The sequence below is a fragment of the Thamnophis elegans genome, chromosome Z, assembly GCF_009769535.1.
Source record: "Thamnophis elegans isolate rThaEle1 chromosome Z, rThaEle1.pri, whole genome shotgun sequence".
Taxonomy (NCBI): Eukaryota; Metazoa; Chordata; class Lepidosauria; order Squamata; family Colubridae; genus Thamnophis; species Thamnophis elegans.
Window position 1 is genome coordinate 58,030,019 of NC_045558.1, and position 144,179 is coordinate 58,174,197.

General features: G+C 41.8%; 1 protein-coding gene across 1 annotated transcript; it reads left to right on the plus strand.

The window, feature by feature from the left end:
* Window positions 1–9,383: 9,383 nt before the first annotated feature.
* On the plus strand, window positions 9,384–91,639 carry CDCP1 (CUB domain containing protein 1). Its single transcript, XM_032238260.1, is given in 7 exon segments — window positions 9,384–9,607; window positions 65,955–66,161; window positions 66,843–67,196; window positions 88,265–88,321; window positions 88,324–88,629; window positions 89,165–89,369; window positions 91,533–91,639. Coding segments are annotated over 7 exon segments (1,230 nt in total). The 5' UTR covers window positions 9,384–9,531; the 3' UTR covers window positions 91,558–91,639.
* The last annotated feature ends 52,540 nt before the right edge of the window (window positions 91,640–144,179 follow it).

A 144,179-nucleotide genomic window follows, 5' to 3' on the forward strand; every position in this document is an offset into this window, starting at 1 on the left:
TTATGGTGCGAGGGAAATAAAATCCACAACTATTTTAGTAGTCACCATTTAAGGGGGGTATTGATTAAGGACTGGCTCGAAATTAGAAGGAGATACTATACGCAACTACCTAAATGGATATCTCCGACGGAAGCCCTGATATACCCGAATTTGATAAACTTGGATAAAATTGTTACCTACCAACAGTTGCTAGACGACCAAAACAAACTAAACCCCAGGGAAAATTTGGCTGATAAGGGAATAAACATCGATTGGTGGCCATATCTTCAAATTCAAAACAAACATAAATTCGATCTAGCACAACCTGGCTTCCAGAACAAGAACCAGGAATTAGATAAAATTTTAATTGGACCAGATGAGAAATTAATTTCAAAAATATACAACTGCTTACTGATTCGAAAAACGGAAGCAGAAAGAGTAAAAGAAGTCATGGTAACCTGGGCCCAAAACATCGGCCACTCAATAGATCTAGACGACTGGGAAAGAGTCTGGGAATGGAATCTAAAATTGACAAAGTCGACGGCCTATAAAGAAAATATATATAAAATGTTCTACCGCTGGCATCTTCCACCGACAAGACTGGCGAAAATGTCTTCAAAAGTTTCAGCCATATGCTGGAAATGTAAAACGGTGCTGGGCACGTACTACCATATGTGGTGGACGTGTCCGGTAGCCAAAGCATATTGGAAGCAAATACTAGGATGGCTGAATGGAATCCTGTCAATTAAACTATGCTTTAAGCCGGAAACTTTCTTATTAGGAATAATAGATCAAAAAATTTGCAAATCTGACCAATACCTCCTAGTCCATATTCTGACAGCGTCAAGGATTGTTTACGCACAGTGCTGGAAGAGTGAAAATGCCCCTACCAACACTATGGTGATGAATAAAATTTTAGAACTAGCAGAAATGAACAGACTGACGATGCGAATTAATGACAAAGAAGACACAGACTTTTATACAGTCTAGGAGAAGCTATACAAATGGCTTGATGAGTCAGTGAAGACCTAGACATAAAAAGAGATAGCTAACTAACCTATCACGATTAAACCAATAACTCAAATGAACAATATACAACAACTGAGAGATAAACGAAAGGAGAAATGTATCAGGGGCGAGAACCCACCGTCGAGCAATTTTGTCACGCTACAATGCTGGGAAAACTTTAAAAAGCTGATAGGAAATTCGCTATAATTACCTGCATGAAATTAGTGATCAAACTTCATTTTAGATGAGGCGAGAAGACGTATAATCCTTGCCTCTTCAAGCAAGGAAAGGGAAAGAGAACCAGATTGTCCTCAGCAGAGGAAAATACGCAAATGTAACAAAGGTTAGAAGGGAGGGAAGGAGGATAGTAGGGAAGTCTGGATGGAGAGGAGAAAGGAGAGGAATAGGAAAGGCAGAAGAAGGGGGGAAGAAAGAGGAGGAAGAGAAAGAAGAGAAGGGAAAGAAGGTGGGAAGAAAGAAGGAGAGAAGAAAGAGAAGAAACTGGGGGAGGAAGGAGGGAGGGAAGAAGAGAGGGTAGTAAAGAGGGAAAGAGGGAGGGAAAGAAAGAGAGAAGGTGAGTTGAAAGGAAGGAGGGAAGGAGGGAGGAAAGGAGGGAGATTAAGAGAAAAGGAAGGAGGAGGGAAAGAGGCAGGGAAGGAGGGAAGGTATGTGTGAAGGAGGGGGGGAGCGAGGGAGGGAAAGGAGGGGGAAGGAAAGGAGAAAAGGAGAAAAGAAAGGAGGGAAGGCAGGGGAGAAGGAAGTAAGGGGGGAGGGAAGAAAAGAGGGAGGGAAAGATACCTAACCTTTGATGTTTATAATGATTTGATAGTATGGGAATATCTCGAAATGTAGTTGTATTGTTTTGTTACAAGTTATGGATGTTGTATTTTCTTTTTACCAATAAAATCTATAATTAAAAAAAAAAAAAAAAGAAATTAGTAGCATGAATACTTAATTAAACACTACTAAATAAATCCCATTTTCTGGATTCGCACAACATGCCAGAAAAAACATATTTGGTTCATCTTTGGTTTAGCATGCTCTGCACTGAATAATCAACTGAATTGTGGGCACTAGTAAGATACCAAAACAGGATATGCTAAGAAAGGCTTGTATACTGGAACTTTCTAATGCACTATAAATTATAGTGCATTAGTATAAATTATTAGAGCTTTGGTGTCTGGTGGCACAGGCTTCAGAAGCAAATAAAAAGTTCATCCAAATAATTACCACACCCAAAGTTTCCTCTTCCACTGCTGCTAGATTGCAATTCCCCACAGTTTCTGTAATGATAAAACATACTGTCTTTAGGAGGCCTATGCATCTTTGTTCTCACTGTAGTAACAGATAAACTTTCTGTTTATCTTTCCAAAAAACAATTTGCAAATAATTCCTATTTCCGCAAAACTTCCTTTCTAAGTAAGGGCAAGGGATCAATCACAGCCCACAGCAGTTTTTAAAATCAGTTAATTACCCGTATTTTTTGGAGTATAAGATGCACCAAGGTTTTGAAGAGGCAATTTCTTTTTAAAAGTAGATAGGTAGATAGAGGGATAGAAAGGGAAAGAAAGAGAGAGAATAATACAGTAGGGAGGGAGGGAGGGAGAGAAAGTAGTTAAATAGGTAGGTAGATAAAGGGATAGAGAGAGAGAGAAATAGAGAGAGAGAGAGAAATACAGTAGGTAGGTAGGGAGAGTGTGTGTGTGTACGTAGGTAGGTAGGTACAGGAAGAGAGAGAGAAAGAGATAGAGAGAAATATAGTAGATAGGTAGGGAGAGAGTAGTTAGGTAGGTAGGTGGATAAAGGGAGAGAGAGAGAGAGAAAAAAATACAGTAGGTAGGTAGGGAGAGAGAGGGTAGGTAGGTAGGTAGAGGGTTAGAGAGAGAAAGAGAGAGAAATACAGTAGATAGGTAGGGAGAGAGAGAGTAGTTAGGTAGTGTTAAATGGAAAAAGGTTTCCTCCGCAGGTTCGGATTTCCCGGCTGGGAGATCGTCACTGGCTGAGTGAATGAATTTAGGATCGAAGCAAGCTGCGTTTGAAAGCAAGTTGTCTTTATTATTTCAGGAAAGCAAGACCGACAGTGATGTAGATCAGCGTTCCTGGGTAAGCTGACCCCGACATACAGTAAGTGTACATTTTTTATACCATTTTCCTCTTTGAAGTTCTTTTGTTTTCTTTGTACTATTGTTTTATCACTTTTTGTTTGTACCTTTGCTAATGGTTCTAATCCTGTCTTGCGTTTTATTATTCCTCTGCCCTAAAGTACTTCCCATGGAGCTGGGATGAGCCCAAGTGTCTTCTACTGTATTTCCTATTTTTACATCTTTGCCCTGAGCTAATCCGTCTTTGTTGTCACTCTGACCTTTTCCTTTTCTTAAGGGTAACTTCTTCCTGCACTTCCTAGGTCTTTTGTATTATTTTTCTACTCTGCAGCTATTTCTAATTGTCCTGATATCCTGGTAATTATTGTCAGGAGGTTTCTTTTAGAATGTATGCTGGCTTTGTTATTCTAGTGATTTCCAGTTTGATTATGGGCTGTACTGGTCTTCCTAATACAACACTGTCTTGGTGAAGTTCCCTTCCCACAGTAGGTAAGTAGATATATAATATATGTATGTATGTATGTATGTATGTATGTATGTATGTATGCATGCATGCATGCATGCATGCATACATACATACATACATACATACATATATATTAGATTTATTAACATTTGTATGCCGCCCACTCCCATTGGGACTCTGGGCGGCTCACAGACAAAACAAAAAGAAATATATATTAAAAAATTTAAAAGAAGGATACAAGTATTAAAATTTCACATCATGCATACTGTTAGAGTGGGGCTGGATACTAATCAACAGCCCCAGGCCTGCCGGAACAGCCAGGTCTTGGTGGCTTTACGGAAGGCCGGAAGAGTAGTAAGGGTCCGACGGCACCCAGAGGAGGCCCAATCTGTGTGATCTTATTGGTCTTTGGGAGGTAAATGGCAGGAGGCGGTCTCTCAGTAGCCAGGTCCTAAACCATGTAGGGCTTTAAAAGTAATGACTAGCACCTTGAAGCGCATCCGGAGACCAATGGGGAGCCAGTGCAGCTCGCGGAGGATAGGTGTAACATGGGTGTATCTAGGTACACCCAGTATCGCTCGCGCGGCTGCATTCTGGACCAACTGCAGTCTTCAAACACTCTTCAGGGGCAGCCCCATGTAGAGTGTGTTACAGTAATCCAGTCTTGAGGTGACGAGGGCATGAGTGACCATCCGAAGGGCCTCCTGGTCCAGATAGGGCTGCAACTGGTACACCAGGCGAACTGGGCAAAGGCCCCCCTGGTCACAGCCGACAAGTGATGTTCTAACATCATCTGTGGATTCAGGAGGACACCCAAATTGCGGACCCTCTCTGAGGGGTGTATAATTTCATCCCCCAGGCTAAGAGGTGGAATGACTGGACCATCCTTGGGAGGGAGCATCAATAGCCACTCAGTCTTGTCGGGATTGAGTGCAAGCTTGTTCGCTCCCATCCAGACCCTGACAGCCTCCAGGCACTGGCACATCACTTCCACTGCTTCACTGAGTTGGTACGGGGCGGACAGATACAGTTGCGTATCGTCCAGGTATTGGTGATATTTAATCCGTGCCGGCGTATGATCTCACCCAGCGGCTTCATGTAGATATTAAATAGGAGGGGGGACAGGACTGAACCCTGCGGCACCCCATATTTGAGGGGCCTAGGGGTCGATCTCTGTCCTCCAACCAACACCGACTGCGATCTGTCCGAGAGGTAGGAGGAGAACCACCGTAGGACGGTGCCTCCCACTCCCACCTCCCGTAACCGTCGCAGAAGGATACCATGGTCGATGGTATCGAAGGCCGCTGAGAGGTCAAGAGGCACTAGGATAGAGGAATGTCCTCTATCCCTGGCCCGCCAGAGATCATCGATCAGTGCGACCAAAGCAGTTTCGGTGCCGTAACCGGGCCTGAAACCTGACTGAAAGGGATCCAGATAATCTGTTTCATCCAAGGTCCATCGGAGTTGAAAGGCCACCACTTTCTCAACAACCTTCCCTATGAAAGGGAGGTTGGAGACTGGATGATAGTTGTTTAAGATGGCTGGATCCAGGGAAGGTTTCTTAAGGAGGGGTCTCACCACTGCATCCTTTAGAGGGTGCGGGAAGGATCCCTCCTGAAGAGAGGTGTTAACAATCCTCTGGAGCCAGCCACGTGTCACCTCCCTGCTGGTCGAGACCAGCCAGGAGGGGCACGGGTCCAGTATACAGGTGGAGGCACTCACCGCTCCCATGGCCTTGTCCACTTCCTCAGGAGTGACAAGTTGAACTCGCTCCATAAAATCTGATCAAGACCTTCCCCCAATGCCTCGGCTGGTACCGTCCAAGTGGAGTCCAGGTCCGTCCGAATCCAAGCGATTTTATCCGACAGAAACTGAACAAATTCCTCAGCTCTACCCTGTAGAGGGTCGTCCACGTCCCTCCCTTTCAAGAGGAAGCAGGCTATCCTAAACAGGGCGACTGGGCGCAATTCTGTGGATGCAATAAGAGCGGAAAAATGTGCACATTTTGCCGCCCGTATCACCACTAAATAAGTCCTAATAAAGTCTCTTAATTGTATTCAGTTGGATTCAGAGTTACTAGCCCTCCAGCATCGCTCTAGGCATCTCTTTTGGCGCTTCATATCCCAGAGTTCCTGGGTGAATCAAGGAGCCCTCCTGGATCCACTGCCGCGGAGAGGCCATAAAGGTACAATCTGGTTTAGAGCCTCTGCCGCCGTTGTATTCCAGGCAGCGACCAAGGACTCCACTGGACTGTGGGCAAGAGAGTCAGGTATCTCACCAAGCGCCGTCTGAAATCCCATGGGGTCCATCAGGCCCCTGGGGCGGAACCACCTAATCGGTTCCCCCTCCCTACAGTGGGGGATTGGTTTCCGAAAGTCAAGCGTCAGTAGGAAGTGATCAGACCATGACAAGGGCAAGGTCTTAATGCCCTTCAAATCTAGATCACGTCTCCACTGCTCCAAGAGAAATACGAGGTCAAGCGTGTGACCAGCTGTATGAGTCGGACCCTGAATTACCTGGGTCAAGTCCATGGCTGTCATGGAAGCCATGAACTCCTGTGCCCCGTCAGAGCATTCACCGAGCGACGGCAGGTTGAAATCCCCCAGCACTATAATTCTGGGGAACTCAATCGCCAGTTCGGCTACTAACTCGAGGAGCACAGGGAGGGCTGTTGTAACTGTTGGGAGGTAGGTACCTTAGCAACAAACCCATTTGACCCCCAAGGTCCAACTTCACCAGCAGGGACTCTCACCCGACAAGCTCTGGAGCAGGGATCCTATGAGGAATTAATGATCTTCGGATGATGACTGCCACTCCCCCACCCCTTCTGTGGTGTTGTGGCTGGTGGAGCACCTGAAACCCTTCTGGGCACATTTCAGTGAGGGGGACTCCTCCCTCATGGCCCAGCCAGGTTTCAGTAATACATGCCAGGTCTGCCCCCTCATCTAATATTAGGTCCCGGACGAGGAGAGCTTTGTGAACCACAGACCTGGCATTTAGCAACAGCAGCCTGAGACCAGGGCCCTGACGACTCTCGCCATCTGGTCCTGGAGTGGAGCTAACAAGGCCAGAAGGAGGGATCGCTGTGACGTAGCGGACCCTCCTTCCCCGGTAATGGCTAGCCCTGAAGCTCCCGTCGTACCTGCCCCTCCCAGTCATGACCATAATGCTCTGGCCCACCCCGTGCCCGTAGACCCCCCTCTATCTCCCAAGGCCCCCATTCTCACTGGCAGGCCATTCAAACCAGACATTCCGGGTTGAGAGGTGAAACCGGGCCTCCATCCACTTCTGCTTCTGCACTCAGTGGAGGGGACTCCAGGCCATGCTCTCAATCACCTCATACGCAACAAGCAAGCATTCCCCGCATAAATACCCCACTATAGTTAAAAAGTACAGCAATACAATAAAAAAATAGAATTACACTAGTTTAAAAGAAAGTGGGATCATTCACTCACAGACATACACATACATACCACATACGAAAGGAGGGAGGGTTGCGCAAATATTAAAGTTGGTGTTGATATTGTGAGTCCGTAAGTTCAAGGGGCGGAAACACAAGAGTCAAATCAAAGCAAATGAAATGTAAAGGGAGTAATGTGTCTTCTTTCCCAGATCACGTAGTAGTAGGAAAGTAAAAATCTAGGTGGCTAAGATAAGGTTCCTGAGATAGCGGTGGGTGGCAGAGAAATGAGTTTGCAAAACTGGGAGTCCAAGGGTCCAGGTCCATAAGCATGAACAGGGAGAGATAGCTAGCCAGCTAGTAAGGAGGAAAGCCCCCCCCCCAGCCACAGAAAAGGGCAAGAAGGGGAGGCCACACCACAGAGAGAAGTCCGGTCCAATGGAGGGGGGCGCCTGAAGAGGCAGCAGCAATAGCAAGCAAAAACAGCTGCCCACCTCTGTCCGGTGCCACATAAATTAGCCACCCCACTCCTTGAAGACGGAGAACAAGCTGGTCTAATTTCGCAGGCTCCACGGGCTCTCCTGATCGCAGTAGGCTGGGATAGAGGGCACTGCAGATCGAAATAAGCTAAGGGGGGGAGGGTTTGGAAGGGCCGTGGCGGCAGCCGCAAACCAGCCGCCCGATCTTCTTCGGCGCCATCTGGGCCAACCACCCCCTCACCAGGCCAACACAGTCAATGCGATCCAGAGGCTCTCACACGCCTCCCCAGTCCGCAAGTTCTTCCGCGTCTCCGAAGTCCTCAAGATCTCCAAAGTAAAGGCAAAAGACGCCGCCGCAATGAGAGACTACCAGCAACGGTGGTGTCAGCGCGCCACCACCATCTTCACTGCCGAGTCGGAGGAGTCGGAGGAGATCTCCGAAGCGACCACGCAGGCTGGGAGCCGGCCAAAAGCAGTAACTCCCCAACTGATCAGCTGGCCGGGTCCCCTGGATCATTCTCTACGTGCTGCTGGGCTCACCGCCAGAAGAATCACCAAGAAGCCGTGATATTTCCTGTGTTTCGTTCTGCCTGCCAGCTGGAGCAAAAACGCCGGCGGCCATTCGGAACTCGCACATGCGCAGTTGTATATATGTATATGTATATGTATATGTATATGTATATGTATGTATGTATATATATATATATACACACATACATACATACATACACATATATACATACATATATATATATATATATATATATATATATATACATACAGTTTTATATATATATATATATATATATATATATATATATATATATATATATGCACACACATACATACGTATATATATATACATACAGTTTTATATATATATATATATATATATATATATATATATATATATATATATATATATATATATATATATATATAAATACAGTAGGGAGGGAGGGTGTGTGTAGGTAGGAAGGTCGAGGGATAGAAAGAGAGAGAAATAGAGATAGAGAGATAGAGAGAAATATAGTAGATAGGTAGGCGTTTCTGCTAGCACGGCAGTTGATTAATTCTCATCAATCAGTTAAAGAGCTTTCCAAAAGGAAAAAAAAGTTTTGCATTCTGCAAACCTCTCAAAAACGGCCCGTTTTTCACAAATATGGGCCTGTTTTTTGTAAAAAAAAATTGCATGCAATGCCTTATGGAAGTTTATAGAGTGCTGCTGGGGGCTGGGGGAGTGAAAATGACCATTTTTTGCTCATTTCTGCCCTCCCCAGCCCCCAGAAGCTCTCTGAAAGCCTCCATAACTGTATGCAGGGCCATTTTGGTGAACGGGTGGGGCTTTGGGAGGCAAAAATGCTGTATTCAATGTATAAGACGCACACAGATTTTCAGTCTCTTTTTTGAGGGAAAAGGGTGTGTCTTATACTCTGAAAAATACGGTAATTTATTTTAAAATCAACAAACAGTGGAATGTCAGTTGCAGCCATGGAACCATCCCATGGATTCAGGAAATATGATTTACTTAAGAAGTCCACCCTTTTAAATGTCCCGAATCATCAACGAAAGATCCATTAATATCCAAGGCAGCTGTGTACCAGTGCGGGCTGTTTTCTTAAATCTTCTACACAACTTTTAAAAAGGGCAGCCTCGCTCCTGTTAAAAGATGAAACACTGCGGAACAAGCGGCAGCACTCCTTTAACTTACTCATTTTCTCCCTCCTTTGTACTGGACAGGTTTCCTCAAAGTGAAATGATATCTAATCTTAAGGCGGGGATGGACAGGAAATCGAGGTTGAGGAAAGAGGTGCGATTTCCTCATCACTTGCCACAGTACGAGAGGCGTCGGCTAGCGCTTTGGACTTTCTCATTAAGTAAGAGGAGGAGTTTTACCTGGGGATCGGGATGAGGGAGGAGAGTGGGAGGGGTTGGCGGTGCCTCCTGTCTGACTACCCGGAGGAGGAAGAGGAGATCGTCGAAGTTGCTAGGAGTTCTTGCAGCTGCGTGATCCACAAGTAGGCAATTTAGCTTGCAAGGGCCGCAGCTACTGAATTTAGGGCAAGTCCGTTGCAACCGCGGAACAAACGCGTGGAGATGGGTGAGGCGTGGTGGGTCGCACTGCCGCTGGCCAGGCTTATGTTCGCTGCAGTGTTGGCCCTACTAAAGGCAGGTAAGCGGGGATCGGGTACTTCTTTTCCTTTCCTCCTCCGCGTGTTCTCTGGGAGGGGTGGAAGGCGAATCGTGCTGCTGTTTCGCTGAGCTGAAGGGAACGGGAGTATATTCTGGAAGCCTGGACGGTGGCATTGGACGGGTGGGTGGAGAACACATTATCTGGGTGCTCTTTATCTTTTGACGCTTTTTATTATCGACATTTTAAAAGAGTGCTGACGCTCGCGCTGGTTGATTAGAAGTTTTCGTTTTTGAAATATATCTAGGAAGTTTTTTCTATTAATCGCACGGTTCCCTTTTTTACTACTTTGAGAACATGATTCGCTGGTTGCGTTCTCATGTGGCTGCTTTCAATAGCCATTAGGGCTTAGAAGACCAAATTCTTAAGGTAATGACACAATTGAAGTAAAGAGGTATCATCTGAACCTAGATAGTGGTATAAAATCTATTTATACTTCCGTCCCTGAAATTTTATCTCTTGAATCTGAATTGATGGTGGTCCTTGACTTTCCTAAAAGACTGCTTTCAGTCTTTTAGAGTGCTTTTCTTACTTAGCTTAATTTCTTATTCTTTTAGATATTCTTTTGTAGGTTGGAGTCCGGGATCTGTTCATTTTCCAAATTATATCTTTAGGCAATTTCTGAATGCATTGCTGTGATGATACGTTGTTGCAACCTGGATTTATTGTACACACATGATAAATTCTACTATGGGGAAAGGGTTTAGAAGTCTGAAAACATTAGTCTGCAGCTCACTAAATCTTATGCTTTTTAATAAATTTTGTAAGTCGAAAAAAGTGCTACCAGCCTTCTTTTGATTTTTTTGTCACTTCAGCTATCTACCCACAATGTTTAGATTGGAAAAACTGGCTGTTAGTATATAGACTAAGAATCTTAACTCTGTTCTATATTTGGAGATATTCACCATTTGAAAGTTCAGACAGTTGCTGCTCACAAGTAACCACAAATGATTCTATAGATGGAATTCACAGAGCAGTGAGAGGCCTCTGTCGTAGATTACTCATTCTAACATAGTGCCCTTAAAAGGTATAGGTACCCCTCGACTTAGTGACTTCAAATTACAATAGCACTGAAAAAAGTGACATGACAATTTTTCACATTTATGACAGTTGCAACATCCCCATGATTACAATTCATATGCTTGGCAACTGGTTCACATTTATAGCAGTTTGCAATATCCCATGGTCATTGTGACCTGACAAGCAATGGGGGAGCTAGGTTCACTTAACAACTTTGTTACCTAATTTAACAACTGAGGTGAGTCACTTAACAACTGTGACAAGAAAGATTGCAAAATGGGGAACTTAACAATTGTCTCACTTAACAACAGAAATTTTGGGCTCAATTGTGGTAAGTCGAGGAATACTTGTATTGGATTACAAACTTTCATCATTCCCTTTTGAGTGTGGCCAATGGGAATTGTTTGTAGGACTGCACCCTGGGGAAGATAAGTAGTATTTATTGTTCCCAAATGTTAACAACATCTAATTCCTCCATTTCTGGGCCTTGCATAGTTTGTCCTTTATTTCTTAAGAGAACTTATAGCTAAACAAGAAAAAATGTTTTATAGACAATTAACAATTCCCAGATATTTTAGTTGCTTAATTCCTTTCTGTATTGTTCCTTTGGAACATGGAAAAGACTAGTTAACATGTTAGATTAAGCCATGATTTATTTAACTTTGGTTGTTTAATAAATCATAATGACCTAGTTCCGTGTTGGCGAACCTATGGCATGAGTGCCACAGGCACGCGGAGCCATTTGTTAGGGCATGTGAGGCATTGCCCTGTCAGCTCCAGCACGCATGCGCGCGCTGGCCAGCTGACTTTGGCTTTCATTTTCAACCGTTTTTCGCCCTCCAAACGCTTTTCTGAAGTCGCCTAAACTGTGGCTTTGTAATATATGATTATTACATTAGGATGGGATAGAGGCTATATTACAGCTTGTTTATTTTAATGGAAGGGTATAACTTAGCTGTTGCCCTAGAAAACAGATCTGATAGGCTTTCATTACAGAAATCTCATTTGTTGAATATAGGAAGTGTGGAACAATGGACCTAGTAAATTAGAATTTTTGAGCCCAAAATTTATGTTGCCAAATGAGACATTAAGTGAATCACTGCAGTTGTTAAATTAGTAATATGGTTGTTAAGTGAAACAGGCTTTCCCATTGACTTTGTCAGAAGGTCACAAAAGGCGATTACAGGACATTGCAGCTGTCATAAATATAAACTAGTTGCCAAGGGTCTGAATTTTGATCACATGATGCTGCAACAGTTGTAAGTTTAAAAAACAGTCATGAGTCACTTTTTGGTCCACTGAACTTTGTACAGTGACTACCATGTTTTCCCAAAAATAAGACATGGTCTTATGTTCTTTTGACACCCCCCGAAATAAGTGCGTTGGCCTTATTTTCGGGGAGGTCTTATTATTTTTGAGGTGCAGCAGGCGCCAAGTGTGGTCACCTCATGGCTGCTGCTGTGTTGTGCTTCTGCGGCAGTGCAACACAGCTGCTCATCAGCTGTTCGCCGTTGAGATCGTGCATGTCCTTCCAGCTGTCAGCCTCTATATCATTTGCTTGCTATCAGCAGCCATAGTAACGGGGAGGGAGGGGTTTTATGGTATTTGGGAGGGGAATTGTGCTGGAGAAGAGATCTTGAAGAGGGAGTTTTTAAATATTATTTCCCTCACACCATAAGTAATTGTGCCACCCCCATTGCAAGTCATGGCCCTCTATCGTTAGGATTCTTTTGTTGGTTAACATTACCCACTCCTTTATCCACATTGTTGTTGCTGCTTGATGATATGCTTTCCATTCCAGTAGGCCCATTCCACCTTGCGCTCTTTTATCTTGAAGATGCTTATATTTTATTCTAGGCTTTTTGCCATTCTACACAAAATTTCGTACCATTTTATCCAAATTGTTATAAAAATTTTCTCCTAATTTGACCGGTGCCGTTTGAAATAAATAGAGTATTTTTGGCAAGACATTCATCTTCATTACTGCGATTCTTCCCATCAACAATATTTGTAGCTTCGACCAATTTTTAAAATCTTTTTGAATGTTTCGTAATAGTTTATCATAGTTATCTTCTTTTATAGAAGAGCATTTCGCAGATAGCCAAATCCCTAAGTATTTTACCTTTTTAGTTACCTTTAATTCCATTGCTTTCTCTAGTTCTTCTATCTGTTTTTTGGGAAAGTTCTTTATAATCATTTTTGTTTTTTCCTTATTTATTTTTAATCCGGCCACACGCCCAAAGTCCTCAATGTCCTTCATTAATTTCGGTCCTGAGATTAGAGGGTCTTCCACAATAAAGACCATGTCGTCAGCGAAGGCCTGTATTTTATATTGTTCTTTTTTTATGGTCAAACCCCTAATTTCCTGATTTAATCTTATCTGATTTAGGAGTACCTCTAACGACATAATAAATAGTAATGGGGAGAGCGGACACCCTTGTCTAACACCCTTTCCGATTCGTACCCTCTCTGTTAATTCTCCATTAATTATAATGTTTGTTAATTGCTGTGAATATATAGTTTCTATAATCTTAATAAATTTGTTGCCGAATTTCATCATTTTTAGTTGTGTGATTAAAAAATTCCAATCTAAGTTATCGAATGCTTTCTGCGCATCGACAAAAATTAATGCTAATTGTTTCTCAGATCTTGTTTCGTAGAATTCCAAGGTGTTAATTATTATTCTTGTATTGTTCCAAATGTGTCTTTTAGAGAGAAAGCTGTTTTGGTCCGAATGGATGTTTTGATTTAATATTATTTTTAATCTTTCCGCCAAAATTGATATAAAAAATTTGTAATCCGCGTTTAACAAGGATATAGGTCTATAGTTTTGAATTTTACTACTATCCACCTCTTCCTTTGGTATTAGGGTAATGAAAGCTTCCCCCCATGATTTTGGAACCTTACCGTTTTGTAGTGCCTCATTAAATAATTCTAATAATTTGTCTTCTACGGTATTTTGGAGTTTTTTATAGATTTCCGACGGAAGCCCATCTGGACCAGGTGTTTTATTGTTTTTTTGTTTTTGAATGGCCTTTTTCAATTCCTCTTGTGTAATTTCCTTGTCAAGCATCTCTCTCATCTCCTCCGGCAAGACTGGAAGTTTCTGTTCTATTAGGTATTTTCTAATGTCTTGTTCACTAATTTCGTCCGGTTCATATAGTTTCTTATAGTAGTTCTGTAAATCTTTTTCTTCTCCCCTATTTCCTGTTTCAAGTTCCCCTCCTCATCCCTCAGTTGTTTAATAGTTCTTTTTGCATCATCTTTTCTTATTTTGTGAGCCAGCCATCTCCCAGTTTTATTTGCGTGTTCAAAATAGTTCTGCTTCATTCTTTTAATGTTTTGTGCTACTTCCTCTTGAGAGATCAGATTTATTTGGTGTTTAATTAACTCTCCTTTTTCCCTGTATTTAATATTGTCTGGCTCTTTCTGAATCAGCAGTTCTATCTCTCTTAATTCTTTGTTCAATGTATTAAGTTTTTCCCTATGCATTTTATTTCTTCTTGCTATATAGACTATTGATGTTCCCCTCACGACTGCCTTCATCTTATCCCAGACATTTTGTATTGATGTCTGCTCTTTACCGTTTTCTTTGAAAAAGTATCCCAATTCCTTTTCTATTGATGGTACAAATTGTTTCTCTTGTAATATGTTCTGGTTTAGTGTCCACCTAGGTTTTATCCTTGTCTTTCCTTTCCATTGCCATAAGACTGGATGATGGTCGGCCCACTTGTTTGTTGTTATTTCAATATTTACAGTATCCATAAGTAGTGCCGGGTTTGACCAGACCATATCAATACGGGACCAAGAATTATGTGGTTGAGAGTAGAATGTGTACTGTTGTATCTTGTCATTCATTGTTCGCCAGACATCATAGAGGTCTAGTTCCTTCACCATATTTGCATAGGCAGTCGGTGGTTTCCTTCTAGTACTTTTCTTGTGTATACCCTTGTAATCCATTTTACCGTCTACTACTGCGTTGAAGTCCCCTAGAATACATATATTTTGCCACTTTATTTCATTTATCCTCTTGCGTAAATTTACATAGAATCTTTCTTGTTTTTGGTTTGGGGCATAAATTCCAACTAGTAAAATTTTTTTCCCACCATTCGTTATCTCCACCATTAATATTCTACCCTCTTTATCTGCATATATTAATTTTGGGTTCAACCATTCTTTTATATACATCACAATTCCCCTTTTTCTAGTTTGTGCTGACGAACAAAATGCTTTACCTAATTTTGGGCATTTCAACAGATTATTATAGTTCTCTTTAATGTGGGTTTCCTGAAGACAGATTACATCTAACTTTTGTTTCAATAAATCCAACAGTACACGTTTTCTTTTTGATGTTATGTTAAGACCATTTATATTTGCTGATAGTATATTCGTTTCCCATTCCTCAACTCCTTTACATATTGTTTGCTTTGAGGGCACCTTTAGATCTTGTCTCAATTGGTGACCTTGCTCTTGATTCTTCTCTGCCATATCTCTCTCGCTCTCTGACCTCTCTCATCTCTCGCCCCTCCAGTTATAGTATCTTCCTGTCTTCTACTTGAGGTTCCTTCTTTATTAAACCTCTCTTCGTCTGCAAATAAAAGTTCCTGGAATTCTTGAGCTTTCTCCAAGGTGTCTATCCGGTACTTCTTTTCCCAACATGTTACTAGCATTCCTTCCGGAAGGAGCCATCGAAACAGGATTCTATGTCTATTTAATTGTGAGGAGAGGAAGTTATATTTCCTTCTCTTCTCTCTAACTCTCCGGGGGATCTGCTTTAAGATAAGAATTTCTTTACCTTTATATGTTAGTGAGTCCCCTCTTATTGTGCTTAAAATATCCTCTCTCAATTGTCTTCTTAGAACCCTCACATGGATCTCCCTTGGAAGTCGATGACGTCTTGCAAAGCTTGTGTTAATTCTGTAAACTTCATCCAATTCGTTAATGACCTCATTTTTGGGCCTGTCAAGAACTAGTCCCAGAATTTCTGCAATCAGCTCCCGAAGATTTTCATCTCTCGCTTCTTCTACATTTTGTAGTCTCAAATAAAATGCTGATCTCTCTAATTCTAGGTGGAGGATGGCCTCCTCCAGATCTGTGTTTATGGATTCCAGTCTATCCTCTGTCTTATCTATTCTTTTTTCTGCTATTTCCATTTTTTCCCTAACTTCTTTTATTTCCTGTTCATTCCTTGACAAAGCTGCCTGGACACTCTGCCTACACACTCTTCAATCCTCCCCATATTATTTTTGACTTCACTCATTTCGTTCTTTACTCCCTCCAGGCCTTTGGTGATGTTTTCATTCATCTTCAATATTGCTTCCTGTAGAGAGTCCATTGTTACCTCCTGGCCTTGTGAAGTTGAGGCTGTCTTATCTCCCGTCTGCCTGCCCTCAGGCGACTTTTCCCTCACCGGAGTGGATAGAGAAGTTTGTTTTTTGCTTCCTTTAGTTAAGGTTACTATTCTTGTTGCCATTTAACTTAATTCAGCTCTCCCCCTTTGATCTGTAGTTCCAGTACCTTCTAGCTGCTGTTAGAGTATTTATACAATTCTATTACATTAATCTATAAACTATAAACTATAAACTTTTTGAATAATTTATACTTAATTAATTAATTGATTAACCAATGAGTTAGGTATCTAGACAGTAATGTTAACAATATATCAGTTACCCAAGTCTCAGTGTGTTGTTCAACAACAATCAATCCACTATAATGAACACCCCAAAAAAAGAAAGATAGTTAAATTAGGGCAGTACTATACAGTATCCAGTAGAACAGTTCTATAGTATCTAAGTGGCGTCCACTAGATAGGGAGAAAACGTTTCAGTGTGGAGAGTCAAGAGACGGGAGAGGTAAGAGCTCACGATAGTCGTTTCAAAGCTCACCCATTAATCACTTCTTGTTGTCAATGAGGTAAAGAAAGAGGCAGGGGAGATGTGTTTTTTTTCCCCCCGGCGCTCAGTTTTTGCTTTCAAGGTGTCGCCCTTCTGTTGCCTCTATCAGTATGCCTCAGCACCGCCTCACCAGAGTTTTAAAGCTGATTCAAACCCTCGTGACTCGCAGATCTTTCCCCCCTTTTTCCCACGAGGAGGACAGATCCAACCGACTGTCTTTCTCTTCACCGTCTCGCCCACTGTTAATCCTCCAAATTTAAATATTCAAAAACTCAGTCCTTCTCTATCCGATCTGCCTCTCAGCTCTCTTAAATCTTTCCCTGTCCGTCTTTCTTCGCCGCTTCAGCTCAATGCACCCACTTGCTCAGAACAATTAGATTATTAATTTCTTCAAATTTAGGTTCTTAAATCAAGGTCTTTCGTTTACCGTCTTCCAATCCGATATGTTCCCTGCAGCTGTCTTTCCCTTCCTTGTTAAAGGATGGCAGTCACGTCTTCTGGTCAGCCATTAATCAGCCGACCTCCTTTGCACTCGATCTGAGGGAGCCTCTCGCTTCGTGGGGGAGATCGCCTTTCTCCCTCCACTGCTCCGATGCTTCCCCTCTCCACTGGTCCTCGCACCTCGAAAAGACCTTGCCTGCTACAGCCACGCTCGTGCAAAAGGTCGGGCGAACCTAGCAGAGGATCTGTTGGTAGCTTGCACCGGCGTGATGCCAAACCGGAAATGTGATAAACATTTTATGTCTGCCTCCGCCATCGCCTGGTCATGGAGCTAGTCTCTGGCTTTCGGGAAACCCGTTTCTTCCCTCTTGACCGTTCTAGACACTGCTCTTTTTTCACCTTCTCTCCAAGAAAGTTCTGGTCTAAATGACCCCCAGGCAGTGGTTTGTCAGTCCTGGAATTCACGGCCCCTCAGGAGGTGTTTTCCCAGCAATGTACCCCCATAGCAGATGTCTGGTTGTATCAGGACATCAACAAGCTAGTGGCAGCCATCCAGTTTTCATTGGATGCCACCTTAGCTGCAGCCAGGTTTGCTTCCAGAGCATCGCTTCATTGGTGGTATCATGCAGGCTGCTGTGGCTATGACATTGGCAGGCGGAGGTTCATCACAAGTGGCACCTGGCATCGGCCCCCTTCACAGGGGACTCCCTCTTTGGTTCGGCTCTAGAGCCCTTCCTGATCGACAACAAGGACAAGAGGAAGAGGTCCTGCCCACCACCCTGAAGAAGGCCAGCTTCAGGACAGCTCCATACCCCAGATGCTCCTACTCCCAGGGTCAAGACTTTGGGTCCTTCTTTCAGAGTCAGGATTCCTTCAGGGGGTCAGAGGCAGGGTACTCTGGGAACAGGCAGTACCAGGGGGGATTCTCTGCTAGGCAGAGGTACCCAGAAAGGCAGCAGAGAGTCAGGGAGCAGAAGCAGCCCTTTCGAGGGGGCAGAGGGGGGCGCTCCTTCCACAAAAATTAAATATAGGCCCAGCGCTCCTCCCACTGGGGGGGTGCTTAGCGCACTTCACCGACCGCTGGGACCTCTCCTCCTCCGAATCTGGATACTCCTCCCCCCACTTAGAGAAGAGGCGTATCAGGTAAGCACCAACGCCCTTTTTCTTCCTTCCCATTTATAAGCATGAGGTTAGTATTTAAGTATTTAGTATTTAATAAATTTATAGGCCGCCCAATCTCAAAGGACTCCGGGCGGCTTACAGAAAGCAAACTTTAAAAAAATAAAGGAATTAAAAAACAGAGGAGACAGAATTAAAAAACCACATCATACACCCAATCTAGTCGGGCCTGGACCTCAGTCATGAGGTCAACAGCCCCACGCCTGCCAGAATAGCCAGGTTTTGATAGCCTTTCGGAAGGCCATGAGGGTGGGCAGGGTCCAGATCTCGGGGGGTAGTTCATTCCATAGGGTCAGAGCGGCTACAGAGAAGGCCCTCCCCCAGGGTGCCGCCAGCCGACATTGTCTGGTTGACGGCACCTGGAGAAGGCCCACCCTGTGCGATCTTATCGGCCATTAGGAGGTATGCGGCAGTAGGCGGTCTCGCAGGTATCCCGGTCCAAGGCCATGTAGGGCTTTAAAGGTAATAACCAACACCTTGAATCGTGTTCGGAGACCAATGGGAAGCCAGTGCAGCTCGTGGAGGATGGGTGTAACGTGGGTGTATCTTGGTACACCCAGTATCGCTCGCGCGGCTGCATTCTGGACTAATTGTAATCTCCGAACACTTTTTAGGGGCACCCCATGTAAAACGCATTACAGTAGTCAAGTCTTGAGGTGACGAGGGCGTGAGTGACCGTTTGAAGTGCCTCCCGATTCAAATAGGGCCACAACTGGTGCACCAGGCGAACCTGGGCAAAGGCCCCCCTGGTCACGGCTGACAGGTGGTGTTCTAATGTCAGCTGCAAATCCAGGAGGACTCCCAAGTTGCGGACCCTCTCTGAGGGGTGTAAATTTTCACCCCCCAGGATTAGGGATGGACTATCTGGACTGTCCTTGGGGGGCAGCATCCACAGCCACTCGGTTTTGTCAGGATTGAGTGCACGTTTGTTCACTCCCATCCAGATCCTGACAGATTCCAGGCGCTGGCACATCACGTCCACTGCTCCACTGAGCTGGCATGGGGCGGAAAGATACAGCTGTGTATCATCCGCATGATGGTATTAAATCCCGTGCCGATGAATGATCTCACCCAGTGACTTCATGTAGATATTAAATAGGAGGGGGGACAAGACCGAACCCTGCGGCACACCATATTTGAGGGGCCTAGGGGTTGCCCTCCAACCAACACCGACTGCGACCTGTCGGAGAGGTAAGAGGAAAACCAGCATAAAACAGCGCCTCCCACTCCCACATCTTCCAGCCGTCGCAGAAGGATACCATGGTCGATGGTATCGAAGGCCGCTGAGAGGTCAAGGAGCACCAGGATAGAGGAATGTCCTCTATCCCTGGCCCTCCAGAGATCATCGGTCAGTGCGACCAAGGTGGTTTCGGTGCAGTAACCAGGCCTGAAACCAGACTGAAAGGAATCTAGATAATCTGTTTCATCCAAGGACCGTCAGAGTTGAAGGGCCACCACTTTCTCAACAACCTTCCCCAGAAAAGGGAGGTTGGAGACCGGATGATAGTTCTTAAGAATAGCTGGGTCCAGAGAAGGCTTCTTGAGAAGGGGTCTCACCACTGCTTCCTTCAAAGGTTGTGGGAAAGATCCCTCCTGCAAGGACGCGTTCACAATCATCTGGAGCCAGTCAGGAGGGACACGGGTCCCTGCTGGTCGAGACCAGTCAGGAGGGACACGGGTCCAGGAAACAAGTGGAGGCACTCATCGCTCCCATGGCCTTGTCCACTTCCTCAGGGGTGACAAGCTGGAACTCACTCCAGGAAATCTGATCAAGACTCTCCCTCGGCATCTCTGCTGGTGCTATCCAAGTGGAGTCAAGGTCTGCCCGAATCTGAGTGATTTTGTCTGACAGAAACTGAGCAAACTCCTCAGCCCTTGCCTGTAAGGGTTCCCCCGCGTCCTCACCCTTCAAGAGGGAGCGGGTTATTCTAAACAGGGTGGCTGGGCGAGATTTTGTGGATGCAATAAGAGTGGAAAAATGTGCACATTTTGCCGCCCCTGTCACCACTAAATAAGTCCTAATGAAGGCTCTTAATAGTGTTCGGATTCGGAGTTGCTAGCCTTCCAGTGTCACTCTAGGCATCTCTTTTGGCACTTCATCTCCCGGAGTTCCTCGGTAAACCAAGGTGCTCTCCTGGATCCACTGCCGCGGAGAGGCCGCAATCCGATCCAGGGCCTCAGTCGCTGCTGTATTCCAGGCAGCGACCAAGGACTCCATTGGATTGTGGGCAAGGGAGTCAGGTATCTCTCCAAGCTCCTTCTGAAATCCCAATGGGTCCATCAGGTGCCTGGGGCGGAACCATTTAATCGGTTCCACCTCCCTGCAATGGGGGAGTCGCTTCCAAAAGTCAAGCCTCCGCAGGGAGTGATCTGACCATGACAAGGGCGAGATCTCTATTCCCCTTAATTCAAGATCACGTCTCCACTGCCCCAAGAGAAATACAAGGTCGAGCGTGTGTCCCGATCTATGAGTCGGACTCTGAATTACCTGGGTCAAGTCCATGGTTGTCATGGAAGCCATGAACTTCTGAGCCCCATCAGACCGTTCACCTAGGGATGGCAGGTTGAAGTCCCCCAGTACTATTAGTCTGGGAAACTCAACCGCCAACCCGATTATCGACTCTAGGAGCGCAGGCAGGGCTGTTGTGATGCAGCTGGGAGGTAGGTACATCAAAAACAAGCCTACTTGAACCCCTAGGTCCAACTTCATGAGAAGGGACTCACACCCCACAATCTCTGGAGCAGGAATCCTGCGAGGAACTAAAGACCTTCGGATAATGACTGCCACTCCCCCACCCCTTGACTGGTGTCGTGGTTGGTGAAGCACCTGGAACCCTTCTGGGCACATTTTTGAGAGGGGGACTCCTCCCTCATGGCCCAGCCAGGTTTCAGTAATACATACCAGGTCTGCCTCCTCGTCAAATATTATGTCCCGGACGAGGGGAGCTTTATGGATCACAGACCTGGCATTTAGCAGCAACAACCTGAGACCAGGGCCCTGACTTCTCTTGTCACCACGTCCTCGAGTTGAGCTTGCAGGGCCGGAACAAGGGATCGCTGTAACGTAGTGAGTCCTTCTTCCCCGGTAATGGCTAGCCCTGCAGCTCCCGTCATATCTGCCTCTCCCGGTCATAACCAAGATGCCCCAACTCGCCCCCATCCCCGTAGACCCTTCCCTCTCTCCCATGGCCCCCATTCTTCCAGGCAGGCCGCACATATCATTCATTCTAGGACGAGAGGCAGGTCTGGGCCTCCATCCACTTCTGCTTCTGCACTCAGTGGAGGGGGCACCAGGCTGCACTCTCAGTCCTCTCATGTATGCCACACAAACACTCTGCTCATACATACCCCACTATAATCATTAAAACATACAAAATACAATAATATAAAAATCAGTTAATTTAAAAGTGGGTTCATTCATCATCATTCACACAGCACACACTCCCACCAGCAGGATTAACACAGATCTCAAATTTCGCTCAAGCGGTTTGCGCAAGTTCGAATAGCTGGGACTAATAATGGCGTAGGAGGAAGCATTCCTCGGTCTCTCTTCTCTCCCGCGGGTCCAGAAAGGTGTAAAAAAGGGTCTGAAGGTCCAGAGTCTGGGGGTGGCTGAAGTGGCTCCGGGGGTGGGTGGGCGCCAGTTGGAAGGGGCGCTAAATCCCCACTCGCATCTGCACCGTTTTCCGTCATTTCCTTCCGTCGAGGGCATGTAGCAAGAAACAAACTGCAGGAGCTGCCAGCACGCCAAGCGATCTTCATAGTCCCTGCAGTGGTGGTATTATTTGAAGGATAAACCGGAAGAAAAATAGGTGAAAAAGGCTCCAGTCGGGGCCAGAAATGGTGGCCGCTGGGGGAGGTATTCGCCCAATCCCCAGGTGCACCGCCTATCCAAACTGGAGGAGCCGAAAGTAAGATGGTCCAAAGACTGGCACTGTCTGAGGTGGCACTCCTGGGGCAGCAGCAGATAACAGTGGGTGCAGCAAAAGGGGCCAGGTGCGAGACCCAGGGGCCAAGATCAAAGCAGGCAGAGTGTCGGTGACAGGAAGCCCCTCAGCGGCGACAGCAGGGAAGAAAAAAAGCCACGCCGAGAGGGAAGGGGGGCATCCAGAAGAGCTTCGGTGGTGGCAGAGAAAACCAGCCACTCAGTCCCGGCACACATCGCTGTAGAACTCACCACCCCCTCCACGGAACGAAGCACAAACCACCGCGCTGGCACAGCCCAGCGCAAGTCCAACGGCTCTCCACGGCGGCAGGGCTGAGATCTTCACCGTCCGCACAACGCCATCACTGACCAGCGCAGGAGCCACTGAGGGCGGCAACACCATCCGGGAGCTGCCCGAAAGCGGCACCCCCCCCCCCAAGTAGTTGCCTCCCTGAATTGTCTGAAAGTTGATCTCTTGCAGGAACCCCTCTTTCGCAATGTCTGAGGCCTTAGTCCCCTAAGCTTTGTTCATTTTATTTTTCGCAAGCCTAAGCGGTGAAGCTTGGCAGCCATTTCCCATCCTTGCAGGATTAAGGAGTCCCTAACAAATTTAGATGAATGGTAATATAATATATCCAGCTGTCATATTTTCTATAAACTAGCTTTTCTTTCATTTCAAGGCACAAGTTTGCTCATCTAAATTTGAGATTAAAATCTTTCCAAGTTCTGCAAATCGTCATCATTTTAGTATCAACTAGAAATTTATGACCTGTTGGATCATCATTTCAGAGAGGTATAGTTCCTTACCTAAATAAAGAAATGGAATGACAAAATTCCAGACAAAATAGCAATGGAAGCTGGAGCAACTTCTGACTTCTGCCAACTTCCCCACTGACTCATTACTGAAAGATGGCTGGGAGCATTGGAAATGATCACATGATTGTTGCTGACTGCAACAACACTGAAGTGGCCATAACTTTGCCAAATTTTAATCCTATGGGATTTTGCATGGATTCTGTAAATTAGCCCATTTGAGATATGTTGATTAAAAAATATTGCCCTATGAATCATGACATTTCCCAATTGAAAGTTGCAAACAGTCAGACAGTAGAGTTTAGTACCGTATAGACACAAGAGTTGAGGTTTTAAGGTGCTACAAGCAACTCCACCTGCTCCCCATGTATGCACGCATTGTGACCCCTTGTGTGCACCCCGCACATGCATGGCAGAGACTCAAAAACCAACTGGCTGGCAGGTGGTGCGTGCACATGCACGGTGGAGCTAAGCTGGGGCAACGGCTCGCGTTCCCACAGAAAAAGCTGTGTATTCCACCTGTGTACCATGCATGCCACAGGTTCGCCATCAAGAGGCTAGAAGGAGATATAAAATTATATTGAAAACTTGGAATAAAAAGAAATTGAAGCTATAGACTAGCAGCCATTTACATGGGGGGATTGTCTTTTACAGGTAGCCCTTAACTTACTCAATTGAGTCCAAAATTTCTGTTGTTAAGTGAGACATTTGTTAAGTGAATTTTGCTCATTTTACGATCTTTTTTACCATACTTGTTAAGTAAATCGTTGCAGTTGTTAAGAATAACATAATTGTTAAATAAATGTGGCTCCCCCATTGACTTTGTTTGTCAGAAGCTTGCAAAAGGCAATCACATGACTCTGGGACACGGCAACCTTCATAAATATGAATCAGTTGCCAAGCATCTGAATTTTGATCACATGACCATGGGGATGCTGCAACAGTCCTGAGTGTGAAAAAGTCCTTTCTCCTGTGTGCTGCTTGGAGAGTCCAAGCATGGGTTAATTCTGTCTGACTGCCCTGGACTGAATTGAAAGATCTTTAGCCACACCTCTGGTGCTGGCACCTCAGGTTCTTTCAATTCAGTCTAGCCCAGTGGACATGTTGCAACGTGGTTCCTATAAAAAACCTTTGATTGGACTCTCCAAACTAGCATTTACATCTTCATTCCAATTACCTTGCAAGAATACAGTTCAATGAGTGTTTTAAAAAGTTTTTCTTCTGCTATCCCATCGATCTGCGAGCCAACATGTTCTGGGCTTCGCCCGGGTGCACGCGGCTGTTGGGCGGGCAAGGGCGACACGGGTGGGTTGGAGTTCCGATGCCACCCTCAATCAGCTATTTTTCGGGTGCAGCGGCAGTGGTGTAAGGACCCTGTTGCTTGCGTTCTTGCCCATCGCTTCGGAAGCGGTTTTGGAAGCCTTCTGATCGGATTTCTTGTTGCAGTGGCCATTTTCTGACTTGATTGAAGGCGGGAGCAATTTTAAGTTGGATGTTTTCCACCTTTTCAACACGGCAGCCATTTTGTTGCTGCTAATTGCATCATGTCGGACACAGAGTCAAATTGCCGCTTCTCCTTCTTGTTGCCGTCCGACTGTCCCTGCCTTCAGCAGAGAGCTGCGGAGGTCTCTCCGTCTGGCCATCCGGTGGGTTTCCTTCCCCACCATCTGTGAGGCTTATTCTTCAGAGCACCTGCAGTAGTTTTTGACCACTCCTGGCCATACTCCTGCTTTGCCACATGTGGAGCGCTGGGAGCAGTTGGGCTCATGCCTTGTGGACTTGGCCTACCATCACTGCCAGCCTCCTCGCTCCATTCCACAGGACCATCCACACAGCCCTTGGTCTATCAGGTGGTGAATCCAGCGAATCTGCCTGGACAAGGATATTCCATAGCTCCTACCATGGCAGAGAGAACCCCCGATGAGGCAAACCAACCAGTTTTCTCAATCCGTAGGGGGGTTACTAGACAGGCCAGCAAGGTGGCCTCAGAGGCACTCTGCAGGTACCATCAGGCTGGGGGGGAAGAAACAGGCCAGTTCTCAGGACAAGATGTCATAGCGCCAGAAGGCCCTCAAAAAGGAATTTGAAAAGGCTCAATGCAAATCTATATCAACTGTGGAGCCCCCCATAAGGGAATCAACTCAGTTGATCCCCTGTTGCCATTGAGCAGTCCATAGCAGACAGTGAGGATGAGGACCAGCAATTTTCCTCTGATGCTTCCATAGCATCTGCAGGGTCCCCCCAGGCTTTCAATGGCAGACAATGCTGACCTATTCCAATGCTCGCTTGAGGCGGAGGAGAATCTTCCTCCAGTCTTGCCCCTGGTTCTCAGCATCCCCCACCCCAGGCCACAAACCGGGCCCACCCAGCAGAGGATCAGGGTCCGGCCTTATCTGCAGAAATGCAAGAGGTGACAGCTAGGGCCATCTTCCTGGGCATTGCAGAGGAGCTCAAACAAAAATCCAAGAGTGCCCGCAGGTCTAACACCATTGGAGGTCAGTCCTGATACACTATCCACAGGTCATCTTCCCTGCATTCTTTGCTGGACAGCAAAGATTCTGCTGTAGATAGGATGTCTTGCCTGAGCAGGAATTCTCTGGGGATGAGGGGGCCATCCCAGATAAACCAGCCTTCACTGGTTTATTTAAGCAGACTTCCTTCAAGACTATCATTAAGAAGGCCAAAACGACTACCCGATTAGGGACCTCTGTACCTGACAAAGCCACTCCTGAAACAGTTGAGCATGGTAAAGGCTCTTTGACGAGCCCGTTGTTGCTAAGGAGATAGTTCCAGTACCCAAATTATTCCTGAATGTTGTGCAGCACCAGTGGGCCCAACCTGGTACTCTAGCCATGCAACAGGAAACTTTACATGGTGGATGCTGCCTTGGAGTATCTATTAAAACTGCCTCAGGTGGATCCGCCACTGCAGGCTCTTACCTCCTCCTCCGTCTTGCCACCCGATCTTTTAGATGGTCTGAAAGCAGAGGACATGAGATCAAAAAAAGCATGTCATAAGACCCATCAGGCAGCTGCTTGGGCCATAAAGACAGTCACGTCTGCATCCTTTATGTCTAGGGCGTCCCTTCTGTGGCTCTGCCACCTTGCCGCCAAACTTCCTGCAGATAACACCAAGTTAAGGCAGGAACTAAACAAGATTATGGTGGCAGCAGAATACACGGCTAATGCTACCCTTAATTCTGCAAAATTTGCATCAAGAGCCTTAGCGTCCAATGTCACCATGCGACGGTTATTATGGATGTACCACTGGAATGCCGATATGAGGTCCAAGTGGAAGTTGGCCTCAGCTCCCTTCAAGGGGGCAAAACTCTTTGGTGAGGCCTTGGACCCGGTTCTCATTGAGAACAAAGATAAAAAGAAGGTCAGGCCTTGTGTTTCCAAAAAGGCGGAGCTCAAAGACTCCGGATACTTCAGAAAACAGTCCTTTCGTGCTTTCGAAGTTTCTACCAGCTCGGGGCAATTTCACCGTCCATATGTGCAGGGTTCTGATCGGTCCCAGGACCATCAGCCATTTCGGGATAGGGGCCACAACCAGTCCTTCTCGAAACGTCCATACGTTCCAGCTCTAGGCCGTTCCGTTGCTATAAGTGACAACCAGAGCCTAGCTCCCATCGGATGCTGCCTGTAGTTGTCCCAGGCAAGATGGGAGCAGACCACGTCGACCAATGGGTACTCCAAACCATCCGACTGGGTCTTACCCTGGAATTCATCTCCCCTCCCCCTGCCACTTTTTTCCGCTGTGCCACCCCTTCCTTCCCAACCAAAAGATCACTGACGGAGCAGGAGATCCAACACCTTCGGGAGATAAGGGCCATAGAACTAGTGCCAGCGGGACACGAAGGTTTCTACTCCATTCTGTTCCTGGTGCCAAAGAACTCAGGAGGGTGGAGGGGGATATTAGATCTAAAAAAGTTAAATTACCATCTAGCATACAAATGCTTCAAGATAAAGTCCCTCCAGTCAATTCTGGGCTGCATCAGACCAGGAGATCTGCTAACATTGATAGATCTCTGAGATGCGTACATCCATATCCCAGTCCGCAAAGCCAATCGCAAGTTCCTGAGATTTTATTATGCAGGCAAGCACTATCAGTACAGGGCTCTGCCGTTTGGCCTGTCATTGGCCTCCAGGACATTTACAAAGATTCTGGCAGCTGTGGTTGCATCCCCGAGGTCACGCCCAGTTCGACTTCAAGCGTATTTGGACAACATTCTCATTCAGTCATCGTCCTATCAAAAGCAGTCCGGGACCTCCAGGTGATGATGAGAGTTCTTCAAGACCACGACTTCTCTGTCAATCTGGAAAAAAGCCACCTCACTCCCACCACCAGGTTGCTGCATCTCGGCACCATAATAGACACTGTCAGTTGCCAGGTCTCCTTGTCTCAGGAGCGGATCTCTAGCAAGAGAAAGCTGGTGTACCAGGTGCGGACTTTGCGGTTGGCTCCCATTGTTCAGTAATCAAAGCTCCTCAGCAAAATGATTTCTTGCCTGTCAATAGTGCTATGGGCAAGGTTGCACTCGCGACAGCTACAATGGTGCCTTCTGCCCCACCAAAGGGCCAAGAACAGCAACTCTCCCACTCCGATTCCAGTTCCACTCAATGTCCAACAGTCCCTGCAGTGGTGGCACTCTCCTGCATTGACCAAGGGCAGTCTCTTCTGTGAACCAGATCGTCTCACCATCCCACAGACGCCAGATTATTCGGATGGGGAGCCCATCTTGACAATCATGTTGCACAAGGCAGGTGGTCCACCAATTATCTCAAGCACAGCATAAACTGGCAGAAGCTAAAAGCGGTGAGGCTAGCTCTTCTACATTTTCAGATGACCATTCAAGGTCACCATGTAATGTTGCTCACAGACAATGTGGCCATCAAGGCACGTGTCAACCGCCAGGTGGGCACCTGCTCCAAGTTGTTGATGGTGGAGGCGGAACATCTAGGGAAATGGGCAGAAAAACAGCTGTCATCTCTTTGAGTGGAGCACATCTTCGGGGTGAACAATGTCCAGACAGACTGGCTGAGCAGGGCCACAATCAATTACTCTGAGTGGCACCTGCACCCGGACCTTTTCCTAAAGATCATGCAGAGGTTTGGCCCTGTGTCATTTGACCTATTTGCCACCCCAGAGAACACACATCTCCCTCGCTTTTTCTCCAGATTCCAGTCCCCAAGAGCAGAAAGAATCAACGCTCTTCTTTGCCACTGGCCACCCAGCCTGCTCTACGCATTTCTGCTGCTACCACTCCTTTCCAGCGTGATCCACAAGATCCTAATGGAACAAGCAGAGGTGTTCCTCATGGCGCCATTCTGGCCCAGACAGGCATGGTTTGCTGACCTCGTGAGTCTCTCCATCGCCAAACCGTGGAGGATCCCTCCAGAGGAGATCTCTCTCAACCCCAGGGCCCTATTACATCCAGAGTCCCAGTGGTTGCAATTAGCTGTCTGGCACTTGAGAGGGGCCTCCTAGAAAGAGACAGGCTTTCCAGTAAGGTCATACAAACTATTCAGGCTTCTCGGCAACATCGACTACCAGAATTTATGATGCCATCTGGTCCACATTCGCTAAGTGGTGCACACAACAGTTAATCAATCCCACATCCGCCACCATTCCCCAAATATTGGATTTTTTGCAGAAGGGATTGGACCAAGGGTTAGCGGCAACCATGCTCTGGTGACAGGTTGTGGCGCTGTCTACAGTCCTGGCCCCCAGCAACCACCTCTCCCTTGCATGTCATCCCAGGGTTCACAGTTTCCTAAAAGGGGCCACCAACTTGCGACTTCCAGTTGTTCATCGTTATCTGTTCTGGGAATTGAATACTGTCTTGAGGGCACTGATCAGCCCTCCATTCGAGCCCCTTCGATCCTGTGACTTGAAACACCTGACTTTCAAAACGGTCTTTCTGACCGCCATTACCTCTGTGCGAAGAATCTCAGAGCTGGTTGGCCTGTCAGTCAGGGAGGACCTATGCCTCATACATCCCGACAGAGTTGTTCTCTGCTTAGATTCTTTGTTCATCCCCAAAGTCAACACCTGGTTCCAACAGAGCCAGGAAGTCATTCTTCCAGACTAGGGAGCGCAGATGGCACAAACTAGATGTGCGCAGGGCAATCCACAAGTACATCAAGCGCACGGCATTGTTCCGGTGGCCTGAATCCCTCTTCATATCATTTCAGTCTGCCGTTATAGGGCATAAGGTCACTTCTGCTACCATCGGCCGATGGTTGCGCGCCTGCCCTTGCCTACCAGCTCCAGTCTAAGCAGGTGCCACACCACATCACGGCCCACTCTACAAGGAGCGCCGCATCCACAGCAGCCTGGGTGATTCAAGCATCCATAGAAGAAATCTGCAGGGTGGCAACATGGGCATCACTGTCTCAATTTGTTCGGAATTACAAATTAGACAAGTTCGCATTGGCGGACGCAGCGTTTGGGAGACGAGTTCTTCAGGGCATTCATTCGACTAGAGAGACCATTGACTCGAGTACTCCCGACCCTAGTGACATTTAGCTTGGGTATATCCCATGCTTGGACTCTTCAAGCAGTGCACAGGAGAAGTAGCGTTGTCTTTCCTGAACAGTCTTCTCTGTGCACTGCGGGAGAGTCCAACCCTGCCCTAAGGTCTCTCGCTGTGTTAACTTTCCGTTGACGTTACTCCCCTCTGACTTGTGTCTTATGTGCTCTCAGCTAACCAGAGCTTATGACTTACACTGTTGATTTATGACTTCTGTGAATTACTCTTGACCTGAACTTGTGACAGACTTACCGGAACCACTGTTGAACAGACTACAGGCCCACGCCTTCATCGAAAAAAATCTGAGATGCCAGCACCAGAGGCATGGCTAAAGATCTTTCAATTCAGTCCAGGGCAGTCAGACAGAATTAACCCATGCTTGGACTCTCCGGCAGCGCACGGTTGACTGTTCAGGTAAGCCGACGCTACTTATATGACTTTTGTAACTTTGAAAGGTCATTAAACAGACTATTGTAAATTGAATACCCCTATTGTCTGAATAGTTTTATACAGACTTATGTTTTCATTGATTTGTTTCCTATAATCAGTGATAGGATTCAGGCAGTTCACAACACTTAGGGAGAACCGGTTGTTAACTTTCTGAGAAGTTTGGTGAATTGATTGTTGGAAGAAATTATTAGGGCAGAGAACTGGTTGCTAAATTATTTGAATGCCACCACTGCCTATAATACAGATAATCCTTGATTTGTAACAGTGACTCTTCAAAGTTACAATGGTAGTAAAAAAAGTGACTTATGACCATTTTTCACACTTATGACTGTTGTAGCATCCCCATGGTCCCATGATTAGAATTTGAATGCTTGGCTGCTGATTCATATTTATGAAGATTGTGGTGTCCTAGGGTCATGTGATCACCTTTTGAAATCTTCTGCCGAGTAAAATCAATGGGAAAAGCCAGATTTATTTAACAACTGTGTTACTAACTTAGCAACTGCAGTGATTCACTTAACTGTGGCAAGAAGGATTGTAAAATGGGACAAAACTCACTTAACAAATGTCTCACTTGGCAACATAAATTTTGTGCTCAATTATGGTCATAAATCGAGGATTGTACTTTATGTGGATTTCATTGTACCAGCTGTGAATAAAATATCAGCATGGTCTCCTTTCTTTTTTGATCTATTAATCCCTATTAGCAATAGCAATAGCAGTTAGACTTATATACGGCTTCATAGGGCTTTCAGCCCTCTCTAAGTGGTTTACAGAGTCAGCATATTGCCCCCACAGTCTGGGTCCTCATTTCACCCACCTCGGAAGGATGGAAGGCTGAGTCAACCTTGAGCCGGTGAGATTTGAACCGTTGAACTGCAGATAACAGTCAGCTGAAGTGGCCTGCAGTACTGCACCCTAACTACTGCGCCACCTTGGCTCTAATATTGCTCAAAGACTACCAGGTACTTTGCAGATTATGTTTAGTACATTTCTACCAGTTACAATTTTCTGAGTTCATTTGAAGTATAAATTATGGGAAGTGCATCATATTGGCTGGATAGTGAGGATTGCACTGAAGGGAAAGAACAGAGTAATGAGTATCTGCAGTGGCTTGCTGTCTTTCTTTTATCCCTAGCAGTAATTTCCACAGCTTATGGCAAGTGTGATTTATTCAGTAGAGGCAATCATGGCTTAATGTAATGTATGAATCCAGCCTATATTTGATTTGATTTGATTTAACTTTATTTGTATGCCACCCTTTTCCCTGGGGGGACTCAGGGCGGCTCACAATTCAGGGGGAGGGAAGGACAAAACAAGTTATACGCATGAAGACAATACATAGTTAAAAAGCACAACAGTCATACTATATGTTTCCTTCCCATTCCATGAATAGTAGCAATGACTCAGAACAACACGACACGACTTTGTCATTTGTACTGTTTTTGTTGAGAGATTGCATCATAGTTGCATCTATCTCCAGTCACACTGGTTTCTTACTTTAAGTGAACATTTTTCTCACAACAGAGGGGCCGCAGTCAATTCTGAAATGCTATCTTGAAGATGCTTAATAGAGCTTACCACTCATGCCTGATTGGTTGAGATAACGTAGCTGGTTTCAGTTGTCTTGCTAAGATGCAAAGTGTGTTTGGGTCTTGATTTTAGCTTAGCATAGTTGAGCCCTGCTAATAAGTGTTTGAGATGAAAATAAACATGGTGGGAAGAGCCTATAGTGCATTTCTATTGCCTATAAATAACTCGGTTCAAGGTACAAGGGTCAAGAGGAGTGCCAATTTAGCAGTTGGCTGTTTGAAAGAAAGATTTCCAATTGTTACTGAATGTTTGCAAAACTTTGTTTATCAGAGTGAACGCCTTCCCTTAGTCTGGCTTCTTTCTTTGGGCAAGACTGATCATGTCCTTGTGTTTCCTTCTTCCTTTCCTTTTCTATTTTATATGTAAAGTGTTAATCGTAGTGCAAGGTTTTTTTCTACCATTGGAAACACCAAAATTATACTTTGTTTTGCCCTGTCACACTTTTGATCTCACCCAGTGGTTTAATATATATGTTGAACAGGAGGGGTGAGAGAACTGACCCCTGCCCCCCCACAAGTGATGCGCCTCGAGGTCGATCCCTGCCCTCCAGTCAATACAAACTGTGACCGATCCGACAGGTAGGAGGAGAACCACCGTAAAACGGTGCCCCCTGCTCCCCCCCAAGTCATCGCAGTAGGATACCATGATTGATGGTATCCAAAGCTGCTGAAAGGTCTAAGAGGAACAGCCCCTGTCCCAGGCCCGCCAGAGATCATTGACCAACACAACCAATGCCGTCTCCATGCTGTATCCAGGACTGAAACCTGACTGAAACTGATCCAGGTAGACAGCTTCATCCAGGTACTGGGGAAGCTGACGTGCTACCACACTCTCGACAACCTTCGCTACATAGCAAAGGTTGGAGACCGGACAATAGTTGGCTAAAGAAGCTGGGTCCAGGGAAGGCTTCTTAAGGAAGGAAACTGTTGCAGGAAACAACAGTTAACTAATCCAAGTGTAGTGAAAAATTGGGAGAATTTTGTGAGTTCAAGCCTTGTTTTCATAGAGATAATTTTCTGGGCTCCTAGCCAAGGGGTTGCTTATTTCCCTCCTTAGTTGTGGCAGACAGCCAAGTCTGCGTCAGTATATATTAGAGTCTTGGGACAGAACAGTTTGTTTCCTGCCTTTTAAAACAGATTTACATATAATCTACAATGGAGCAGCTTCATGACGAAAACGTGCAAATCACGCAACAGGTAGCTGTGCTGGCTGCCCAGGTGGCTCAGCTCCAAGTTCACATTGCTCCACCGCTACCTCAGAGGAAATGCCCAGTTGCAGTGCCTGATATATTCAATGGCAACCAAGCCATGTTTCCAGCTTTTTTGGGACAATGCCAGCTATTTATCAGCTTGAGAGCAGAGGATTTCCCCACTGACCAAGATAAAGTGGGGTTTATTATTAGCCTTCTCTCCGGCTCCGCAGCTCATTGGGCTACCCCACTGCTTGTTCAGGCTAGCCCTTTGCTGGATGACTCCATGGGGTTCTGTGACCACCTCAGGTTAATGTATGAGGACCCCATTAAGACGGAGATGGCTACCTGACATGGCAGAGCCGATATTCTTGCAGGAATACATCAGTGAGTTTAGGCTACTTAGCCAGGATTCAGCTTGGAATGAGGCAGCCCTCATGGACACATTTCAGAATGGGTTGTTGGAAGACTTGCAGGATGAGCTGGTGCATGTGGATAGGTCACCGAATTTCAACACACTGGCCCATCTGTATCTCCGAATTGATGCTCGGTTGCAGAGGCGGGGAAGTCGCTGCACATCCCAGGAGAACAGGGTGGCTCCTGCCGTGCGTGAGACTCCAACTCCACGGGAGGAGCCCATGGAATTAGGTGCAACCAAATCCTGCTTGTCGATAACAGAAAAACAGATGGCGCTCAGGGGGGTTGTGTTTTTATTGTGGGGAACCTGGGCATATGGCAGCCTTTTGCCCCAAGAAGAGACAAGGGGCGTCAGTTACTGGACCTATCCCCTGTTGGGAAACAGCCCAAGCCCGATCTAAGGGAGACCTTGGGTCGGGTGCACACCAATTCAGAGCCATGCTCAGAGACAGTGACTTGCGGGTTCCGTGACACCTGATCCTGGCATTATGAATAGTTCTGTTCAGTAGTCCACAGGGGATTCCGGTACATGTTCTGGTCGACTCAGGGACTACCACAAACTTCATGGACAAATCTTTTGCGACCAAGTATGCAATCCCTCTTGTGTCCGGTAGATCCTCCTATGCTTGTGGAGACCATTGACGACAGGGTGCTTCTGTCTGGGCCTATCAAGGCTGCCATGCAACCCTTGCGCTTGATCATCGGGGCTCATGAGGAAGCCATTCAATTCTACATTACCTCTTGCCTGCATTTCCCCTTGGGCTTGGGCTTGGGCTTGGCTTGGTTTCGGGTGCACGATTTACTGCTCCTAGAACCTTGTCACTTTTCCAGCTTTGCAATGTGTGGACCACACCCATCAAGGCTGTGCAGGCCAGTTGCTGAGTCCACCCGGGGTATCCTTGCCTTCCGACATAGCAGATTTTGCAGACATGTTCAGTGAACAAGAAGCAGACCAATTGCCACCGCACTGGCCATATGATTGCCCCATCAATTTGATTATGGGTGTGCCGTTCCCCATGGGTCATTTGTATTCAATGTCAGACCCGGAGTTGGCCGCAATTCAGGACTTTTTGGACAAAAACCTAGCTTGGGGTTTTATCCGACCCTCGTCTTCGCCACTGTCTGCCCCGGTCTTGTTCATCAAAAAGAAGACCGGAGATTTGAGACTATGTTGTGACTATTGTAAACTTAATTCTATCACGGTATGTAATCAATATCCTCTGCCCCTTATTCCTGAACTGTTGGAGCGGCTCAGAGAGGTTACTGTTTTCATAAAATTGGATCTGCGTGGAGCCTATAATCTTGTCCAGATCCGGCCCAGGGATGAATGGAAGACGGCATTCGGCACCAGGTACGTACATTTTGAGTATACAGTCATGCCATTTGGGCTGACCAATGCCCCTGCCGTTTTCCAACATTTTATGAACGATATCTTCCGGGACCTTTTGGACCAGTTTGTTGTTATTTATCTAGATGACATTCTAATTTACTCATCCTCCCGGGAGAGTCATTGGCAGCACCTACTCCTGGTCTTACAACGGCTCCATGAGAATCACTTTTTTTTTAATAGAATTTTTTTTTATTTTTGTTACATAGACAATATAATCACACAACAATAGAAAAAGAAAGGCAGAAAAGAAAAAACAAAAAACAAAAAAAACCAAACAAACAAAAAAAGCCCATCATCACATGCAGTATGTCATTTAGTTACAGGTGTTTTAACCTTTATCATTCTTATACATTCATTGTTTCCTTTAATAGATTATAATTTAGTATCGTTTCTTATTCCCCTGCCTGTGGCAATCCATCCCTACTACGTTTCCCCCCACACACACACCCCGTATTTCTCTGTTATATATTTAATAGACACAACAATAAAATAGAATTTTTTAAAAAAAGGAAAAAGCACAAAAAGAAAAAAAAACCATCATCACATGCAACATGTCGTTTGGTTACAAGTGTTTTAACATCTACATCTTCAAATAATATTTACCGTCTCAAATGTTTCATCTAGTATAACTAAAAGCCTCATTTTCATTCTGCAATATATATTCAGTTAACATTAGCATTATTTTTCCCCAGAAAGTATACTTATATTCATTATTGTCCTTGCATTTCATACCTTCAAACAGAGATCTTATTCCTTCATTTTTCAACAAGACGTCGCTGCACATATATACCAGTTTTCATTTATTCCCTTATTAAAATTGCTTATCAGCAGCGAAATATCATTATAATAAGTTCTTAACATTATACATTATATCACCAGACCTTATATTAATTTTTCATTGTATCATTGTTAGATTATTTCACAGCATAATTATATCATCATTCACTTTCTTCAATTAAAGCATAAGTATATCATTTTTCATTTCCAAGGTTTTTTTTTCCCCCTAGCCACCGATAAAACAAATCCCATATCTTATAAAATTGCTCATCCTCTTGCTCTCTAATTTCAAATGTCAATTTACTCATTTCAGCACAGTCCATTATTTTTCAGATAACTTCTTCCTGTTTTGGTATTGTTTTGTTTTTCCAGTTTTTTGCAAATACAATTCTGGCTGCTGTTAACACATTTACAATCAAATATTTTAAGTCTTTGTTGTAGATTTCTGGTATGATCCCCAATAAAAAGACCTCTGGTTTAAAGTCTATTTGTTTGTGTGTCATTTTCTCCAACCACATGTGGATTTTAGTCCAGTATCTTTTAGCTTCAATGCAAGTCCACCACATGTGGTAGTATGAACCAGGTATCTGGTGACATTTCCAACACTTTTCTGATTTATTCTTGAACATTCTTGCGATTCTGGTTGGGGGACCATGAGAATCACTTCTATGCAAAACTGGAGATGTGCCAGTTTTGGCAGTCCAGCATTGACTTCCTGGGGCATCATATCTCTCCCGAAGGCATTGCGATGGAGCCAGGCAAGGTGGAGTCTTTGCATAGTTGGCAACCTCCTCGGTGAGTGAAGGATGTCCAGCGACTCCTCAGGTTTGCCAACTAATATACCTTTATCCCTGGCTTTGCTTCCCTGACTGCGCCCCTTGCTCGGCTCCTTCAGAAAAAAGTTCTGTTTCACTGGAATGCCCCTGAGCAACAAGGATTCCAGGCCTTGAAGCAGGCCTTCATGAAGGAGCCCATTTTGAAGCATCCTGACCCCCACTGTCCGTTTGTAGTGGAGGCAGATGCATCAGATATCGCTGTTGGAACAGTATTACTTCAGGCTCACGCCTCTGGCGGTACCCTCTTCCCTTGCTCTTATTATTCACAGAAACTCAATTCTTCTGAGCGTAATTATACCATTTAGAGTTACTAGTCGTTAATGTGGCGTTTGAGGCCTGGATGCATCATTTAGAGGGGGCCCAACATCAAATTGAGGTCCGGACAGATCATAGAAATTTGGAATTTATTTTTTTATATCTAACTTTTTTTTATTTTCAAAACAGACACAACCCCAAGAATCCTCCTTCTTTACATACTGTAGAAAGTGTATTAGTTGGTTACAAAAGACTTTCGTGCATCTCTACCACAATCATCAACCATAATTCATATTAACTCAAGTGTTTTAACTCAGATATATTTATACATATTACCATCATCATACCTCCATTTTCATTTGACTATAATTGACTATAAGTGTCCTTCATCATAAAATATATCGATTTAAAACATAACCACATAGTGGCATTTCATTTGCTATTTCTAATATCCTCCAATAACACTGAATCCTTATGGCCTATTCTGGCTAAACATTCATAATATTTAGTAACAAAAATTTCTAATCCTCCTTTCCAAATCACTGTTTAAAATTTACATCCACTTTCCTTATGTTGTACCCATACCTATATATATGTTGTTATCATTATCCCTCCTTTATTTGACTGTGTCCTTTATCATAACATTTTCCCCCTAATAAACATAATTTATCTAAATTTAACTTAGTTCTTTTTTATTAATCTATATATATAACCAAAAAATTCCTAATCTTCCTTCCATAGGTACCATCCAATATTCATATCCAATTATTACTTATCATAGCAATACATATGTATACATTATTATCATTGTCAATTATTTATTTAACTATATCTATTGTCACTAAATTCCACTAAGTTTAAATAGTTTTAGATTATACCCTTTCATCTATCAACCTATATCTTTCCAGTAGCAAAACAATCTCATGACTTTTGCCATTTGTGGTATCAGTCCTCTAATCATCTCCTTAATCAAATTTGCATGGACTCCTCTTTGCAACTCATTGCTTATTAAGTCTCTCATGTAATTTCGATGCCCTTCTTCTGTTTCCTTAATCAGCTTATCTTTAATTGTCAGTGGTGTTTTCAATTATGTTGCTAACAAAATTTCTCTCTTTAAATCCATAAATTCTTTTATTTCTTCTTCTTCTGTATCTTGCCATTTGGGGTAGAGTTCCCCTCTATTTAATTCCTCTTTCCATATTCCACTCTTTCCATTTCCAGACACAAACCAATCACCAAAGATATCAACGGATTTAATTTCTTTACAGTCATTTTTCTCTTTGGTTTTTAGGACTCTAACCTCCACTTTTTCCACTTGATAAACATCTCCAACTTCTTCATCATTTTACTCTTAGATGCTCTAGATTTTCCAACTTCTCTGTCCTCTCAAATGTGTTTGATAATTTCTGAATTTCTAACAATATCTTTTGCAAACTTAAAGTTTCTTTCTGCTGTTGAGATTGTGCCATTATCTCCAGCTGACAAACACGGCTGCTCTGGCTTGAAAGGTTTTTACAAGATTAAGCATAAATTTTATTTTCACTTTTCTCTGGTTAAAGGTATACTTCAAAGGAACATCTGTATGCTTTTCTTATCGCTCTCTATAGACAAAATAGTGAGACCTTGAAGTGCCAAGCCAGAATAATCAGTGAGGAAAGTAAAAGTGTTTTGTTTCCAATACACAAACCTCCAGCCTCTGAGTAGCAGTGTCATCTTTCCCTCTGTTGTTACAATTTTCTTTGTTGCTTTTTGTATCTTTTTTTATTCCAAGTTTTTTTTAAAAAGTCAAATTCTTGAATGAAATAGAGAGGAAAAAGGGAAAAACACACGCAGTAATGAAGAAGGAGAATTTTAGTCCATAGGTTGCAAAAAATAATGAAAAAAGAAGAAAACTTAATCCATTTGTTTTAAAAGGCTTGCATAAATTCCATCCATGAAAATAACATTTAAAAAGTAAGATAACCCACTGTCCAAAGCCATTCAAAGCTTAATTCTGCTGCTTATTTCTTCTGTTCTCAAATTTAAATTAACTTTAAGTTTTTTATAGGCAGTCTCTTTTAAAACGGTAAAAATTCCTCATCAGCTGGAAACACTTTCTCTTTCCCTATCCTTCCACTTCGGAGCCACCCTGACTTCATCAGCTAGTGGCTGGACTTTTTGTCGCTGGCTTGAAGAACTTCTCTTGGATCGATCAGGGACTTTGCGATGTCCCTGAGATCAACAAGATGTATTCTTTCTGTTCATCAACTCTGCAGGATGGTTTAGGTCCGATTGGACTACCCAGCAGCAAAAGTATCAGCTGCGGTCTTGGAGCATCGAGACCGCACATCCATAGTGTTGTGATGTTGGCTCCTCTTCTCAGGCATCATTTAGAGGGGGCCCGACATCAAATTGAAGACCATAGAAATTTGGAATTTTTGAAGACCACATGAAAATTGAACCAGTGCCAGATCCGGTGGTCCCTTTTCTTTGCACGGTTCAATTTCTGCATGACATACATTCCCAGTGCACGCAACCAAAGGGTGGATGCACTATCGCAGAAACCCGAGTATTCTTGTACCAAAGACCAGATTCAACCCCGGACAGTTTTGCCCGTAGAGTCCTTCTCCACGGTTCAGGAGCCAGTGGACTTACGGCCTCATATACAGAAAGCGCAGCAGCATGACGATTGGGTGGAACAACGGAAGGCAGAGGTGGGGCATGCCTCCCCATGGGCATTCACCAATGAACTCTTGTGGTACCAAGACAGACTCTATGTGCCAGTAGGGCCACTTCGGGGACTTATTCTATACCAGTGCCATGATAATCCTGTGGCGGGGCAATTTGGCCTCTTCAAGACCTTGAACCTGGTCTCCCGTACCTTCTGGTGGCCCCGATTACGACATGACATACAATCTTATGTCATGTCTTGTGTACCATGTCGGCAGGCCACGTCAATGGCAGGAGTCCCCCTCAGAACTACTCCAGCCATTGCCGACACCAGAGAGGCCCTGGGGGGCCATTTCTATGGACTTCGTGACAGACTTGCCTCCGTCTTCTGGATTTACCACGGTGTTCGTAGTGGTAGATATGCTGATGAAGATGGTGCATTTTATCCCGTGTCAGAGATTACCGACAGCCCGTGCCACCACCTGCATGTTTATCCATGTTTTCAGGCTGCACGGCCTACCTGACAGGGTCGTGTCAAACAGAGGAACACAATTTACAGCCCAGTTTTGGAAAGGTCTGATGAAGGCCTTGGATGTAAAAAAATCTGCTTGTCCTCAGCGGACCATCCAGAAACCGATGGAGGGACAGAAAAAGTGATCGGGATCTTGGAGCAGTACCTGCACTGTTTTGTGAACCAGTAGCAAAAGGATTGGGCGGACTACCTGACAGTGGTGGAGTTTGCATTCAATTACTCGCAACACACATCCACGCAAACGCCACCCTTCTTCGCCAATGTAGGGTATCATCATCGGTTCTTTCCCCTCACACCAATCAACTCACTGGTCCCCGCAGCTAAGGACTTTCTATCAGAACTACAGGTGGTCCATCAACTGGTGCGACGATATCTGGATAAAGCCAAGGAGGACTATTAAGAGAGTCGAGGACAGGTCTCGGCATGCAACTCCAGCATTGAATGTGGGTGGCCGAGTGTAGCTGTCCACTAGATACCTTCTGTCAGACAGGCTGGTCAAGAAGTTAGACCACTGTTACCTTGGCCTGTCTCCTGTTGAAGCAGTCATCAATCCGGTCGCCTATCACCTGACATTGCCATGTTTGATGCAAGTCCATCCGGTCTTTCATCAATCTCTCCTTGTTCCTGAATGGCTGGCTGGTCCTCTTTACCAACCAGATCATCCCCAGCCAGAACCTCAAGACGATGAGGAGCCTCCCAAGTACGAAGTTGCCAGAATCCGGGATTCCCGATGGCTGAAAGGACGGTTCCAATACCTGATTGAATGGATGGGCTATGGGCTGGAGGATTTTACCTGGGAAGATGCAACCTCTGTGCACGCACCTTTGGTGCAGGCCTTCCACAAGCAATTCCCATCTAAACCACACCCTGAGCATCAGACCGGGGGGAAGGGGCCTGCAGTGAGGGATAGTGTTGTGGCCCAAGAGTGGCTGGCTGGGCTGTTGGTGGAATCTGACAGCGATGAACACTATGGGATTGCCCTGGAGGCTGAGGAAGACTCTGAAGGGGGTCTTTGGAGTCAGAGCAGGGACTAGAGAAGCCTGTTGGCCACCAGATGGTGTCTTGAGTCATGGAGCAGTGAGGAAGAACAGAGGGAGGCTGTCCCTGATGTACATATGCATAGGGCTGAGAGGAGGAGGGAGCAGCTTTGGAAAAAGGTTCACAGAAGGAAATAGGAACAGGTGGCTACTGATTGGCCCCTCCCAGAGAGCTTATAGGTGGGGCGACGGGGAGAAATTTTGCAGGAAACAGTTTACTAATCCAGGTGTAGTGAAAAATTGGGAGAATTTCATGAGTTCAAGCCTTGTTTTCATAGAGATAATTTTCTGGGCTCCTAGCCAAGGGGTTGCTTATCTCCCTCCTTAGTTGTGGCAGACAGCCAAGTCTGCATCAGTATATATTAGAGGCTTGGAACAGAACAGCCTCCGACCAAGAATCTGGTATTTTTCCTTTCAGTATCAGCTCATTGAATACTTCTAGCACGATGTTACTTAGCACATCTTGTAATGTTTTATAGAATTCCGCTGGTAATCCATCCAGACCTGCTGTTTCCCCCCTTTTTTGTCTTTTTATTGCTTCTGTTACTTCCATCATTATTATTCTCTCTTCTAGTGCCTTTTTAAATTTTTCTGGAATCTTGGGTATTTCCTCCTTCTATAGATATTGTTTTATATTTTCCTCTGCCACTGTGTCTGGCTGGTATAGTTCCTTATAATTTTCTGCTATTTTTTTCCTTTTGATAACAAATATTCCCTTCTTGGTCTAATAACTGATTTATGATTTTTTTCTCCTTTCTCTTTTTTCATCTCATACGCCAACCATCGTCCTGGTTTATTTGCATTTTCAAAGAAATTTTGTCTTATGGCTTTTACTTTATTTGCCACTTCTTCATTTTCCATTAAATTCCATTAATGTTTTTCTAGGTCCATCAAGTTTTTAATTTTAATATTTTGTAGATTTCTTTGCAGTTCTATTTCCAGTCTCCTGTATTCCACCTCTATCTTCTTTCGTGTTTGTCTGTTTTGTTTGTTTGTTTTTCCTAAATAAGTCATTACTAGTCCTCTAGTGTATGCCTTGCTGGTATTCCATACATTCTGTATGGATGTGTCCTCCTTATTCTCTTTTTTTTTAAAAAATTCAATTATTTTTCCATATATTGCTGAAATTCTTCTTCATTTCAAGTTTCAAGTTTATTAGAATTTGTATGCTGCCCACTCCCATAGGGACTCTGGGCGGCTCACAACAGATTAATAGATTTAATAGATTTTTGATTTAATGTCCATCTCATTTTTTTCTCTGACCTTTCCATGTCATTATTATTGGATTGTGGTCTGCCCATATACTTGTTTCTATATCAATCTTTTATGTTTTAGCAATTAGATCTATTGTCCAAATCATATCTATTCTTGACCACAACGTGTCTATTTGAATAGAATGTATGTTATTTTTCTCTGAAGTGTCTTCTCCATACATCTTGTAGACTTAATTCTTCCATCATTGTAAAGAATGTTTTAGGCAGTGTTCTCCTTAACTTCTTATTCAACTTTACAGTTTTATGATCCAACTCATTATTGGATTAAATAATGGATCGACTTAAAGTCTCCTAATATGCATATTTCTTCACATTCATATTCTTTTTTTAAAAATAATTTTATTGAACGTTTTAATCTTTAAAAACAGTAAAGAAGACACAACAAGAAAAAACAAAACACATAACATACATAACACCTCAAGGCTGGATTATTGCAACACGCTCTACATGAGGCTACCCTTGAAAAGCGTTCGGAGACTGCAGTTAGTCCAGAATGAGGCTGCGCGAGCAATATTGCATGCACCACATTACACCTGTCCTCCGCGAGCTGCACTGGCTACCACTTGGTCTCTGGACGCAATTCAAAGTGTTGGTTATCACCTTTAAAGCCCTACATGACTTAGGGCCAGAGTACATTTGAGACCGCCTATTGCCAGGTACCTCCCAGCGGCCAGTAAGATCCCACAGATTGGGCCTCCTTCAGATGCCATCAGCCAGACAGTGTCGGCTGGTGGGCCCCCGGAGGAGAGCCTTCTTTGTGGCTGCTCCGACTCTTTGGAATCAGCTTCCCCCAGAGATCCGGACCATACCCACTCCCATGGCCTTCAGGAAAGCTGTAAAAACGTGGCTGTTCTGGCAGGCCTAGGGCTGTTGACCTCACTGTTGAGGTCCAGCCCCGATTAGAATGAATGTATGAGGTGTTGCTATTTTAAACCATTTTCTTTTGTTATGTGTTCGTTATGTGTTTTTTTTCCCCTCTTTATTTTTGTAAGCCGCCCAGAGTCCTTCGGGATTGGGCGGCATATAAATGTGGTTAAGTAAATTAAATTAAATAAACAATATACAGTAATTTTACAGCGTTCTATATCGGCTTTCTTGCTTCGCTTTTATATTTCTCCCTTCTACATTGCCTTCCTATTGCTTTAAACCTGTCCTATAATGTGGTATTAATACTTATAATATTCATTATTTGTATCACCATATATTTATATTTCCTATTTTCTGTTTTGGCTTTTGATTTCTAGCCACTTATACATTTTATTCCAAACTATAGAAGTCTGATTCTTCTCTTTCTTTTAGTTTTTTTGTCATTTTATCCATTTCTGCGCATTTGAGTATTTCCTTATTATAGTTTCATTTGAGGGTGTATTGATTTTTTCCAGTTTTGTGCAAAAGCAATCCTGGCTGCAGTGAGTATGTATTGATTATGTATTGAGATTGTTTATCCATTTTTTGGTCCAGTAGTCCTAATAAGAATGCTTCTGGTTTGAGTTCTATTTTTCGCTCAGTAATTTCTTTCAACCATTTCCGAATTTTGCACCAGTACTTCCTTGTGATGGGGCACGTCCACCATATATGATAGAATCTTCCAGGCTTGTAGCTGGATCTCCAACATTTGGGGGATAAATTTGGGTACATTTTGGCCAATCTCACTGGAGGCAAATGCCATCTATAAAACATTTTATAGAGATTTTCTTTGTAAGCTACTGCCATCATAAATTTATAATTTCTTTCCCATAGTTTATCCCATTTTTCTAACTATATTATGGCCAAAATTTCTTCCCCAGTTAATCATTGTCTCCTTTACCGCCTCTTCCTCCGTTTTATATTTTAAAAGAAAATTATATAATCTAGTGATCATTTTTCCTCCAGTTCCTAGTAATATTTTATCTAATTCCATTTGTTTCTCGTGTATTCCGTATTGTTCCTGATATTTTTAAAATCTTGTTTTAATTTGTAGATAGGGCCACCATTCCATATTTATTCCTTGTGTTTTCAGATCTTATACTGATTTTAGTTCTCCTTTTTCATCGAAGAGCTCTGCATATCTTATCATTTTGCTGAGATCTATAGTATTTGGATATGTTATTGCCTCCATCGTTGATAGCCAGATTGGGATTTCCAAGTAGTGGGGTTTTTTTATTTTTTTCCCAGACCCCAAAATGGGCATCCTTTACTATATGTCTCTGGAAGTAGGAATGAAATTTATTCTTTCCCTCCCAGAGGAAGCCGTGCCAGCCTAGTTGGAGACTGTGACCTTCTAGCATAAGGATTCTTTTATTTTTTAGTTGAATCCAGTCCTTTAGCCATGTTAGGGCTGCCACCTGATAATAAAACTCCCAATCTGGAAGGCCAAAGCCCCCTTTGTTTCTACTATCTTCTAGAAGTTTGTATTTAATACGTTTTTCCCTGACCAGATAAATTTGGATACTATTTTATTTAGCTGTTCAAAAACAATGTAATCTAATTAATCGGTATTGTTTGAAAAAGATAAAGTAGTTTGGGTAGAACATTCATTTTAATCGTTGAGATTCTGCCATTTAGTGATATCTGTAGTTTAGTCCAATTATTCAAATCTTTTGGTATCTCTGGTAGCAATTTGTTATAGTTATCTTCTTTTATTGTAATACATTTTGCCGATAGCCATATCCCCAAGTATTTAATTTTCTTGGCCCTCGAAATTCCCAGTTTCTCCTCCAATTCTTCATTTTTTCTTTTGGTTAAATTCTTAGTTAATATTTTAGTTTTCTCTTCATTTATTTTAAGCCCTGCCATTTTACCGAATTGGTTTATATCTTGTAATAGTTTTAGTCCAGTTTCTAGGGGTTCCTCTATGATAAACGCTAGATTGTCTGCAAAGGCCTGTACTTTGTATTCCTAATTTTCAATCCCTTTATGTCCTTGTTTTGCCTAATTTGTAACACCAATGTCTCTATTGAGAGGATAAATAACAAGGGAGATAGAGGGCATCCTTGTCTTACCCCTTTGGTTATGCTGAAATTTTCTGTTGCTTCCCCGTTTAGAATTATTTTTGCCCTCTGACTAGAATATAGAATATCCCAATAAATTCCTCTCCAAAGTTCATTACTGTTAATTGATTTATAAGAAAATATCAATTCAGGTTATCAAATGCTTTTTGTGGATCTATAAATATCAATGCTGCTTGTTTTCCTGAATGTATCTCATAGTATTCTAATATGTCCATTATCGTTCAAATATTGTTCTTTATGTGTCTGTTGGGTAAAAATCCATTTTGGTCTGGGTGTATGATTCCGTTTAATATATTTTAAATGCTTTCCGCCATTATTGTTATAAATATTTTATAATCAGCATTTAGCAGCGAGATTGGCCTATAATTTTGGATCTTTTGTTTTTCAGTGTTGTCTTTGAGGATTAATGTTATTAGTGCCTCCATCCAGGATTTTGGTGTCTTAACTCAATCTAGTACTTCATTATACATTTCTAATAATATGTTCTCTAATGATTTTTGCAATTCTTTATAAAATTCTGCTGGAATTCCGTCTGGGCCCGGGGTTTTGTTGTTTTTTTGTTTTTGGATTGCCCTTTTTACTTCTAGCCTTGTTATTCTCTCATTTAATGTTTCTTTTGTTGTTTCCGGTAGGGTTGGAAGATTCCTCCTCTGAAGATATCTTTTAATATCCTCCTCTTCCATTTCCTCTCAGCAGTACAGTGCTTGAAAGTATCTTACTGCTATACTTTTTTTTCTTCCTTTTGGTGGTGTATCACCCCACAGCTACCAAAACTGTAAAGAAAAAGCTGCCAATGATAGCCTCTTCAGCAGGACAGAAGTTAACAACAAACATGCCGAGCAGTGAAAAACCAGGAGCTGCACCAACCCTACAAAGCCTACAAGCCTCATTAAACATGATTCAAGAATTTATGATAAAAACACAAGAATCAATAACCAAAAATCATGAGGACATGAAAGGCGATCTAGGGGAAGTGAAAGGCGATCCAGGGGAAGTGAAAGATGATATATAAAGAAGTTGGATGATAGGATGGGTAAGATACAGGAAACAATAGCTAAAAATGAGCAGAAGATAAAACTGGTAGAAGCAAGGACAGAACAGATGGAAAAGAAATTGGAAGCAACAGAAGAAAGACTGACAGCAGACAATAGAGAACTTGGGGAGGCAATAGTCCATTTAGAATTACAACGATCCTCTTTGTATTTAAGATTTCAGAACATAGTAGAGACAAAAGATGAGGATCTACAAAAACTTATGAAGAATCTTCTAGCTGACCAACTGCAAATGGACAAAAGTGAACTGAGGAACAATATCGATGAAGTCTATAGAGTGCATACTAATTATGCACAAAGATATAGGTTGCCTCGTGAAATACATATAAGATTTGCAAAAAAAAAAGCTGTCAGAGATGAAATTTATACAAGAACAAGGGACAAACAGCTGGTCCATAAAAGAAAAGAAGTCATAAGCCTTAAATGGATACCAAAGAGAATCAGAGAGCAAAGAAGGAAGTACCAATTCCTCTCTACATAACTGTTAAAATATAAAATAATGTTGGTTGATACCGGAAGGCATGTTAATAACCTGGCAAAATAAGAAAACCTGGCAAAATAAGAAAATAACTGTTAAAATATAAAATAATGTTGGTTGATAACGGAAGGCATGTTAATAACCTGGCAAAATAAGAAAATAAGGATTGACACCATAGATAAAGCGATAAATTCTATGAATACTACATAGAGGGAGAATCAGACAGCAGAGAGGAGTTGGAAACTCAAAGCCAAGAGGAGCAGCTGACAAAGGAAAACGGATTAGACCAAGATGCAAGAAAAAAGACAGATACAGAAATCCAGGAAAGAGAAGGAGGACAAGAAACCAAAGGGAAACAAAACCAAGTAGAGGAACGAAGGCGACAAACAAATAACAGGATGGAGGAAGAAATGAAATTAATATCGGTGAATATTAAATTCACCTATAAAAAGAAGACAAACAATTTCTAAGCTCCAAAAACAAAACATGGACATCACGTGTCTACAGGAAGTTCATATTAAAAAAGGAAATGGTAGTATTTTGGAATCTCCAAAGTTAGGGAAATTACATCCTGGCTGATACAAAGAAAAGAGAAATTGCAGTATATATAAAGGACTGGCTAAAACCTAAACAGATATACACAGATGAAGTGGGAAGAACATTATTAATTGAAGTATCAATAAAACAAAAAAGAGTACTAATTGCAGTCATATATGCACCAAATACGAACCAGAAAGAATGCAACAGTAAACTACATAAACGGATTGCAGAACTGGAACTGGACAACATATGTCTATTAGAGGACTTCAATGCAGTGGTAGATCCAAAGAAAGACTATAAAACAGATAATAAAAAAATTATGAAAGGAGAACTTTACCAAATGCATTCTTTGAAATAAAATTAGAAAGAATTAAATCTAAAAGATGTCTGGAGAGAAATCAACCCACAGAAGAGTCAATACACATTCTTTTCAAACCCCCATAATTCATGGTCCAGGATTGACATGGTGTGGATGGATCCAGAAATGGAGAAGGAGGTAGAGGAGGTAGAAATAACACCGAACATGTGGGCGGACCATAACCCATTAACAATCAAATGGAAAGGAGAAGCAAAAAGGAAAAAGAGATGGACTATGAACCAGAGGGTCGTAAAAGAAAAGAACTATGTACAGTATGTGGAAAAAGAATTAACGTTTTTCTTAAAGGAAAACTGGAATGAACAGACAACCATTCAAAACCTTTGGGATACAACCAAAGCCTATGTGCGAGGCATTATGATAGCATGTACAATAAGAAGAAACAAAGATAAAAAGAAACCATATACAGAGCTCCAGGAGAATATAGCAACTTCATATTCATATTCTACTATCTTTTTGTGGTGTTTTCCATAAATTTCTTCTTGATTGTCATTTGGTGCATATATTGCCACCATCAATATTTTTTTAAAATTCATCATTATTTCCACTATTAATATTCTTCTTCGTCTTCAAATATTTGTATTGATTGTATTGTCTTTTTAATATACAGTGCCACACCTCTCTTGCTTTGATTGGCAAGTGTCATATATAACTTCCCCAGTTTTGGATAATCCAAATATTTGTGTTGTTTTTTATATGTACTTTTTGCAGGCATATTATATCTAATTTCAGTTTCTCTAATTTATTAAATGTCCTCTTTCTTTTTATGCTCGAATTTAGTCCGTTTATGTTTAATGAAATTATTTTTATTTCTTCTTTCTTGTCTTACTTTTTTGTCATTTTAGTTGATCTAGTCACACCTCCATTTGTTTTTTCATCTCTTTTGTTCTTGCTCCTTCTCTTAACGCCCTTTCTTCTTGTTCTCTAGCTGGTTCTTTCTGTTCTTTCTCCTTCTCTTCTTGTAGTTTTGTTCCTCTTTCCTCTCTCCGTCTCTCTTCTTGTGGTCCAAAGTGTTGTTCATAAAATAACTCTGCCTTCTCTACTGTATCCAGCCTTTGTCTTTGTTCCTGCCAAGTTACTAGTATCCATTCTGGTATTAACCATCTGAAGTTGATTCCTTTTTTTATTAGGCATTTGGTCAGAAATTGATATTCTCTTCTTAAGTCTCTCACCCTTCTTGGCACTTGTTTAAGAACTATTATTTCTTTATATTTGTATTTTATTGTAGTATCTCTGTTCTCAGTGTTTCTTAGTAAATCTTACGTGTACCTCTCTGGGTAATTCATTTCTTGTAGCATATCTTGTATGGACCCTGTAAATTTCATCTATCCTGCTTAGCATCTTTTCCTTAGATTCTTCCAATCCGTTCGCCAATATGTTGGCGATTTTTTCGGGTAAATTATCTTCCTTTTCCTCTTCAATATTTTGGAATCTTAAATAAAAATCAACCCTATCCATTTCCGACAGAATATTTATTTTTTCTTGCTTCTTATCTATTGTTGTCAGTCTATAATCCATCTCCTCCATTTTCTTCTCTGTTATTTCCATCTCTTCTTCTTTCTGTAGTCTCTGCTCATTTTTTCCCATTATCTCTTTAACTTCTTTCAGATCTTCATCCACTTTATCCATTCTTTCTTTGAGGTCTATATGCATAGCCTGTAACATACTCTTTAACTCCATACTAGTTTTATCTTGTTGTGTTGTTGATTTTAATGGTTTTTGTACTGTAGGGCTGGAGGTTATTGCTGTCGATGAGGAGTATGCTGTTATCTTCTTCATCTTGTTCATTTATTTTTATAATTCAAATAACAAAAAAGAAGAGACCCCCCCCCCCAAATTTTGACAATTGCCTCCAATTCTGGTGGGCCAAGTTTCGGGTTCTTGTTACCTTAATCCAATCGTAGTAGTAAAGTAAAAAGAAAAAAAAAGAAGGGGAAAAAAGACCAAATTCCAACAAAAAGAACAACCACCAAAAAAAGTTTAAAAATGGCCACAATTGTAAAATAAAAATGTCTTTAGTCCCCCTTATTTCCTCTAAGCTTCAGGTTCTTGTTACCTTAATCCAATTGCAGTGGAAGGTAGAAAGACAAAAATATAAATACGAACAACTAACAAAAAAATTAAATTCCTACAAAGAAAGTAGAGAGAGAAAAAGTAATAAATAAGAAAAAAATGACAACAATTTTAAAATAAAAATTATCTTTAATTCCCCTTATTCCCTCCAACACTAACAGTAGGAGAGAAAAGGAGGGAAGAAAGGCGCTAGTCGTCACTTATAAAGCCCTTCATGGTATTGGACCTGGGTACTTGAGAGACCGCCTGCTGCCAATTACCTCCACTAGACCGATTAGATCCCACAGATTAGGCCTCCTCCGAATTCCATCCGTTGGCCAGTGTCAACTGGCGACTACCAGGAGGAGAGCCTTCTCTGTGGCTGCTCCGACCCTCTGGAACGAACTCCCCGTGGAGATTCGAACCCTCACCATCCTCCAGGCCTTCCACAAAGCCCTCAAAACCTGGCTGTTCCGACAGGCCTGGGGCTAAAGAGCTGTTGCCCCCGTCTCGAATGGTATGACTGTTGTGAGTTTTAAATTATATATTGTTATGCTTGCTGTTTTTTTAAATTTTTTGTCTGTATCCCCCTTCCACGGTTCGAGTTGTGACCCGCCCTGAGTCCCCTTCGGGGGGAAAGGGCGGCATATAAATATAATAAACTGAACTGAACTGAACTGAAAAAGGAGAGAGAAAAATAAAAATATAAAGTAAAAATCCAGTAAGTACCTGCTAGGTGGAAAGTTACAAGGGAAAATTAAAAAAAGAAGTTGATTTAAAAAAGAACCCAAGTACAGATCCACCTAAAGAAAATAACTTCCATTCTTAATATAAGCAAAAGCGCCACAATTCTAACCAGTTCCAAAACAATTCCAGAGCTCCAAAGTTATAATCAGGAAAATGAAAAAACAAAAGCACCCAAGATGAATCCACAGCTGGTGTTTTGTCTTATGTAGTAGTTTTTATCATCAGTCTATTTATCAACTCATGTGTTCAAGGTTATTTTTTTCTTTGTTGCCGCTAGACTGTTGTTTCTTAAAAGAGTAGTTAGGAAAAAAAGAAAGTTCCAAGAGCAATCTCACAGATCAATTTCTTCAAATATCAATATCAAAATTTAAATTTTTTACTGGCAATCAACTCTATCCAGACTGCTCTCTATTCTCCAGACCATCCTCCCAAAACTATTTGCTGAATCCTTTATTTATATTGGCATTCGCTTCTTCGCTGGTACTTCCTGGAGCGGTAATCAACTCCTCCCCTTTTGGCTTCTCTTTTTGTTCTCAGTCAGTCTATCGTGGGAAAAAAACACAAACTTTTGAATACAGTGTGCAATTTCTCTTTCTCTCTTTTTGTGGAGCCATCTCAACTTTTGACAACTTGCAATGGCTGTCTTCCGTCCCATCTGGGTCAAAAGCTATTGTAGACATTTGGGGGAGTTTGCAGCTCCCCCTTTCACCTCTGCCTATGCTCTTATTCCTCACTGTCCCTCCAAGACAGTTCTGGGTTCAAACAAGCCCCCCAGAGTGGTAGGATATCGCCGCTCCTCCAGAGCCCCAAAGTTTGCATGCGTACCGTTGAGATACTGGATCCTTCCCCTTTCTGAGTTCTTTTTTCACTGGCAGAGGGTTGCAGGAGGCTGTCTCGGCCAAAAATGGAGCTCGCAAGGGCTGCAAACAGCCCTTCTGAGCTCCATTAACACTGGCAGAGGGTTACAGGAGGCCATCGCAGCCGGAAACAGAATTTGTGAGCCCGTTTTCACTTGCAGAGCACTTGGGCCACCAGAGGCACCCCTGACATGAATGATGTTGAGCTGGCCATGCCCACCCCAGCTCCTCAAGATCAAACACAATGCTGCTGTGGCCCTCAATAAAATAGAGTTTGACACCCCTGCTCTAGATAAAGTGTAGAGAAGAGCAACCAAGATGATTATGGGACGGGAGGCTAAAACAAAATCTATCCTTGGAGAGAAACACAAAAGCAGCAGAAAGAGAAAAATAAGGAGGAAGACATGGACTGTCAAAATTAGCCCAATTTACAACTTACTGTTTTTTGTAATTATTGCTATACTTTATTATCAAGAAGTGAGGCTACTGTTCAGAATATTCTGCATCAGATTGCAGCCGTGGGTACTGTGCAGTGGGAATGGAATTTGAGAATCTACTTCAGATCTTGTAATATTCTAAACAGCCCTGATTCAGGTACACAACTTTTATCATGACATCCCTGCATACAGGACATCTAGCAAGATCTTTTACTCTCCTGCTTCAGACATTCTTTTCAAGTTTACCTGCAACCCATATGGACAGTCTGAAATTCCTGGCCTGACTTTTCTTTTTCCTTTAGCCTTCCCATTGATGCCAAACTGCCATGCAATTAATCTCCTTGTCATGCAAGGAAAAGGCTTAGCAGAGGTTTGTGTTTCTTCCCCATGTATCTCATCAATAGGGATTGCAGAGAGTAATGGTGACAGGGGGAAAATGAGAGCTGGAAGAGTCTTTTCTACTTGCCAGGCAATTTTCCACTTACCTCCCGAAACAGCTATTTCTGAGAAAATTGTGAAGTATTCTTCCTGCAATTGGAAGTATCTCAAGTGCAGAGAAGAGCAATCAAGATGATTAGGGGACTGGAGACTCCAACATATGAAGAATGGTTACAGGAACTGGGCATGGCTAGACTAATGAAGAGAAGGACCAGGGGAGACATGATAGCAGTGTTCCAATATTTGGGGGACTACTACAGAGAGGAGAAGGCCAAGCTATTTTCCAAAGTACCCGAAGGCCAGACAAGGAATCATGGACAGAAACTGATCAAGGAGAGATTCAACCTAGAAATAAAGAGAAATTTTCTGACAGTGAGAACAATCAATGAATGGAACAGCTTACCTTCAGAAGTTGTGGAAGCTTCATTACTAGAAGCTTTCAAAAATAGACTGGACTGATGTAGGGTCTCCTGCTTCGGTAGGGGGTTGAACTAGAACACCTAGAACTGTGATGGTGGACCAATGGCACGCGTGCCAGAGATAGCGTGCAGAGCTCTCTCTGTGGGCACGCTCATCGTCGCCATCTGCTCTTCTAGTTTCCGGTGTGCATGGTATTTGCGGGTGCTGGAGCAGTGAAAAATGGCCTGAAAATGCCTCCCCCCCCCCAAATGGCCAAAAACCTAGGCCATTTTTCAGGCCATTTTCAAGACATTTTTCAGGCCAAAACAGCCTGAAAACGGCCTGAAAATGGCCAAAGCGGCCAAAAAACAAGCATGTGTGCACAGGCCAGCTGGTCTTTGGAATGCGCATGCCACAAACCCGAAGATCAGCTGGCCGGCATGCACATTCACACTGACCAGCTGGTTTCTGGTGCTCCAATGTGCACACATGCACTGTGTATGTATGTGCATACTGGTTTGGGCACTCGGTGCAGAAAAGGTTCGCCATCACTGACCTAGGAGTTCCCTTCCAACTGTGTTAATCTATTAAAGAAGGTCCCGGCCTAGAAACTAGGAGATTGTGAGTTCTGGGCCTAAATTAGGGCTGAAAATCAGCTGGTTTTGGGCCAGTTACTCTCTTAGCCAAAACCACCTCACAGGGTTGTTGTGGTGAAAATAGGAGGTGGGAGAAATATTTGTTGCTTTGAATTAATAAAAATATAAAACTTATAAGACCAGAATGTAAAAACCATTAAATAGTTCAAAATACAAATTATACAAAGAAACAGATTATCTGTTAATAATAATAATAGATCATATACTCAACTCATGCAGAAATATTGCATAAACTGATTATAAATATAGGTACTGTATATACTCGAGTATAAGCCTAGTTTTTCAGCCCACTTTTTGGGCTGAAAAAAGCCGCCTCGGCTTATACTCGAGTCAGTGAAAAATTTGCCCGAAATGGAGGAGAAAAAGGGGCGGGGCCATGCCGCTGGGTGACACTCGTGAATGGCCCAGTGCCCCTGTGAGTTTCCCCTCCCTCTGTGTCAGTTTGCCGCGCAGCGCGCACCGCACCATCCCCCCTCCTCACGTTCTAATGTAATGCAGGGCTGTCTTACGATTCCCCTTCCTCCCCCTCCTGCCGCTCTGCAACAATGTCCCACCTCCTCCTTGTTATGGCAAGCAGCCACATAGCGATGTTCCACCTCCTCTGGTACAGTGATCCAATGATAGGAATCACTGTGCCGTGTGTCATAGGAGGCGGGACATCGCTCCCGCGGCTGCACGGGACATCATCATCACAGCGGGACATCAGCATCATGAGGTGAGTGAAGTATTTCATTGAATACACCGCTAGTTTACTGTTTTTCTTTGAAATAAATATTCAAAAACATTATTGGTATCTATTTTTATTTTTGAAATTTACCGGTAGCTGCTGCATTTCCCACCCTAGGCTTATACTCGAGTCAATAACTTTTCCAGTTTTTTGTGGTAAAATTAGGTGCCTCGGCTTATATTCGGGTCGGCCTATACTCGAGTATATACGGTAATCTTCGGGTTACAAGTGTTCCCTTAGTGAACATTCGAAGTTACACCCCCTAGAGTTTACAAACAAATCTCAAACTAGGAATGTTGCAACACCCCCCCAGCAATTGTTTGCCCTTACAAACAACTGCAGAGGCTTTGCAATATTTGTCCTGCCTATCCCCCTCTGCTCTGCACTTTGCTGGCCAAAATGGAGCTTTAGAGGGACAGGCCCATCCCTCCAACGCTCTGGCCTACGCAGACCTCACCTGGCACTTTGCTGGCCAAATCAGAGCTTCAGAGGGGTGAATGGCCTTCATCCTGAAGTACGTCATGTGCATTTAACGAACTCCACATTCGAGTAGTGAATGCGTGGGCGAAAGGAAGGACTGATAAAGTCAAATTCTGTGATTCACTTCCACAAACCCTTGGGTTATGAATGGAATGGGCAAGCTTCATTTCATTAGTAATTCAAAGACTACCTGTAATAGAAGGAATAGATCAGACATCTAGCCCTTGCTTATCAATGGTGACCGAGTGGAGCAAGTGGCCAGTTTTACGTTTCTGGGTGTTATGATAAAAGAGGACCTACCGTATTTTTCAGAGTATTAGACACACCGGAGTATAAGACGCACCAAGGTCTTGAAGAGGCAAACTTTTTAAAAAAGTTTTTGCACTCTGCAGACCTCGCCAAAACGGTCTGTCTCATCCATCTCATCCTGGGCACCCTTTTTTGAACTATTACCATCTGGCAGATGGTACAGGATAATAAAAACTAGGAACGATAGGCTGAATAACAGCTTTTGTTCCAGGGCGGTAACTATATTGAATTTGACTATATAGTGCAATATTAATGCAATATCTGGTTTTCAAATTCAAATATAGCATGTGTGTTTGTGTTTATATTTTTATAGTTATAATGTACACTGAAGATGGCATTTAATTTTGATGTGCAATGACAATAAACTAAACTAAACTAACAACATTACACCAGGCATCCTCAAACTAAGGCCTGCGGGCCGGATACAGCCCACCAATGCAAAGTATCCGGCCCATGGAGTGGTGGGATTAAAAACAGCTGCCAGCTTGTAAAGTAGTGCTTTAAAATTCTTTAAAAACAGCCTTTCAGATGTTTTTCACAGCCATGTGATTCAGGGTTGGTGGGTGAGTAGGGAAGGGGCTGCTTTTAAAGTAGCACTTTAAAAGTGGATGGGTGAGGGACATGTCTGCAAACTTTTTCAAAATCAGCTGAAGTTGGCTAACACTAATTCAAATGCAACCTTAGTATAATGCCTGAAGGAGAATTCACCCACTGCTTTGATTCTTCCCATATATAAAGTGCATCCAAAAATTGGTTGCTGAACAATTGTGGTAGATATTCAGATGTGATATACACATGCACAAATGTGGCAAAAGCAAATCAGTTTGTGAATTATTCTCCAGGTTTAAAAGACCTTTAACCCTGTAATCCCAAATAAGTAGGCGCACACTTCTCATTGAATTAGTAGTATACTTATGTTTCTTAAAATTGTTCTTCATTTTAGATATTGTATTATTTCATTTTTTTTGCACTACAAATGAAGATGTTTGCAGTGTTCATAGAAATTAGTTCAGATTTTTTCCTTTTTTTCCTTTTTTTTATTTTAAACACATAAACACATCAACAAAAACAAACACATGACTTAAGACAACATAGGAACAAGAAGTTCCCTCATATATCATACAGCAGTTCGTATCGGTTTCTTTGCAGTTAGTGTTTTCCCTTCTATACCTTTCTATCTTACATTCATGGTCTCCTTATTCGTTATCCATTTTTATATACAATTCTATATTTATTTATACTATTGTTATTCCCTTTAAAAGATTATAAGGTACAGTTTGGATTGTTTTGTTTACCATCCCTAGTGCCTGTTATGACACCACCTTATTTTCTCTTTATTTTATTTTCTCTTTCTTTTCCTTCTCTACTTCCTTCCTTCCTCCTCTCCTTCCCCTTCTTTCTTCCCTTACCTCTCCCCTTACCTCTCCCCTACTCTTACCCTCTCTCTTCCCCTTTCTGCCCTCTCTCCTTCTCTTTCTCTCCCATCCTCCCTCCTCTCCTTTTTCTCTCCCTTCCACCCACCTCTCCTTACCTCTTTCTTCTTCCCTTACCTCTCCTCTACTCTTCCTCTTCCTTTCCTACTATCTCTCCTCTTTCTCTCCTTTCCACCCTCCTCTGCTTTCCCTTCCTTCTTCCCTCCCTTCTCTACTTCCTTCCTCCTCTCCTTCCTTCTTCCGTCCCTTTCTTTTTCTATTGTTAAAGGTGTCTCTTTCAAATCTCAATTTATGTTTTCTTGGGAATGGTATTTCCACAAACCCATATAGTTTCATATCATTTCCTTTTTTCTCTTTCGTTCTATAATCTATATACCGGCTATCGTGCTGAATTGATTTCACCATTCTTAACCTTAATTTATTAAACATCTGGGCTCTTTTTTTAGTTGCATTCAGTCCATTCAAATTTATCGAGGTGATTGTTGTTTCTTGATCCATCTTTAAGTGGGGTTGGTTTTTTTTTACTTCTAGTTTGTATTGACTTTTCCCTCTCACACGTTCCTTCTCTGCTCTCTCTCTTTCTTGCCTCTGTTCTCCTCTCCTGTTTCTTTCGTTATGTTCTGATGTTTCTTCCTCTTGACCTCTACCTTCTAATTCCTCTTTGTTTCCTTGTTCTATTTCCCTCTTGCAGCATTCTTCATAGAATTTCTGTGCATCTTCTATATTCTCTATCTTATATCTTTTTCCTTGCCAAGATACTAGAACCCCATCTGTACATTATTCTGTTTTTATTTAACTGGTTTGTTAAAAATTGGTACTGCCTACATTGTTCCCGAATTCTTCTTGGAATCTGTTTGAGCATGATCAACTCTTTTCCCTGTAGTGAAATTGTCTCTTTGGTTTTTTTGTACACTTCATCTCTCGTTGTTTTTTTAGCAAATCTTACATGCACTTCTCTCGGGAGTCTATGTCTTCTGGCATAATTAGTGTGCACCCTATAAGCTTCATCAGTGTCCCCTCTCAACTCTTGTTCTTTTTTTTGAAGAGTTTCAGTGAGAATTTTAATCATTTTTCCTTTCAGGTCTTCCTCCTTCTCTTCCGGTATGTTTTGGAATCTTAGGTAGAATGCAGCTCTTTTGTTTTCAAGTTGGGTTATTGATAGTTCTAATTCTTTATTAAGTTTTTTATATTCCAATTCCATTTTTCCCATCTTCTGGTCTGATTGTTCTATTTTTTCTTCCGTACACTGGATTTTCTGTTCATTGATTGTTAAGGCATTCTGTATCTTTTCAATTTTATAATCTTCATTCTTGATTCATGATTCCTCCCATATCTCCCATTTCATGATTCATGATTCCTCCTTGTTTCTTCATGATTAGTAGTTGTCACTTCTTGGCTTTTTGCCAGTGTCTCTTGTATCATCTGGAGCATTAATTGCATACTCTGCATCGTTGGAGCTGGTCCCGCTGTTTCTGCCAACTTTTGCCCTTTCTCCAACCCCAACGCACTCTCAATTGATCTTTGATTTGATTTGAGGAGGGGGGGTGTTACTGAGACCACATTGGGTGTAGTTTTTTTCACTAATTTTACTGAAGTTGTCATTTTTTATCCCCCTATTTATCCTTGCCCACAATTGCATATACGTTTAATTTTACTTCTACTTTATCAGTAATATCAATGATATAAATAATTGTATAATTCAATATTCAATAATAATTAACTTTCCTTAATATCACATTTCAATCCCTAAACATTCCTATGTAGTATTCTATCCTATTTGATTATTTGATTTTTGGTCTTTAATTAATATATATCATAGATTTATATATTATACTATTATCTTATACCAATAAATGTCTCTCAATTTTATCAATTATACAAGTATTCAATCCTAGTAATTAGTCTCTCTGTGTATATATATATGTATCAGCTTATGTCACCAATAGTTTTCTTGCATCAGACTTCACGGTTCGGATTTACAGTCCACTAGGTGTCACCCTCTCTTCAGTATCACTGTTAATATCCATGAAACAAATTTCTCTTTCAAAGACAATCCTCTATCTATTGTCTCTGGCACTGTTCCAAGCTCTGAGGCAAATAAATGTCAAGTATTTATAAGTTCAACAAAGCAGCAGAAGGAAGAGTGAGCAGAAAAAAAAGAAACTCATTATACCAACCCGACTGTTAAACAATCTCTTCTTTGAACTTTCCAAATCTTTTTGGCAAATGTTATTTTCCCCTCCTGTTGTCCATTTCGGGTTTTCGTTCTCACTGTGGCTAATTCCTTTAGCTTCTTCCGGCTGTCCCTTCCACCTCAGCGTCTCAGCATCTCTGCTCCACTTCTTTTCGGCAAAATTGAACTGCAAAAACAGCCTCCCTCCCAGCACTTTCTTCTTTCCAGCTCACCCTCTCTGCCAGTTTTGCGTTGCTCTCCTCTGGGTTGTCAACAATAGTAACAAATATCCAATTTCAACTGCTTCTCTGTCTGTTCGCTCCCTTCTTATGCGGTCGCCATCGTTCTGGTCCTAACCAAATGGCAGGATAGTTCCTTGTTCGTTTAGGGGGTTTCTCCTATCTGCAGGAGGATTTGCCTTCTCACCCCAGCGTCTACAGAGTATCCCACTTAATCTGCTGGCCTCTTCAGGATCAACAGTGCTCAAAAATGAGCCCAAACGAAGAAGTTAGAGTTAGAGGTTAGGAGAGCTTCCTTCCCTCCACTCTAAGCATGGTGACGTCACCACAGGAAGTCCCTAGTTCAGATTTTTTTCAAACTATAGTCTGGCCCCCAACAGTCTGAGGGACCATTATCCCTCCTTAATTCACCATTGGAGGCTATGTATTTATATTGATTCTCACCTTCTGCCTGCTTCCAATGTCTCTCAATGTCCCTCTTGGGGTTTTAGTTGTAGTCTTAATTGGTGCAGTTCTCAATCTGGTTTATTGTGTGGTTACCTGAAACAAATGACCAGGAGTTATTTTGAAGGAAATCATGTTTGTTTTATTCTTTTTTTAATGGCCTATTTTAAGGAGCTGAAGCTGCTGTTGTAATAAAGTTAGGCAAGTGACAAAAAAACTTGCACTCTTTTTCCCTTTGGAGGGTGGTGTTAAGTAAGTAGATTCCTTGGGTTGAGCAAGTACAACAAGGACAAAGGCAAAATGGACTGCTAAATTGGCCAAGCCCACCCAGTCATATGACCACCTAGCCATGCCCCCTCAGCCAGTCACCCCCCCCCCCAGCAGTGTGAGTGACTGTGAATCGGCCTCCTGTTCAAAAAGTTTGAGGGTCCCTGCATTACACAGTCACCAAAAGTATTCAATGGAATATCTATAAATTTATCATGTGCCAATAGTGAAAAATAAGTTGAAAAAAATAGTTGAAAATGTGAGAGTTGTGTTGTGGGATTTCCAAATACAACAAACCTGATACTGCATATTTAAGTGTGATTGAAAATAATAAAGCATGAACAATTGATGTAGCCACACAAAGAGATAGTAAAAGAGAAGACAATTGAAGGTCAGAAAGTATCAAGATCGGAAAATTGTAGTTGAAAAATTATGATATACACTGGCGGTGGTATTCTTAGTTGGTATATTGAGCACTATATCAAAAAATCTTGGATAGCACTTAGAAAATCTTTACGTTGACAAAATTTTCATCTCTTAATTACAAAATGGCACTCTGCTTAAATCCACATATATAATTATATTACAGTATCCTAGATCTGTGATGGTGAACCTATGGCACATGTGCCAGAGGTGGCACACAGAGCTCTGTCTTTGGGCGCATGCATTGTCGCCATCTGCTCTTCCAGTTTCTGACATGCATGGTGTTTGCGGATGCTGGAGCACCGGAAAATGGCCTGAAAAATGGCCAAAATCCAGGCTGTTTTTCGGGCCGTTTTCAGGCCTTTCTCGGGCTATTTCTGGACTGTTTTCCAGGCCATTTTCAGGCCATTTTTCAGACCTAAATGCAGCCTGAAAATGGCCTGGAAACAGCCTGGAAACTGTCCAGAAAATGGTCAAAAACGGCCAAAAAACAGGCATGTGTGCATCGGCCAGCTGATCTTTGACATGTGCATGCCACAAACCTCAAAACAAGCTGGCCAGCATGTACCTTCACAGCGGCCAGCTGGTCTTTGGGTTTCCAGCGCTCCAGTGCACGCACGTGCATTGTGCCTGCATGTGCATTCCAGTTTGGGCACTTGGTGCCGAAAAGGTTTGCCATTACACTCCTAGATTCTTTGGAAGAACCCAATGTGTATTAAGGCCAACACCACTTAAACAATTGGCAGCTCTGATTTCACATTGTGTATATAATAATAATATTCAAGTTATGCTTGATGACACAAAAAATAGAACAAAGGAAAAACAAATGATTGTTTCATAATCTTTCTTTCCATGGATTTTCTTCTGTGTTGAATTGCTTTCACATTGTCAAGGACAAATGGAAGGATGACAAATTTTAAACATGAGAACTTGATTAGTGGAAGTCAGGTCTGGTCAGCTAATCATCTCTATCACTTTTCAGTTATTTCCATAATAGAAGGCTACTTGTGTTTTGTATCTTGTAAAACTAACTCTGGGTCTCTTCCCCTTCAATTCTCCAGGTTGGTTTGTATTAAGTTTCTAACATAAGACAAATTGCAAAACATTTGCATTGCTTGAAAGAAAGCTTCTATAAACCCACAAATTATATTTTCCTGGTGAGTGATTTTTAAATGACTTTTCCGGGAGCTTGCTGATCTTAATCTTTACATCTTTATGTGTGAATAAGCATGCATTCACAAAGTTTTCACAATATTCTTTCCAATAACACTGGAATAAACTGTGAAAGTGAATGTTGTAAAAGTTTCCTTTGCTTTTGACAAGGTTAGACTGTTTCTAATAAACGGCCATATATTTGTCTTCTTTTTCTTTATGTTATATGATGTTCCATTTATTTCATTTTCACTTAGTATAATGTGATGTTAATGTAATGACATGAAAGATTGTTTTCCCCCAACCACATCAATCTGATCTACTAGAGCAGGGTGGCAGGGTATGTTACAGATCCCCTCTCTTAAGGAGGTCCATATGGTGGGATCAAGAAGAAGGGCCTTTTCCATAGTCCCTATGGAACATCATCCCGCAGAAATCAGATTGCCACCCCCATCTTATCACTCTTTCAAAAGGCCCTGAAGACATGGTTTTCCAATGCAAGTGTAATACGGAGCCCATCAAATGGTTGGTTTGATTGTTGACATTAGATTGTGTGTGAGAGCCTATTGGATTTGTACTGGGGGTTTTATTTTTATAAGTCACCATGAGTGATTTGGACAGCAATGTAAATTTTCATAATAACTAAATAAGTGTTACTGCATATTTTTAGAATATAGGCAAATTATTTAAACTGCATTATCAAAAAAATTCTCATCTACATTTACTTTCACTATGGTGTTGAAGCCAGATTTGTCAATGTTATGATTTAGATGTCTTTGAGTATATAAAGGAAAGACAAAAAAAAATCTGTCTACTTAATACCACCCACCACCTCTGTGACCAAACAGGCTGCAGCCCAGTACTACTGAATCTCTCTCTCTCTCTCTCTCTCTCTCTCTCTCTCTCTCTCTCTCTCTCTCTCTCTCTCTCTCTCTCTCTCTCTCTCTGTGTGTGTGTGTGTGTGAGAGAGAGAGAGAGAGAGGAGGGGAGGGAGGGACATGTATGTCCTTAAAAGATAATGTGTTCAGGAAGAAAATGGAAAACTTATTAATTTAGTATTATTTAAAAGATACTCTTTATGAAGCAAAACGTAATGCTACTTGGCTAGCACAGAACAGACAATCATATCACTCTTCCACACAAGACACTTATAGCATCCATTTCCACCAAGAGGAAGCTTGGCCAAATTCATAACACCAGCATTCAGAAAGGGAGTACATTCTCGGTTTCTGGTTCTGCTTTACACTATTCCAGGGCTGTCAAACTCCCGGCCTGCAGGCCAGATGGATCACACACTGGCCACACCCACGCCCGATTTAGCGAAGGGGGAAAAAGTCCCAATACCACACGTGACGCTGGCATGATGACATGAATTTGACACCCCTGCATTATTTCCTAACAGAAGCTATTAAAAAGCAGTATTTGCCTATTTCAAGCTATGGAACCTAAAGTGGCAGGTGGGCAATTCTAGTCACGTGAAACCAACCACAGTATAATACTAATTAGAATTATGGCTTCACTAAAACAATAAAATAGTGCTGTGTTTCCTGGGGGACTGCTGAAGGTTTCCTCATGCCCATGCTAGGAAATTGCAGAGGAAGGGAAGTGAAAAATGGCAGCGTTTGTTTGATTACCCACAAATCCAGACTTGGGCATAGAGTTGAGTATCCCAAACTGAGCATCTTAAGAGTGGGAGATTTCTGAAAAGCTGCAGTATCACTGCAGTGAAAATTGTTTAGTTTCTTTACTGAAGTTTCCTTTACTTAGTTTCCTTTATTGTTAAATAATAATGTTAATTGTATTTTGTTCACTTTAAAATTCAACTCCATTTAAATGTACATTTAAATGCTCATTTGACTTAATGGGATCATGAAATCATGCACCTCTCTGACACAAGTAGGACCAAAGAAAGGAGTGTCATATCCAGATTACTCTTAAGATCTGTCCCATTTCCTAGGAAGTCTTTGATCTATTATTTCCTCATAGGAAAAAGGAAAAGGAAAGGATTACATGTAATCACTATATTGAGGCTTGGGACCAACTAGATTTTTACTGAATGAGAGGCATTTAAAAATTGGAATTCTGAGTGTTCACATGCTTCCTTTAATAAAAAAAAGATGACAGTAAGTTATAAATATAACTGGAGGATTGCTCAGTGGTAAAACTAAGGAGGAAAGAGCCTATTTAATGCTTTCTCCATAGTTGGTGGAGATAACATCCAGGAATGGGTTAACTCCATCTAGTATCCAATCAGACTAAGTCTACAATCTGTGATGTCAGACCTCCTCTGGTAGCTTATCCTAGCTTTTAGACTCCGTCTATCCTTGGACTGGACGTGTTCCCTCGTCTTTTGTTTCTACACCTCTGAGCCTGACCGGAACTGGGTGGGTGGAACTGCCAGTGTGGCAGTGGAAGATTGGACCATGTGATGGACTTGTGGGTGTGGGGGCAAGATCATGAACTTTCAACTGGGTGGGAAACCCAGGAAGCTTTCAGATTCGGGTTTTCCACAGATGTACCAACATGTCTCTCTTAATAAATTGGAAGTTTGAGGAAAGCTCTGCCTTGGACTCTAATTTAATTTTGGATGATATTTGGAAGGCTGACACTAGGGTCCAAACCTGTTCTGGAGGAACAGGGGGGAAAGAAGAAATGAAATTCCCGAGAGACTAAGAAAATGGTTCAAAGGAAGAAAGAAAGGATTTGTTAATAGACTAGAATGAAATTTAGTGAAATTAAGGTTTATGTTTAATACAATGTGGGAGAAATAGATTAAAATTACTATTTGGATAACTAATCAAATGAAATGTTTAATATACAAAATTAATTTTGAGGATATATGTTATTAACAGTAAAATAGAACAATAGTTGGAAATGATATGTTAAATGTGATTAATTTGGGGAGGCAAATAATGATATTGTCAATATATTAGGAAGAAATTAAAATTAAACCGGAGATTATGGAATGAAGATAAGATGACTGAAATGGAAAATGGAAAAAAGATGTAAAATTTACTATGTATAATGAGAAGATGTAAAGAGGGGGAAACCTGGACAATACTTCATTTATAAAGAAGTTTTAAGTATTTAACCAAAAAAAACTTTACTAAAAAAAGAGGTCTGTCGAGCGGCCACCTGGACCTCTCCGTCCCCGTTTATCCACCATTACAAGTTAGATAGATACTCCTCAGCGGAGGCAGCCTTTGGCAGGCAGGTATTGCAACAGGTTCATGCTGCTCAGGGGACCTCAGCCCAGACTACTAACCTCCCGTAAGGACAGTCCATTCCTAGATGCTATCTCCACCAACTATGGAGAATGGGTTAACTGTATCTAACATCCAACTGGGTCTACAATCTGTGATGTCACACCTCCTCTGGTAGCTCCTCCCAGCGTTTGATGAAGGTGATACTGTAGACTGACATGTGTGATTAAAAAACTCCTCTCAGACCCAGGACCAGACCTGTATCAGGGTGGGGCTGGATTTATCTCCACTACCCTGAGAATGGGCATCTCAGGTAAGACCAATGCCTATTCTCTTCTTGTTTTTTTAAATACAAAATTGTTTTAGCTTTACCCTTCACAAGATTTTTGAAATAAGTCAGCCAAAGCTTTAACACAGTGAACAATGTGGAATAACTATAGCTACAAAAAAATTTTTTGGTTGGCTTATGTGTTTCTAGTGATTGTGGAAAGACAACTGTGCCTATGGAAACAAACAAAAATAATCTGGAATCTGCTGGCATCTTTTCTGACTAACAGATTTTGTTTATGTGTTAAACCGACCTTCTTCTCTTTGTTTAAATACTATATCAATGTAACCACTTGGTGCATCTAATGGAGTGAGCTATAGCTCATAAAAGCTTTTTAATACCATATTTTTTCAGATGGATCAGAGTATAAGATGCACCAAGATTTTGAAGATACATTTTTTTAAAAAAGGTTTTGTATTCTGCAGGCCTCCCAAACCCATTGCACACCTCATTTTTTTGTGAAAAACAGGGCATGCAAAGAGTTTGAAAGGCCTGTAAAGTGCTCCTGGGAGGCAAAAATGAGCAAAAAACCGTCCTCATTTTTGCAAAAAACAGGGCATGTATAGGCTTTGGGAGGCTTGTAGAATGCGCCTGGGGACAGGGGGAAAAACAAGCAAAAAATGTTCATTTTCACTCATTTTTGCCCTCCCCAGCCCCCAGGAGCACTTTGCAGGCCTCCCAAACCCTCTGCATGTTCATTTTTGTGAAGGGGTGGGGTTTCATGAGGCCAAAAATGCTGTATTCAGTGTATAAGACACACCCAGATTTTCACCCTGGGGGGGGAGGTGCATTTTATACTCTGAAAAAATATGGTAATTAGAAAAGGTGCAACTCAACTCATTATGTTTAAGTTATTTACCGGGCAAAAACTGTTGGAAACTATTTTCCTAAAGTATGTATAATAAACAATTAGATTTAGAGAAGGCACACTGTCTTTTCAACACATCCACCATTTTCTTCATACAACTTCTTTTTACATTCAACTGATAACTGAGAACGGCCAGTTTGGATATTTTTAAAACCAAGACAGTGATAGCATTCTCTTGAAGGTTTACCTTGGATCCAATCTCTCTCAAATTTGGGAGACTTTCTACATAAGATGAGGAAGTTGTTCTTTTTCTTCTTGCTTCCTCCCTCTTTGCATTCTTCAGGATGGGTTTTCAGTAAAATATGAAGGAGTGTTGCACCTACATAAATATATTTGCATTGTATTGAGCTTCTCTCAAATTTGTCCACACAAATGGGTAGAAAAAGAAAAGAAATTCATTCATTCAGATTGGATAGGGATAGAATAACATATACACAAAATAGTTAGATCTGAGGGCCACCATTGCCTTTGTAGGAGACAAATTAATAGCTCTGAAATTATTCCAAATTATTCCAAATACTGAAACATGGCAACATTGAGGATAAAACTCAACTCTCACATTTATTGGTTTTCTAAGAGCTACATGCTTCTAAAATCACTGGATTCATCTCTCTCTCTCTCCCCCTCCCTCCCTCCCTCCCTCCCCCCTCTCCCTCCCCCCTTCCTCCCTCTCCATATATGTATGTACATACATACATACATACTGGTCTTTTGGGTCTTTTCCTATGTAAGATTTTAAAATCTTACACAGGAAAAGACCAGAATACCACAAGACCAGCATACCTACACCTGTGAAAATCTACGAACACACACACACACACACACACACACACACACACACACACGAGGGAGGGAGGGATATTATCTTCCCTCCTTTCCCTCTCCCTCAATACATAGTAACAAGAGTTCTAAAGTATCTTAGTAGTCTAACTGATCACGTACATCTATTTCATCAGATGAAGATGATTGTATTATTGCATGAAAGCTGATACGATAATATATGCCTAGGTTTTAAAATGCCAGAGGTCCATATCTTTTCTCTCTTTTAATCTTAGGTGCTTTTGAAATTTCTCTTCCTCTGGGTGGAAACATAACAGTTAAAATAAAACCTGGATTTTCTTTTCTAAATACCTGTGCACTGCGTGAAGGAAAAAAACCTCATTTTTTGGAGAAAATCATAGAGCCTGGACAGAAGTTTCAATTTACCTTTGATTGTTCCACACCAGAGAAATATTGGTCCATACTTGTGGAGAAAAATATTGGTAAGCAATGTTACATGAACTGCAACTAAAATTACTGAGAGCTTTTTAAAGCACTGGATTATTTACTAACTGTCAGAAGTCTAAATGAATTTGTACAACCACATCAGTGAAATGGGTTAAAATGTATTTTTCTTGCTTAATGTTTTAAAAGAATCTGAAGTTTACACTTCAGCTTATCTTACCTTTTTTAATAATATAACAATCTTTGAACTTTTTTATTTAATGAGACATCCCCTCCCCCAAATAAATGAGTAAAAAATTCTATAGTGGGCTTTCTTGAGTACTGCTTGAACAAGGCAGAGGCTAAGGCTGCCACTTAAAAATGGATGGTCTGGTATATATCTTTGCCCTCAAAGTGTAATAATGACACTTGAGGGGAAAATGTATAGAGTACAATTCTAAGCATACTTACTAAATTTGGTAGCTTGCTATGTTGGATTATAACTCCCAGAATTCCCATATAATTTATTGTTGACTTAGGTCTGAGTAAGATTACTACCCTATAGTTAAAAACAGCTTATATATATATATAGGAACTTTATGAGCTTAGTTATGGATTGTTGATAGAATATTCTGGTAGTGTGAACAGAAGGAAGAGTAAAAAACATAGACCAAATCAATATGATTTATTATAGCCATTTCAGATTTGCGTATGAGTCTTACACATTTCTCTGTTTCTAGATTGTCTGTCAGGTCAATGTCCTTTTGGAGATATTCAGCTTCAGCCTCCAGGGTTGCCACATCTTAATAGGACTTTCATTTGGGAGGCTAAAGCTAACCGAAGAGTTGGACTTGAACTGAAATTCTCTCCATGGTTAAGGCAAATTCTGCCTGGAGACACCTGCCCTGATCAAATTATTTACAACATTAGCAGTCGTCTGGGAAAAGATAGAGTCCAAATTGGAACCTTCTGCAGAAATGGTTCAGTGTCACGGGTAAAGGCACAAGGTGATGCTATTTTGACTCTTCAACTTCCTTGGGATTCAAAACTCGCAGCCTCTGGAGTTAAGCTTGCAAGTAGATCATCCATACAACGTAAGCATAGGAAACTAATACTTTGCTTCCATTGACAGCAACATTGCAATTTGCTATATTTAAATGCTTTACACCAGTGACCCCCCAACCTTTTGGGCAACAGGGATTGATTCATATGATTTTGTATGCTGCCTGCATCCCTGCTTTGCTTGTTTGCGTGGCCCAGTTTCTGGGCCTGGTACTGGTCCATGGACTGGGGTTGAGGATCCCTGCCTTACACAATCTTTTTAACTTTTTCTATGGCTGGGGTTAGGGGGAAAGAGGCAGAACCATGGAACTACTTAGGTTCTTTTATTTCTGCTTTTAAATTAATGACAATTTTTTGTATCAATTATTTCAGTTTTTATTATTATTTTTAAGGATTACATGGGAATGTTGCAGATTTGAAGCAGACAGTTTATAATTTTGAGCTTCATTTAGTCTATTTGTGGATAATGTGAAGGGAGTAAACCAACATTGTGAATAATGCTTAAATCAGATTGAGCAACTGTTTATTGAAAAATATGGACTAATATATATGAAAGATGTGTCAGAGTTTTGTTTCAGCAGCACATCTAGCAAGCACAAACAAGCAAATGACCTTTTGGATTCAGTACAGTTCAGTAAGTCTAAGCCACTCCCAGACTTCAAACTGTCTCTTATGGCCCCATAAAAACAAATGCTATGTTTCAGTTTCCAAACAGTCCCCATTAGCTGACCTCTAACCATGTCTATCAAAACAGTCCCCATTGGCTGATCCGTTGCCATGTGTATTCCAGTCTATAAACATCCTCTGACACTCCTCCCTTCATAACTGTAATAGAAATAAAACTAACTTAATGTTCTTCTTGTGGTACACTCCACCCAATGGCTTGGTCATTATACCAGTCAGATTGTCCTCAGAAGAATAGTGAACAAGTTGATTACTGTACTTTTCTGAGTATAAGACACACTTCCCCCCTAAAAGAAAGTAAAAATTTGGGTGCGTCTTATATACCAAATGTTGCCTCACCTACCCCTTAGCCCCCACCCTTTGGCCTCTGCATGTTGCATTTTACACCTGTTCCAGGCTGCAGGGATTGCCACACACCATTACCCCATATGTGGCTTGTGTTCTTGGCCTCTGTGCATCACATTTTTAGCCTCTGAATGCTCCATTTGAGACCTGTTCAATACTGTGGGGATCGCCAGAGCACATCCCTGCCAATTGCTGCCTCCACACATTGCATTTTTGACCTCTGTGCATCACGTTTTAGGCCTCTGCAAGTGCGCTCTCACAACCATCAAACTAATATGCTGAAGCTGACCAGGCTGTTTTCTAAGGATAGTAGTCAGATGAATACAGAAAGATACTGGTAGGCAGAGGCAGATTTTTTTTTCTTATTTTCTTCCCCAAAAACTAAGGTGTATCTTATACTCCGAAGCATCTTATACTCTGAAAAATATGGTAATTTACATTTTATGGCTTCCCTGACATTACAATATTTAATGTACACATGCTTGCTTCTATTCTTTACCTGTTGCCATTTTAATGCAAGCAACATTATCCTCATACACTGTAACTGCATCATTTACCTTCATGCTTAAATCCTGTAACAGCGGTATGTACCAAGTCACCTCTGCATGAAGTTCAGATAGAGTTATAAATTCGGCCTTCACAGTGGAAATGGCTACAGTAGTTTGTTTTCTGCACTTCCAACCAATTAAAGCCCCTCCAAACAATATCACAATCCCAGAATTAGACTTTGGGGTTTTTACATCATTGGCATAATCACTGTTAACATAACATTTCAATTTCAATTATTCAGATACCTATGAAGACCCAAGTTCAAAGTTTCATTCAAATACCTGAGAATCCTTTTTATACCCATCCAATGCAATTGCACTGGTGCAGCAGTAAAGCGACTTAGGATGCTTACTGCACAAGCTATGTCCTGTCTGGACCACTGTGACAGATATAACAGACTCCCTATTACTGACTGATATATCTCTTGATCACAGGCTTCACTTTTGTCCTCACCCAAACTGTTAGGAAAATCTGTATTCATAGGTGTTGGAGCAGAATTACAATCCTTCATGTTATATCTCTCCAACAGCTGTTCAATTTTCCTTCCTTGACTGAGAACATAACCACCTTTTTCCGAGTGTGCTGAGGAGAATCCAAGGAATGGATTAACTCTGCCTTCCTGCTCGTTAGACTGAGTCAATCAAATCTTTGTAGAAACGTCTCTTGGGTATACTTCGCCAGTTTTTGACTGAGTCTGTCAGGCCTGCAACCATCTTTCTTTTGGATCTTTGGCTTACCACACTTTATATTATTCTACTATGCCTTTTTCTATTGTGGGAAAATGGGAGGGGGATTGTATGGAGTTACTTATAGTGTAGCCAAAATAAAATTCTTTCTAGAAAGCCAAAGTCATCCTTTGTCTCTGCACCTTTGCACCTGATTGGAACTGGATGGGTGGAACTACCAGCATGGCAGGGAAGATTGAATCATGTGATGGAATTGTGGGTGTGGGGCAAGATCTTGAACTTTCAACTAGGTGGGGAAGGTTTGAGGTTCGTTTTATTTATATGCCGTCCTATTCCCAAAAGGGACTCAGGGCGGCGAACAACTCAAGCGGGAAAGGGAACACACAAATACAAGACAAGCATTTAAGATAGCCAACAACCACACCTGTCGAGAGGGGAAGGGAGCTCATCAACCCCAGGCCTGCCGACACAGCCAGGTTTTAACGGCTTTTCGGAAGGCCAGGAGAGAGGTGAGGGTCCAAATCTCCACGGGGAGTTCGTTCCAAAGGGCCGAATCTGCAACAGAGAAGGCCCTCCCCCGGGTCGTAGCCAGATGGCATTGGCTGGTAGACGGAACCCGGAGGAGGCCGACCCTGTGCGATCTAATGGGTCTTTGGGTTTGGGAAAACCTGGAAGCTTTCAGATTTGGGTTTTCCCAGATGTGCCAACATGGCTCTCTTAATAAATTGGAACTTTGAGCAATACTTTGCCCTGGACTCTGATTTTGGATGCTATTTGGAACTCCAACATTAACCCAATTCAGTTCCTCTGAATCCTGGGGTGCTGTCTGGGGTCCTGAGCCCCAATGCCAACCCAAAACCAGGTGGTGTAAAGACTCAGGGAAGACAGAGCCTGGGAGAAGGTCGAACGAATGCTGTGAAAGCCGCCTGGGTGAACGGTCAGTTTCCCATGGGTCAGACAGATTGTCAGCGAGCACTTGGATGAGATGCATGCAGCCAGCACCCTATGATCCGGGCCCAGCAATGGAAAGCACAGAGTGACCAGAGGGAGACTTACCAATGGCCAGGGCTGGTCAAAGAGCTGATGGGTGCCCATCTGTCCTAGGTGAGTTGAAGGCATCTGATTCTTTGAAGCTCTCCCCCAGGTGGGGTTGAGGACTTCTCCTAAGTTGGTGGAGACAGCGGTCATGCATGGGTTAACTCAGTCAGTAACCAATAGAACTGAGTCTACCAAAGTGATGTCATCGCCTCTGAGGAGTATGCTCCCGCTTTTCTAGACTCAGTTTTGATAGGAACTGGCTGTGCTAATTGCTTCTCCTCAACTATTTCTTAAAAATTGGTAAAATTAATTGGATTTATCAAAATTACTAACCAAATTGGTCCTTCTAAATTGTCTCTCTGGTCTGGGCTCCTTTAAAATCTCTCATTAGCCCTCAGGGCTGGAGAGTGCTTATTGCGTCTAATTGCAGGCTTGCCTGTGAAAGCCTCCTAATTGCAGGCTTGCCTGTGAAAGCCTCCGGGCTTCTGCGGCTGAATTTCACCAGAAGCAGCTGAAATACTCAGGAGACTCCAATCTCCTTAGAGGGGAAATCCCAGGCCCCTGCCTTGCCGCTAATTGCCGCCTCCGCCTCCAGGAGCCTCCGAACTCCGTGGGAGCTTCATATCAGCAACAGAGCCTCCCTCCACTGAAATAACAACGAGGCTACCTCCGTGCCTGCCCATCATCACTCCAACCAGCTTTTAAAGGTCTGTGGCTTGTTTCCTGGCTCCTCAACCTCTCCACAGGGCCTAAAAAGCCCATTTACATTGCGAGGCCTCGGCTACTTCATGGCTTTGGCCCATAGGCTCTGCAGCCTCAGTGGCCATTAATTCTGGCACGAAGATCATCCGGCGGCCATTTTGGATCAAGGAACTGTGAGTTCTGGCTATGGCCTCCTCTCCTCCTCTGGAGCCTCAACTGCCACCTACCTCCTTGGCCCCTGCCCTTACCATTGAACCCCCTGCTACTCAAGGCCACAAGTGCAAGCCTGCTCAGACTACCAATGTAGAGCGCCCCCCCCCCAGGGACCCGAGGCCTACTCAGGGGTAGGTGCAGGATCCATCTCTTCAGGAGGATGACAGGGCCCCTCAGGTTCTAGCTAAGAAGGCCAAGTCTAAGACTAAACACACTGAACCTCGCATATTCCAGGACCAAGGGCCTATTCTTTCCAGTCCCCCCTCTGATTTTGCTTCGGATTCAGAGGATGACCTCTCCCCTGCTGCGTCCATCCTGCAGCCCAAGGTGGCTAGGGGCACTGACGCCTTAGCCTACAGTGGGGATGATTCAGATTGTGGCAGGAGCGTTACCCCTAATGAGGATCCCCTCTACCGGGGAAATATCTCTCCCAATCCCCACCAGCGCCGTTTTTACTCGCCAGGCATGGCTGATATGATCTCTGAGGCCATAGAACATGGTATTGCAGCTGGCCTTAAACACAGGTCCTCTAATTGTTCTGCTTCTTTCCAGTCTGCTTCTTCTTCTAGTTCCAGGCGCAGGGATGGAGATCTCTCAGCTTCTTCTTCACACGAGCTGCCTGGCACTTCCAGTCAACCATTAGTGTTTCGGGAAGAGGAACGCCCTGCAAGAGACTCAGATCTATCAGAGGATGAGGATCTACCTCCCAACCCTCCTCCATTTGTTGGTTTGTTTAAACCTGCTGTCTTTCGTTCTCTCCTTTTCAAGGCCAAAAAGATCGCAGGCTTTCCCTCTCCAAAGGCACCTCAGAGTTTGGAAGCTGACAAGGCTGACACCACCAACCCACTCTTCATCCAGCCTATGGTGGAAAAGGAGGTGATCCCATCACCAAGGTTCTTCATAGACGTTGTCCGTAATCAATGGGCTTCTCCAGGTACTGGAACCCTCCCCAATGCCTCGGACAAGTACCTATACAATGTCGCTCCTGACCTCGCTAAGGCTTTAGAGGTACCTTCTATTGATTTGCCTATAATTGCCCTTTCCTCTCCCAACGTGGCCTCAGCAGCTCCGGAGGAAGCTCTGCGACTTGAAGACAAGAGAATAGAACAAACTCTAGTCAAGGGTCACCAGGCCTCAGCTTGGGCTATTAGAGCGGGCACCTCTGCTTCCTTCTTTAGCCGCTCCACTCTTCTGTGGCTGAGACAACTTGAAGCTTGCCTTCCAGCCAGGGATTCTAGGGCTAGCAGAGACATTAACAAGATCAAGGCAGCCGTAGAATACACTGCAGATGCCTCCTTGGACGTGGCCCAGTTTGTGTCCAAAGCCATTGCATCTTCCATCTCCACCCGCCGGCTTCTCTGGCTAAAACAGTGGCAGGCTGAAGTGCAGGCCAAGTGGAGACTTGTCTCCTCCCCCTACTCTTCATCCCTTCTCTTTGGTCCTCCATCAGAACCCCTTCTGGTAGAGTCCAAGGATAAGAGGAAGGTTCTGCAACCAGCCACTAAAAAGCAGGAAGGTCGGAACCATTCTTTTTACCGCAGGCAGCCCTTTCATAGCTAGGACGGGAATGCTTCCAACTCCCGTCCACAGCGACAGGCCCTTCCCAGACAGGCCCCCTCTTTCCCCTATAGATCAGGCAGGAACAACCAGCGATTCCAGCCCAGAAAGCCTTTCAAGGACAATTCCTACTGCTCCTTTAAAAGGCAGAAGTGACTGCCTGGAGAATCTCCCAATAGGGGGGTGTCTGTTGGTCTTCGCAGATCGTTGGGACGACATCACCAACAATGCATGGGTCAAGTCCACAATCAGATTCGGTCTTCTCCTGGATTTGCGCTCCAGTCCTCCGAACCACTTTGTCACATGTCCAATCTCCAGGGACCCTCAAAAAAGGCTCCTGGTAGAGCAGGCCGTCCAACACCTGCTCCAGATTCAGGCCATTCAACCTTTACCTCCAGGTCAGGAGGGAGAAGGGTTTTATTCTCATCTTTTTATCGTGCCAAAGTCTTCACAGGGGGTGGGGGCTGGAGGGCAATCCATTTTTAAATCAATTCATCAGATACAGGAGATTTAATATGCACTCTCTCCTATCAATTCTGGAGAGTGTTTGCAGACACAATGTCCTCACATCAGTAGACCTTATGGAGGCTTACCGCCACGTACCCATCCACAAATGGCACAGGAGGTTTCTCTGCTTTTTCCAAGTGGGCCTCCATTCCCAATATCGGGCCCTCCCCTTCGGGCTGTCCTCACCCCAAGGGTTTTCACGAAACTTCTGTCTGTCATAGCCACACATCTGCGGGCCAGGCCCATCCGGATTTTCTGCTACCTGGATGATATCCTTTTGTTGTCCAGGTCACACACCCAGGCCCTCGGGGATCTCCAGGACACCCTTCAGGTTTTAGAGGATGTGGGGTTCTCCATCAATCGGAAGAAGAGTCACTTCGTCCCCATTCCTCACTTGGTGCACCTGGGAGCCCTCATAGATTCATCCCAAGGCAAAGTCTTCCTGTCCCAGGACCGCCAGAACAGTCTCAGGGAGTTAGCCAAAGAGGTACGAAGGAGGCAGCGGGTCCCTCTTCTTCAGCTGTCTCAGCTGCTGGGGAAGATGGTCTCCTGCTTCTCCATCGTCCCTTGGGCACGGCTTCACAGCCGCTGCCTCCAGTGGTTTCTTCTGCCATTCCAGAAGTCCAACAGCAGTTGTTCCTCAATGAAGGTCCCCTCTGTCCCCGTAGGTCCTGTTATCCCTGGACGGGTGGATCTCCCTGGCCATTGCTCAGGACTCTCTTTTCAGGGACTCTCCACGTCTTGTAGTAACAACAGACGCGAGCCTCACGGGCTGGGGAGCTCACTTGGAGGGACAAGTAGCGCAGGGGCTTTGGTCCAATTCAGACCTATCACACAGTATGAATTGGCTAGAGTTGAGGGCCATCCATCTAGCTCTCCTTTGCTTCCAGCCCTTTCTCCAGAACTCACATGTGTTGATCCGGACGGACAACACCATGGCCAAGGCGCATGTCAATCGCCAGGGGGGGGACGAGAGCTGTTTCTCTCATGGAATCTGCCTTTCAACTAGGAACTTGGGTGGAAGCCAACCTTCTCTCCCTACGCACCGAGCACATCTCTGGATCGGACAACACCACAGCAGACTGGCTGAGCCACACAATGATCGACCCTGCGGAGTGGAGCTTGAATCTACGCATATTGCATCAGCTGTCAGCCAAGTACGGGACTCCAGCCAAGGACCTCTTCGCAACATCTGCCAACAATCAGCTGCCCAGGTACCTGTCTCGTTACATGACACCAGGTGTGGAAGGGACGGACACTCTCAGATGCAGGTGGCCTCGCGGTCTCCTGTACACCTTCCCTCCCTTCCCCCTGATACAGAGGGTGATTCAGAAAATGCTGGAGGAAGAGGCCGAGCTCATCCTGCTTGCCCCCAATTGGCCTCGCCAACCATGGTACACGGACCTGATCAATCTTTCAGTGGAACCTCAATGGCTCTTGCCAATGATTCCGTCCCTCCTCCATCAGGGTTCCATACACCACCCAGATCTACGCTGGCTACGCCTAACCGCTTGGAGGCTGAGCGGGCGGTCCTGAGGGCAGATAACCTTTCCGAGACTGTGATCCATACCATTCAAGCCTCATGCCGCCCAGCTACCAATAGGATACACGAATCTACATGGCAGACTTTCGTCTCATGGTGCCTTGGGCGAGGGGAAGACCATTGAAAGCTGCAGTACCCCAGCTTCTTGAATTCTTGCAGCAGGATCTTGATAGGGGGCTTTCTCCGAATACCTTGCGGAGGCAGGTGGCAGCTCTCTCCTCGGTTCTCTCTCTCCACCGAGATGAACCCCTCTCCTTGCACCCTCACATCTGCAGGTTCCTCAAAGGGGCATCCAATATCTGTCCTCCTGTCATGCATCGATTCCCCTCCTGGGATCTGACCAAAGTCCTCTACTTCCTTACAGAACCGCTCTTTGAACCCCCCCTCAGGTGGCAACTTTGCACCACCTCACTCTCAAGACTGCCTTTCTGGTGGCCATAACATCAGCATGGAGGGTGTCAGAGTTGGCGGCCCTTTCCATCCGGGCCGACCTGTGTGTCTTCCACCCAGACCGTGTGGTACTTCGCATCGACCCCACCTTTGTCCCGAAGGTGAATTCAGCATTCCATCGTTCCCTGGATCTCACCCTTCCAAACTTCTGTCCGGCTCCTTCTCACAGTCTGGACCGCAATTGGCACAAGCTAGATGTCAGGCATGCTCTTAAAACATACATCTCCAAGACGGCTGCCTTCAGACGCAGTGAAGCCCTCTTTGTCTCTTTTCACCCGACCAACAAGGGCCTAAAAGCCTCTCATTCCATGATCGGATGTTGGATCAGATCTTCCATTGCTCAATCTTACATCTCGCATCATCTCCCTCCTCCACCCAACATTACGGCTCATTCCACGTGCAGCACAGCCACGTCAGCGGCATGGGCATGGCAGGCCTCTGTGGAGGAGATCTGTAAGGCAGCAACCTGGGCTACCCCTAATTCCTTTATAAGACATTACAAAGTAGATCGGTATGCATCTGCAGAGGCAGCTTTCGGATGGCATGTGCTCCAGCAGGTCCTTCCATGCTCTCGCTCCTAGGCCAGTCTCATGCCCTCCCGGGGACACGCCAGCTTTGGTATGTCCCATGCATGACCACTGTCTCCACCAACTTAGGAAAATGGGGCATTGGTTCTTACCTGATATGCCCCTTCTCTGGGCAGGTGGATACAGTGGTCATCCCCACCCTTGGGATTCTGGCCTACCTCACGGGGGTGTTCTGCGAGCATGTTGTGTTAAATCTGGGGAGAAAGCTATTGTTCATGCACAGCAGTCTACTAATCTCCTTCATCAGGAAAAGCGGGAGCATGCTCTTCAGAGGCAATGACATCACTTTGGTAGACTCAGTTCTATTGGTTACTGACTGAGTTAACCCATGCATGACTGCTGTCTCCACCTGCCCAGAGAAGGGGCGTATCAAGTAAGAACCAACGCCCCATTCTTCTGTGGGACCCCAGGGGAGAGGACCGTGGTTTCCTGTATCTACCATGGCCGCTGTGGGTAATGCAGCGGGGAGGGACCCATACAGCCAGCTACAACAGGCTCAGGTTGCCATGAGCTTTCATACCTCCCCTGCAACTGTCACTGCAGCTAATACAACCTGCCAGGAGAGGTAGTGGGGTCAACAGCTGAAATGGTTTGCCTGGGGCTGCCATTCCCCAGTTACTGCAGCCACCTCTTACGGGATCCTTTGGAAAATGAAGTGATGAAAGTCACAGGGATGTCAGAAGTAACGTAGCTTCCAGCAGCTCCAAGCAGGCATCTCCCCCTGCAACCCAAAGGCAACTACAGTCGAAATGCCAGCTTGGTCGACAGTTTCTCTTGAGACCAGGAGAAGCACCCATTCTACCTGTAAGGTGAGCCAGAAAACTCCATGGAAAATCTAGTTGGTTGCATCTGCCTAAGTCAGAACCTGGGGAACAGGAAGCAGAGGAGGGGGCTTCTCCCCCACGCCTGCCCCTCCTCCACGCCGACCTGCCAGAGTGGAGCGGGCTAGGAATCAACCGCCAGAATGGAAGGTTCTCATAAGCATGCATGGTGAAGCAGAGGGAAGGCTATCGGGATCTGCCGAGAGAGAGATCCTTCCCCTCACCAAATGTCTGCAGAATTGAGTGTCCTTTGCCAGAAGTAGAGCAGTAGGAGGAATGTGACAGAAATCTCTCCTGGCGAGCCCAACTACCTGGTAAGACTGCAAAGTCTCCTGGGACCCCTACAGATGGGCTTCCTGTGGAAGTCCCTCTGCCTGCAAGGGAGCGATCAGAGGGCCTCGTATCTAATCCTAACCCTGGGATGCCACATCCCCACTCAACAGGGCAAAGGCAGAAACCCCATGAGAGAAGTGAAAAGGTGGGATTTGCTAAACAGGCAGCAGAGGTGCAACCCCTTCCTCCAGAAGTGAATGAACGCCAACTGACAAGGCCATACCAAAGATGGATGAGGGAAATCTTGGGGATGATGACCCAATGATCTGGAAGCCTGTCCGCCCTTTTTCTCTTGGGGTCCGGTTAGTAGTACCAGAAATTGGGGTCCAAGGCAAAGTTGAAGCCATCATAGACACCAGGTGCACATGATGCCTGATCAATCCCCACATAGTTGAGCAGATGGGCATATGCACGGGCCCACTTAACCCCCCCCTATCAGCTTTGAATAAGTCGACAGGATGCTAATTGGTGGGGCCCATGCCTCTGTGGTCACTGAGTTTGTCAGGCTGCAGATGAACCATCACTGAGAATTCCTCAGGTTCATAGTCACCCCCAAAATGACAGACTCAGTCATATATTTTTTATTTTATTTTATTTTATCAATTTCATGTATACATTCACAATTATATGATCTCATAACTGTTATTAATAATATGTATTTATAACATCCCATAGATCCATCTTATCTTACAACGGTCCTACTTCTTCTTCCCTCCCTCCCTCTTTCCTTCCCTTGTTTCTTCTCTCCTACTCCCCTTCCTTCCCTCGCTCCTTCCCCTCCCCTCCTTCTCTCCTTCCCTCCTTCCTTCCCTCCTTCCTTCCTTCCCTCCTTTCTTTTCTCCTTCTCTCCTTCCTTTCCCCCTTCCTTTCCTCCTTCCTTCCCCCCTTCCTTCTGTCCTACATTCCCTTCCTTCCCTCCTTTCTTCCTCTTCTTCCCTCCTTCCTTCCCTCCTTTCTTCTCTCCTTGTCTCCTTCCTTCCCTCCTTGCTTCCCTCCCTCCTTCCCTCCTTCCTACCCCCCTTTCTTCTCTTTCTTCTCTCCTTCCTTCCTTCCTCCTCTCCTTTCCCTTCTCTCCTTCCCCTTCCTCCCCTTTACCCTTCCCCTCTTCTTCCCATTCCTCCCCTCTTTCCTACTCTTACATTCCCTCCTATTCTTCCTCTGCCTTTCCCTTTCTCCTATTCCTCTCCTTTCTCCTCTCCTTCCTATCTTTCCTTCTACTCCTCCCTCCATCCACTCTATCCGTTGTTGTGTTTACATATTCTCCTCTTCAGGGGATGACCTGGTTCTCTTTTTTTTTTTCCTTATTTGAAAGTTATATAAAAAAGGCAAGATTTACAAAATACAAGATACAAAAATAGATAAAGCTCTTTACATATTTTCATCTCCCATTGCTCATCTCGCCTTACCTAGTATGAAACTAGGTTGCTAATTCCATGCAGGTAGTTATAATGGATTACCTATCAGCTTTTCAAGTTTTTCCAACGTTGTGGTCTAATGGTGTTACTCAACGGTGAATTCTCACCTCTAATACATTTCTACTCTCATTTGTCCCTCTGTCTTTGTGTATTGTTTATTTGAGTTGTTGCTTAAATCATTTTAAGTTAGTCAACTATCTCCTTTTATATCTGAATCCTCGCTGTCTCATCAAGCCATTTGTACAATTTCTCCCAGACTTTGTAAAAGTCTGTGTCTTCTTTATCGTTAATCCGCATTGTCAATCTGTTCATTTCCGCTAATTCTAAGATTTTGTTCATCACCATTGTGCTAGTGGGGGCATTTTTACTCTTCCAACACTGCGCGTAAGCGATCCTTGCCGCCGTCAAGATGTGGACGAGAAGGTATTGATTGGTTTTACATATTTTTTTATCTGTTATCCCTAATAGAAACATTTCCGGCTTAAGACTTAATTTAATTGACATGATTTCATTCAGCCATCTTAGCATTTGCTTCCAATATGTCTTAGCCACCGGACACATCCACCACATGTGGTAGTATGTGCCCAGCGTTGTTTTGCATTTCCAGCATTTGGCCGATAATTTTGAGGAAATTTTTGCCAGTCTTGTCGGAGGGAGATGCCAGCGGTAGAACATTTTGTATATATTTTCTTTATAAGCCGTCGATTTCATTAATTTCAGGTTCCACTCCCATACCCTTTCCCAGTCATCCAGGTCAATTGTGTGGCCGATATTCTGGGCCCAGACTCAGTCATATTGGGACTTGCGTGGATTGAGAAGTGGGGCCTAGTGATCTTCTGGGAAGGTGGGCAGAGGAAGCTAGTTATTGACCTAGGACCATTGCCAACTGTAAAGTATGACTACCTTGTAGAAACTACAACCCCAGAGGAGGCAAGGCCACCACAATCTGCAGCTCTGGCCCAAGATGCCCTACCTGGGAGCCAGCAGATACCTAAAGATTACTGGGACTTAGAGGGGGTCTTCAGTGAGGAAGATTGCAATTATCTCCCCCATCACTGATCCATTGATTGCACAATAGAGTTCATGCCTGGGGCAAAACTACCGAAGCTTAAAATGTTCTCAATGGCTCCTAAGGAGATAGTGGAATTAAGGAAATACATTGATGCCAGTTTGAAGCGGGGCTTTATCCAGCCAGCCAATTCAGAAGTGCTCTTCAAAGAGAAGAAAGACGGGAGGAGTAGACTCTGTGTTGACTTCTGGGGGATCAACACCATTAGCATAAAAAACAACCCTCCCCCTCATAAAGGACATGTTGAACCACTTGGCTAAAGGCAAGTGGAAAACTAAAGGCAAACTGAACTTGAGAGAGGCATATTACCATATATACATCAGGGAGGGAGATGAATGAAAAACAGTCGCCTTTAACTGCCCCCTCTGAAGTTTTCAGTTCAAAGTCATGCCATTTGGCCTACAAAGAGCCCATGTAGTCTTCATGTAGTTCATTAATGAGGTGCTGCATGAGCATCTGTACAAAGGGGTGCTCATTTACCTTGATGACATTCTCGTCTTTTCTGAGACCCTAGAAGAACACATAAAACTGTGTGGCAGGTCCTGGAAAAACTCTTAGCTGCCAAACTCTATGCTAAACTATCGAAGTGTGAATTCCACAAGACCTCACTGGATTACCTTGGCTATTGTATTTCCAGCAAGAGGATAGAAATGGGCCAAGAGAAAATGAAAGCTGTGCTAGACAATCCCCACGCACATACAAACAGCTACAAAGATTCCTGGGATTTGCTAACTTCTACCGGTAATTCATTATGGCTTTTGCAGAAGTCATTCTGCCCTTGACTGAACTGTTAAAAATGGGGCCATCCCCGCCAAAGCCAAACCAACCTATTGGGTGGACAATAGACTGTCAAAAAGCTTTTGAAAAAATTAAAATAGATCTTTGCCAAAGAGCCCATTCCGCAACACCCTGACGCAGAACTGCAATTCATAATCCAGTCAGATGCCAATGATGTGGCTGTACCAGCAGTACTGTTGCAGAAGAACAAAGAGGGAAACTCTTGCCATGTGCTTATATCTCCAAAATACTTACCGCCATGGAAAGAAGTTGGGCCATTTTGGAGAAAGAAGCCTATGCATTTCGATGGGCACCACTCACCTGGAGACATTTTCTTACAGGGGGGGATATGCCATTCAAGGTCTGGACTCACCATACAAACCTCAAAGCCCTAAAAAGCCCCTGGAAACTGTCTCCCAAGCAAGTTTGCTGGGCTAATACTTCAGAAGGTTTACATTCAAACTTCCCTGCTGGGAAGAACTTGCTGGCAGATGCCTTATCAAGGAAACCACAGTATGACAATCAGAGGGAAGAAGTTATTCACTCCATCATTCTGCCCCCCCCCCCACCAAAAGGCAGCTCAAGTCACCACCAGAGGCCAGATTAGGCAGCCTACTCTCGGCCAGGACAAGTTGACCACAGCAATGAAATTGGTGCTGCCAACCAACCCCTAGCTCAACAACAACAAAGACATCCATACTGGAGAGCATCCAGGAGGGCAATTTCCTGATGTCAATAGATTTAATGGAAGCATACCTAAACATCCCTATATTGCCGGCTCACCAATGATTCCTATAGTTTTGCTACGCGAACCAACATTACTAGTACATGGTCCTCCCATTTGGCCTGTCTTCAGCACCCAGAACATTCATGAAGATCCTAGCAATACTCTTGGCTCACCTCAGAACCACCCCTATTTAAGTCCAATGCTATCTGTACAGCATGTTGATTCAATCCTCCTCTCACCTCCGGGCAACAGAGGACCTCCACTTCATGGTCTGGGTCCTTCAAGATCATAGATTCTCAGTCAACTATGACAAGAGCCACTTCTCTCCTACCAGCAGGCTACTCCACCTAGGAGCATATATAGACACAGCATCATGCATAGTCTCCCTGTCCCAGATCTGTCAGGACAGCATCAGAGCTCTGCTGAACCAGATCCAATCAGGCTGAACAGTGCCCCTGGCCCTCCTCTCACAACACTTAGGCAAGATGATGTCTTGCATCTCCATTGTTCCCTGGGCACCTATGCATGCCAGGGCCTTGCAGTGGTTCCTCCTGCCTTACCAGAAATCCAGCAGGAGCAATTCAACTACCCGAGTCCTGTCCCACCAGAAGTCATTCAGTCCTTCCAGTAGTGGATGTCCCTGGCCACAGCCAAGGGATACATATTCAAGGAGCCGAACCATCTCACTATCACCATGGATGCACTGAGTGGAACGGCATCTTCTATCCCTGTGAGCAGAACATATCTCGGTTACATCCAATGTACAGGCAGACTGGCTCAGCCGAGCCACAGTTGACATCTGCAGCACAACCTGTTCAGGACATGTCCGAAAGGTTTGGCTCACCAATCCTAGATCTGTTCACCACCCAATCAAACAGCCAGGTTTTATGCCCAGTTTGCAACACCAGTGGCGGAAGGGGTCAATGCACTCTGAATTCCATGACTCCGGGGGCTGCTATACACCTTTTATCCCAGGGGTAATCAGGAAAATACTGTTGGAGAGGGTAGAGATCCTACTCTTGGCTCCCCCACTGGCCCAGAAGAACATGGTTCACCGATCTATTCAACCTATTGGTGTCCATACACTGGAGGATCCCTCCAGACAAAATCTCCCTCAGTCAGTGGGTTCTCCTCCACCCAGACCCACAATGGCTCCAACCTTCTCTGTGGGAGCGCCTTCCCTCTGAAATGAGCTGCCCCCGGAGCTTCGTATAATCCCCGACCTCCAATCCTTCCGACGTGCCCTAAAAAGTTGGCTTTTCCAGCAAGCCAGCCTGGCCTGAACAAACCAAAACAAATTATTGATTACTGTTAATTTTAATTTTAATTCTTTTTTTAAAAATGTCATTGTCAATTTTAATTGGGTTTGGGATATCCTATTTAATTTCTTTTAAACTTTTGTATTATGTGTTTCTTTTAATGTTGTACGCCGCCCTGAGTCCTTGGGAGAAGGGCGGCATATAAATCGAATAAACCTAAACCTAACAATTAGTCATTTGAGCAGAGGGCTCTGAGGCTGGACAATTTCTCTGGCCAGGTGATACAGATCATTCAAGCCTCTAGGAGGCCATCTACCAACAGGATTTATGATTCTACCTGGAAAACCTTCTGTGCCTGGTGCTCCAAAATATCTATTGATCCCCTCTCAGTATCAGTGGCCAAATCCTGGACTTCCTACAGGCTGGGCTAGACAAGGGCCTTTCGCCCAATAAAATACTCAGGCAAGTGGCTGCTTTGTCATCCATGTTATCTTGTGGGGAACTGGAATCCCTTGCATGGCACCTTATTGTGCACAGCTTTATCAGAGGCACCACTAACTTAAAGCCTCCGATGGTATACTGTTGTCCCAGTTCCCACCTGGGAACTACCTAGATCCTCCAGTCTCTATCTTCTACACCCATCGAACCTTAGGATGTGCCAACTTTGGTATGTCCCATTCCTTGGATTCTCCTCAGCACTCTTGGAGAAGGGGCATTGGTCTTACCTGACCCACTCCTTCTCGGTGTACTGAGAGAGAATCCAACCCCACCCTGGCGGCCATCTGGACCAGAGTCCAGGAGTGGTCAAGTCAAGCATGACATTCAAGTCAATCATCATGCCGTCATCGAAAACCGGGGAAGTAGATACAAGAGGTGTGGCTACAAAGTCTTGATTGACTCAGTCTAACAAGCAGGAAGGTAGAGTTAACCCATTCCTTGGATTCTCTCTCAGCACATCGAAAATATTCTAATTCCTGGCTGACTGCTTCAGCCCATGAATGGCCTTGTTCAATTTATATACAGTGTTAGGCTTTTCACTTTCATACCCTGGTGCTTGAACCATGTAAATTTCTTCCTCTAATTCCATATTGAGAAATGCTGTGGTTATATAAAAATGCCAAATTTGATGGTCACGTGCTGCTGCCAATGCCAGTGCCAACCTTATACTTTCACTCTTCACTGTTGGCGCGAATACCTTGTCATAGTGCACATTTTTCTTCTGTGAAAAACCTTGTGCCACTAATCTTGCCTTGTCTTGTACCTGGTTATTGGGTAGTACTTTCTTTTTGTACAACCACTTACATCCTACAGCTTTGCAATCCTGTGTCAAAGCCATAGATGTGAACACTTTATGTTCACCCATGGATTTCATTTCTTTGTCCATGCCTTCTTTCCACTTTACTTGTTCAATTGTGGGTAATGTCAATAGTTCCTTATAATTCCTTGGCTCATACTATACATTACACACTTTAACTTTACTTTACTAGCAGAATACCTGTCAGGTGGAATCTCCTTGTTCCATTGCTCTAACCCGCATGGCATTGACTTCTCTTGTATGTTAACCCTCTCTTGCTTCATATCTGATTCATTTTTTGACTCCTTTACCTGTGCTTTTTCAGTTTCTCCTCCCTGAACACTAACATTGTCACTAAGTGAGTTGCTGTCACTGTGGGTAACCATCACTAAGTGGAACATTCCATAAATTTGCATAAATTCTGTTCCAATTTTACTCTGCAAAGCTAGCAGACCTGGAAATCACTATTCTTTTGCTTCCATTGCTAAAGTGATAGCTCTTTGAGCCAGGCTCATAGCCTGTTAACCTTAGGTTTCTAGCCTTTGATTGTACCTTTCTTCTAATTGCCTTTGGAATATGCTTCCAAACACCCTTAAATGTGCCAGAGATAGCAGTTAGCAATAGCAGTTAGACTTATATACCGCTTCATAGGGCTTTCAGCCCTCTCTAAGCGGTTTACAGAGTCAGCATATCGCCCCCACAGTCTGGGTCCTCATTTCACCCACCTCGGAATGATGGAAGGCTGAGTCAACCTTGAGCCAGTGAGATTTGAACCACTGAACTGCAGATAGCAGTCAGCTGAAGTGGCCTGCAGTACTGCACCCTAACCACTGCGCCACCTTGGTTTTCTCCCATATAGCACTGCATACAGAGTATCATTAATGGATTAATTCCACAGCCTATTAATTAAATAATTAGCAGTCGACATGGCTTCACCCCAATATGATCTGCTCAGACCAGAATCCTCCAATAGTGAGTCCTTCATTGTTTGTAAGACACCGTTCCACTTCTCAGCTACACAATTCTTAGCTGCTGTGTACAGATTTGTGCATCTATGTTTTATTCCTAATTGTTCCAACAACAGTTGAAAATTTGCTGACATGAATTCTGAATCTCTGTCAGTCTGCAACTGACATACCTGTTGTTTATATATCCTTTCTACAAAGCTTATCCATTGCTTAAATATCTGTAGCACCTCTACTTTACTCTTCAGTAAATAGCAAAACCAAAACCTGCCGTAATCATCTACAATGACTAGCACGTACTTTCTCCTCCCAAACTGACTTGTATTGGACCCACCAAATCTGCATGAACCAGCTCTACAGCTCTTATTGCCTTCTGCTAATTTTGCTAACTGGGAATGCCTTGAACTTTGATGATTACATACTGCATAGTCCAAGTATGCCTTGGTTTATACCTTCTGCAAACTGTTGCATCTTTTGCAAAACTCTGAAGCTGGCGTGGCCAAGCTTTCTATGCAAGAGATGAACACAAGAATCATGTTGTGCCAAATTCCCAAATGTTTGTGCACATTAAACCTTTTGTCCCTGCAACACATAAAAATTATCCTGCTGTATGCCCTGTGCGCATACATTTACATTTCTCTTTATAAGACACTTTCGATTTACAAATATGGTCTCAAATCCATGCTTGTCTAAGTTAGAGACATTTAGTAAGTTATGCTTCATTTCAGGCATTTATTTGACTAGCCCCACTGTTTGTTAACCATTTGTCCCTGCTATTACAATAGCAAACTTTCACAACATCAACCTGTCCATCTGTTGTCTGTTTTCTTTGCAAACAATCTTTCTTCAAATGAGTCTTATCACCACAGGTGAAACACCACTGTTCTGTTGCTTTCTTTGTAGAAAAACTTTGCTGTCATCCGATCTCTGCGGACATTTTGTCTGTTGTTTTTCTCTCTGCAGACATCTGTTGCGTTCTCTCTCTGTTCCTTGGGCCCCCCCTCAGGAATTTCTCCTTGTGGCTTCTCCTAAAATGGCATTTGTTCTCCTCAGAAATTAAACAGGCTTTAATGGACTGCAAACACAACTATTGCTCTGGTTTGCACTCAGAAACAGCTGAAACAATGTCCCACATTTCATCAAGGCTGTTTAATACCAACAGCACCTTGTGAGATTCAGGAATCTGCATCCCACCCTGTTCCAGGTCAATGAATAAAGTCTGCATGTGCAACAAATGTTGCTCCACAGAATCATGTCACTGTAGCCTGGCTCTGTACAACTTTCTCGATAATTGCACAATATTGCACACTCACATGCATACTTTTCAATTTCAGCCAAATCTCATTTGCAGTCTTCAAGTCAGCCACATTCAAAAACTTAATATGATATAAGCCAGTGCCTTATCATGCTGCCTCTGGTCAGTGACTACTACCCTGTTTCCCCTAAAATAAGACCTCCCTAGATAATAAGCCCAATCAGACTTTTGAGTGCATGCGCTAAAATAAATCCTCCCCTGAAAATAAGCCCTCCCCAAAAATATTGCAACATAGCAGCAGCCATGAGCTGACTAAGCTTTCCACCTCCTGCAGCTCAAAAATAATAAGACCTCCCCAAAAATAAGGCCAAGCACTTATTTCAGGCATGAAAAGAAAATAAGACCCTGTCTTATTTTCAGGAAATACAGTAATAGTGCCTGGGGTGAATTAACAACAATATCCCAGACCTCCTTAGCTTTCAGGAAACTTTCCGTCTTTGCAGTGGTGGGTTAAGGCTCACTGGTGCCCTAAACACTGACCAATTTTGGTGCCCCCCCTCCTTTGTACATATTGTGCAAATCTTCATTGTTTTTTTTTCTTTCTCAACTTTGTGGTGTCCCCTTGAGCCTGGTGCTCTAAGCACATGCTTAGTCTGCTTAATGGTTAATACACCACTCCATCTTTGATATAATGATATAATTCTTCTGTTCCAAATGAGGCAGACAGCTCTCCTCAACAGCCATTCTGCAAGCTTTCTCAGCCTTGTTCTCTGTTCCTAATAACACAGGCTATCCTTCAGCTTAATTATAGTTCAATCTTACTGTGTGCTCTGGGCCCATAATCTATCAGAGTTTTGTTTCAGCAGCACATCCAGCAAGCACACACAAGTAAATAAACTTCAGAACAATTCAGTTATGTATAAGAAACTTCTTTGTATGCAATACCATACAGCAGAATTCAGTATTCAATATCAGGAACACAGAAGCACTATTCATAGTAGCAAGTCATTATAGAGTAGAGAGATACAGAGGTTAATATTGTACAGAGGCTGCAAAGTTACAGAGGCCAAAGCAACTTTTATATACAATTCAGCAAATCTAAGCCATGCCCAGACTTCAAATTGTCTCTTATGGCCCCATACAAACAAATACACTGTTTCAGTTTCAAAACAATCCACATTGGCTGACCTGTTGCCATGTCTATCCAAACATTCCCCATTGGCTGACTTGTTGTCAGGTCCATTCCAGTCTATGAACATACTCTGACAAGATGGACTTGCTCAAACTCAGAAGCTGGCAACAATGGATCTATGCCATCTTTTTGCACATATTTTAGGAAGTGTATCCTCAAAAATCTGCTCTGAGAAATTGAGCTAGCATTTAGCAAATGGTGTTATCTTTCTTTTTTTAAACGTTTCTTTTTAAGTGCCCAGTTTATTTAACTAGATTTAGTACTTTTTAAAAACATTTTTTTATTTTGTATCATCAGATTTTTAACAAGCTTTTTAAAATGAAATTTCATTTTAAAATTTCCAAAATACATTGAATAAACCTTTATTATGTTTATTATGTACTTAAACAAAATCAAACCCACTTTCACTGATAGATTTTTAATGGAAAGTTGATAATCAGGAAGTCTTCATTTGTACCTTGCTTCTTAGTCTGGAAGAAGAAAATATTACTCTCTTCATTGGACAATAGAACTTCTAGACCAAAGCTGTAACTCAGAGTAAAAAAGATTGATCAGGAAGGAGAAGCTGGGCTATTTGACAACATATTCATATATAAGGATGTCCACAAATCATAGTAAATGGAACTTAATGCTACCAATCAATGCACATCCCTTTTTTTTTTTGCCCCTTGGCAGGGTTTGAGGACTTTGTCTGGGTATAGTATATCAGATGAAAAAAGGCATTAATTTGAAGGCAAAGTGAATGCTGCTGTTAGATTTTAAAGAGGCTATAACAAGGCATTTTAATTATCTAAATCGGGGGTGTCAAACTTACATTGTCATGGCGGCATCACGTGATATATCAGGACTTTTTTCCCCTTCGCTAAACCGGGTGTACCTTACATCTGTGGCCCTCAACCATAACACATCTGGCCTGTGGGCCATGAGTTTAACAGCCCTGATCTAAATTGACTAGAAGAATTGGTCAATAGCTTCACTGAGTTTTGAATAATCACGTGTGAGATGAATTTCTGCAATGCTTCCAATCTCTAATTTTGATCCCTCAAACTTTGAGAATCTTTGATTTTTGTACATAGAGTTTGTCCTTTGAAGTTTTGTCCTTTGAAGTAAATCTTCCTTTTTTTTAATATAGGCCTCTGCATTATAGAATCTACATTTAAAGGCAAATCATCAGCAACTTTGATGTCTGCAAATATCCATTGGGGTTACCTGAAGATGAACTCATGACATGGCAATTTGTTCTTCCATCCAGTTTAAGAGCAGATATCAACTTCATCAATTATACAAAACCAAACTGTGAACGGAAATATGTGCGGGTGGAATACTCATTACCTGATTATTCTCCAGATACTAGAGTCTTATCCCTGGATGATGTGCAACCTGTCAATATTCCTGGCAGTTTTAACCTTTCCCTGTATGGATGTGACCAAGATGACTCCTCAGGGCTCCTCAGACTCTTATTTAAAGTGATAGTAAATTACCCTAAAAATGAAGAGAGTAAGCAACCATTCTCTCTCTTATGACCTTTTTCTTTGGTTAATGTGTTTGCATATTAACTAAATTTGAAGAAGCATTCCCCAACTAATGTCTTCTATCCATGTTGTCTTACAGTTCTTGTCAATGCCAGATATACATGCATTCAGATAAAGATTTTATGCAATTGAATACATAATACTTTAACTGCTATAGGAAATGATCTTTTTCCTTTCTTATCAAGACAAACAGATCACCCAAAATTAAGATTTTCAATCTTGGGTTTTTAGTATGTGGATAAAATGTTAAAATCAGTTACTCTTGCATGAATCTGTTGTTAAATCAGATTTCAGATTTTTTTAAAATCAGGCAATTTTATCTGCCTATTCATTTGCAAATCTTTTATTGCTTTAGAGTCTATCATAGTAAACCTGCATATTTAATCTATCCCTCAATAGATCTAACTAAAACCCAAGATAACAACAGTATCATTTTCTTGTAAGAATATGACAATTATTTTAAAAATTGATATTATCTATTTTTGTTTGTTTGCTTTTAGATGTAACCTACAAAATTGATCTAACACATGAGAAGACTAATCTTACAATTTATTCGAAATCATCAATGAATGAATGTTTGATCTGTGTTCACTCTAGCAGAAACTGCAGACCAAATGTGACATTAGAATATGGTGTCACATATTTTGCTACCTTCCTGTGTCAAAATTTGGATAATATAAGGATAATTGCTGAGCAAAAGTATAGGTATGAGAAAAATATTTAGATTTTTGTTATATAAAAGATGTAAGCAGTTATCCCCTGAGAATGTATTTTGTTCTTGTTTTACTTGAACTTCAGTAGTCAGGTAGAACTGAGCACCATCATATGCTATAGGAGAAACCAGATTGCCCCAAGATGCCTTGCCATTACATTTTTAAAATCTAATTCAATCTGAAAATTGCACTTGTGTTGAATTACCATCCTTGTCATCTTACTCATGACTTGAAGGCTATAGATTATAAAAGCTGTACATGTAAGATATATTCATACCATACCAGATAGGGATAAAATGTAGTTTACTGAGATGTGGTACATGCTAGAAACATAGTCTGTAGTAATGAATAATAATTTTTGGATGCAAGTTTAGCTGTATTTTTCAGCTTTCATCTCTATGTTACATTAATTGTAAGATTAGTCTTATACAGAATGTAAATACAAAATTGAGACTGATTATTGCCACACTATATCGAAAGTTCTGGTTTCTCTTGTCCTAAAATGGAAACAGTTATGTGAAAGGCATATTAGCAAATTCCATTCTACCAATTCAGCTTTCAAATGCCTTATTTTGGTTTCCCTGATTTTAGAAAGGCAAGACTGTATCTGTTGTGATTCCTTATTTCTTAGAATAGTCTTTTGGTCCTATCCATATCAGTTGCTATTCTCTTTGACTATGGAGAAAACAAAATCTCTTCCCCCCCCCCCCAAACTCCCACTCACTATTTCAGTGCAAATATTTTATATTTGTAATAATACTGTTGAAAAGATGGTTGAGAAATTCTTTTATTAACACTGAACGCAAGTTAAATGCCTTTAAGGTTTAAAAGCCAATAACATGGGAGGAATATCAGTGAGTTTTTTTTCTAAATGTCTTGTAATATCTTCTAATATCTCAGTTTGATATTTATTAATATGCAGTTTATTAAACATAATTGTGGGGATCTGAGGGTCACTATTGCCTCTGTAGGAGACAAATTAATAGCTCTGAAATTATTTCAAATTATTCCAAATACTGCTGAAACATGGCAACATTGAGGATAGAAGGGCAGTTATACAACTTTCAAGTTTATAGATTTTCTAAGAGCTACATGCTTCTAAATCACTGGATTCATATCTCCCTCTCTATCCCTCCCTCTCTCTCTCTCCCTCCCTCTCTCTCTCTCCCCCCTCCGCCTCCCTCCCGTGTCTCTCTTTCTCTCAGAACAGTAAATCTCCCTTATCACATCTGGGCAGTATACAGACAAAATATCAAACAATGAAAATAGAATATAAAATTTACAAATAAAAAATGCAAAGATGGATTAAACATTAATATTAAAAATTAATCAAAAGATGGGGAAGTTTTCAGAGTATTAGCCAGCCCCACAGCTTCATGTTTCTATATGAGCCTCAAGAAAGGCCACAAAGCCATGCTTTCACTCCTTTTCAGAAGGCCATGAAAGTGGGGGTGCTTCACTCTAGGGGGGGGAATGTTCCACATGTTGGGGACAGCAGAAGAGAAGGCTTTTTTTCCTGGGTCCCGCTAGTTGGAATTCTTTTACTGATAGTCTGCAGCATGTCTTCTTTGCCTGAATGGGTGGATTGAGCTGGACTGTTGTAATAGGATGGAGATGGTTCCATAGGTAACCTGGTTTCATGCCATGCAGGGCTCTAAAGGTCATAACCAACATCTTGAATGGACACAGAAACAAATCAGCAGCCAATGCAACTTGCGCATTAAAGTGGAATATGGGCCATTAGAGTGTTATATAATTAAGTAATCATGTATGCAATGGTTCACATCAGTGTAAATTAAGAGAGGGAATATTGAGAGTTAATTGGCAACTTAATGTGATTGTTGAACCAATGTAGTTGGATTGTTGACAGTAGTTTAATGTTAGCTTGTTGCAGTGAAAAATATAACTAGTGAATTAAAAGCTGAACATTAAAATATCTGGAGGATTAGGGTTAGCTTTGTAATATTAATATACAGATAATTACTCAAATACAGATCTCTCAATACTAAGTTTTATTGATTTACAAGAAAACTTTCCTTGCAGAAAAGATGCTTGCCATGTAGAAAAACAGTAATGGGAAGATAGAAAATTGCCTGATTTTTTCTTTAGTTTCAGATTCAAATCTGCTGTGTTCTGGTTTTTTTTTTAAATACAGTTTGCTGGAATGCCAGAACATGTGAAAACCTATTCTTCCAGCTGGCTGTACCTTCTGTTCTTCTCCAGCTGCCAATTTTAATTGAGACATTTACATGGAAAATTCGAGCTCTTGAAGCAGTGAATATAGAAATCAGGTCCTCCACCTTGAAACTCAAGCAACATATCCCAAACCGGGATCAAAGGTGCAATGGAAGTTATAGTTATATTATTAATGGCTCCAGTCCAGGAAGGTCATGGAGTCTTGGTTATTTTTGTCCTGTTGGAGACATTGAAAAATACAGATTAAGGATAACGTCACCTTAACCCTTAAGACATTTGGCAAGAGGTGGTTCAATGAGTCTAATACTCAGAAAGGGGATCTGAAACTGTTTTTTAAGCCAGTTCTACAAGGTGAGTGAGTTTTCTTTTGCAGGTAATCCTCGAGTTACAACAGTTCACTTAGCAACCGTTCAACATCATAACCCCTTCCCAAGTACTTATGACACATTCCCGAAGTTACGAATTGTAGCAGCACCATTCACCCTTTATGAACGACCGCGAGGCACTGCAACATTTATCTTGCCTATTCCCCCTCCTTTGGCCGGTCCTCTTCAAGCACAGGGCCTATGGAGACTCATCTTGCAAAGATCTAGTGGACTGTCTCCTCTTCAACCTTTCTACCACAGTTACTTTGCCTGCTTCCAGTGTTCCAAAAGAGGAGCGGTGAGAGCAAAGGGAGAATGGGACAATGCAAGAGCAGAGGGAGAGCGGATGCACGTTGTCCTGCTCAGCTTGCAATCTCCCTCTAGACTCAAGTTATTTTTGCAAAAAGTCTTTGCTGCTGAAAATGGAGCCAGGGTGGACATGCTGGCCCCTCCTGGCTCTATTCTTGTTGGCAAAGGCTTTTTGCAAAGGCTTGCAGAAGCCTAGAGGGAGATTATGTCCCTCTAGGCTCCGATTGTCTTTGCAAAAAACTCTTGCTGCTGAAAACAGAGCCTGGGAGGAATGCGCCTATCCTTCTTGCTGGCAAACACTTTTTGCAAATACAATCAGAGCCTAGAGGGATGCAATCTCCCCCTAGGCTTTGACAAGCCTTTTCAAAAACTTTGCCAGCCAGAACAGACCCCAGGAGGGGCTGGTGCATCCCTCATGGGCTCCGTTTTCTGTGGGCAACAGCCTTTTTGCAAAGACGATTGGAGCCTAATGGGAGATGCAAGCTGAGCAGGACAACGTGCATCCGCTCTCCCTCTGCTCTTGCCACTCTGCTTTTGGAGGACCAGGAGTAGGCAACTCATGGCAGAGAGGAGGCAGCTTGCTAAATCTTCACAAGATGGAGGAAAGCAATTGTGGCAGCATGAGGTATCTCAGTGGATCAGGGAGTCCTTGGATAGCCAAGGATGTAGCAAGTTGCCTCCTCTCTGCCATCAGTAGCCCTCCCCTTCCCCACCCCAAAGGAAGTTTGCACAGCTAGAAAACTTTTGCTTTCCTTCTCTAATCCTCCCCCCCCATGGCCTTCCGCATCTGAGATACCTCATGCAGTTAATGACTAACACATTAGATTATCGAATGTGTGGGCAAAAGCAGGGAGTTTTTCATGTTTATGTGATTCACTCCAACAAATCCTTGGGTTACGATTGGCAAGAGACATTACATTGGCAACTCGAGGATTACCTACTTTTTTTTGCTTACAATGCAATATATAAAGATTCTTGGATTTTATCATGCCTTTCTAAACTGAGAATCAAATGCAATGCTTTTTTCTATAATTTAGTGTTTTAAGATATGATAACTGGGTTCCAACACAATGTGGAATATTTAATTAGTACTTAGAATAGCATACGATAAATGGAAGCCAGAGCAAATGTCATGTAGATGGGTAACAGTTCTAGGCTATGTTCAACTATCCTGTTGGGAGTGTAACATATTAGTGAAAGCTTAAGGAGCCATTAAAAAGCAGGATTCAAATGCAACCTTGCCTAAATACTTAAGGCCTAGCTAATTCATCTTTAATTCTAGCTTGCAGCATGTTTTATTATTGGTTTTTGGGGTAATGGTTTTTTCATTTCTGTATATATATTATTGTTCTCCTGGAGAGTTTGGAGCAGAGTATAGTATCTCTCTGCAAGAACCTACTGTTAGCCAGAGCAGTCTACCAATCTTCCAAAACATTCATTTCTTTAGTTCCCCAAATTCTCAGCTATGAATATCTTGGAAGATTTCTCATTTATTAAGTGGAAATTAAATTAAACTATAAACTAAAGGAAAAAACAGGTATGTTATCCAACAACTTTAACACAATAGGTACCATTCAAAGAGCATTTTGGTATATTACAACTACCCAATAATGTTTCAACAGATATGTGTGTGTGTGTGTGTGTGTGTGTGTGTGTGTGTGTATGTATGTATGGCTTGCAATTAATCTGTGTGTGTGTGTGTGTGTGTGTATGTATGTATGTATGTATACATATATGTGTGTGTGTGTGTGTGTATATATATATATATATATACACACACACACACACACAGAGAGAGAGAGATTAATTGCAAGCCTCCCAGAGTAGCTATATCAGTGAATTAGATGGCATTGAAATTTAATAAATAAATAAAAATATTGATGATATTTGGATGTATTGGAGACAGAAGCTATATTATCATGGGAGGAAAACCCTTTAATTCGGGCCCCTTAGTAACAATGCTCCAGCTGGAGGAATTACAACATGAACTATCAGAAATACCCAAACATTCTTTGCATAAATGTCATATGATTCTAGGAAGATACTAGATTGTGTTTTTTTTGTTTTGTTTTTTTAATCTTTTCCTGTAAATATTGATACTTTAAGACTACTCTATTGAACATTCACAATTATTAAATTGAAATCATCATCATCCAGAAAGGATTAATGGTAGCCCTTTTGAGGGAGACTACTATTTGATTAGAGAAAGGAAAGCAAAAGTTTTCTAGCTGTGCAAACTTCCATTCCATAAAGCAATTTTAATAAAATTGTTAAGCTGGCATAAAATAGAGAAGGGCACCAAAAAAGAAGCAAATCTTTGACTACTACCAGCATGGTCCCTGATGACCTATATTGGTAATAAAATTCCACAGAGAATAGGTCAATCATCACAGAAGCCATTATAAAATATAAGATGCTGGGTAAGTTTTCAGATGAGAAGGTATAAAACAGACAAATAGCATGTACTATATGATGTGATCAGTAGCAGCTATGGAGTTCTAATCAATCATTCTCTGAATAACTTATGGAGGGCACTGTAATCTGAGCCCTTGATTGATTACTGTCAGACAGTTACTATCATTTTAAGCAATTGTGTTGTCTCAGATTATGTTATGGGAATAAAGATTTGTTTTTCCTTCCCTGCCTCTACAGAAGATTGCATTTTCACCCTTAGTCCGGATCCAAAGACCCAAAGTTTATATACAGACTCCTAACTGGCTGGAAGGCCTTCTTCCTTTTATGTCAGTGTATTGGAATTTCAGTGTCCCGCCAAAGCAAGTTGCACAGCTGACATTCTTAAATGAAAGGATGGGCATAACATGTGAAAAGAGTAGGGCTTTTATCTACGTTAAAGAACAGAGTGCAAAAGCGGTAGAAACTGTGTGCCGCGATGATAATGTACTTCCGAAGACTTTGAATTTGAGACATGCATTTTTGGATTAATATCACTAATTGTAAACCATCTGCTAAGCAACAACTTAGTTTGCAATTCTTGGTGACATTTCAAAAAATTCAGGTAAGTTATCATTCTCACATTGTTACACAACCAAGTTCTACATGAATTTTATACAAAGAAGGAACTATTCTGCATGAATGAATCTTTTGAACCTACTAGCCCAGGGAACTAGACACCCTCCACACCTCCTTTAGCCATGGCTTAATTTTGGGTACAAAACCAGGTCTAAAATGTGACTGAATCAATATGATATCTCTTATTTTGTGCATCATTTTTCTTAACATGGAAATTCCTTCAGCACAATGTAACTGTAAATTGCAGCAATCAAAATGCTGTTGAGGATTGAAGTTCACAAATGAGGAAGGAATCAGGTAGCTTCTCCTTTGAAGAGTATCTTTGAAAAGAGACAGTATTATATACCTGACTTTTTTTCTGCTACATAATTTCTTATGACTCCTCTCCTGTTTATTTGTTTTTTTTCTTTCTCTCTTTCTTCAACTTCTTCACCACCCCTCCCTTTCATCTTACCACCCAGCTGTTAACTACTAGAAAAACATTATGTATCTCCCCAGTCTGTGAATTGTTCATGTATTTCAAGTTGATTTTTGTTTCTTTCTTTCTATCTCTCTAAACAGGCTTGTAATCAACAATATTTTAAATTTGGCTTTTAGTAAATTGTCAATTAGTCTTGAGGGTATTTTATTCAAGACATGGAAGATAACACTGGAGGGGAAGAATCTGTGCAACTCCTCTTTCCAAGCCTTGATCTTCGAGTAGTTTTGGAAGGAATGAAAGCCTTCTTACTTTGAACCAACCTGAATATCTCTTTCCCTTAATCTTTTCACAGATGTGACCGTCATAATTGGTGTGGTTGCTGGCGGGATGGCAAGTTCTAGCTATTATTGGGCTCCTCATCTGTTGTGTTAAGAAAAAGAGAAAAAAGTATGTTCATTTTGTTCTCTTGCCCTTTTTCCATTTAAATTAAAACAAACATTTTTCTTTCTATTGTCAGATTAACAGGCCTTAGGCAAACAATGTATTAATGGTATTTCCCCTCTGAAATCCTTTGAAGACGGGTTGCATCTGTGGTAGTAATATCATCTCTCTTTTAGAGGGTCTATCTGTTGTAATGAAAGACAGATTACTTCCTATCTCAGGTAAAATACTTCACAATATTCTCAGAAATGGTTGCTGGCGGGATGGCAGCATCCATCCATCCATTGCTGGCGGGATGGCAGCATCCATCCATCCATTCCCTTTTTTGAAGATGGGGACCACATCAGCTTGTTTCCAGTCCTCTGGTAGTTTCCCGGTACTCCAGAATTTTTGAAAGATGTGGTACAGTGGTTCTGAGATGACATCTGCCAGCTCCTTTAGAATTGAGGGATGTAATCTGTCAGGTCCCAGTGATTTATATTCATCAAGATCAGATGGGTGTTCCCTTATCTTTTTTTTTTTTTTTTTTTTTTTTTTTTTTTGCTTATTTTAACTTTTATTCCTAGTTTGTCTTTTACAGTTATGTTTTTGGAAGGTTGGGCTATAGAAGGGTGTCAACTCAAAACCCGTGGGCCAGATCCAGCCCACATTAAGGTCAGATCTGGTTTGCAAGGCCCTCCTGGAAACTCTAAAGGGCTGGTCACTTTGTAATGGCCCACACCATCCTGGTGGGCATGCATAGGACAGGAGGGCAGCAGGCACATGCACACACAGGCCCAGTTTTATTGTTGTTGCATGCAGGGCAATAAAAGTAGTCTGTGAGACTATGATTAAAAAAAGTACTTCAGACCTTCTAACTTCGTGATAACTGTTTCTTTTTGTGAGAAGTTGGAAGTTATGAATTATTATTTTTTTTACAATAGGCCCACACACTATTTTTTTGCCTGGCACATGGCAGTGGTGAACGGAGCTGGAAAGCAGGGTAGTGAAGGGATGTGGCTGCCCTGGGAGAGGGTAGGGGGTTGGGAAAGTGAAGGTTTGGCATGGGTGGCCTGGCTGAAGGGCCCTTAGGTAAGCCCATGCGGGGCGAGTGGGTCAGCTCCACACTCCCTGTCTTGCTTTGTTCTCCAGGCCCCCCCCTTTTTGTTCTTCACCTCTCCTTACTCGCCACCATAATGGAGCAGGAGGCTGAGCAATACACCAGTGTGGTGGCCACAAAGTGAGGTGGTGAGGGTTGGAGGACAAAGCAAGAGGGGGGTGTAACTGCCCCACATGCCCCACACATCCTGCACTGACTTACCTGAGCACCCCTACAGCCAGGCCATCAATATCCTGACAACTGCCTCATCTTGCATCAGCTCCAATAGCGCCATCCAGGGTCCCACATGTGTTGCTCAGCCTCTTGCTCCATTGTGGCAGCAAGTAAGGAGAAGCGACCAGTGGGCACGCAGGGTCCTGGACTTTTTTCTGGAGCTGTAGTTGAAAGGCCAGTCACGTTTCAGGATGTTGATGGCCTGGCTGAGGGGCCCTCAGGTAAGCTGGTGTGTGGTGCAGCTTGCACACCCTTCCTTGCTTTGTCTTCCACCCCCCTCACCGCCTCGTTTCCACCTTCCACCCCCCTACCACCTTGCTTTGTGGCTTCCTCACCAGTCCATTGCTCATCCTGCAGCTCTGTTATGGCAGCAAGCAAGCAGAAGAAGTGGCAAAGAAAGAAGACAAAGAAAGGGAAGTGATGGGGGAGGTTGAGGATGAAGCAGTGCATGCTGCTATGGAGAGCATGGTTAGTGCCGGTGCCATGAGGTGGAGTGAGAGAGCGAGAGAATGATATGATCAAACCATCTCCACATGAGGTGGGGAGAGAGAGAGGGAGGGATGGAGGGAGAGAGAGAGAGAGAGAGAGAGATGGATGATCCAACCTATGTGTGTGTGACAGAGACGGAGACAGGACAGAGAGATCCAATCCAACCTTGGAGAGTTATAACCAGGGCTGGCGGCAGTATGCTTCAGTGCCTGGCCAGCGGGATGCTTCTCACTCAGCCCCTTTCCTCTTTCTTCTTCCTGCTCCTCCTCCTCCTCTTTCAAACAAAAGCTATGCTTTTCATCTGTCCATTGCACGAAGTGCCTGAGATTACTGGGATTGGGGGATGGTCAATCTTCATTCATGACATAGGAGAGAAGACAGAAGGCAATCCCCACCAGGCCACGCCTGGCAGGGGTGGGGTGGAAAAACTGAGTGGTGCTGAAAGCAACTGATGACAAACTGGCTGTAGCTGCCCCACTCCCTGCTTGCCTCATCTCATCCCACAGGATGAGCCTCCAACCCCCTATCCCACCCACCAGAGGACCTCTGGATTTCTCCCTAACCCCGCCTGGCCTCCATAGGCACCACCCACATGAACTATGCCAAGCTGGCCATGCCCCCAAGCCATACCTAGTCAGCCAGGTGTCCTCCCTCCAGCCCTAGAGGACAACCACAATGCTGATCCGGCCCTCCAGTGAAATCAAGTTGATATCCTTGGGCTATAGTTTCTTTTTGCATGAAGACGGATGCAAAGAACGAGTAAGCAGTTCTGCTTTCACTCTGCTGCTTGTTACTTCTTTGCATTTTCTTTGTTTAGTGGACCGACTGTTTCCTTGATTTTTTTTCTTGTTATTTATATGTTGGAATAAACTTTTTTTATTATCTTTGACTTTTGTTGCAAGTCATTCTAATCTTTCCTGACATTGTCTTTGCAGATTCTGGCTATCAGCTGATATACTGTCTTAGTTATGTGTCCCTCTTTCCATTTTTGTACTTGCCTTTTTTTGTCTTTCAATTTGTCCAAGAGATCTTTGTGCAGCCATGCTGATTTTTTCTTGGATTTCTTATTTTTCTTGTATTAATTTTCGTGTTTTCTTCTAACTAATTTTCATAAATGGTTCTCAAGGAATGGTTATATTCCAAACCTGTTAGGATTTTCTCTCAATAATGTTTACTGACTTGTAATTTTTGGGAGTAAAAATACTTTTCTTTCAGAGTCTCCGTAATGAAGATACAAAGGTCATCTCTTAGATATGGTGATTTCTACCACTGCTTTGCCACAAACCCACTGACCCTCCCCTGCAAGCTTCCCTTCCTTTTTATTAACATGTCAGAAAGTTCCCAAAACATCCCAGCCAACTTTATGTGTCATTAGGTCAATCAACATTCACTCAGGAAGGGAATAAACCTAAGTTTCTTCATTTTTTCCTGCCAGTGGAAATCATGCTATGATGAAACAGTCATGACTGTGCTCTCTGTGCCTGCTTCTAAAATGGCCAGGTCCGTTTCAGCAAGATTTAACTGATGTCATGCAAGCTGATAGAAATCTGAGACATATTGCACTCAAAATTCTATAATGTTCTGTTTTCTATTATGTGATATAGGCTGTACATAAAATGGGAAATCTCATTAACAGGTAATGGTAATAAATTACTCAAAATAGTTGCTTCTGTGGGAAAATGAGATAGGAAATCCATTGATTCTCCAAAAGAGTTTTAGACAAAACTTAGGAAAAAAACTTACTGTGAAAGTTTCCCCTATATGGGCAGATTAGATTCTGTCTTTCTTTCTAGAGTGTTAAAACATAGTTATTTTTCTGAGTTGTTGGGCTGAACTGAGCATCTTGGTTTCTGTTTTCTTTATTAATAAGATTTCTGCATGTTATCACTTGCTAGCGGATATAACCTGCTGACCATGGGTAATAATTCATTGGCAGTAAATTTAACCTTAGGATTTTTGTATTAAGGTAGATGAATAAAATAATACAGTTATAAGAACATAGTATTTCACAATATGAGGTCATTAAATTACAAAATTAAATAAAATTTGAAAGAATATTTTATCAGCCACTTGCTTTACGTGAATTTAAGTTGCAAACCTCACAAATAGACTAATCTGCCAGCTTTTAGTTAATTCCCTGTGATAATTTGTTATTAATTACTTGTGAAAATCTACAGGAGAAAGTAGAAGCTGGCTTTTAGAAAGAGCCAAAACTTGTAAGGATCCTGATGTAATGTGTGAGACCCATTTTTTTTCTTGGGAGGAAAGAATCATATTAGAAAGTTAAATGTGATCTTTTAATTAGCAAATGAGAGTATAAGCTTTGTAAATCAACATCATAAAAATCTTTGAGAGAATAAAATGTAAATCTGTATTGTTTTAAATTTATTTCCTCTTCTTTTTTAGCAAAGAAAGAAAGTCATAACCAGTGATGGGAGTTTATAATACCAATGTCAACACCTTGTTACCTGAAAGGCAAGGCATTTTTAAAAAGGAGAGGAAGAAGAATGATTCTCATGTATATGCAGTCATTGAGGATGTTATGGTTTAGGGCACTTGCTTGATAATTCTACAAGACCAGAGATAGCTGATGTAGGAGTGTACAGACCCTTTTCTGGACCAGTAAGTAATATACCACCTTCCCCACCTCCAATCAGAAAATAATCTAAGAGCTCAGACATGCAGGAATCATCAAACATGCTTGTAACTAATAGTGAGAAACTATACCTTTGCACATCATGTGCCAGAGAATATCCATAATGGTGACCTGAATGTGAGTGGTAATGGACATGTGGGCAGCAGGAAACAATGAACAGGAAATTCTGCGGACTAGACTTAATATCTTGATGATCTGTGACTTCTCTGATTCAAAGGAAAAACTTGTAACTCACTTATGGATGTGTTTGAAACCTATTTATGTGGTTTTATTTTATTAAATATAGATAGCAGATCTGGTTCATACTTGGGAAAGAGGTTTCTGAGGATGTAATACCATACTTTGTTGTATAGAATGCAAGAACTTTGAAGTTTGCAGATTGTTAAACAAACTAAGAAATTATTTTAGCAAAAGAACTCTTAATCCAAAGATTGTGCTGGGTAATGAGTATTAAATGCAAGAATTGTGCTTTTCATAATGAATGTCCTTACACACATTGTACATCATGTATTTTTTAAAATATTACTTTTTAATTTTAGCTCTGTGGAAATAATTTAGTGAATTTTAATCCTCAGTTACATATTTCAAAGGGTGGTCAACACTAAGTTTGTAATGAAAATAAAAGGATCATCTGCAATTAATGGAATCATTGTTCCATGTTACAAGTAATGGGTTGTCTACCTTTACTCTAAAGGTATTCTGATACGTAGGAAATAAGCCTCCTGTGATATTTCGACTTGAGCTCTATGTCTCTTGGTTACTAAGCTAAGAACCCAATAAGATTTCTTACATAGATATGTACACATACCAATAGTCAGTCTGTGCATCATATGTCTGCTTTCGAGAAAGGAGGGTACAGAAGTTCTTTGTAGAAATATACTGTTTTGAACATATCATCAGCCTGTAGCATAGACATACTATAGATTGGCCTATTGGAATTAACCTTTAATAGTTTGGGTTGAATACTTGGTTTAGATAATGCCCAACTCCAACCAACTCAAGATAGCATACAGTAGAACCAACAGCAATAAAAACAGAATATAATAATCCTAAAAAGAATTTAAAAAGCAAACAACAAGAACCAAATGGTAGATTTTCCCAAACCTCACCCATATCTAATAGGTGATGGCCCCAACTATGCTAACCAAGACCTGAGAAATCAGGAATGCAAAAAGGAACAGGAAAGATATAGTTCAGCAGGTTTTAGGGTTTTTTTTAAAAATTTACTATTCTTATAGAATGTATCTTGAAAGATACTCTTTCCAAACACAAAATTCTATCAATAGATTTCAATGAATGAGAAGATGTGGGAAAGCATTTTTACTTCAGCTGAATTTAGCATTTTGAAGTTCTACATAAGCAACTAACAGCTGCAAAAAACTTCCTGCATTGTTCTAACCCAGGTGGCTCTTGCAAATATATTTTCCTAGTAAAGTGTATCTATGAGACGGTCGTTTTTAGAAGGGAGAATTAATAGTGAAATGAATTCCTAGAATCCAGAAGGAGGTATGATTATACCTTGTATGTGCAGTGAAGCTTCTGAGAGCACCCCTTCCTCCTGCTTTGGAACAAACAGATTGTTCCTGAGTTTGGACACTTTCTGGAATGGCATGTGCATTGTAATGAGCTGACAAAACGAATCGAGCATGCTAAAACTGCCATGAAATTGCCACATTTTATGATTGATCTGTATGAAAATTAAACCATTTAGATATATATTGTACATCTGGTAATTATTTCTATTATCCTATTTCAGGGATTGCATATGTTTGAAAAGTTGTCACCCTAACATTATAAAACAATTGTTTTCTTAATTTTAGACAGAATATGTGTAAATATTTGACCATTTTGAATATGAATGGAAGTTTGATGTAAGTTGTTCCATAGTCTGGTAACATGGTGGTTTTTATATGTTCCTCTGACAGCTGTTTTATTTCATTTGCATTAATGCCTACAGTTGAAATGTTTGTATATATGCATATTGTATATACTTTATTGGTTCTTCCAAAATGAAATAAAAGAATGTTTACAAGGACAATTTAAACAAACCTCAAATGACTATTCTTAGACACTTGCTTTGAAATGCAGCAAATGAAGTATATGGAATTATTGAAGAGAAAAGATATTCTGATTGAGTGTACATTTCTCTTCTTACCTTATAAATCGTTAAAGGAAAATACACTATATAAAGTGATTGCTATGGTAATATTTTTATTGTATGGTACAATTTATACTTTTAGAAATTAAATAAAGGAAAAACTGATTTTAAGAAGACTTGCACAAATGCATAGAGTTAATTTTTCTTAGTCAACTATTCCTTCATATTTTTCTGTTTAATTAAAAAAGGATAAATGTGTCTCTCCATTTTAGCTTGTGGTTTGAAGATTATTTTTCATCTGAAAACTGAATTAATACTCTTCGGAATCAAATAGCTTATTTAATATTAATTTTAGTTCTTCAAGAATGCATGTATGTTTAGACAACGTATGTTTAGACAACGTAGTTGAGATAAAAATTAAAAGCTAACATGAAGGATTTGTAATTTAGATATAAGGAATAAAAAACTATTTAGAGCCATTCTCACAGAATAAAATCTGTTCACATATTAGAAAATTAGAAAATGTAAGAAGATAAAATGAATTATTTTAACAATTGGAAATTGCTAATGAATGAAGAACAGTGCAACTAATTACAAATATTTAAGTAATAAATAAATGATAGAAGATTTTTTGCTATCCCAGATTTACAATCTTGGGTTTTGAAGATCGTATTTACTCTATATTTTGAGGACAGAAAATGAATAATTGATGAATTAATATTACTCTGTGTGGTCATGATTTAAAATCTATATTTATAATATATTTAATATATTTAAACGCATGTAGATTTTTCTCTCTTTCAGTTTCTATTTCCATTTCTTTACATTTAAATTTCACATACTTAAACAAAAACAAAAACAAAAAATATGGATGCAAAATATGCATAGCAAGGATAGGCCATAGCAGTTTAGAAATATTTCTCCATTCCTCTTCTCTCTGTTTATTAATCTCATGAGTATATTTCTAAACATTCAGCATGTTAGTGACATAAATACCATATTTGTTTTTGGCGTATATGATTGCACCGCGTATAAGACGAACCAAATGTTTGAAGAGGCAAATTTAAAAAAAGGTTTTTTGCACTCTGTAGACCTCCCAAAATGGCCCCGTTTTTTTCAGAAATTGCCCCCCCCGCCCAAAAAGGCACGAGTAGCCTTTAGGAGGCTTGTAGAGTACTCTGCCCCCCCCAACAACAGCAAAAATGCCCATTTTCTTGCAACAATTGGTCCATTTAGGAGTCTTATAGAGTGCTCCTATGGGCTGGGGGGGGGGTAAAATTGAGCAAAAAAAATCCCATTTTTCTCTTATTTCTACCCTCCCCAGCTCCCAGGAGCACTCTGGAAGCCTCCTAAAAGCTATGCACAGCCATTTTGATGAAGGGGGTGGGGTTTCAGGAGGCAAAATGCTGTATTCAGTATATAGATGCACACAGATTTTCAGCCTTTTTTTTTTTTTTTGAAGGAAAAAGTGTGTCTTATACTCCAAAAACTACTCCAAATAAAAGTAGGTAAAATATAACATATTAATGTACTGGACAACTAGTAGGCACTGCTATTGTCAAATCTACTTTTATCAAATGTTATTAAACAGACAAACAGTTCACTCTACTTTCCTGCCTTTGTACAAAACATGAACTCTTAATGCAAAACAAAATAATTTCTCATGGAAATGTTTACCAGTTAGAACATAGCAGAACATCCACTGTTACTTAATTCTTCATTTTCCAAGTTGGACACAGATAAAACTTTATTAAAATAGAGTCATGAACTCTTCTCTGAATCTGACTTTAATTTTGACAATTATTTCTGTCATAATATCTTCTTCCGATATAGATAGATTAGAATTTGAGCATATATAATGTATCGACTGTAGTCTTTTCTTCTGGAGAAGATCACAACTGCCCTTATCTTCCTTTCCGTTATATCATAAACCCTTTTGTATATTGTTTTTGTTTATCTAGATTATACTTATACAGAACTGCATTGATATCAAGAGAATTTGTATGTCTTGGAGACAACTGTTTTAAACTGAGAATCTCAAATGCAAATGCAGGGCAACCTGCTGCTGTTTTGTGTGGCTGATTTATTTCATTGGTATTAATACTAATCTAGTGATACATTAGGGTTTAACAGGAACATGCCAACTTGATAAAAATTTGATATTTCTTAATAGAACCATTATACCTATATGATGGCTGCACCAAGTGGCTTCTGATTGAAACTAGAGATGTTCTGCAAGATCAAGTGGAATATTAATCAGCACTGAACACTAACCATGCATTTCTCTCCTTTAGAAAGTGTGCCTCCAGGAAATAAGTGTAGTTGGCAAGTTGATGTGGCAATTCACAAACTTAAAAATATTCCAGCGTGTTTTTCCTTTAAAACTGCAAACTCATTTCTGTGATTTCTGACTATGATACCCACTTCCTCATTCTGCTGTGTCTGTACCTGTTTGCATACTTATGATCTAAAATAGTTCTGTTGAGTCAGACTCCATTTAATTGTAGAGTTAGGCCAGAATTGTTCTTACCAGATGTTTGATTATGCATGTTAGGGCAAGCTGCATATTCTGCAAGTTCAACCTGAAAGGAGAGTATTGTAATTGAATCATGTTTCATTTTCTGATAAATTGAAGGATTCCAGCTCTCACTTTTTTGGTCATTCTTGCTATTTTGCAACTCATGATTCAGTTGTTGAAGATGTTTGATTGCTGCTCAATTAATAATCTAGACTGATTATAGTTGCTTAGAATAACTTATTTTCATTATGGGAGGGTGAGTCATGTAACTCATAAAGAGATGTTTGTTCATTGTCCATCAGAGATGGTATTCAGCAGATTCTGACCAGTTCTGGAGAACCAGTAGCAGAACCTTTGAATAGATGGCTGTGAACCGGTAAATACCACCTCTGATTGGCCTTGCCCCCATCTATTCCATGCCTCCTGAGTCCCAGCTGATCGGGAGGAAATGGGGATTTTGCAGTAACCCTTCCCCTGGAGTGGGGAGGGAATGGAGATTTTACAATATCCTTCCCCTGCCATGCACACCAAGCCACACCCACAGAACGGTAGTAAAAAATTTGAATTCCCACCACTGTTGCCCATATATGCATAATCCACTAGTGAACGTTGTTACCCTCACAAAAATGATGAATATTTCTCTTCATTGGAGGATAAAGCTATGTGAATCATACCTGGGTAGGTGGCTGTTTTCTCTATGTGAACAAACAGCTTGTATATGAAGTCCAATTAAGATTCTTGGAATCTAGCTATATATTCTATTAATTGTACAAGTATTTCACATGCCTGCTGGGAAACAACAGAACTTATGTGAGGGAAGTGATTTGGTATTACCTGCTTGGAATCATTCTCCTCGCCTCATTTTCTGACAGCAGGGAATAAAATATTAGGTATGCCAATTTTGGTCACTATCTATAACACCCTGGATGATGTCCTGTTACCAAATTACATGGTCTCAATACTTCCTGTAGGTATTTTCAGACACATTCAGTCAATCACAATTTTTATCACTTGTTTTTTATGTTTTATTTTATTTTATTATATAATATTCAATTTCCATTGAATAGCAGTTATTTTAAACAATCATAATGCATATATTTGTTGTAGTATTCATGAAATCTCCAGAATTATAAAGTGTTGTCATATAACTCCTTGTGTAGGTGTGGCCGGTCACCCATGGCCCAGTGCATAACAGGGCATGCGCAGCCACACTGAACCACACAGGAAAAAACAAACTCCATAACATCCTGATAGTTCATAACATAACATCCTGCCCAGGATATGACCATATATAGACAGAACTTCCCTGAGCAGTAGATTAGCAATTGTAGTTTGACAGGCTGTCTTAAATCACATGCTGATTGCTCCTCCTGCCTTTGTCCTATCTCAATAAAAGGGGCTACCAGACCCCATTCTGGGTCGTCCCATCCTGAGAAAGGTCATGTCCGTGTCTTTTCTCAACATTGGCCTCATGGCGAACCACGGGTATTTCACAATAAAGCCTACAAATTGAAATTTGGCACCTATGTTCCTCTTGGCTTCCAGGTGCTCGGTAATAAAGGATTTTTGAAATGACCATCAGATCATTAGTATTTCTTATATTAAGACGCTTTGCTGTAAGGAGTTAAATGTTTCCATTCCCCCCTCAACCTGAAAACAACTCTGTTCCAAACTTTACTTGAATATCAGCATGGCCAGGCCAGTGCATGATTCATCTGGCTTGCAGGCTAGGAGTGGAGAGGAATCCGAAGGAGAGAAGGGGATAAGATAGGAGAGGCTTCTGTAGGGTAGGATGAGGGAGAGAAGGGGATAGGATATGGGAGGTTCTGTGGGCAAGCCTGAGGGAGGAAAGCGGGATAGGATAGGAGAGGCCTCTGGGACAAGCCTGAGGGAGGAAGAAGGGGATAGGAGGGCTTCTGGTGGGCCAGCCTGAGGAGAGGGAGGACAATCAACTAAGGTGACCAGACGTCCCGATTTCAGCGGGACGGTCACACTTTATGACATTTAGTAATTATAATAACACTAATACTTAACATCTTCTTAACAACTCTCCACCTTAATATTTCTCTTTTTTATATCTCCTCCTTCGGCTTCTGTTTCTCTTGTTTAGTCATTAATAAAATAACATCCCATATCAAAAATATTCATTTTCTTCTTTATTCGTAATAGTAAGTTAATCTATCCATTTCTGCACATTTTAATATTTTTTAATTACATTCTCATCTGATGGAATTCCTCATTTTTTCCACTGCTGTGCAAATACAATTCTGGTTGCAGTTAGTATAGTAAAACCAGATATATAGTTTTGTATCATATTTTTCTGGTATAATGCCCACAAAAATATCTCTGGTTTTCAAGTCTATGTGTTGCTTTATCATTGTTTCCAACCAAGTATGTATTTTCATCCAGTATTTTTCTTTTTTCTTTTTTTGGGCATGTTCACCCACATATGGTAGCATGAACCAGATGATTAATTACACTTCCAGCATTAGCAGATATTTATATATTTTGCCAGTATTGCGGTGCAAAATGCCATGTATAAAACATTTTTATACAGATTTTCTTTATATGCAGTTGACATAGTCAGTTTAATATTTCTATCCCAATAATTTTCAGCCATTTATCTAATTCTATTGCATGTCCAAAGTTTTTAGCCCAGGCAATCATTGTCTCCTTCCAAGTTTACTTAAGTTTAATGCTTAATAAATAACAATATATTTTGCATCAGCATTTAATCTGTTCCAGTTAAAATCTGCTCTAATTCTGTTCATTCTTTATTAAAACCATACGTCTTTCTCGTAATGTGATTGTATCTGCATATGTGGCCACCATGCAATGTCTATCCCTTAACTACTAAGTTCCTGTTTAGATTTTAATTCCCCTTTGTCATTCAAAATTTCTTTATATCTTCCAATTTTTTCCATGCTAATAACATTAGGATGTACCAATGCCTCCATAGTAGAAAGCCATATTGGTATTTTCAAAGAATGTTGTTCTTTTATTTTCTTTCTTCCTCCTCCTTCCTTCCTTCTCTTCCTTCTTCTTTCTTCTCTTTTCTTTCTTCTTTCTTCTTTCTTTCTTTCTTTCTTTCTTCTTGTCTCTCCCCACTTATTTTCTTTCTCTTCCTTCCTTCCTCTTGTCTCTCTCCAACTATATTTCTTCTTTCCTTCCTTTCATTTTCTTCCTTCCTTTTTTCTTTCTGTGTCTCTCCTCCCCACCTTTCTTCTTTCTTTCTTTCTCTTGTCATCTCCAACTTTTATTTCCTTCCTTCCTTTCTTTTTCTTCCTTCTTTCTTGTCTCTCTCTCTTCAACTTTCTTTCTCTTTCCTTATCTATCTATCTATCATATCTATCTATCTATCTATCTATCTATCTATCTATCTTTGTCTTTCTCTCTCCACACACACACCATTTCCCTCATGTCTGCCACTGACAGCTCTCACAGAGAGGAAGTGTAAGGACTCCTGCCTTGGGAAGGGTTGGACTAAATTACCTCCATGTTCCCTTGCATCCTTTATGTTCTCTGTCCCCTTTAGTCACAAGCAAGCCCCCCATACACTTTTAAAGTTGGTCACCAAAACTCCACTCACCCTGCGTGCGGCCTGGTCACACCAAAGGAGGTGAGCTGTGGGGTGGGGGAAAGGGCGGAGTCTGTGGCTCCACATCTCTCAGTCTTCCCCGCCTTGGTTCTGTGCATCCAGCACAACTGACCCTCCCCACCTCTCTGGGGCTTTGCCTTTCTCGGGCAGCCAGATGGGGACTGCACCAGGGAAGCTGCCGTCGTCTGCCCTGGAGCTGCAGGCGAAGGAGCTGCCAGTGCTCGAGCCAGCCAAGTTCAGCAGGACTTGGCTCCCCATGCCCCGACTCCGGGTGCCAAATCTTTGGTCCTGCCCCCGTGGGCTTCAAGCCCCAAAGGTGCCGGATGAGGTTGTGCAAGCGCCCGCTGTCCTGCCTGACTCCTGAGACAGAGGATAACAGAAGAAGCTCTAACTGACAGTGTCCACTGGTTCTATTAGGAATAAAATGGAGAAACAGTTCTCATTGTAGGTTCTGTGGGTGGGAGATGCTGCTGCTGAGGCAGTGTGACAGTGGCGGCAGTGGGAGAGTTGGGGCACTGCCCACTGAGCAGTGCGATCCACAGAAGATTAGGTGGTGGTAGCCACTGCCGCCAGATGCCCATTCTCCCCCTCAGGCCGGCAGCAAGGTCACACAGGATCGGGGGAGGGTCAGCAGCGGGGGCAGCCAAGGAGGGGCAGCATTTTTGGTGGGTGCTGAGGGAAGGAAGGAATTAAGAAGAGCTGAGCTGAGGGGGAATAAACATGTTTCTGCCGGGGGTGGGAGCAGGGGAGGTCACTCCATGGAGGCCAGTCCCGCACCACAGAGACTTTATTATGTTTTCTCTTCCCCTCACGAGAGTTGCACCAACAGCAGCGGCGGCAGCAAGAGGAGTAACAGCCTGGTGTGCTCTCCCAATCCAGCCTTCCTGAGGGGAGTTTGGCGTTTTGAAGAAGCACATGGGGCTGCGTCTCTTCCCTTTCACAGCTGCCTTGTTCCAATTGGGGGGGATCATGCAGAGGGAGGAAAAAACATTCCACCCCCCCAATTTGGAAACAAGGCAGCTGTCAAAGAGAAGGGAGTGCGCCCCAATGTGGCTTCTTCAAACAGGTGAAGAAGGATCAGGGGTGGAGTTCAGCTGTTGGAAAAGCCCTGTGTGGAACTCCTCCTGTTCCTTCTGCTGTTTAAAGAAACCAGCGGGGTGTGCTCCCTTGTCTTTGACAGCTGCCTCATTTCCAATTGAGGGGAAATCCATGTTTTTCCTCAATCTGCATGGATCCCCCCCCCAATTGGAAATGACGGCAACTGTGAAAGAGAAGGGAATGCTCCCCACCTGGCTTCTTCAAATAGGTGAAGAAGGAACAGGAGGCGAGGATTCATTGGACAAGCCCACGGGTGTGCTGCTTTATCTTCTGATAGCCGCCTCGTTTCCAATGGTGGGGAATCCATGTGATTTCCCCCCTCTACATGGATTCCCCACCCCCTTCATTGGAAACAAGACAGCTCTCAAAGAGAAGAGGGCAGCGCACACCACCTGGCCTTGTCGGGGCTCTGGAAGAATGGGACACTAAGGCACGCTAAATTTCACCGGTCCCATACCAGCTGAAACCCACCCCTGATGCCAACCTAGTTGAAAGTCATGACCTTCTAGTGTTAGTAATTTGTGTGTCTCAGACTGATCCATTCTTTCACCCATGTGAGTACTGAGGTCTGGTAATACTATTCCCAGTCTGGTAGTTGAAAGCTCCCTCTTTTTTTGGTTTCCTGCAACATTTTCAAGCCTATTCTTGCTTTTTTTCCTAACCAAATATGCTGCTCAAAAAATAAAGGGAACACTTAAACAACACAATGTGACACCAAGTCAATCACACGTCTGAGAAATCAAACTGTCCACTTAGGTAGCAACACTGATTGATAATCAATTTTACATGCTGTTGTGCACATGGAATAGACAACAGGTGGAAAGCATAGGCAATCCCCAATAAAGGAGTGGTTCTGCAGGTGGTGACCACAGACCACTTCTCAGTTCCTATGCTTTCTGGCTGATGGTTTGGTCACTTTTGAATGCTGGCGGTGCTTTCACTCTAGTGGTAGCATGAGACGGAGTCTATAGTCCACACAAGGGGCTCAGGTAGTGCAGCTCATCCAGGATGGCACATCAATGTGAGCTGTGGCAAGAAGGTTTGCTATGTCTGTCAGCGTAGTGTCCAGAGCATGGAGGCGCTACCAGGAGACAGGCCAGTACATCAGGAGATGTGGAGGAGGCCATAAGAGGGCAACAACCCAGCATCAGGACTGCTACCTCCGCCTTTGTGCAAGGAGGGACAGGAGGAGCACTGCCAGAGCCCTGCAAAATGACCTCCAGCAGGCCACAAATGTGCACGTGGCTGAAACAGTCAGAAACAGACTCCATGAGGGTGATATGAGGGCCCGACGTCCACAGGTGGGGGTTGTGCTTACAGCCCAACACCATGCAGGACGTTTGGCATTTGCCAGAGAACACCAAGATTGGCAAATTCACCACTGGCGCCCTGTGCTCTTCAAAGATGAAAACAGGTTCACACTGAGCACATGTGACAGACGTGACAGGGTCTGGAGATGCCATGGAGACCATTCTGCTGCCTGCAACATCTTCCAGCATGACCGATTTGGCAGTGGGTCAGTAATGGTGTGGGGTGGCATTTCTTTAGGGGGCCGCACAGCCTTCCATGTGCTTGCCAGAGATAGCCTGACTGCCATTATGTACCGAAATGAGATCCTCAGCCCTTGTGAGACCATATGCTGGTGTGGTTGGCCCTGGGTTCCTCCTAGTGCAAGACAGTGCTAGACCTCATGTAGCTGGAGTGTGTCAGCAGTTCCTGCAAGACAAAGGCATTGATGCTATGGACTGGCCCGCCTGTTCCCCAGACCTGAATCCAATTGAGCACATCTGGGACATCATGTCTCGCTCCATCCACCAACCCTCGTTGCACCACAGACTGTCCAGGAGTTGGGGGATGCTTTAGTCCAGTGTGTGGGAGGAAACCATTGCCACCTCATCAGGAGCATGCCCAGACATGTAGGGAGGTCATACAGGCACATGGAGTCCACATACATTACTGAGCCTCATTTTGATTTGTTTTAAGGACATACATCAAAGTTGGATCAGCCTGTAGTGTTTTTGTCCAGTTTAATTTTGAGTGTAACTCCAAATTCAGACCTCCAATGGGTTGCTAAATTTGATTTCCATTGATAATTTTTGTGTGATTTTGTTGTCAGCACATTCGACTATATAATGAACAAAGTATTTAATAAGAATATTTCATTCATTCAGATCTAGGATGTCTTATTTTTGTGTTCCCTGTTATTTTTTTGAGCAGTGTATATCTTGATATTATTTCATTTAGTTCTTTCAAAATATTTTTTCTCGCTGACTTCTGGTGGGCGGAGCCTGACAGAGGGTTGTTATCTTTAACAGCCGAGCTGCACCAATATCTGTGAACATCTTAATTGTATGTATAAATCCTTAGCTCCATTTGCAAAGAATTCCTTCTGCTGATTACTTGTTGAAAGTTCTATAAATATGGCGCCGAGCTGTGTAGGAGGGGCGTGTCTCAGATAGAAATTTTGCAAAGCCTAAAAGTGATTTATACCAAGAAGTGATTTATTACCAAGAAGTGATTTATTATCAAAACAAATAGCAATTGCTGTATAATTGGACTGCCTGGAATTTTTTAACTGACTAAAGAAGATTAAGCTTGAGATGGCTTCTAAGCAAAATTTTCCCCCCCTCCTCTCCCCACATCGAAAAGTGCCGGAAATTCACTAGCTCCTTCTGCTAAAATACAATCATTACTCCCTTCTACTTCTGCAGGGACCCCCCTGACAAGGGAAATTCTGCAGAAGGAATTAATCGATGCATTAAAAAATCATGCTGTTACGATGGAAGCCAAACTTAAGAAAGAGATAGCTGCTTCTAACAAACAGATGTCTGAAGAACTTATGACATGTAACCAAAGGATTAGAGAGGACTTTCTGATGGCCCTGAATTTGCTAGCAGGTTATGCACAGGGCCTTGAAGAAAAGTTAGAAGATCTTAGTGACTCTAATACGAATTTGATAATGAAGATGGAGGCAGTCCAGCAAAAGGTTAGCGATGCAGAAAATGAAATCATAATGCTACAGTCTAGGCAAATGGAATTTGCTTTAAAGATAAGGGGCCTCCCTGAAAATACACAAGAGAACCTGAAACAGACTCTCTTTGAAGCCTTTGACCTGATGGCGGGAAGGTCAGGAGGGAATCTTGATTGGCAAATCGAAAAAGGTTTGCCGCGTTAATTCCTCGCTGGCAAACCAAAAAACAATTACCAAGAGATATAGTGGTTTTACTTTGCCACTAGAGATGTGAGAAATACGATATTACAGGAATCCTACCAAAATAAGCTTCAAATCGGGGGTCGGGAGTGACTGTCTTGAAGGAGATACCACGTAAAATGCTGAGATCTAGGAAAGACTATGCCTTTTAGTTGAAGAGCTTAAAAATCACCAGATACAGTTTAGATGGGACACACCAGCCGGCATCGCATTTAGCTACCTTGGAAAAAGACATTGCCTCAATACAGTATGGAAGGCACAAGATTTCTACACCAATGTACTGAAGGGTGGACAACCCTCTCCCTCTAGATCTAGACAAAGAGAACAAGAAGGATATGATGGAAAGCAAACCACTCAAGTATTAACAAGGGGGGATCAACTTGTTCTCTCAGAGGTACAAGAAGCTAAAGAACAAAGACAAGACCATGTGGTTACTAGACGAATGGAACAGGAATTAAGAAAGCAATGTACACAAGCCACCGTTCAGGAGCATACAGGTGTTACATCAGAAACAGTGGGAGGAGCTTAGGCCAAAGCTTAAATTCCAAGATGTTCAGATGGCTATTAAAAATTTCAGGGGGCTAATGATGGTAACTAAGCGATTGGATCAATTTAGCAGGGGATGGAGTGTTCAGTATTGAAGGGTATGATTTGGTATATGGCTGCTTGTTTGCTGTATAATAAAGAGGTGAATGAGAATTTTAAAGGTCATCTTCTGGGGAATGTCTTGCTACGGGTTGGGAAAAAACATCAATATAAATTAAATGACATGGTAGACTTATAAAAAGGTTAAGGTATTCTGGACAAAAATATGATGGATTATGCAAAATGTTCTTTAAAAAAGGATAAAGTTTACCCCCCATCTATTTTTTTGTTATGTATAATTATTGACTGCTACAGCAGTAGAGATTAACTTGACTTTGCATTTGATAACTGCAGCTAGATTGTTGGTGGTGTAATACTGGAAGAAGGAAGATTTGTCTACTATCCAGGAATGGACATTGAAAATCACAAACTTAGCAGAGATGGCTAAAATATTTGCATATCTCTAGGATAATTCAAACGAGAGATATAAACGAGACTGGGAAAAATGGATTGACTATATTCAAAATAAATATGGGAAATTTCAGATAGCTTATGATTAAGATCAGAAATGATACAAATGTTTATAGTTAGTCTAGTAAGGAGGAGCTAAGCTCAATTCAAAGATGTCATTAATTTTCTACTTTTCTTTAAGTATACCTTAAACTGTTTTGTTAAAGATTTATACCTTGTATTGGTTCTGGGAAGTCAGGGTGGAGGAAGGTTGGGGGGTTGGGGGGAGGGGGGAGGGAGTGGAGTTTACTAAGTTGGAGGAGGGATGTTGGATGATTGTACATGTATACTGCTATTTTTTTCTTTTTTATGTGTATTGAAATGGAATTATAAATACCATCAACACAAAAGGGAGTTTGCTCAGAAGCTGAAATACACCAAGTGAATTAGAGGAAGAGTGGGAAGCAGAGGAGAGAAGAAAGATAGGAAGAGAGGGATAGGAGAGAGGGTAAAGGGGGAAGATGAGGTGATAAAGAGGAGTGGTAAGGGGAGAGAGGAGAAGGAGAAAGGAAGGGGAAGTAGAGTAGAAAATGATGGAGGGAAGACAGGATGTAGAAAGGGGGAGGAAAGTGTCGGATAAGGTATAAATATGGTGTATGGAGAGCAGAAGAGCCAATAACTGGCTTTTTTCCCCCCTTTGGTAGTTGATGGTAAGATGAATTGATGTAAGTACTTAATAATACAACATGGTATTGACTATGTAATAGTATACATGTGATTATATGCTATGAAAATGGAAAATAAAAACTTTCTATGGATATGGAAGCATAATACCATCAACATAGATTGATGTTCTTTCCATCAACATTCTTTTTTGTGTATCTGTAAGATTTCTAACTAAAATCTTTGTCTTATCCCTGTTTATTTTTAGTCCTGCTACTTCCACATATTCTTCTATTTTTCTAATGGCTTTAGTCCAGTTTCTAAAGGGTCTTCTAGTATAAAGACCCAAGTCATCTGCAAATGCTGGTAGTTTGTATTTCTCTTTTTTATTTCTATTACTTTTATTTCTTCATCTTGCTAAGTGTTCCTGGTTAACACTTCCAAAGTCAATATAAATAACAATGGGAACAGTGGACATCCCTGTCTGGTGCCTATTTGATATCAAATTCTCTGTCATGTCTCCATTTACTATCACCTTGGCTGATTATTACAGTATATTGCTTTAATCATATTGCTAAATCTCTCTCCAAAGTCCATATATTTTAGTTGTGCTAACATGAATTGCCAATTAACATTATCAAATGCTTTTCTGTGCATCTAAAAACATCAAAGCCATTTGTTTTCCCGGTTGTATTTCATAATACTCCAGTGTATTTAAGATCGTTCTCATATTATTTTGATCTGTCTCTTGGCAGAATCCGTTTTGATCGAGTATAAATTCATTTAAATATTTTGTAATCTCTTCGCTATTATTGAAGCATATTATTTATAATCGCATTCAATAAGGATATGGCCTATAGTTCTTTATCTGCATTAAATCCAAATCATCTTTCGATATAAGAGTAATATTTGCTTCCATCCATGTGTTTAGTATTTTTGCTTCTAGTAATACTTCATTATAAACTTCCAACATCACTGGATTTAATACGTCTTCTAGTTGTTTATAAAATTCTGCCAGTAGCCCACAGGGCTCTGGTATTTTATTATTAGTTTGTCTCTTAATCAAGTCTGTCAATTTCATCATGGTTATCTGTTCATTCAACATATTCTTTACTGTATCTGGTACCTACATACGCAATTGTATCTGTCCGCCCCGTGCCAACTCAATGAAGCTGTGGACGTGATGAAACCGGGGTCTTGAGGCCGTTAAGAACTGGATGAGTGCTAACAAACTGGTACTCAACCCGGACAAGACCGAGTGGCTGTTGTGTTTCCCTCCCAACAATTTGGCCAATGTTCCATCTATCAGGCTGGGGGGTCACATTTTATACCCCTCAGATAGGGTTCGTAACTTAGGAGTCCTCCTGGACCCACAGCTGACTCTCGACCATCATTTGTCGGCTGTGACCAGGGGGGCATTTGCCCAGGTTCGCCTGGTCCGCCAGTTACGACCCTACCTGAACCGGGAGGCTCTCGCAACAGTCACTCGAGCCCTTGTGATCTCTAGGCTGGAATACTGCAATGTGCTCTACATGGGGCTGCCCTTGCGGTGCATCCGGCGACTGCAGTTAGTTCAGAATGCGGCCCGCGCGAGTGATAGTGGCGCACTGCGGTTCTCCCACATAACACCCATCCTCCGTGAGCTGCACTGGCTACCTGTTGATCTCCGGGTGCGCTTCAGGGTGTGTTGACCCACCTTTAAAGCCCCTTCATGTAGTGGATCTGAGTACTTGAGAGGCCGCCTTCTGCCGATTACCTCCCTCCGACCGATAAGATCACACAGCTGGGCCTCCTCCGAATCCCATCCGCCAGTCAATGTCGACTGGCGACTACCCGGAGGAGAGACTTTCTGTTGCAGCTCCGACCCTGTGGAACGACATCCCGTCGAGGATACGCACCCTCACCACCGTCCAGGCCTTCCGCACAGCCTCAAGACCTGGCTATCCCAACAGGCCTGGGGATAAGCTTCTAATTTGCCCCACCCGAGTGTTGAGTGTTGAATGCAAGTTGTGTTTTTAGTATTTTACTTTGTTCACATATTGTTTATTTTTGAATTGCACCCCCTCCCTAATGATTGTAAGCCGCCCTGAGTCCCCTCAGGGAAAAGGGCGGCCTATAAATCCTAATAAATACTAAATACTAAATACTAAATACTACCTGAAAGTTCAGATGTTTCAAATATTGTTCTATTTTATTTTTCATGATTTCCTCCTTATACAATTTCTCATAGTACTTTTTTAGGATCATTTTTTCTTCACATTCTGGTAGTGAAGGAACCCTTTCTCATCGATTAGTTGATGTATCAATTTCTCCCTCTCTTTTTCAGTTTATATGCCAATCATCTTCCAGGTTTATTCGTGTTTCAGAAAAAAATGTTTTGCACTTTTAATTTTTTGTGCCTATTCTTTTCCAATAAGTCATTTTAGGTTTTATTAACTCCATTGATTTTTCAATCCTTTTTTGTGGTTCTCTCTGTAACTTTAATTCCAATCTTTTGTGTTCTTCTTCTAATATTTTCTTGTTTTGTTTCTTCTTATTTTTCTTTCCTAAGTACATTATAGCTAATCCCCAGGTAAATGCTTAACAGTACCCCATACATTTTGCAGCAAGATCTCTTCCTTCCTGTTCTCTTTGAAGAAAGAGTCTAGTTCTTTTCCCATCTTTTGTATACATTCTTTTTTCTTGCAGTGTTGCTTGCTTAATGTCCATCTCCATTTTCTTTTTTGTCCTTTCCATCAGATTGTGATCTTCCAAAACATTAAGTTCCATTTCTATCTCTTGCACACATGTTTTCAGTTCTGATGTCATCCATACCATATCTGTTCTGGACCAGGATTTATGTTTGTTTGAATAGAACATATTGTAAGGACCTGCCTTCCTTGCCTCCCCACCTTCAAAAAAAGCATAGACTCTTGAACACCTGGTATTTCAAAATAAATTTTTTTTATTTGAAAGGGGGTGAAAGCAAATCAACATTCAAGCAGGCTCTGGGACCCTCAGGCTATACAATCCATGATAAAGGAACTTAGGAACCCCTCCCAATGTGGATTCCCAACAATCTGCAGATGTGAAAATGTTTTTATACCGGCCTCTCTGAGAAACAGATAAGCAGGGATTCTCAGGATCATCTTTGGAGTTTCAAACCACATGCCACCCACCTGCCTTGCATCCTCCAAAGGTGAGGATTTCCCGGGTTGCTTAGGGTGTAGGCAATAGTTATAAATCAGGTGAAAGTTATATAAACAGACAAGGCAAGGCCATAGAAGGAGAAAGAACAAAATGCATCAAATCCAACCCCCTCTTCATCCACAAAGAATTGGCAGATACATGGATCTCACGCGTATATTGATTTCTTTTAGGATGTATTTCTCTCCATACATCTGTCTTGTGTTCCAATTTCTTCCATCATTTTAACGAAAGTTTGAGAGTGTTTTCCTGGCTTTTTTGCCTATTTTACTGCTTTTATAGTCAAGTTCTGTATTTAATATTGCATTATAGTCTGCTATCTCAGAAATTTTTTCATATTCCAATTCTATAATTTTCTTGTGGAGTTTTCCATAAAACTCATCTTGTTTATTATTAGGTGTGTATATCACTATCAGCAATATCTGCTTTTGATTATTGTTGCCTATACCATCAATATGCTCCTGTTTTCATCTGTAAAAATTGGTCTAGCTGTTACAGTTTCTTTAATATATAAAACCCCTTTTCTTTTGCTGTGCTAATGAAAAATGTTACTTTCCCAATTTTGGGATACTCTAGTACCAACCAGGGGTGGGTTCCTGCCGGTTCGCACCGGTTCTTGCGATCCGGTTCGTCAGTGAACCCGGAAGTAATTAACTTCCGGGTTCCTAGCTCCTAGCCCCTGCGCTGGGTGCCTGCAGGGTTTTTCTTTTTAAAAAATGCCTCTCCGGATGATCTTGAAAACCTGCAAGGTTGCTTTGGAAGGGGGCATATGGGCAGCATTTTCCCCTGCCCCCCCTCCCCGGGAGCCTGCCAGTTTTAAACCAAGCCTTTGCACAGTAAAGAAAATCTCACGAGCGAGAGAGAGAAATTCTTACTTGCTTTTACTGTGAAGTTGCGGAAGCTTCCAAGCAGAGATGGGATGGGGGTTTCAAGATCGTCTGCAGAGAGGCATTTTTTTAAAAGAAAATCCTGAAAAGGATTTGGAGAGATTTGCAACTGGTCTTTGTGGGGGGGGGAATTCCCAAAACCAGGAGCACAGCCCATTCCCCCTCCCAAAAAGACTGTTTTCTTTTAAAAACCCCTCTGCAGAAGCTTCTCAGTGGAAGCTTCCAAGACTATAGGCAAGCAGAGATGGGATGGGGGTTTCAAGATCGTCTGCAGAGAGGCATTTTTTTAAAAGAAAATCCTGAAAGGATTTGGAGAGATTTGCAACTGGTCTTTGGTGGGGGGGGGGATTCCCAAAACCAGGAGCACAGCCCATTCCCCCCTCCCAAAAAGACTGTTTTCTTTTTTAAAAACCCCTCTGCAGAAGCTTCTCAGTGGAAGCTTCCAAGACTATAGCAAGCAGAGATGGGATGGGGGTTTTTCAAGATCGTCTGCAGAGAGGCATTTTTTTAAAAGAAAATCCTGAAAAGGATTTGGAGAGATTTTGCAACTGGTCTTGGTGGGGGGGGGGATTCCCAAAACCAGGAGCACAGCCCATTCCCCCCTCCAAAAGACTGTTTTCTTTTTAAAAACCCCTCTGCAGAAGCTTGAATTCCAGAACTCTTCCATGCCCTCCCTCCCGTTTCATGGCAGCCGAAGCAACAGTGAAGCAGAGGCTGACACTCCTTGTTTAGGTAATTCTGAGGTGGTTGATGGTTCTGGAGTGCCTGTCCTTTATAATTTTCCACGTTGCCTTGATGGTTTTTATTTCCAGTGAATAAAAACCATCTTCCCTGTTCTTAGGCTTAGGAAAAACAAACGGGTTTCATTGCAGTCTTTTTTTGGGGGGGGGGATTTTTATTTTTTGGGTGTTTTCCTAGCATGTCATAGTTTGTGGGGTGGGTGGGTGTGTAATGTACCGCAGTTATCTATGCATTAATAATTGATCTAGTAATATTAATAATATCTAGTAATTAGTACTATCTAGTAACATCGTCTTGGCCACTCCCACCAGGTCACATGGGTGGCAAGCCACTCCCATCCGGTCACATGGGCAGCAAGCCACTCCACAAAGGAGGCCACGCCCACAGAGTAGGTTTCGAACAATTTTTGAAACCCACCCCTGAGTACCAAGATGGCGAACCTATGGCACATGTGCCACAGATGGCACACAGAGCCCTCTCTGTGGACATGCCAGCCATTGCCCCAGTCCAGCTCCATAGTTGCATTTGTGCATGCCTTCAGCTGGTCTTTTGGTCTCTGCCGTGCATGCGGGAAGGCAGGGGCATGTGGGGGGCAGGGGGCATGCGAGGGAGCTTGCATTGCATTTTGGGACCTCCCACAGGTTCCCCACACTCTGTTTTGGCTTCCAGATGCAAAATAGGGCCACAGGGGCAGGGCATGCAGGTGGGTGCATCCATGCACACATTGCATTATGGGTGCAGGGGCCTGGCATGCTTTTGGCATGTGACAACAAAAAGGTTAGCCAACACTGCTCTAGTAGTTTATGTCTTGCTTTTTAATATGCACTTCTTAAAGACAAATTTAATTTAATTTTAATTTCTCTAGTTTCTTAAAGGTTCTTTTTATTTTCATGGTGAGTTCAGTCTATTTATGTTAATTGATAGTAGGTTTTACTGTTCTAGTTGATCTTGTTTCTTTCTGTCTTTCTGTTTGGCTCCTTCTCTTTTCCTTTCTCTCTTTTTTCTCTGTTTCGGTTTCTTCTTGTTGTGTGTCTCCTTGTACTGTCACTTCCAAACCTCTCTACTTGCTCCCTTTTCTCTTCTTCCTTGTGTGCTATAAAATGCTCGATAGCAGTATGTTCTGCTCTATCTACCTTATCTAAACTATGACTTTTATCCCTCAAGTCACTAATATTCCTTCAGGTATTAGCCATCTAAAGTTACCTCATATTTTATCAATTGTCTTGTCAAAAATGGTACTGTATTCTTGAGTCTCTTACCCTTCTGGGTATTTGCTTCAGAACTACTATTTTCTTCCTTTGTATTTTAGTGGTATATCTCTTGCTCTTTGAAGTATTTTCTGCTCTCATTGCCCTCTTTGAGAATCTCACGGTGTACCTCTCTGGGATGCTTGTTCTTCTCGCATAGCTTGTATAAACTCTAAATATCTCTTTTATCCCAGAGAGGACTTCCTGTTTGTTCATTCCAGAGCCTCTGCCATTAGTTCTGCTATTTTCTCCACCAGATCTCTTTTTTCCTCCTCAACATTCTGGAATCTTAGAAAATATTTATCATTTCATTTATCATTTATCATTTATTAAGATTTATAGGCCTTGTCCAGCCCCAACATAATTATGAATCGTTCAAGGTCATTGTCCACCTTAGTTGATCTATTCTCCATCACTTCTCTTGTATGTGCTCTATCTTTTTTCCATTTTTGAATCCGTTGTTCATTTTTAGTAATTATTTGCTGGATATTGTCTATTTTATCTTTCATCTTTTGTTCCATCTTTTGCATCCTATCTGCCAGATCCTCATGCTTCCTAGCCATGGCACCTGTTCATGATTCCTGTAATGATTGGATCATATTTTTCATCTCTGACTGAAAGGTGTTAAATTTTTCATTCTGCAACATAGTATCTATAAAGCACTGGTTTCTAGGGCTCGAGGCCACTAATGATACTGGTGATGATGGTGCAGATGATGGGGGTTTCCTCCCTGTTTTACTTAAGTTTGTGTTACTCGTCATTTTGATAGTTGGAAATAATCCACTGTTTTAGATAATATTATTTAACAAAGACAACCAATCAATAACCCAACAATCAATAATAATCAATAATACTGTCAGTCAAACACAATAGTACTCCTCTATATCCAACTTATAAAATATATCTGATGTAGTCCAACAATTTCCTTTTTTTATTCCCAGTTCTTATTTTCCAAACTCAGGTGAAATCTCAGGTCCCTTCCCTTTTTTAGGTGTTATATTTTACAAGTGCCAAATATCCATAGTCCAAGTTCTCTTCAACAGGAATTATTTTCTTTCTTCTTTCAAATGATTTATGCACTGTAATCCACAAGGTTGTAAATTATAATCCACAAAGATTCCCCAGACCCAAGAATTATGTCCAATGTTATAACTCCAATCCAACAAGTTGTAGCTTGAAAATCCTCAAGGAGAAGAGTTAGAAACTGAAGTTTGTTTTATGCTCAATTGCTCAGTTACTAAGATCTATATCCAATCAAGGAGCTTACACTGTTTCCACTCTCTTTATCTATAGTTCTCTCTATAAACAATCCCAGCATTGGTGGGTTGCAGGCGGTACACTCCGGTATGGGCGTACCAGTGCTGCCCGGAGCACTGAGTATTATTCAGGTACGGTGCTCCGAAGGGTCCACCCACCTGCCCGAGGGCCCACCCACCTTCCTTACCTGTATTTGAGCTTTTTGGGGCTTCCATGCATGGAGCGTATGGCCCCTGTGTGATGCTCCACCGAGCAGCTGAAGCATTGCAGAGGCTCCAGAGGCATCGCAAGAGGTAAGGACTCATGTGCGTGCTGCGCACGTTCATGTGGTGGATGGCAGCCCCTGTTGCAACCGTACCGGTTCCAACAGGATCTGGAACCCACCACTGACTCCCAGGTGCAGGCAGCTTATCTCAGCCTTGTACCAATGTTTTTCCAATAAACTGCCCAAGTTCAAATTGTTATTCACACTTTTCATCACTTTTTCCACTTTTTCTATGGAGTTTTCTGACCAGCAGGTGTCACTGTTGCTCTGTTTCTCTTCTGCTCCTCTCTTTAACTCTCTTTAGCATACTGTCTTTAGCCCAACTTTTATAATCCCAGATAAAGTTCTTAGTTCAATAATACCAATTAATATAATCCTTAGGTTAACCAATCTAATTTTCCTCTTTAGTATTTATATCAGTGATGGTGATCCTTTTTTCCCTCAGGTGCTGAAATTGTGTGTGCACACGCAATAACATATATGTGTGTGACACCCATAATGCAATACCCCCCACAAGCCCCATCCCACGCATGTGTGTATCCCCCCACACTTCCCCCACCCCCTGCATATGCATGTGCAACCCCCATTTTGGTGCTAGCAGGCTTCTCTGAAGCTTCTTGGGACCAAAAAAGGTGAGGGGGCAAACTGCACCCCACCCCCATTTTTGGCCCCAGGAGGCTTCAGGGAGATGCTAGCACCAAAGCAGTGGGGGGCACACCACATCTCCTCCCCCCACTTTGGTGCTAGAAGGCCTCCCTGAAGCTTCATGGAACAAACAATGGGGCATAGGGGGGCACTGCTTCTTCCCACCCACCCCCATGCATGTGCACACTATCCTCCCACCCCCCACATGTGTGTATGTCTTCCAACAGAGACTTAAAAATCAGCTGGTCAGCGGAAGGTTCATGAACTTGCACAGTGGAGCTGACCTGCGGTTGCTCACATGCCTGCAGAGATGGCTCCGCATGTCACCTGTGGCATGCATGCCATAGGTTTGCCATCACAGATTTATATCTTCAAATTATGCAAATAGTTCAGGTTTCTTATTCAGGTCTATTTCGGCTTGTGCTTGTTCACCACTATTTCAGGGGATGGAAATAAACAATCCATCCCCTTCTTTTATAGCTCCACTGTCACTCAATCAGTTTTAAAAAGGGCAGCTTTGACAGAAGTTAAAAAGTCTCACTCAGCACCATACTATTCTTATTCAATCTTTCCTCTTTTTCTCCATTCAGGCTGTCACAACTTTGGACAACACACAACGGACATCTTTTCCTCTCACTGGATTGAGAACTTCCCCCAGATCAGACAAGGAGTAGCGATTGCCTTGTGATCTACAGGGGGTCTCTTTCTTCTTCACCACCTGTCCAAGGTGGTTTAAGTTCGTTAGGACCTTTCTGACAAGAGGAATTCAATAAATTTCATAGACCCCTATAGAAGAGTCACTGGATGGCCGCAACATATAGAGCTGAGGTGGCGCAGTGGTTAAATGCAGCACTGCAGGCTACTTCAGCTGACTGCAGTTCAGCAGTTCCGCTGTTCAAATCTCACCGGCTCAGGGTTGACTCAGCCTTCCATCCTTCCAAGGTGGGTTAAAATGAGGACCCGGATTGTTGGGGGTGATATGCTGACTCTGTAAACCGCTTAGAAAGGGCTGAAAGCCCTATGAAGTGGTATATAAGTCTAACTGCTATTGCTATTGCTATTGCTATTGCAACATCAGCTCCGCCTCTTCCCTCTCAAATTTATCACTTCTAACTCATTCCCTCTAACTTGATATTTGTTACAGTAATAAAAAGGTTAAAATTTGTAAAGATTAATTGTGAGAGTGAGCTTGCATTGATGATACAAGCATTCTCACAATCCGATGGACCATTCCACGAATTTCTAATTCCTAGGCTGCTTTGGCAATGAGACACAACGCACACTGCAGACTGGGTGAAAATGGTGGTTTCTGGCTAAACCAGAACACTTTTTATTAGGAAAGTTCAAAGAAAGCTAGTCAGCGTTTAATACAAACAAGGATCTCACCAGTATGTACAAATCACTTCTTGATACACATCCTGGCAGACAGGCAGGGAGAGGGACAAAAGGTACTCTGTGATCAGGGGAAATGAGGAGGTATGGAATTGTAAGCTACATTAGGCATATGGGAGTGACCTGATTGTTACACGAGGCGACAAAGGATGCAAGGCTAATTCTGTGTGTTTATATCTCAGATAATAGAGGGCCTCTCATCTCTGTGTGTATCTGTGTATTGCTATTCACATAGACACTCGAAATGAATTCGGCTTCCTTATCTAAAAGCTTTCCCAGGACTGTTTTTTCCATATGGCTCTTGGCAAATGTTCACTGGGATTCTTGATCCAGATAGATATTGATCCAGATAGATATTCTATCCTATCCTATGATCCCAGCTAATTTCACCCAGCCAATTATGGGGTAGTTTCCCACATCTCCTCCTTTTTTATTTTTTAAATGGAGGCAATTGCCATGGGTTGTTTCTTCTCACAAATCTCCCCTTCCATTGGATATCCAGGGATTATTAATTCTGATGTGTTGAACTTATTAATAAAGCGTGATGCTTCTGGATAGCAGAGTCCGCAATACTTTGCCATAGTGGATCTCAATAATGGTATATGCATGGCACCATAGTTAATCCCAAAATATCATTCCAATAAAAAATAAACCTTGCTTCCAATTGTTAAAAATACCTCAAGCCAAACCTCAGTGTCCAATATGCCTTTCCAAGTTTGTACAGGAACATGTGCGTTTGTATCATAGTTCGAGTCTATTTTTTCTATCACAATTCCAGAATCATCAATTTGTATACAACAATTATTAAGATAAATTTACACACACTCCGCCCTCGGCAGCGAGCAAATAATCTAAGGTAAACGATTTTGCATTAATATAAGTTCTCTGACAATACACTTTCTTTTGCAAGCTTAGTTAATGCCAATGCAGTTTCATTTGTAATTATGTCTAATACAGTCTTGTAATCTAATAATGCGATTTATCATGTATATAGGCGTTCTATATCCCCACGCACCGTCTTGTGCCCACGTCGCAGGATCATACTATGCAATAATTCTCTCAGGGGGCCACTCATCATCCTTCCAGTTACCTATTTTTATCCCTTAGAAAGATCTATTGTACGTTTACGTCTTTCAAGAGTATCATATACAGGGACTCCCAATTTCTGTTTTTTCTCTATAGGCATTAGGAAGAATCGATGGTTGAATCGCCCCCAAGATGCATGACCCATACCACCCCGCGGGTTAACATATTATAGGCAAAATTACCACATATCCAATATAACCCATCAGGTGAATTCCCCACAATAGTATCATTTTCAGGGTCTGAAGTCCATTTTAACTTAGTTACTTCCAGCAATGAGTTTTCAGGTTGGGTCATATTAGTTTGTGAAACCCAAGTGTTATTTTCCCACTCATTAACACATTTTAAAAATCCCATAGGTTTATTTCTTTTAGTCTGATTATTTTATTCTGGTATAACATATGTGACCTATTATATGAGAGGTAACGTGCCAGGTTTCATTGAAGTTGTTATTAAAGTTGAAATTCCCTTTCCATTGTAGCTATTCAGTTAATTTTGCTTCTTGTACATGCCATGGGCCAGCGGATCTCCCATAGTGGTTCCTCCACACACAAAAACACTTTTTTAACATAAGTTCTGTAGCAACTTCTTGAGCCAATTATAAACATATTTTTGCTTTGGAGGTGTGGGTAGATCGTTAAGTTTAGCAATCTCCTGCTCATAACTCCAAAAAAACTTACAGGTTGATTTGTCCAATTTTGTTGCTTCCAGTCTTTACAATGATGTATCCATAAGGATCCTTTCCTGCTTTATCTATACCAATACCATAATGATAGTATCGGGTACCTAAAGTACCCTGCTACCTGCGCAGAAAGGCAGAGTGGTGTGCAGTGATGGGATTGACAGTCAGTAGTGACTGGAGTCAATAGAACGATCGAAATTATTAGGTCCATAGCCCTTGTATACAATATACACTCGGTTGGGTATAGCCTCCATGTGCTGAAAGTGTCGAGCGAGTGAATAAATATCTATGGTTTTGGATATATGATTGTTCCCTGACTGTCCTCCACAGGTTTACCCCTGCGGATCCTGTTCCTTGACCTATAGCAATTGCTAAACATGTATCAAAACAAACAATGACAGTGCCATTCCCTTTGAAACATTATGGGCTATGTACCCTGATAATCTTTGTGCTGTAAGAATTGATGTTTTAAACTAGATCCTCCTTTATAGCCATAAACATAGATGCTACTTGTTATAGGTCCTACCGCTTTTGGTTCATAACATTGTATCCCATTTGGTGTATAGCCACTGATTGTATGTGTATTATTATGTGTGCATGGTTGGTATTAAAGTTCCATTGCATTCAGGTTTCATAGTATAATATATTAAGGTCATGGAAATTTTGTGCCTTGTTTGGTTTTTTGTAAACAGGCTGTGCAAATGTCCTCTTTTATCTCTCTTTTTTGTAAGGTGGTTGAAAGCTGTCTCCTCCTATCTCTTGTTGATAACTCAATAACGTTAAGAACCACTCACTAACTGGGGGAAATTTTATACTGCTCTTGAAGTACTTCTGCTTTTTACTCATTTATAGGTAAACCCTTTTGGTATGTATGCATTGATACACCTATAGAATTTTCTGTGATTCTTATTCTAATATGTGAAGAGCAGCAATTCTCTTTCGGGTTGTGAAATACCTCTCACATTTTGGATTGCCTTTTTGAATTTTGCAGGCAAAAATTGCCATGTAATTAAACACGCTGCAGCTGGATTTTTCAATAACAAGTTAAGGTAACTTGTGTATTGGCTTCTCGTATGTATGTGAGGGTAGATGCATATCCTTGAGAATTGCAGTTTTCCCCATTGGAGTATGGATATGATCGCTCTTTTTGAGCGGTTGTGTGTGAAAGGAATTTCTTGAATATCCTCCACTATTCCCTTCTTATTTTTGCGTTCATATTCACATGCCCCCATACAATTAAAAGCATAATTCCCATCCCCAACATCATTAGCACAAAGGTGCAACAGAAATGCTTACAAGACATCGGAAGAGCCCAAAAATCCCAAAATCCCATTTCCTGTCCAGGCGAAGGTCTTTTGAAAAATGGGCATCGGGGCTGACGTACTCTGGGAACATATGACCGGCCAATGACCTGTTCCGGACGGATTTTCATCTTGAGTACTAAATATCAAAAGAGGGGTCAGGAGACCCTTGGTGATAATGGTATAAAAAGGATTGTCAATAGCTTGTTGTACTGTTGGTGTGATACGGAGTTCAGTGTGAGAAGGATTGGTATAGGAAAAATATTCCTCAAGATACTGTTCAATTATCACAATGTCACACGGGATCCTGCAATGAGTGCAAAGTTCACAGGAATAACAGTGGGAGCAGCAGCAATTCTAGTCGTCTGTTGTTTGAAACAAAAGGGATAGGCTTGCTTCGGGATCCTTTTTATCATCTGTCTTCACTGATCTCTCATGAAACGGTCGTACGCATCTTCAGAACCCACAACACTCTGTCCGGGAGTTTCACCGGCAGCGTAACCAGTCCCCAGGTAACGAGCTCCACTGGGCCCTTCCACTGAGGGTCTGCTAATTGTCTGTAATAAACAATGGAGGGCGGGGAAAAACTACGCTATGCTGAAAATGTCTTTCCCCAGCTGTGGAAGCTATGGGTGAGCTGTAAGATTTAAAAAATTCTGTGTGTATAAGGCTTTACTCAAACGGTTTTGGATTTCAGGTAGCCCTATCTTAAAGGGGCCCTTGCTGCTTATCAAGCATCATTTTTTAGTGTTAAATTTGCTCTTTCTACAATTCCTTGTCCTTGGGAATTGTATGGATTCCAAATTTGTGGACAATTTTCCATTGATCACAAAGGTAGCGAATGCAGCGCTACTATATGCGGGTCCATTATCTGTCTTTAATCTCCAGGGGACTTCCTAAACTGAAAAAGAGCGCATACCACTGGTTGATTCACTTGTTTTGGTGTGTCTCCCCCCGCTGTGGGCTTGCAAAATAAAACCTGAAAAGGTTATCCACTGTGACATGAATATATTGTCCAGGGTGCAAAAAGAAGAATATTGTACGTGACATCCATTTGCCATATCTCACAACGCTTAATTCCTCGGGGGTTAACTCCCATAGGAATTGCGTTACCTTGCCTGCTACAGGTTGAGCACTGCTGGATAATCGCTACAGCCTCAGTTTTTTAAATTCCAAACATCTTCATAAGGCTTTTGCATTTTGATGAAAATACTCATGGCTTTCCCATGGAGTTGCAAATCCAATAAAACCTTCCCCCTAGCGGCTTTGTCTGCATAATCATTTCCCCTCTGTTAGCATACAGGAAGGTGACTGGTGCACTCCTAATATGAGCCACCAAAATATGAATTTTCTATCCACAATTAATTGCTGTAACTGTAAAAACATATCTAACAATTGCTTATCTAGGGCTGGTGAAAGATAGGCATCAAACAAGTTATTAATCACTTGGTAATATACAATGAATCACAATTAAATTAAATGTTTGGTCTTTTAATTTCTCAAATGCTAATATGGAGGCAGCCAACTCAGAACGCTGAGCTGAACTCTGAGGGTGTGTGTGGTAACTCACCCACTGTCCTGAGATTTGATACACACATGTACCCGTTCTTAGTTCCGTCAGCAAAAAACTGTAACTGCATTTTAATTGGCAGTTTACTCTGTAAGGAAGTCAATTGTAAATGTGTAGCGATTCAGTAACAAAACCTATAATCTGTGGGATAGTGGTATTTAATTGTCCCCAATAGTCACTTAAGGCCAATTGAAGTGCATCTGATATTTGAAAATATTTTTCCCACAAGGTAGAGTGGATCTGAACGTAAATAGTTTCTGGATCCATTCCAGTACAGCTCGAGCTCTCTCTCTTAACTTTATAATTATCTGGGATAACAATAGAGGTTTTGTTGAAACTGTTCTCCCCGGGCTGTTTGCTAAGTTATCCATTCAATCACTAACACTTTGTCTGTTGTGTTTGCAACAAACACCCTGTGGGCAAGTTTTGGTATTGAAAATAGCAGCTGAAATAGGAACGTGTGAAATCATCCTGTCTACCCAGGTCTTTGTTAGGGCTGCCTCAATGACCTGAATACACAGTTTTTCTTTGTCCCCTATGGTTAGTATAGCAGCAGGCTCCTTTCCTCCTGCCAGCAATGCAAATAAAGGTTGTAATTGACTCGTAGTTAATCCCATGGGATTAGGTTAATTTCCCATGTCAGCTTCTACCTTTGGGGTCTCAATGCCTCTCCAACTGGGACATCCTGAATACCAATTTTTTCCCTAGATCACATTGGAGCCTTCCAGCCGGCTGCTCCCAGCCCCTTTCCAGAGAAAGGAACCTTTGACATGTTGGGTAAGGATTTTGGTGACAGGCATGGAGGCTGCAGACATGGTAGGTATCATCACGTTGTCCCACTTTTCTAATCTCACTGCCTAATTCTGTCTTGAAAGGAGGAGCCCAGGCGAGGGAGACCCTGCGATGCCCCCAGTGCCATCCCATCCAATCCAGCCACTTTCCAGGGAGTTGAGCAGAGCCTCCATTATGTGGTCCAGACTCCCCAAGGATGCTGGAGGTTGCCATGGTGAGCTCCAGCCAATGAGCTCAGGAGGAGCCTCTGATGTCACAAGCCAAGGCTTTGATTGGCCTGGACCTGAGATTTGAATAATAATCGTCAAATGGCTGCCTTCTCCCGGGGGGGGGGGGGCCTCTTATCCATTGATGAGCCAATCCTGAAGGGACTTTGAGCCCCGAATTCAGTTCAGCCAGAGTGGCTCCCTCTGAAGAGGGAACCCCTTGGTTGCTTGGAAAGGTTGGGGCAACCAGATTCCACCCTTCTTTGGGGGTGCAATCTAGATTGAAAATTTGTCCCTTGGATCTGGAATCTGGTATGAGAGATCCAGAGATCAGGTGTTTCCTGCACCTGCCCAGATGATGAAAGGGAAACATGCATAAAATATTAGATATTATTCCTCTTTGCTTTCCATTTTCTTGCCCCCTTATAGCCTTTGTTGTTATTTTCCTCATACTTGGGAGGGGCTAGTGGGGTGTTAGAGATGCTAACTTCATCTGCCTGCTTTTTGGAAAGCGTGAATGTGTCTCCGTTATCCTTTAATATAATTTTATGAGCTCCAATAATCTGTCCAATTTCCTTAAGGTGAGCCCTTCTGCTCTCGGACAGGGGTCCTGTTCCCTTAAGGTGGGCCTCCCGCCCCTTAGACAAATCTGTCCCATACTTACGTACAGTGCGCTGGGTAAGAGATGGGGATATTGGGCACGCTGAAAGTCCATCCGACCTGTCCGGGCCTCCCTGCGTCGCATCTCGACTGATTCCTGGCGTTTGTGAAATGGATCACGTCGGAGGTCACCACTTGTGAGAGTGAGCTTGCATTGATGATCCCAGCTAATTTCACCCCAGCCAATTATGGGGTAGTTTCCCACAATTAATGGCTTTACCTTTAGCTGAAGACATGATTATTGGGATGAGGTCTATTTATCATTTTGATGTCAGATATTTGTAGATTAGATGAAAATTCAGTAGTATAGCCTCTGCTAATCTGATAACTTCCAAGTATGTTGACAAGAGCTCACACAGTTTCTAACTTCTAGGGCAAAAATCTGTATTAGGATATGCAGTTAACAAAGTAACAGTACCTGACAGATGACAAAATATAAGCTCCAACTCTGCCTAATTATGAGAAGCAGGTGAGGCTGATTAATGTATACCAAAGTCTCCTTTCTGAAATGCTATTGTCCTAAATTATTAATTTTTTGGACCATATCTGAGTGTTAAAAAAATGAATGACCACAGGATAATAGGAAAGAGACTTGATTTTTTTTATTTTTTTCAAGGTCAGACATGTTAATGAAAAAATTGAAGAATAGAAACTTAGTGAGGTTTCTTAAAGTGAAATTAATAAGTCCTCTTGCCTGTTCTTAAATCACTGCTGACCAAGTCTCTGGATATCGTCTGCCTTTTTGATAAAGCAAGGACGCTATCCTGTTCTCACTGGATGTTGACTGGGAAAATTTATAAATTATACGGAAGAAGTGATGAACAATGCAAACTCATGCAATGTCCTTTAAACAACATATTTTTGACACAATGTATTTTTAAGAATACTTCCAGGGGCACATCCCCAGTGCCTGGCACAAAGCTGCAGCCCCGCTTCCTACGCCCCTGCTGGGGATGTGTTAACGAAAGAATTTTTTCTGAGTAATCTAAGCGAGGGCTCTTAATGCACAGACAATTAAAATGGAAGATAAATTTAGAGATAATAGAGAGGAGAGAAAAGAGGAAATAAAAGAAATGAAAGAAGAAATTAAAAGTGAAATTAAAAGCTGAAATAAAAGGACTTAAACAGGAGTGTATGAGAAATTTGAGGCTAAGGTTGATAAAATTAGAGTACGACATGCTGAGTCTTGTACACTGTATTAACAGAACAATATTCTGGAGTGGAAGATACCTCTAGAGGTTCTTAATGATGCCAATGCTACTACTTGACATTGAAACAGAGGTGGTGGAACAAAAAGTGGAAAATGCTGAAAAAGAAATTATTATGATACAGTACCGACAAATGGAGTTCGCATTAAGAGTAAGGGGGCTGCGTGAGGGAAACAGGAGAACCTGAAACAGATCCTATCGGAAGCTTTTGACCGCCTGATGGGAAGACCAGGGACCAACCAAGGCTGGCAAATTGACAAAGCTTACCGCGTTAACTCCTGGCTGGCAAAGCAGAAGCAGCTTCCTCGAGACATCGTTATATATTTTACTACAAGAGAGTTCAGAAATATGGTACTGCAAGCGTCTTATAACACTAAGCTTCAAATTGGCGGTCAAGACCTGGCTGTTTGAAAGAGATACCACCTCAAATGTTAAGAGCCAGAAGAGACTACGCTTTTTTGGTCGAAGAACTCAGAAATCGTCAGATACAGTATAGATGGGATGCACCATTTGGCCATATTTACATTGATAAGCAAAGGTACCGCCTCAACTCTGTATGGAAAGCCCGAGATTTTTATTATAATATATTGAAGGCCGGACACCCTGCACCATCTACCTAGAGAAAGACCACAAGAAGGACAGGATAGACAGCAAACTACACAACCACCAGACAAGATGGAGCATCTCTCTTCTCTAGAAGTGCAAGGTGCTATGGAACCAAGACCTAGCCGCATGACTACTAGACGTATGGAGAAACAAGCTAAGAGGCAACAGCAACAATCATCGGCCATCGATCAAGGAACTACAACAACAAATCTGGAAGCAGTGGGAGGAGCTAGACCTAAGGTTAAACAGGCCGTGCAGGAAGCTCTAAAAATGCTTCAACCAACCAAAGATGACAACTAAGATTTTAACATGGAATGTCAACGGACTGAACTCTCCACAGAAGAGGAAGAAAATATTTCATTATCTTAAACAGTTTAAGAACGATGTAATTTGTTTGTAAGAAACTCATATCAAGTCAACTGATCAAAAATATTTGATCAACTCAAAACTTGGTCAACATTTTGCAGCTTCTGCTATGGAAAAGAAGAATGGTATAGTGTTTATACTTAAGAAAAGATATGAAAGCTGAATTAATAGAAGCAGATCCCTTCGGAAGATATATTGCTTTAGACTTAATCTTAGAAGGGAAAAAGACATTACTTTTGGGAATTTATGCTCCCAATCAACAGCAAGATAGATTCTATAGAAATCTTCATGCTAAATTAGTACAGTGGGACTATAGTTCCTGTATACTATTGGGTGACTGGAATGGAGTGATAGACACTAAGAGAGATAAGAAGATTTCCCGCCTAAATACCAAGATGCGAGCAAAGTTACCCAAATCTTTCTTTGACATTATGGATGATTTTGAATTGAGAGATATCTGGCGAGAAAGAAATGCAGAGGAATATGACTTCACTTTCTTCTCGGACAGGCATCAATCCCTTTCAAGGATCGATTTTATTCTAACCACTAATGATTTGCTTTCTAGGGTCAAGAAAACAAAGATTGCAGCTAGAGTCCTTTCGGACCATAACCCAGTTTGGATGGAGTTGGGAAGGGTAGTGCAGGCAAGAAGGTTTTGGAGACTGAATGAAAATTTATTTAGATATGAAAACTATATTAATGATTGTAAAAAATTACTATCTGAATATTTTGTTTTGAATATGAATAAGGGTACATCTATGGAATTTGTATGGGATGCAAGCAAAGCGTATATGAGAGGAGTTTTGATGAATATAATAAAACACATAGAAATAAGCAAGGGCTAAAACGAACAGAACTGGAAGAGGAAATTAAGAGAAAAGAGCTGGAGTTAACAAGGAAACCAGACGATACAAAGGTTAAGGAAGCTATTAACATATTAAAATCTCAATTTGACATGTTGATCTCTGACCAGGTAGCTACTAATTTATTATATGCAAAACACTTTTTGTAATGCAAACAAACCTGGCAGATGGTTAGCTTATCAGATTAGGAAAAAAAGGAAAACTCGAAATATATCTAAACTGATTTACAGAGGGAAGGAGGTGTTCCAACAGGAAGAGATTCAAAAGGCTTTCTGGAATTTTTACAGAACTGTATAAAGGGGATAAAATTAATGGTTTAGACATAGACAAATATTTAGATAAGGAGAAAATACCTTCAGTTAGAGAAGAACACAGGCAAAAATTGAATCAACCAATAACCTCGGGGGAAATCCTGCAGGTAATTAAGCAATTAAAGCCAGGGAAAGCACCAGGTACAGATGGCTTGACAGCGGTTTACTACAAAAACTTACAGTTAGAAATGGAACCTCTTAGAGAATTATTTAATATGATTCAAACGGAAGGTAAAGTCCCTCCATCTTGGAAGACAGCGTTTATATCTTTGATACCCAAAGAAGATCAAGATACTACTCAACCCAAAAATTATAGACCCATTTCATTACTGAATGTAGATTATAAAATTTTTACTAAAATATTAAATAGGTTAATGTTGGTCATTCAACAATTGATACATACGGACCAAACAGGTTTATACAAGGGAGACAGATGAAAAGTAATGTCAGATTAATTATTAATGCATTAGAATATTTGGGAAAGAACAACCAGATCCCTGCTGCGTTTATATTTTGGATGCTGAGAAGGCCTTTGATCGAGTTAACTGGCAATTTCTGCTGAAGATATTGCAAAAAATGCAGATAGGAGATAATTTTTTACAGTCAATTAAAGCAATACTACCAACAGCAAACAGCACAAATCATAGTCAATGGAAGTTTAACAGACTCTTTTCAAATTGGAAAGGTACAAGACAGGGTTGTCCTTTGTCCCCATTATTGTTTATTATAACTTTGGAAGTATTGTTTGAATAAATACGGGGCTTGGATGGTTTAAAGGGATCAAGATTAGGCAGCAAGATATAGAGTCCGCGCTTTTGCGGATGATTTGGTCATAATATTGGAACAACCGCAGGACTCCAGTATGGTTTAATGAATACGATTAATCAATATGGTCAAGTGTCTGGCTTTAAAATAAACTTAGGAAAAACCAAAATATTAGCTATAAATATGAATATTAAACAAAAGGAAGAATTAGGAGTGATGCTAGGATGTGAGGTAGTTAAAAAAGTCAAATATCTTGGCGTTAACCATTTTAACTTCAAATGGGAAATTATATAAGCATAATTATGAACCACTTTGGCATAGCATACAGACAGAGATGAAAAATGGGAGAAATTGCACTTATCTTTGCTGGGCAGGATAGCGGCGGTGAAAATGAACATTTTACCAAAATTTTTATTTCTTTTCCAAATGTTACCTATACTTAAAAAGATGCGAACCTTCTAGAATGGCAGAAGGGTATCAACAAATTTGTGTGGGCAGGAAAGAAGCCGAGGGTAAAGATGAAATAATGCAAGATGTACGCGAGAGAGGAGGATTGAAACTACCTAATTTAAAACTATATTATGATGCAGTGGCATTATCTGTAATTAGTGATTGGATTCATTTAACCAATGATAGAATCTTGAACATTGAGGGACACGATCTGGTATTTGGTTGGCATGCTTACCTGTTATTCAACAAAAAATTGGATAAGAACTTTAAAAGTCATATTTGAGAAATGCTTTATTGCGGGGTTTGGAAGAAATACCAATATAAATTAAATGACAAGATACCATGTGGGCAATTCCTAGACATGCAATTGAAAATATGAATCCAGCACAAAAACAGGACAGATTTACTTACAGACAGCTTCTTACCTCGGAAAGGGGGGTATTACAATTAAAATCTTTAGAGGTATTAAAAGAGGAGAAGGTAGTTCAAACATGGTTCCAGTATGGGCAATTACAGGCTAGGTGGAAAATAGATCAAAAAAATTGGCTTTATTCAAGTTGAGGATAATCTGTTTAAACAAATAAGAGATCAAAGCTTAATGCATATAAAGAGGATATATAATGTATTAATACAGATGGATTCGGAAACAGAATTAGTTAAAGATTGTATGATAAAATGGGCTCAAAATATTGAGGAACCAATAATGTTGGATACATGGGAAAGAATTTGGGTAAGAAATGTGAAATTTACACAAGCTCAAAATCTGAGAGAAAATTTTTACAAGATGTTTTATAGATGGCATTTAGATCCTAAAAAGTTGGCTTCTATGTATCCGAATGTACAGCCTAAATGTTGGAGGTGTGGTTCTCTCGATGCTACATATTATCATATATGGTGGACCTGCCAAAGGTTAAGGCATTTTGGATAAAAATATGGTGGGTCATGCAAAATGTTTTTAAAAAAGGATAAAGTTTATTCCTCAGTTATTTTTACTAGGTATATGTACTGATTTTACAGTGGTAGAGACCAATTTGATTCTGCACCTGATAACTGCAGCAAGACTGTTGGTGGCGCAATATTGGAAGAAGGAAGACTTGCCTACAATCCAAGAATGGACATTGAAAGTAACAAACTTAGCTGAAATGGCTAAAATATCGGCATATCTCAAAGATCATTCAAATGAGAGATATAAACGAGACTGGAAAAATGGATTGACTATATACAAATAAATACGGGACTAAGAAATTCCAGTTAGCCTATGCTTAAGATCAGAAATGATTTAAACTGTTAAAAGTTAGTTCAGTAAGAAGAAGCTAAGTTCAATCTAGAATGTCATTAATTTCTTTATTTCTTTTTTCTCAATAGATTTTAGACTGTGTTAGTTAAAAATCCATACCGTGTACGGGTTCTGGGAAGTCGGGGGGGGGGGAAGGAGGAGGGGGGATGGGGGGGTGGAGGGAGGGAGGGGTACACACAACAAAAAAAATTGTATTTCAATGTCTTAATGATTGACAAATGATGACATATTTGTGTTTGTTTTTTTTAAAGAAAAATAAAAAAGTTCTCTTAAAAAAAAAATAAATAAACATCAGGTCTCTGATTTGGTTTTTGCCTAACGACTCCTTAATCAGATTTGGACTCGCCACAAAATCTGTAACTGTTGATTATTCACTGTTTTAATGCAGTTGTGTTGATTGGGAAATACTATAAAGGCCATCAATATGTATGAAAGAGTATATGATTCTTATTATTATTATTAGAGACCTAATAACATATTTGAGAAACTTAGTAGAAAATTAATTATAGCTGACAGTGAATGGAGCTCTGCTGGATCTATCATTTATCTGCATCGCTATGGTCTAATAATTATTTTGGGAATTTCTGTATCTTGGTGTGGTCTGTTTTTAAATTTCATGGTGTACATTATAGGTAGAGATGTCTGATTGTTACATTGATAAAGTTTATATTTACTATGTTTAACAAATGCTAATACAACACTAATATTATTTGAAGGGACCAAATATCTTCACCAAATAGTTCAACTTTGCAAAACTTTTAATTAGATGTACTACTTTGTTGTCCTCATTTTTCCCAATAATAAATGGTTGTATCGAACTAGTTCTCTTTTTTATTGTAAAACTGGTTGAAATATATAAAGATATTTGATTGATTTAATGTCTAATATACCGTATTTTTTGGAATATGACACACAATTTCTCAAGGAATGGAAGATCTACTTCTCTCCAATGCCACACATTCTTTTGCAAATTGTGGCTATCTTCTTTAAATTTTCTCATTAAGTATTCCCTTCAACTTTTCTGTGGAGCAGATATTTGCTAGTATTACTCCTCCAAGTTTCAAGAATAGAAAATAGCATCGATCATGCTGGTTGATAATCTCAGATAAAGTTTAGATAGAAAAGTGTACTCCTTTTTGTCCAAATAGACTTCTCACCTTGCCTTCAATAATGATTGTTTGTAATGATTGTAAGTGATTGTTAATTAGTGTGGCCTCTCTTGGAATACATAGTCCATGAGATTAAATGTGTGCATGCTCAAAACCCAGCAAACCTATATGCTGAGCTGACTAGACTATTGACGCTAGCCAGATGAATACTTGGTAGGCAAGAATTTTTTCCCCTATTATCCTCCCCCCAAACTAAGGTGTGTTGTCTTATGATCTGGTGCGGTCTTATACTCCGCAAAATATATTATATGTTTCTGTTGGCACGATTATAATATAGATTCAACCATATTTGCCATAATTTCTACACCTTTAATGTTGCACTATATTCTGTATGATAAATGCATAGTAATACATGTAGTACAGTAATCATTTAATTTCATGTATAAAGCAATGACTACATGTACCTTGCTCAGTTAGTAGTATCCAGAAAATTCACTGAACAAGCATCTTAAATTAACAGTAAAGTGAAATAATTCCACTCTAGAAAACCGAGTATTGCAATATACTTCCCTGCCAAGGTCCATATGATAAAGGTGTCCTCTAAAATTCTCAGAAAAATGATTTCTGTGATGTAATCATTTTAGGATATCACAGGTGGTGCAGTGGTTAGAATGCAGTATTGCATGCTGATTCTGCCCACAGTCAGGAGTTTGATCCTGATGGGCTCAAGGTTGACTTAGCCTTCCCTCCTTCCGAGATTGGTAAAATGAGGATCCAGATTGTTGGGGTCTATAAAGAGAGGGCCAGAGAGGGCTGTAAAGCACTATGGATCAGTATATAAGTTTAAGTGCTAACACTAGTGCTGTCACAAGATATTGGTTTCTTGACGTTTTTTTTTTCCCTTTACTTTTGATAGACAAGATGATTACGGGTAGTTTTGTTATATTACTTAACAATACTCCCCTCTCCAGAAGCCACTACAAAAATGGAGCACAGAGAAATAAATCAATGCTGTATACAGCAGACAAAAAGACCCTTTAAAGCTGTGTCATAGTATATAGATTAAACAGTTGTAAAAGAAAGGGTTTTGCAAATTTACAAGTATTTGCCTGCTCTGATGCATGAAATGCTAGCATAAATGTGATACCTTTTTTGATTTGTCCATCTTTATCATTGGAAAAATACATTTGGAAATCTACCAAGGAAAGGGGAATAACCCTTTTCCCAATAACCATTTTGCAATCCCACTCTTGTTTCGTGCAAATCCTTGGTGGTTTACCTGCCTTCTTTGAAGAGAAAACCATTTCATACAAATGCAATGCTATTCTCTTAACAAAAAGAATAGTTGTGAATACTTCAATGCCCAGTACTTGAAAGCCAGTATTAAATTCTTACTTTAAGTTTAAAGTGCTAGAAACCTTTGGATGCTGCTCCTTTATTTTAATTAATAATGAATCAAGTCTTTTTTTTAAAACCAACCACCAGGTCCCCTTTGGCTAGATTAACAGTGACTCCTTGTGGCAAGATGAAGATACTTTGGAGGTGAAGGAAAGATTGTTTCCAATTATATGGGCCTCATATAAAAACTTATGGGTATTCTAGCACTTTTCTGAAGAAAGAGTATCTGTTCTAAATTTGAATCAATTATGTATGTACTTATATTAAAAAGGAAGACAACATGTCTTTTGTCAGCTTTGGATGTCAGGATAACAAATGTAGTAAGTTATGAGGAGACATAACCAGAATATTACAGATTAAAACTAAAATGGAAACTCAGACTAGTTTGGTTTAAGGGAGGCAAAGCCATAATCAGAGGAAAACCAGATACATTATCAAAAGACATTACATTTAATCACAAAAGGAAACATAGTACAAAGATTAGGAATAACAAAGCAGAAGGGAAGACCCAAAACTGCCAGAAGCCACCATTTGAAATAACAAAGGCATAGATTCCAATCTATAAGGCAAGGCAAATATTACCCCCAATCATTTACATAAGCTAAACAAAGGTAGACGCTTACTCACAAACATCCATATGGGAAACTCCCTTCCCTTCTTTGACAAGATTACCTCAGGACGAGATACTAGGCAAGATTGGATCAAGAAATAAGAGAACCAAAATCGAAGCAATCACCAGAAATAAAGAAACCTTTGTAACTCATAAACTCGCACAAGAGCCTCAAAGAGGAAAAATGTATAAGAGGAAACCAGTACCTGTACAATTTCTCTGCAAACCTGGGAATGTCTGAGCTGCATCTCTGCCTTCCCGTTTTTTCTTTCCTAATAAAGCTCATAGCTTTCAGGCAGCTGACTTCAGTGTAATCTTTCTTCTAGCATCAATGATGACTCCCAGCCGGGAAACAAACCCGGAAATTTCTTCCATTACAATATATAAAAGTATGAAGCGTGTCAGAGCATTTTTTTAAAAATGGATCTAAAGTTTGTTTAATAACTATGAAAATGGATTTTTCCTGCCACAAAAGAATCAAACATATTTTCTAGAAATATTTTTCTAACAAGAAAACATCTTTAAACAATTTAAAGATGGGATGCTAAAATGAAGAATACTACCTCCATGACTGCTAGGTCATCTTATCCTAGGTGGCAGGGGCAACTAGAGGAAAGAATTAATAGATGACAATATTAGCACAATAGCATGAGATAGAAATTCTCCTACTCCCTCATGTAGTTCTGTTGGACAGAGTATTGAACCAAGTCCAGAATTAGCTGGAATCTAGTGAATCTAGTCTTGTGCAAGTATTGAGGGATACATTTCAGAAAATGAATTCACTACCAATTAAATGAAATTCCAGGTAGTCCTTACAGAAAATCCTATCAATAAAGCATTACAAGCATTACAGGAGTCTGCATCATTTATTGGATGTGGGTGCTGCCTATTGCTTTTTATACCAAAAATAGCAGTGACATGCAGTGAGCTTTATGGCTGGTGAGGCAAAGCCCTGGCGCGGCTTTCCAAAAGCCCCACTGAAGCATTTTTTCATTTCATTTTTTTCATTTTAATTTATTTGTATGCCGCCCTTTTCCCTGAAAGGGACTCAGGGCGGCTCACAACTCAGCCCCACCGCTGTGTCCGCCATACAGGCAGGATGCATCCCACTCTATAGCGGACACAATGCTGAGGCTTCGGTGGGGCTTTTGAAAAGGGCAGCACTCCGAACGCGGCATAAGCCGCGGCTAGGGCAGAGGGGAAAGCTGCGGCAGTGGAGGAAAAGGCAGTGGTGGCCGATGAAGTTCCCGTGATGCAAAGTGCCCAGCGGGGCACTTTGCATCGCAGGAGCCGCCAAGACCCGGGTCTGCAGCAAAGAGCGCCTTTGCTGCAGATCCGGGTCTTGGTGGCTCCCACAATGCAAAGTCCCCGCCAGGCACTTTGCATCGTGGGAGCCGCCAAGACCCAGGTCTGCAGCAAAGGTGCTTGGCAGCTCCCGCGATGCAAAGTGCCCCACTGGACAATTATTTGGAATACATTCTAACATCTTATCATTTTCCATAGCCATAGCTGTATGAATACTTTGAGAATCATTCTCTGCAAATATTAATTTAAACTAAATAGATATTGATATATAAAAACTTGTAAAACAAATATTTCAGTACAAATTTAAATGTATATTAAATGTTAGCTAGTTAAAGATATTGCAGGTTAATGAGAGACCTTTAAGTCTTCTGATGGTTCTGCTCTTGGCGGCTCCCGCCATGCAAAGTGGAGAGTTGAACTTGCTCACACAGGCACGTTTTACAAGCAAGGCTCCTGCTGCTAGATTGTGCAGTCGCTCAAGTGCAAGGCAGGATTTGCTGCTCCCAGATCAGGAGGCAGAAGAATCAGTGCCTCCTTTGCATATGGAATTTTTCGCTTTTTAACCCTTGCTTAACTTTTAAAAGGTGAAAAATTCCTTATGCAAAGGAGGCCCCTAGTTCTCTTGCCTTCTCCTATAGTTAATACTAAGCAGACTCCAAGCCACTGTGACTTGGAGTCTGGTAGCAACTACCTTGGCTTAATTATTTTTTAAAAATTCCTGGGGTGAGCCTGCTGGTGGTGGCAGCAAAAAGCCAACTGCCTCCGAATTCCTGGCTACGTACCTGTTTAGAGGATCTTCCATCTGACGTCTTATCAGGTTTTCTTATCCTTCAGGCAAGAAGGAAAGAAGAAATTGTTTTGCTGGCAATGCTCTTTGATTTTTGCAGCTTTTGTGCTTGCAGGGAGAGGGGGGCTAGCCCAAAGCAGAACGGCTGTCCGTGCTGGGAACTTCAAACTGCCTTGTGCGGGACAAAGTAGGTCTCCCCCACTCAGTTCAAAGTTTTGATTGATTTAATCTTATCACAAGCTGGATCCGTATTACGTGGGCAATAATTGTTTATCAAGATTTTAGTTTCTTTTCTTTTCTCCTCCGAAAAACTATTTACTTAGAGGCTTTTAAAATGGTGCCGAGCAGGCTGGTTTCTCCGGTAATAATGAACACATTTTGTTAACTGTTACAAGAATTCAAAACAAAGGAGAATGCTTATCATTTGTTTCACAATCGGCCAGCAGAAGCTTTTTAATTAAGTTTCATTTCTACAAGACTTTCACTCCCTCATTAATCTTGCTTATCTGGAAGTTAAATGGTGATGAATCTGCTGAACTGTCTTGTTACAATGTTTACTCACTGAAAGTTTTGCCAAGCCTTAAACTTCAAAGTAAAAGGGGAACTCAGCTTTTTTACTTAAAGCTGCATACTCAGGCAACAGAGTTTTATTAATTGCAGGCAGATAAATTTTGAAATGGCTTCAAAACTAAATATTAATTTGAAGTCGTCACCCTCTACTTCCAGGGGCACATCCCCAGTGCCTGGCACAAAGCTGCAGCCTCCGCTTCCTACGCCCCCTGCTGGGGATGTGTTAACGAAAGAATTTTCCCTGAGCAAACTAAGCGAGGCTCTTAATGCACTGACAATTAAAATGGAAGATAAGCTTAGAGATAATAGAGAGGTGATAAAGCAGGAGAGAAAAGAGGAAATAAAAGAAATGAAAGAAGAAATCAAAAGTGAAATAAAAGGACTTAAACAGGAGCTGTATGAGAAAATCAACGCTAAGGTTGTTAAAATTAGAGATGAAATGCTGAGACTTGTAACTGTATTGACAGAACATACTTCTGGAATGGAAGATACTCTAGAGGTTCTTAATGATGCCAATACTAACTTGACATTGAAAACAGAGATGGTGGAACAAAAAGTGGAAAATGCTGAAAAAGAAATTATTATGATACAGTACCAACAAATGGAGTTTGCATTAAGAGTAAGGGGGCTGCGTGAGGAGAAACAGGAGAACTTGAAACAGATCCTATCGGAAGCTTTTGACCGCTTGATGGGAAGACCAGGGACCAACCTTGACTGGCAAATCGACAAAGCTTACTGCGTTAATTCTTGGCTGCCAAAGCAGAAGCAGCTTCCTTGAGACATCGTTATATATTTTACTACAAGAGAGCTTAGAAATATGGTACTGCAAGCGTCTTATAACACTAAGCTTCAAATTGGCGGTCAAGACCTGATTATTTGAAAGAGATACCACCTCAAATGTTAAGAGCCAGGAGAGACTACGCTTTTTTGGTCGAAGAACTCAGAAATCGTCAGATACAGTATAGATGGGATGCACCATTTGGCATTATATTTACATTTGATAAGCAAAGATATCGCCGCAACTCTGTATGGAAAGCCCGAGATTTTTATTATAATATATTGAAGGCCGGATACCCTGCACCATCTGGACCTGGAGAAAGACCACAAGAAGGACAGGATAGACAGCAAACTACACAACCACCAGACAAGATGGAGCATCTCTCTCTTCTAGAAGTGCAAGGTGTTATGGAACAAAGACCTAGCCGCATGACTACTAGACGAATGGAGAAACAAGCTAAAAAGCAACAGCATCAACAATCACCGGCCATCGATCAAGGAACTACAATAACAAGTCTGGAAGCAGTGGGAGGAGCTAGACCTAAGGTTAAACAGGTCATGCAGGAAGCTCTAAAAATGCTTCAGCCAACCAAAGATGACAACTAAGATTTTAACATGGAATGTCAACGGACTGAATTTTCCACAGAAGAGGAAGAAAATATTTCATTATCTCAAACAGTTTAAGAATGATGTAATTTGTTTGCAAGAAACTCATATCAAGTCAACTGATCAAAAATATTTGATTAACTCAAAACTTGGTCAACATTTTGCAGCTTCCGCTATGGAAAAGAAGAATGGTATAGTTGTATATTTAAGAAAAGATATGAAAGCTGAAATAATAGAAGCAGATCCCTTCAGAAGATATATTGCTTTAGACTTAATCCTAGAAGGGAAAAAGACATTACTTTTGGGAATTTATGCTCCCAATCAACAGCAAGATAGATTCTATAGAAATCTTCATGCTAAATTAGTACAGTGGGACTATACTTCCTGTATACTATTGGGTGACTGGAATGGAGTGATAGA